Source organism: Mesoplodon densirostris, chromosome 3 (assembly GCF_025265405.1).
Source record: "Mesoplodon densirostris isolate mMesDen1 chromosome 3, mMesDen1 primary haplotype, whole genome shotgun sequence".
Classification (NCBI taxonomy): Eukaryota; Metazoa; Chordata; class Mammalia; order Artiodactyla; family Ziphiidae; genus Mesoplodon; species Mesoplodon densirostris.
Genome location: NC_082663.1, coordinates 143,285,738 through 143,415,707, shown reverse-complemented (window position 1 = coordinate 143,415,707; position 129,970 = coordinate 143,285,738). Strand labels below are relative to the sequence as shown.

The following is a 129,970-nucleotide window of genomic DNA, read 5'->3' as shown; positions in this document are numbered from 1 at the left end:
AGATGGGGTTGAGGCTGGAGGCCCCACCATGGTCCTCAGTGGGGCACACATTTAAGTTAGGAAAAACAGTAGGACATCAACAGCAGTAAAACACATTCCTGAGGTACTCCAGATATGTCGGACGCAGAATCGTCCATCGCACTTCTATACTCCTATTTTATCCTGAGGTGATTAAATGGGGACAATCCAACCAACAGTTAGCTCACCTGGGCCACTTTCACACCCTGGTCCAACGCATACTGCATCAGCCCAGTAGCTGTATCATGAGACAGGGAGTTCAGGTTGTATTTGACCCTGTGGTGGTGGACAGAGCCCAGTCAACATCGCTCCAGCCACCCATCCCTTCCAGCCCATGATGGCTACCCACCCCCCGGGACCCCTCACCGCCCAAGCATGCTGGTAGAGATGAGGTTTGGAGACAGCACGTCCAGTGCCCAGCCCACAAAGTCTCCGTCCTCCTCCATTTTCGCAAAGAGCCTGTGCCGCTCGCTCTCCGACAAGGTCTTTGAGTCTGGGTGGAGGGTTGGGAGAGAAGGGGAGCGGCTGGTTCCCCGAGTTCCTGCTCTCCCCCTCCAGCTTGCACCCGCCCCTGAACATGCCCAGGAACCGCCCCCCTAGATCTACCCCAGGGCTCACCTGCCACTTTCAGGGCCTCCAGATCTGCCAGGCGGGACAGGGGGCAATAGCAGATGGCGTAGACCATGGGGCCTGGGGAAGAGGGGTCCAAACAGTGAGCCCGTGAAAGCCGCCACTTCTATTCCATCATCACCGCTTTTTCTTTCGGTGTCATCACCAATGCCATCGCCATCACCACTATCACCCCTCCACCACTACCACCCCCGAGTGCGGTGCAATCCCAGCTCCTGTTCCAGTGCAACTTGCATCCACCTTATCACGCCCCTCCCCCACCCGGCCCTGGGGGCGCACCCAGCACCGGGCCCCGGCCCGCTTCATCGACGCCCAAGACGCAGGGCTCCTTGCGGCACACAGAAGGTACAGGCGAGTTCAGGCGACAGCGGCCCGTTTTGTCTCTCTCCAGCTCGCTGAGATCCATGCCACCTCGGCCGCCGCTACCAGCGGCAGAAACAAAGTCTGCAAGGAAAGGTCTCTGCGCGCGTTTTCCTCGGGCCCCGAGGTAGTGCTAGCTCTCGACCAATCGCCGCGCAAGACACGCCCCAAACGTTCCCGCCGCCGTTGACATTTGCGCAGCACACGCCGACGTCGCTGCCGTGCAGCTTCCTGGGAATTGTAGTTTCCGAGGCTGACCGCCGAGCCCTGCGGTTGGGGAACTGGATGGGCGGGGTCGCTTTCCAAGCTCCGCCCGGGTGTCACTGGAGCTCCGCCCGCCGGGGCTAGTGGGAGGAGAGGAAAATAAAGGGGAAACTGAGGGGGGCCTTGAAGGATTCAACCCAGTCAGAGCCTAGAAGGTCAGATACCACTAGACTCCCAGAATACGGTGTCCACATCCTGTCCCCCATCTGGTTTCAGGCTCTTTGTACTCGAGGTCCCTGCCACTCCACACAGTCTAAGCCCCCTGGACTAGGTATCCTGGCTCACGCTGGGCTCAAACCTTCGGACTTGGAGTCCCCCAACTCCCTCTCTCCGTAGCTCACCGAGAGAGCCACCCAACCGCCTCTCGCCCGCTTTCTACCCTCTCTCTCATCCGGGCTAAGTCTCTCCTACCCCCGAACCGAGATCCCAGACCTCTACAGACTCCGGCTCAGAGTCTCCGCCCACCACGCAGGCTCCTTTCCCCTCCATCCCCAATTCAGGGTTCATGCTCCCGCCCCCTCTCCCACCCTTCTCCCTCTTTCTCCCACGTCTTAGCGAGGAGCACGCCTCCCAGATTTGTCCACCACTATAACAACATGTCTCTTTCTATTCCCTGCTCTCAACAGAGCTCACGCCCTCAGACTGTGGGTTTCTGTTCCTCATCGGGGTCCCAGTTCCTCCATCTCCGTTTTCCCCTCCCCGCCCCCACCACCTTTCTTCCTTTCTCCTCGGATATCAGCAGGGCTCACATCTCCTGACTCAGCTCTCCCTTCCCACGCTGCGCTCAAGCCCCAGATTTAGTGCCCCATTGTTCCCTCTTCGAGGCCCGTCTCGTACCGGCCCCCCACAGCCCTTCCTCTCTCCCCACCCACCCTGGGGACCCGCGGCACCGGATTTGCCCACCAGCCCCGGCCCCGCCTCCTCCGCGCCCGAGGCTCACCCGGGCTCAGGGCCTCCAGTCGCAGTCGTTCGGCTCGCAGGATGAACAATCTCGTTGCCGGCAGGGCCGCACCTGAACCAGATTCTCGCGGTCCATGAACACCGGGCCCGGCGCTGTGCCCACAGCCTCGCGGCTGCGCTCCTGCTTACCCAGGTCGCAGAAACAGCGCCACTTTCCCCACGGGCCAAGGGCAGAGTCTTCCAAATCTAGGGATGGAGGGCCAGGTAGGAGGGAACCTTTCCCCCCGCATCTCGAGGGAGGGAGGAGGAGAAAGACACTAACAAATCACAACAGTTCGTATTTGCTCAGTTGTGCTTCTGTGCCAGGTCCCCCGCCATAGATTATCTCTAATCTTACCATTAGTCCCAGGTGGGGAAACAAACTTAGAACAAGCCACCCTTCCAAGCTCACACAACTGGTGAATGGCCCAGAGGGACTGCAAAATGACACTTCCCACCTGTGCCTGCCTGTCCAGTTGGGAATGTGATACAACACCCTTGGTGTCCACCATCTGAAGATGACTCCTCTCTTCAGGGGCATGATCTTGAGCCTGTCCAACTGGCACAGTGTCACCTGACCAGCAGGGTTGCCAGGTGGTAAATTAAATGACATAATTGTCATAATGAAGGTACTTAAAGCCCCTGGCGATGGGCTAGCACATAATACAAAAACAATTATTATGATCACTTTCAAAGCAGCTACAACGTTTATCAGACACCCTTCACAACCCTTCTTTTACTGACTCTTCCCTATAGCCCTAGTTGACAGGTCTTAGCCAAATCTGTGGCTCACAAAGTCCTGACACCTCATGCCCTCACCAAGCCTCTGCCAGACAACACTGGCCTCTTTCCAGTCCTCTGTCAGGCCTTTTGACCTTGACACTTGCTGTTCCAACTCCCTGGTGCACTCTCCCCCCTAAATCTTCGCATTTTGGGCTTTTGCTTGTCATTCCGGCTGCATTGGTTACCTATCTTCAGCCGGGCCTTCTCTGACTTCAGAAGTTTACCTGCACCCTGCCTTTTCTATCTCCGCCTTTCCCAGCACTTATCCATGAGTTTATGGATATGTCTGCATCGGTATTTATTGCCTGCTCACGTCCCCTCTCCCCGTGTAGGCTGCTTAAAGAGTCTCTATCTCAATTTACAGATGAGAAAACTGAGCCTCAGAGAAAAGTAATCAGCCCGAGGGGCGCCGCCAGTGCATAGCTGGGCAGGGATTTGAAGTCCCTGAAGGAGGGTCTATTTGCAGCCAGATGGTGAAGTGGGGCAATGAAGCACCTTTCTGCACTATCACAGCCGCAGCCTGCAGTTACCTTTCTCCTGATGCTGCAGCCGGAGCTGCTCCCAGGTGTCCCCTTCTCCCTGCTCGCCGAAGTATTGGTAGTCGGGGGAGACCTGGGCAGGGGTTGCCAGCAGCAGGAGCATCAGCGGAAGCAGCAGTAGGGCCACACCGCTCCGAGCCATGCCGGACTCAACCGACCCCAGCGCGCTCCAAAGAGGAGCCCCGCGCATCACCCCCGCGGGCCGACGCAGTGGTCGGGGCCGGCGGCTGCGCGTCTCCCCCTGCCGCCCGCGGGCAAGTGGTCGCGGCCGGCTCCTCTTTCCCTCCCCTGCGCTTGCAGTGGACCCGACCGCTCTGCTCGTCCGCCCACCCCTCCGCCCTTTGCGTCATGGTTCGGGCCTAATATAAAAGCCCCCAAAGCCCACAACTCGCTTCGCCCTGCGAAAGCGAGTCTGTGCGTCTGCGAGTCTGTGCGTCCCGCCCTTGCCCACGCAGGTATGGACACCTGGAGTGCATCGGGCTGCGGGGAGCTCCCTTGGAGCAGCTCGGCCCCTATCCAGATCTCAGCGCTGGCCGCCTTTGTTTTCCACCCGCCGTAGTGGCTGCCTTTGTCCTTGCGGGGAAAAACGAGGCTAGAGCCTTGGAGTACAGGCCGCAGCCCCAGGCTCCCCGCCCCCAGCTCGCGGCATCTCCTCCTGGGGCGGTGGGCTTGCGCGACCGCGCTCAGGCCGACACGCTTAACTGGGGGCCGGCCGGCAGCTGCCCGGCCCCTCTAGCTGTCCCGGGGGGCGGGTCTCCCAAAGTCTCAAGGCCGTGCCAACCTGGTCCCGGAGAGGGTGCGAGACACTGCTGCTGCCTCCGCCGCTCTGACTCAGTAACTGGGCCCGGTACGCAGCGTGACCTTGGGAAGCGAGGACAAAGGGTCGTCCAGGGCGCACTGACCGGTGTGGGGGGGTCTCGGCTTTCAGTCATGACCTCCGGCTACGCGCACATCGGAAAGCCCGCCCCGGAATTCCAGGCCACCGCCGTGGTGGATGGCGCCTTCAAGGAGGTGAAGCTTTCAGACTACAAAGGTGAGGGCGGCCTGGAGGGGGCCCTGGTGGGGGCGGGGCACAGGCATTAGAGGGTCTGAGCCCTAATTCCTTGTCTATTTCCACCCCCTTCCCCAGGAAAATACTTGGTCCTCTTTTTCTACCCGCTGGACTTTACCTTTGTGTGCCCCACGGAGATCATCGCTTTCAGTGAGCGTGCCGAGGAGTTCCACAAGCTGCACTGCAATGTGCTGGGCGTCTCTGTCGACTCTCAGTTCACTCACCTGGCTTGGTATGAGTGGGGACCAGTAAGGAGGAAGGGTGCAGCTAAACCTACACCTCTATAGGGTCTGAGCTGTGTGTTCTCATGGCCGGTGCTCAAGCTCTGTGCCTCCCTTTCCCATCAAGAAAATAATGGAAATAGTGATTCCCAAGTCCTCAATGATGATGACAGTAATTAGCTTTTGGAAACTAGTTTCGTGGCGTAGAGAATTGGCAGATGCTTTTTTTTCACTTAGGGCAACACAGCCTCCCTCCCGTGAACTATTTCAGCAAGGTGGAAACTCCAGTTCAAGAGAGTGAGGGGCTGGGCCCAGTGACACAGAGCTAGAGAGAGGAGGACGGGGACGCTAAGGCAGGTTCTCTGCCTCAGGGTGCTGGAAACCACCAGCACAAGTGAAGCCACTTTGCTCGAGTATTAGCTTAGTCTTCCCAGCTGTGAGAAGCAGCCCCAGCACCCACTTCAGGGTGGGGTGGGTGGCGCTCCCCGGGGGTTGCTCTAAAGCCCCTTATCTCTCACCTCCAGCACCCCCTCTCCAGCCCTTATCACATGCAGGCCCAAAGGGTGAGGACCCTGCTGTGCCAGGCATCCTGAGGTCCCAGCCCTGTCTCTCCTACCCACAGGATCAACACTCCCCGGAAGGAGGGAGGCTTGGGCCCCCTGAACATCCCCCTGCTGGCTGATGTAACCAGAAGCTTGTCCCGTGATTATGGCGTGCTGAAGGAAGATGAGGGCATCGCCTACAGGTACTGTGGGACCCTCAGGAAGCCCCCATCCTCAGAGTGAGGGGATCGCTCTTGGGTGATGCCCTCCCTGCCCCCAGCCCTGTGGCTAGCAGGGAGACGGTGCTCCCTCCCTGGGTCCTGACCGTGGGAAGTCTGGCTCCTCACTGTGGACTCTGATATCTCAGGGGCCTCTTTATCATCGATGGCAAGGGTGTCCTTCGCCAGATCACCATCAATGATTTGCCTGTGGGGCGCTCCGTGGATGAGGCTCTGCGGCTGGTCCAGGCCTTTCAGTACACAGATGAGCACGGGGAAGGTGAGCCGAAACCCACATTCACATGTGTTCACACATGGGTACACGGGCAGCCCCTCTGTCATGCACACATACATTCACTGCCCGCTCTGTCGCTTGTGTGGGGTGGATGTGAGGGCCCCAAAGAAGATTTAACTCAGGGCCTTGTCTGCAGGAAGTTTCTAGTCTGGTGGGAGAGATACCCCAATATAAGTGTGGGGAGCTGGGGAGGTAACAAATCTATAGAAGGTATTTGAGAAGGCCTGTACCAAGGCAGGCTTTAATGTTAGTTGGATCAGAGTATCTTCTCATGTGAAGGCCACAGCCTGACCACAGGCCCTCAAAGTCCATTGGGGCTGGGGCTAAGAGAGAAAGATGCGATTAAAGGAGCCAGAAAAAAATTAAAATGTCAGCCAGGGAATTCCCTGGCGGTCCGGTGGTCAGGACTCTTGGACTTTTACTGCCGACGACTCGAGTTTCCCCTGGTCAGGGAAACTAAGATCCCACAAGCCACACGGCGCGGCCAAAAAAATAAATAAAATAAAATAGGGACTTCCCTGGTGGTCCATTGGTTGGGACTCTGCGCTTCTACTGCAGGGGGCACGGGTTCAGTCCCTAGTCGGGGAACTAAGATCCCGCATGCCATATGGTGTGGCCAAAAATAAATAAATAAATAAAATAAAATGTCAGAAAATCCTGCAGCTGGGCTTGGAGAGCTTCTCTTACCATGTAGCATGGTCTTAGTCCTAGACCACTTGGCTCCACGCTTTTTCTCCTGCAACTCATGCTCTTGCTTTGCCTCTTTTTGTCCCCTCACTACTGCTCTACCTTGGATATGGCACTCTAGCCTCATATGTGCACCCCTGTTTTTCCACAGTCTGTCCCGCTGGCTGGATGCCAGGCAGTGACACAATCAAGCCCAATGTGGACGACAGCAAGGAATATTTCTCCAAACACAACTAGGCTGGCAAAGGGGTGGCAAGCTTGGGCTCTTGGCCCCCATCTGTGCCCCTACCTGGGTGCCCCATACTGACCCAGGAAAGGCCCCTTCAGACTCTACAGTCCATGACCCCAGAGGGCTAGGCCAAGGCTTTCTCAAGCTACCAGCTGAGAGCTGGTGAATGGTGACCCCCTCCTTGGAGCCCACATAGCTGAGAACAGGCCTAGAGGTGACTAATAAAGTATTAGGGACAGATGTAAGTGTGTTGGTGTGATTTGTCCTGGTATGGTACCACCCCCCACCCCCTTCTCCAGGCTGTGGCCTGGGAACTGACATTGTAGTTACTGATCTCCACCACAAGGTGGCAGCCTTGCATCATGCTCACTGCTTACTCTCCTCCCTCTTTCTCCTTGGCCTGAAGACGGGTGGAGGGGCCGGGGGCGATGGTGCTGTTTGCCCCTTGCAGGGAGCAAGTCCCAGGCTGCCTTACAACCTGAAACCTGGCCATGCAGGGCAGCGCCCACACCTAAACAACAGCCAGCCTGGGTTCAAATGCCGTTTAAGAGCTGTGATCTTCCCTGCGTCTCTTCAACAACAAAATGGGAATAAAGACAAACCTACATTTCACCATTTCACGTTAAAAGAGATGAAGTACGTGAAACTCAGCGCTCTGTTAATGGTTATTAGGACCAAGTTCCTGGGGCTGGAAGAAGGTGGGGACCCAATCCTGAGCATAGAACCAAGAGAGGGAGCTTGAGGTAGAGGCACAGTCCCTGCTGCAAGTTCTACACCACCCCAAGTTGGAGGGGCTGTGCCTCTGCCCCTGAAGTGGAAGGATGAGGGTTAGGTTGGGAGGCAGGTGTTAGGAGCAAGACAGTGTTTGAAGGAGCTCAGTTTGATGCTGTGCATGTTCAGGCAAGTGGCTTTGCCACTCTGAGCCCCCATTTCCTTCCACAGAACAGGACTGACAAGCTCATTTAATCCATAGACCCATTATTAATATTGCTATCCAGCCTAATGCCCTCCAAGGTCACCCATCTCAGCCTTGGGATTTTATCTACACTCCTCCCCAAGGCCCTTCGTGGTCTTCCCTGACCTCATCTCCCCACTCCTGGTTCATTCCATTGCAGCACACGGCCTTCTTGCTGTTCTTTAACAGGCTGATCTTGTTCTGGCCACAGGAGCTTTGCATGTGCTGTTCCCTCTGCCAGAACGCTGTTACTCAGGATCTTCTCAGGGCTCAGCATCAAAGCTGCTGAAAAATCGCCTCATTAAAGTTCCATGTTCCCAATCCATTCTCCAAAGCAGCTAACCTCCCCAGCCCCATCACTACCACTTTGACCATTTTTTTTTCTTCCTAGCACTTACCACCATCTCCGAATCACGTTTGCTTGTTTATTGTCTGTCGGCCCTGGTCCAGTCTGTGACTCCAGGGCCAGGTCGTTCAGTACTTTATAAATGAATTAATGAAGCGTCTGTTCTACCCTACCTCGCCCCTGTGGCTTGCCAGCTCCGAAGCCAGCCAGATCCCCATCGGGGCTCACCAGCCGCCCTCGCACCCGTCACAGCTGCGGGGGAGGCAGCCCCATGAGAGGGCGGCGGCGCCCGGCGGCCCGGGCAGCCGCCCCGGCAGGACCAGACCTGGCAGTCGCCCCGCTCCCGGCCTGGCACCCGGGAGGGGAAACTGGCAGGCGGGCACCGCCCTTCCTGGCGGGGGTGGGGAGGGGATCGCGGCGGCAACGACGCGCAGGCAACTGCATCCCCCCTCCCGGGTCAGGTCAGACGAAGCTGGCGTGGGCTCGGCAGGACCCAGGCACCAGCCCGATGGGGGAGACTCTGGGGTGGCTCCCGGGGTTCTGGAGTGCGGCCCGCCCACCGCGGACGCTCTGGACCCAGGCCTGGGGCTTTCCGGGCCTCGGTAGCCGCCAGCCTGGGAAAATCCCGGCCCCTTTCCCGGCGCCGCGGTCCTGCCCGGCAGAGCGGGGGAGGGGATTCCCGGAATCTGCCCAGAGACCGCCGTCGCGTCACTGGGCAGAATCAGCCCATGTTTGGACCGCGCTTCCGTAGCGTCAGCGGGGAAAGCCCCGGCGCGCGCGGCTGGGCGGGGCCGCGCCTGCGCACTGCGCGTTTCGCCCCAGGCATCCTGTCCCCCGGTGCTGGGGAGTTGCGGGACCTGGTCCCCGCCCTGCACCTTCCAACCCGGGAGATCGGGGGACGCAAGAAGGGTTAGACACCCAGGCTGGGGACGCAAGATGTCTGAACAAAGCTGGCGAGATTGACACAGTTACAGGAGCAAGCCACAAACCGCAGTGGGGTGGGGGCATCCCAGTACTCTCCTCCCTCCGCCCGCCCGGCTTGGAAAAAAAGACAACAGAAATTAATAAAGAACCTTTTTTTTTTTTTACTTAAATAGATTCAATAAAAAGTAAGAACACACATACACACACAAACACATCTTAAAATAAATTCTTTAGATACCGACTGCGCGTTTCTTCCCCACAGTACGGTGCAGAGGGGGGGAGGGCAGGGGGCGGGGGTCCCCTCCCCAGTATCTCCGAGGGCTTGAGTACCGGTCGGCGGGGCCAGCTCCGCCGCAATCGCCCCCTCCTCCCCTCCCTGTTAAATACACAAATATATTATATTCAATATGAATTGAGTTCAGCAGAAAAAAAATACAAAAAAAAAAAAAACGTGGAAGGGGGGCTTGTAAACGTTGAGGTGGAAGGACTGGCCGCAGAGCGGGCGGGCAGGAGTCCAGTGTGGTTTGTGGCGCCCCCAGGCCCCGGGGCCGGTGCCCACCGCCTGCCCCCTCGCCCCATGGGAGGCGTGCGCCCAGCCGTCCAGGTTGGGAAAATGTCCGTACGGGGGATAGGAGGGCACTCAGAAGGCGTGTCCCTTGACCCCAAGCAGTAGCTGGCAGCCGTTGCTGACGTGGGTCATGACCTTCTGTTTGAGCTGGGCCACCTGCTCGCGGAGGAGGCCGGCAGTGCTGGACAGCCCCGCGTTCTCGGCCTTGAGTGTCTTCACCTTGTCCTCCAGGCGCGCGATGCGCTCCAGCTTCCGCTTCCGGCACTTGGTGGCCGCCAGCCGGTTCCGCAGCCGCTTGCGCTCTACTTTGATGCGCTCCTGGTCTTCCATGTTGATGGGGGACACCGGCGGCGTGGCGTCGCGGCTGCGCGCCTCAGGCACGGTCTGCGGTTCCTCCTTGAAGGTGGAGGCGCCGCGGCCCAGGCCCAGCTGCGCTGGGTGACCGCCGGCGAAGGGCGGCGCGTGTGGGAGGTAGCTGATGGTGGCCGTCGGGTACGAGCTCCCAGTCCCGACGGTGGCCCCGGCTCCTCCGGAGGTCGCAGAGGCTGGAGAATAGCTGTTGAGGTTGGTGTAGACGGGAGGCGGCTCCGGGCCGGCATATACGCCCCCGGGCCCGGCCGGGGGCCCCCCGCTGGCGCCCAGGGACACGTTGGGGGGCGTCACGTGGTTCATCTTGTGCAGGTCGTCCAGGGCTTTTACAAAGCCGTCGGCGAAGCCTTCCTGCTCCTCGGTGACGCCGCCCCCTGCGCCCCCCGCACCTCCACCACTGCCACCCCCGCGGGGGTAAAAGTACTGTCCCGGGGGCGTGGGCGTCGTCGTGATCACGCCGTTGCTGTTGGGGACGATCAGGCGCTCCAGCTCCGATGAGGCGAGCTTGAGCGACGCGCCGGTGTCCGAGCCCTGGCTGGAAAAGTAGCTGCCGCCACTGCTGCCCTCTGGGCCGGGGCCCCGCGCTCCGGGTGCTTTAAGATTTCGGTAGGGGTCGGCCAGGTTGAGCGCCAGGCTGGGTTTCAGGAGTTTGTAGTCGTGTAGAGAGAGGCCGCCCGGGGTCCGGCCGTATCCGGCCGCTGCGTATGAGTCGTCGTGGTAGAAGGGCTGTTCCATTTTAGTGCACATCCGGGCGGCCCGGTCGGTCTGAGGGTCCCTGCGGGGCCGCCCCGGGCCTCGCTGCGCTCCGCGCAGTCCGCGGAGATGGCTGGACCAGGTGTCTGGACGCGCGTTCCCGGGGGCCTGTATGGGCCGAGAGAGACCAACAGGCGGCTGTGCACGGAAGCTCTGTGCGGCTTCTCTAGCCCCTCTGCCCCGCTCTGGCGCACTCGCTTTCTTCGTGTTGCGTCCCCCTTGCTCCCCGCTCCCCGTTGGCTCCGAAGCTGGCCTGGACACGCTCAAGGTCCCGGCCGCTCAGCCGGAGCCACACGCCTTTATACGGCGATTGTCAGCTGCGGAAGTGCGCTCCGATTGGCGGTCGCCCGAGCCGGGCCCCCGCGCCCCCCTCCTGGAGCGTGGGGAAGGGGAGGAGGCGGCTCGCGTCATTGTCAGGAAGCGCGTGTCCTTGTAAACAGCGGCCACGGGCTGGGTGGCTCGGAGCGACTGCAGGGGGAGGGGCTCAGAGGACCCTGGTGCGCGAGGAAGGGGTCGCTGGGGCGGTCAGAGGTACACGGGGAGAGGCTTCAGGGAGGGCGATGGCTCCCCTGGAGTACGCGATGAGGGATACGAGGAAGTGGTACAGAGCAAGTGTGTGTGTGTGTTGGGGGTAGGGGGGTGGTCCCGAGCTGCACACGGAAAGGCCTGAGGGATCTGGAGTCTTCCAGAGGGGCTGGGGGGCTGAGAATACACTGAGAGACCCCCCAAAGGAGAGACAGGAGGGTTAAGCAGGGTAGGTGGGGGAGTGGTAAGGAGACGCCTGACTCAGAAATTGAGTGGGGGTCCAGCGTACAAAAGAGTTGAGGGACTGGAATTTTCACGGGAGGAACTGAACCCAGAAAAAGTGAGGAGGGGGAGCGATCAAAAGTGTACACGGGAGCTGCTGGAGACCCATTATGCAGAAAATGAGTAGGCGTCCTGGAGTCCATGGGAGAGACTGAGAGTCCCCCACAAGTTGGAAGGGGAAGGAATTGGGGGTCCTAGATATGGAAGAAGTGAGTGAGGGTCCTGGGGTACACGGAGTCAAGGAAAATATGTGGGGTAGAAGATTAGGACACTGTCAGAGGTTGGAGGTCACTGGGGGTCATCTGCGAAGCCCCGACGGAGGAGAATTAGAAGGGTCGGGGCCCCCCTTCAGTGCTGAGATAGTACTGACAGAGGGTCTCCGGTTGAGACATGAGAGGAGGGGTCTTTTGAGGATCCTGGGGACCTGGACTGCTGCATCTTCCACGATCGGGGTCCCCTCTTGTGGGTGACCTCTAGGTGCACACCCCAAAGACTTCCCCCAGTGACCCTGGGCTTGACCGACACAGTGTCGGCTCCTGGTGCCTAGACCCAGCCCGACGGCCGGGGCGCGGTCGCCCAACCCCACTCCTTCCTTAGAAACAGGCTGGGGAAAGAGCGCCGCGGCAGGAAGTGTGGCAACAGCCCGGGGGGAAGGAACCGGGCCCTGCCTCCGTCACTCGAATCCTACGGGACCATGCGCCCCGCCCTGGGTCCAGCCGGGTTCTGCGCCTCATAAGAGGAACCTGGGCTTGCGACCCCAGAGGAAGCCAGGGGCGTGGAACAAGTCCCGCCGCAGAGGCCTCCAGTCGCCGATCCCCACCCAAGCAATGGTTCAGCCCTTGGCGCCCGCAGCCGATCGCCGAGGCTGGCAGTCCGGGACGATTCCATCGGCCTGACGGAGGGGGACTCACCGGGGCCTGGTCGCCATGGCAACAGGCCGGAGTCCGCGGGCAGGATTGGGGGCGGGGCGGCCCCCGGAGTCTCTCCCCGCCGCCCATATAAGGGCACAGGAAGGGGTGGGGTTAACGCTGTCCCGGAGCCCCGGCCAGGAGTCGGCTGCCCCGATCTGCCAGGTCCCAGGGCGCGCCAGGGCCCCAGGACGGCTAGTCCCGACCAGCCCCGGCCGCCTGGCCCGGCCCCACCCAGCCGCTCTGGGGCCGCGTCCTGCCAGGCCCTACCCGACTCGACCCAGCCTGGCAGGTCCCCGCCTGCCCGCGGGCCTGGGTCGGACTTCGCCCCCGGCCCGACGGGCGTGGAGGGGGCGGGTCAGTGCCTCGAGGCGACCCCGGTGCCTGGGCGGGCTGGCACGGCTGCCTCCTACCTCGAGCTGGGTGCCCTTACTTTCTGCCAGGAAGTCTGGGGCCCCTCCCCCCATACATCCCTAGGGGCTGGGGTATCCCCACCTTCACTCATATGGGTGACAGGCCCTACTCCTCTTTCAGTGTGCGGGTCGCCTCACCATCCAGAATACCTAAAAGGGGGATCCTTTCCTTCATCTGAGTTGTCTCCCTCATCTGAGGGAACCCCTCCAGAGCCCCTTCCCCAGGAATGTGAGAAGGTTTAGATGGTGAGGCTTCCAGTTAGACTTAAGGTGGGACTTCCAAGCAGATAGGCTGTGAGCCACTAGAGCCAGAGGTGAGCTCAGTCTCTCCCTCTCTCTCTCTCTCTCACTCAGAGAGAGTGTGAGGCCTCTGTCTTGGGAGCATGGAAGTTTCTTTAGGGTAGAGAGAGGCTGAGGGAGGGGGGCTAGCCAGACTTTGTAGGGCAAGCGCAGAGCTCACCAAGTGTGGAGGAGAGAAGGAAAACGAAAGAGGCAAAAGAGAAACTGAGCTCTGTGGGGGCTGGGGGAAGTCCAGCAGAGCAGTGGCTTTGAGGAGGAAGGTCCCACTAGAAGCTGGGGGTGTCCCCATCTTTGGAGGGTGCTTGTGATCCCTGGGTACCCCCTCTCCTCCTCCCTTGCTTGAACTGCTCCCCTCCCCCGCCTCAGGCGCAAGGGAGATTCCAGTGGCCGCTGAGTCTGGCAGGCAAGCTGCCAGGCCTGTGTCTCCTGCCCATGCTAATAACTGCAGCTGACATCTGGCTGGGCCCTGCGGGGGCGCAGCGGGCAACGTCAGGGGGCTGGGCAGGCCTGGCTGGAGGGCAGCATATCAGGAAGCCAACCTGCAGGTCCCACGGGCCAGGAGGCCACAGTGAGTCAGCCCTGACCAGTGCTGAGGCTGCCCATGCCAGGGGAGTCCTGGAGAGAGGTGAGACTGGCCCAGTAAGGGTAGAGATGGAGGCCAAGGACCCAGCAAGGAAAAGTGGATGTATGGGGGATGGGGGTCAAGGCAGGGAGGGATGCAGGGTTAGAGTCATGCAGACAGCACGACTCAGAGACCCTTAAGATAGGCAAACAGACTGAGAAACAATAATAATAATATTTATTTATTTTATTTATTTATTTTTTTTCCTTTTTTGCGGTACGCGGGCCTCTCACCGCTGCGGCCTCGCCCGCCGCGGAGCACAGGCTCCGGACGCGCAGGCCCAGTGGCCATGGCCCACGGGCCCGGCCACTCCGCGGCACATGGGATCCTCCTGGACCAGGGCACGAACCCCCATCCCCTGCACCGGCAGGCGGACTCTCAACCACTGCGCCACCAGGAAAGCCCCAATAATTATTATTTTAGTAGCTAACTCTTATATGCCTCTTACCATGGGCCAGGCACTCTTCTAAGTGGTTTACATAGAATAACACATTGCCTGCTTCCAACAACCGAGCGAAATGCATGCTATTTGTAGCCCCATTTAACAGACTAGAAAACTTAGGCACAGGAAGGTAAGGAACTTACCTGCTATCCCACAGCTATAAGCACTGGAGCTGACCTAGAACCTGAGCTGTCTGGCTCCAGAGCATTAGCCACTTTTTATGTGGATAATGACAATCAGAGAGGCACTTATGCAGTGCCAACTGTATGCCAAGCTCTGCAGGCCCTTTCATGAAGGGTCTCACTTATCTGGGCTTGGGCACAGGGCAGAGGGCTGCTGGTGTGTTTGGGGGCAGGCCAGCATGCTCTCTGCACGGGTGTTTGACCAGGGGGTGGGGATTGGGCCAGTGAGGGAGGGCGGGGGCCCAGCTAAGCTGGTACAGCCGGTTCCAAGCCCCTGCCAGTTTCACCCTTCTAGCCTGGGTGCCACCACCTCATGCCGCCCCACTGGCGCCAAGGCTAGCCGTCCCTGTGAGGAAGGTGTGAGGATAGCCCCCTCCTCCATCTGCCCTGGGTGCCCAGACTAGCATCTGGGTACTGCCCAGGCCCTGGGCTCCAGACCAGCATCTGGCTGAGGAGTCTGTGCCCAGGCTTCCCTCCTGCCCAGGGGCCTGGGGCCTGGGGGACTGGATAAGGAGGAAGTTCTCCCACCCCCACCTACAGGTCTCTCTGGGGCTTTTGGCCTTGGCAGGAGGGACTTCTCCTTCTTATAAATAGCCTGGCGACCCCCCTCCCCCCCCGGCCCACTGGCCGGCAGGGCCCTCACCAGGAAACTGGGCTGGGGGCTGTCTGTGAGTCAGCCAGTGGGCAGGCCAGGACGAGAACCCGCAAGTCATAGCACCCAGGCTCCCTTGTCCCTGCCCCTGGGTGTGGACAGGCAGCTGGCAGGAAGAGGCTGAGGATCAAGGAGGCCCTCCCCCAGGAACCCCTGGCTTTCCAGTCACTTCCCTCCTCCACCTCTGTGGTTTGGGGGGTCCCTCACCCATCTCCTAGAGAGGAAGCTGCTCGGTTTTCTTGGAAGCAGGAAGGAGAGTCTGTCTCCTCAGGCTGACTCAGCTAGGCATGAGGGGAGTTTCCCACAAAGCTGTTTCTGTGCCCCCCACTGCTGGCGAGGTCTTGGGGGGCCTGAGCATGGCTGAGATCCCAGGTGCCCCATTTACGGGGGATGTGCTGAGAAAACAGGCCCACACCCCACTAGGGACTGAGGCTGCTGAGCTGGGCCTCCTAGGGGAAGTGACAAACAGCAGGCCGGGGAGCGGGGCGGGGGGGGGCGGTGGTTGGAGAGAGGAAGCACCAGGATCTCTGGGTAGGGGTAGAGACTGGCTGGGAAGCCCAGAGCCCCGCAGCATGGTCCAGGGGCACGTGCGTGTCTGGTTGGCTGTGAGTTAGTGTGTGGCTGGCCTGTCAGGACGTGTGAGAGTGCATGTGAGGCCTGTCTTCTCAGGGCATGTGTCTGTGTGTTGGCCCAACACTGCAGGGGTGTGTAGGACCTGCCTGCTTTGGTGGGGTGGTTTGGGAGGGGTTAGTGTGTGTGTGAGTATACGTATGGTCTATGAAATAGGTTGCATGTGGCTGGCCTATGTACATGAATGTAGGTTGTTTTGGAGTTCATATGGCTAACCTATTCGTGTCTAGTGTGTATGTGTGTCTGTGTGTGTGTGTGAGGTCCATGGCTTGCCTGTGTGAGGTCTGTGAATGTGAGGTCTGTGGCTGGTGTGTGTCTGTGGCTCATCTATGTGTGTATGTCTATATGTGGGCTCTGTGGCTGGTGTGTGTGTGTGTGTGTGTGTGTGTTAGCCAACAGGTTCTGTCACGGTGTCTCTGTGCCAATGTGTTAGTGAATGTCCGACTGTGGCCTGTCAATGCTTCTCTGCGTTGGGTGTGACTGTCTGGCTAGACCATGTGTGTGACTGTCAGTCTGTCTGCTTACATCTGCCCAATCTGTCGGAGGGTCTGACGTGTGTGTCATCGGTGAGGTAGTGTGTATCTGTAAGGCTGACTTCTGATGTCCTCAGAGCATCTCTGAGTGTGTGTGCAACTGTGGCGGGAGATGGGGGGATTCTGTTATGGTCTGTATGTGTCCTTCCCCATAGGTTTATGTATGTCCATCTCCCATAGGTTTATGTATGTCTCTCTTGCCTCTGAGTATCTTTTTTGAGTTGGTGATCTTGCTAGTGTGTGTTCGTGTGTGTGTATGTGTGTGTGTGTGTGTGCGCGCCTGTGTTGCTTTCTCGTGTGTCAGGATCTGACACTGTGTATGAACATCTCTCGTGCAGCTCTCGGGGAGCCTGCACTGAAAGTGACTGTCCCTTCTCTCTGAGTCTATCCACATGCATGTATTGCCCGTCTGTGTCTGACACACAGTTCTCAGTGTGTCCGTCCTGCCTGTGTGTTTCTGGCCTGTCACGTTTGTCCTAGAGTGCCTGTGACCATGCCACAGTCTGCCAGGCTGTGTGCTTCTCACCAGAATGTCAATGTCTTTCTGTATTTGTGTCTGTCAGTGTGTCCATCTTGCCTGTATGCTGAGTTGATTTATCTGTGTCACTCACTCCCTGCCTTTATGCATCTGGCCTGTCGGTGTCTTTGTGTGTTTGGCAGCATTTCAGTCTTCCTCTTGAGTCTGCCCTGTCACTGTGTCTGTGTTTGACAGCCGTATTGCCCAGATTTGTGTCTGACCCTGTCAGTGTGTCCCCGGTTGGCAGTCTCTCTGTGGCCAGGGTGACACGGGTGTCGTGTGTGTGACTGTGTATGTGTACACTCCTTGCCGCCCCCCCCAAGTCTGGCCACCCTGGGCCATGTTTATTCTGCCCCCAGCCGATTTCTGCCCTGCCCGGGGAGGGGCTGACCCTCCGGTCTGTCCAGCCAGCAGTCCACAGCCAGCAGTCCACAGGATGTTCCCGAGACGCTGTCTCCGCCGACATCCCCTCCCTTGGGCCACCATCGGGTCAGGACCCAGGCGTCCAGGGCGGTGGGGGTGGGGCCGCAACCTGGGGGGGGGGGCATGCCAGGGCCCCGGAATGAGGGTGAGGGGTGGGGAGGCGACGGGCCCAACAGGTTCCGCCTCATTCCTGCCCCGCCTCTCACTTCCTGGGTGCCTGCCCCGGGCAGGGGGTGGACGGGATGAACCCCATGGCCTCAGAGCGCCTGGGTGGGGCATGGCACGCCCCACAAGGACTCGCTTCTGCTGGTCACCCTGACACCCAGGCCTGAGATACAGGAGGAGCCTGGGTCTTTCTACCGGCCAAGCCCCCTCCCTGCTCCTCTGCCCAGCTCTGGGAACAAAGCGTCCCATCTATTATTCACTTAATCCCACAACGCCACAATAAGTGGGTCATAATTATTCCCCATTTTCAGATGGGGAAACCGAGACCCAGAGAGCAATGAGGCCAGAGGCAGGATTTGAACCCAACCCTGTATGCTACCCAAGACCCCCAGCCAGCTCACCAACAGCCTTCCCTCCCCTCTCTAAAAATGGTACATGTGGGGTGGAGTATGAACCCAGGCCCCCACGAGGCCCGGCTCAAGGGGGCGCCTGGCTTGCTCTGAGTCAAAAGGGGCCCCTGGATGAAATGAATAAGAAAACGGCTTTAACCGTTTCATCGCCGATGGGCTCTGCAAAAACTTCCTGTGGGCTACGGGGGAGGGGCTGGGGGCTGGGTTCCCGGAGGGTTGTGGGGTAGGTACTGCCAATTCAGGGGTGGGGGAAACGGTTCTAGTGACCTTGGCAAGGGATGTCTAAGGGAAGACACCAGACACCGACCCTCGCTGGAGGGAAAGCCCCACCCCTTAAGCTCTAGGCCCCCAGTACTCGGTTCTCAGCCCCCACTGCCTGGAGGGGGGGTCTCAGAGTCCGCAGCCCCCTCCCCAAGGGCTTGAGTCACACAAGGGGAAAGCCGCGAGGGGTGAGTCACGGGGTGGAGAAGGGGGAGCGAGGTCGGCTGCGGCCAGGGGACCCTCAAGCTGGCCTGAGTCACGCACGCCAGGGCCTCGCTGACCCCAGCCCCTTCCCCGGAGACCAGGAGGCCAGGAGCGGGCAGCGCATTGTCGGTGGAATACGGAGCTGGAGGAAGAGCGGGAGGGGGGAGGAAGCACGCGCCCGGCCGCGCGGGAAGCTCCGGTTTCCATGGTAACTGGGGGGTCTCTCAGCTCGATGGCGGGGTTCCTCCCTCGGCAGGGACGGTCCCCGCGCGCTGGGGAAGCCCCCGCGCGCTCTCTCGAGGGGCCACAAGTTTCAGATCGGGCAGGAAGGGGTTAACGGCAGCCCCCTCCCGGGTTTCACCCGCGCCCAAAGTCCCCGGCGGGGTGGGGCTGTGCCCCGCGCTCCCCCGCGCGCGCCTGACCCCCGCAGCCGCCCACGCACGCACGCACGCAGCTAGCCCATCCCCCCGCGCTCGCACGCACGATCGCGTCTGGCTCCACGCACGCAGCGACCCCCGTCGTGCCTCACGTCACGCACGACGCACGCGCCCCCGCAGCGCCGGGAGGGGCCGAGAGCGGCAGGACTCTGGGCGCTTGACGCCCCCCCAGCACATCACCGCCTCCTCACGCTGTCTTGTGTGACTTTGACACCCCCCCACACACAAGGTCACAAACGATCAGATCCACAGTGTCACACGGACACAGGATACACCTGCCACACGTTGGCACAAACATTCACTAGTCCAGCCAGCTCCGCAGCGAACGTGGACAGGGTCACACTGTCACACACCGTTTGTGGTAGGGCCATCTTCATACACAGATAGGTGGCATATACAGACACTCCGATAAAGCCACACCAAGACAAAGTAAGACACAGATAAAAGTCTTGGACCTCAGGACTCCAGTTGTCACACAGCCATTCCTCTCACATGGAGATTGTAGAGGCACAGAGACACATGCTGGGGACGGACACACGACGGTCATGCTGTCACGCAGACATCACAAGTAGGGCACATGAAGTAAAGTAGGGTCACAGACACAAACCCACAAGACCACACACACAGGGACACCAGATTGTCTCGGGGACATGGACAAACCAAGGACAAACATGACAGGCTCATGCTATCACAGAAAAACACATGACGGAGAGAAAGTAGGACACGGTCACAGAAACACAACCTAAATCCATACGGAAGTACTGATTGTTACACATTCACTTCTCACACAAAGAATGACCTAGGGATATAGACACACAGCAAGGTCCCATAAAGAGAAGCATGTGCCCTAGTCCCTGACAGCACCCCCCCAAAACCACCAAATCACACACACATAGCCTGTTGGGTGAATTCCCAGGCCCCCAAGACACAGGTAGATGCAGACACATAGGCCTGTACACACACAATCACAGACCCACCATCTCACACCTACATAGATGTGAACACACTTCACATGGACTCAGAGACACATATACAGACCCGGCGAGGGGGTCAGGATGGGAGTCCTGGTGGAATGTCAGTGTCTGGAGAGCAGAAAATCTGCCAGAGTCCCTCATGGTATGGGGCATGGTGTCCACCCTGAGCTTGTGGTCAGCCCTGGGTGGGGAGGGGCACCATTTCCAAATGTGTGAACCTAGGGTCTCCATCCCAGCTCTCAAGACTGGGTCTCTGCCCAGATGTGAAGGCCGGAGGGGGTGGGCGGGGGTCCAGCTGTGGCCGCAGGGAGGGGTTGAGTCACCCACTTCCCAGCAGTACAGCCCAGGCTGGGCCCAGCTGTTCCTGGAAACAGACAGGAGGGGGTGGGGTCCCCAAACCAGCTGGGGGCTGCTGGTCCAGACCTGCACCCTGTCCTTAATGGAGGCCTCCAGATCATTCCCCAAACTTTGGGGCTCTCTCCACCGAAAGTGGGGGGTTTGAATCCTTCCCCCAAATAAAGGATCCCTGCTTCAAAATGAGGGTTTGTGACCCCTCTCTTTGGATTGAAGGCACACTGATGCCCCCAACAGTGGGGTTCCCTGCGTCACATAATAGGGATTGCTGCTCTTCCCTGCCAATGTAGGGAGCTCCCTTTCCCCCCAAACATGAGATTCCTTGCCGCCCCAAATGGAGGGTTGTGACTCCTCCCCCAAAGTGAGGGCACCCAGACCTTCCTTTAAATCTGGGGACTTTTGGGTCCCTGAACATCTATAACGCCTATAAATATCATGGCAACGTTAGAACAATTCAAGTCCATGCTCCGGATATTTAGATTCCTCCTAAACATCAAGATCCCTGCGGGTTTTGCAAGTACTGGGGACCCCACTCCCAAATATTTGGCAGTCCTAGCATGTCTCCCAACTTTGGGCAACCAGGTCCTCTCACAAATAATCCCAGCCTCCTCTCCTTGTAACAGCCATAGTTCCGGCTCACCTTCCACTTCTGCCTGGTGGCAGGGGGGCTCCGCTTCCCCTTACTGGCAGCACCCTCTCCTTAGTGGGTGCGGGATAAGGGAATCAGCGGCGGCTGTTCTCACGCCCGCCGCCGTAAGGCAGCCCTGTCCGGAAGCCGGCACTGCTGGCCCTTGTCCCCTTCCTCCCTACTCCCCCCACTCCACTCTGCTCCCAGGGGATGGAGGCTGAAAACAACTCGGAAGGGGATGTGGGTGTGTAGACGAGTCTCCAAGGCCCCTGTGTGCGTGCAGTTGTGCGTCTGAGTGGGCTGTAACCTGGAGTCTGGTGCTAGAGTGATTGTGTTCCTGCGATGGTGCGGGGATGGGGGGAGTGCGGGGGGGAGGGGGGAGCTGTAGTCATGCTGCTCAACCCGCTCGGGGGCAGGGTCGCCGAAGCCAGACTCTAGGTTGGAGGGAGCAGCTCCCCGCCCCTCAGACCTAAACCCACCCCCAAAGCAGAGTCCGCCCCTCTCTCTGGGTACAGCTAATAACCTCTAATTACTGCTCATTACCTCGCCCGCTCCGCAGGGGAGGGACAGCCGGGGAACTCAGGCGTCAGAGGTCCGGTGCTTTACCCCCTCCCTTAAAGCCGGATCCACCCAGAACCTCTGTTTCCTCGCCTGCGAACCGGGAATTTAAAGAGCACTTGCCACCTAGAGTCGTGGAGATTTCAACCATCTATATATTTAAATCGCTTAGCGCAGAGACTGCATTTTGTAGGCACCCCATAAATGGTGACTGCGATTTTATTGTTAACTAGTATTGCTAGCACTTTCCTTTAAGCCCCCTTCACTGCCCAGACGGGGTCTCAGAGTGGGCCCATCCTTTTCCCCGTAGGCCGCGTTCCTGCTGTCTAGGCGCCCCGGGTGGGCCGTGGCGACCAGGGCGGCCCCGTCCTCGGTTCTGAGGAAGAAGGGCCCCGGCGCGGGGCTCAGGGAGGGGAAAGGGCAGGGAAAGCTCAGTGGAGGACGGATCCAGTCTAGGCAAATAAGTCTGTCCATTACCCAGGACATGTGTCTGACCCATCCTGCCGTCGACTTAGGACCCGAATCCCCTTGTCTACCCCTGGGCAAGACTATCTAGTCACCTACACTGGGAAGAACCCTTTAGTGTTCCCCCTCCAAGTCCATAGAATATATTATGACCTGCCCCTCTCCTGCGCAAAGGCTCTGATCATAATGTGGCTAGACAGCAGAATTTCTTTCAGCCGAAGGGAAGGGATGCGAATGCGCCTGCACAACAGGGTGGGGCAGCTCCGCCTCTGATGAAGAGGAATGACGGTGAAGTCTCCGCTACCCCAAAAAGAGCTCGGGGAGAGGGGGAGGCGAAGCCACCCTTGGGATGAGCAAGGCTGGCCCAGACTGACCCCTAGCGGCAGGCCGGCGCCCAAATGCTTCCCGGATCTAAGATGGCGGGTCTGAAGCCCTGAGCTGGTGCCGGGAGGAGATCACGTGTCCAGGGCGGGGCCTGCGCTTAGGGGGCGGGGAGGCGCTCTAGGCCGAGCGGGAGGTCGGGGCTGCGGGCGCTCGCTGGTGGCGGATCTGGACGCCGCTGCGGTGGCAGGGCTCCGCGGCCGGGGTCGAATCCAATCGGGAGCCATGAGCGTGGACAAGGCCGAGCTATGCGGGTCTCTGCTCACCTGGGTAGGTCGGGGGCGGGGCCAGGGACAGGTGTACGCCCTCTCTTCTCGCCCGGTAGCCCCGACCTTGGCTCTGTGCACCCTTCCGTCCTGGGGCAGGGAGGAGGAAGGGGTCGTCGGCCTGCCAGGCCGTTGCACTCTGGCCTGAGCACCTGACCCGTCAAGTGGCAGGTTTGCGTGTAAAGAGCAGGTGAGGCCACGCCCCTTCGTGGCTGGGTCATGTGGGGCGAGGGCACAGGTGAGTTGGCCTGGTCACGTGGTGCCGGTGGGGACCAAGTGACTCGTGGTCTGCCCTCGCCTGGTCGCGCGGGGTTTGTTGGGCAGAGGTATAATGAGGCCACGCCCCCTCCGGTCCGTCCAGGTGAGCAGAAGCCACTCCCCCACGGAGCTGGCTTGCTGGAGCAACAGGCCAGCCCCCACCCAGCATGTGAGGGTCCTACCGACCGGAAAAGTCTGTAAAAGGGGTTTTGTTCCGTGGTCCCAGGACCTGATAATGCCTGTTGCACTTTCCTCTCCCCCACCAGTTGCAGACGTTCCATGTCCCGCCCCCCTGTACCAGCCCGCAGGAACTGAGCAGTGGCCTCGCAGTAGCCTATGTGCTGAACCAGATGTGAGTGGGGCTGAGGGGGAGGGTCCCAAAAGGGTCCCCCAGCAGCTCATCCCACCTTCTCACCCCCAGAGACCCTTCCTGGTTCAACGAGGCATGGCTCCAGGGCATCTCAGACGACCCAGGTCCCAACCGGAGGTTGAAGGTGACAGGTGGACTCATGAATGGGGGACAGACTGGTGAAGAGTTGATCAGGGAAGGGTCAGTTAGACATGTCCTGGGTGATGGACAAACAGATCTGGACAGGAAGAGGGACAGATTATGGTGACCAGCCAACTATGTATTTATTCCTTCATTCTTCTATTAAGCAGGCCTGGGTGTGCAGCAAGGAATAACACAGACAAAAACCTGCATACACAAACATTAACATTGACTTCCAATGGCAATTAGTTCTATGAAGACAATAAAAGCTGGGCCATGAGAGAGAGCAACTGAGAGTGGGTTGGGTGGTTACTCCAGATGGGCTGATCTCCATGTAAGATTTGGAGGAATAGCATTCCAGACACAGGGAGCAGCAAATGCAAAGGCCCTGAGTTGGAAATAAGCTTGGTGTGATCGAGGAATGGCAGGGGGGCCAGAACAGAAAGCCAGGGGGCAGGAATGGTAGATGAGATCATCAAGGGCCTGGCAGGCTGGAGCAGGGAAGATAGATTCTATTTTAAGTGCTGTGTAAAGTCAAGGAAGGATTTTAGTAGAGGAAAGACACAAACCTGGCTTGGGCTTTAAAAAGCTCCCTCTGGATGCTTGTAGAGAAATGGAGGGGTGGGCAGCAAGAGTGGAAGCTGGTGCAATAATTCAGGTGAGAGATGATGATGGCTAGGGTCAAAGTGTAGTGGGGCAGGTGGTGAGAAGTGACTGGATTCTGGGGACACGTGAACAAGATGGGCAGGTGGGTAAGAAGGGCAGGCAGCCAGACAGGTCACTCCTAGGAGAGGGGACATACAGACAGAGAATGGAGCTAAACAGGATGAGATGACCAGGGACTGGGAGGCGAGACAGAGGAAAAAAAGAATGGGCTAGACAGATTCAGGGTGGGGGCTGCTTGGCCCCTTCTGGGGGGATTTAGGACCCTGGACACAACTCCTTGCCCCTCCCCAGGTCAACAATCTGAAGACAATCTTACAGAGCCTGGTGGAGTACTCCCAGGATGTGAGTAACTGTAAAGGGATTTAGGGGGTTGGGTTGGGAGGAGGGGGGATCCGTGAGCCCCTGATACCCCTTCCTCCTCCCATCCTCAGGTCCTGGGGCATCCCATTTTGGAGCAGCACCTTCCAGATGTGAGCCTCATTGGCGAGTTCTCAGACCCAGAAGAGCTTGGCAAGCTGCTTCAGCTGGTGCTGGGCTGTGCTATCAGTTGCGAGAAGAAGCAGGGTATGGGAGGTTAGGGGGTCCCTAGGGGAAGACCTGAGGAAACCCTTCTTGCCCTTCCACCCTCCATCTCAGTCTCCCCCACCTTGACCCCCAGAGCACATCCAGAGAATCATGACGCTAGAGGAATCAGTTCAGCATGTGGTGATGGAAGCCATCCAGGAGGTAGGTGGGTATGCCCACTGTAGCGAGGAGCTTCAGGGGAGGGGACATCTCCAAGGCAGCTGGGCACAGGCTCTGCCCTGGTAAGGTCTGGGCTCTGTCTGGAACTCAGCTGGCCAGATTTCCCTGTCCCATGTGTCTGCCAGCGCCCCCCCCCAGCTCTAAGTCACAACCTAGCACACTAAAAGGGCCAGGCCTCGGAATTCCCTGGTGGTCCAGTGGTTAGGACTCAGCGCTTTCACTGCTGTGGCCCGGGTTCAACCCCCGTTTGGAGAACTAGGATCCCACAAGGCGCGCAGTGTGGCCAGGTGGCCGGGGAGGGGGGAAGGACCAGGACTCCCTGCGTGCTGGACACATGGGGCAGCCTCTGGGCTGGGATTATTGGGGAGGACTGGCTTTGGGGACAGGAGGATGGAGTAGTTCTTAGGCTGGATTGTAGAAGCCTTGGAGGCTGCCCTCAGAGGGCCCAGTTCATCTCAATGTCCTCCCACTGCACCCCCCCCCCCTCCAGCTCATGACCAAAGACACCTCTGACTCCCTGTCACCGGAAACATATGGGAACTTTGATAGCCAGGTAAGGGGTGGGGACCTTGTTAAAGGTCCAACCCCATTACTGATTTTCAGGGCTGCCTAAGGAGCAAGGGCTTGACCTTAAGCCTGTAAACCACTCCCATCCTCCAGGGTCCTATCCTCTTCCCTTGCCAGGTCCCCAGGGTTCCTGAATTGCCTTTTCTCCAGTCCCCTCAAGTCCCAGCCCTCTCTTCTTAGATCTTGAGGGTTTCTTGGCTCCCTCCTCTCTGTCCCTGAAGATCCCGTCCTCTGTTTCCCCATTTTCCTCCCCTGGATCCCTGAGTTTCTTGTCTCTTCCCACCCTCCCCCCTCCACTCCTCTCATCAGTCCCGCAGGTACTACTTCCTGAGTGAGGAGGCTGATGAGGGTGATGAGCTGCGGCAGCGCTGTCTGGACCTGGAGCGGCAGGTGGGGTCGAGGTGGGGGTCCACAGGTGCTCCCAGGGCAGGGTCGCCCGCATAGCCCCTCTCCCAGCTCCAGCTCATTTGTATGCCCTGCCCACAGCTGGTACTCCTGTCAGAGGAGAAGCAGAGCCTGGTTCAGGAAAATGAGGTGCTGAGGGAGCGGGTGGGCCGGTCCGAGGGTGAGGGCACCACCGGCCTCACCTCCAAGAAGCTGCTGCTGCTGCAGTCCCAGCTGGAGCAGCTGCAGGAAGAGAACTTCAGGTATGGTCAGTTGGAGACAGGGCCAGCAGGCCAGGGGACTGGGGCAGGCACAGTCCCTTCATGTGATGCTTCCCCCATCCCCCAGGCTGGAGAGCGGCAGGGAGGACGAGCGCGTGCGCTGTGCCGAGCTGGAACGGGAGGTCGCTGAGCTGCAGCAGCGGAACCAGGAGCTGACCAGCCTGGCCCAGGAGGCACAGGCCCTGAAGGATGAGATGGATGAACTTCGGTGAGTGGCAGGTCCCCACCACACACCCCCATTGCCAGAGTGCCCCTCTGATGCCACAGTACCTCTGTCACCCCCAAATTCCTAGTGGGTACCCACAATGCCCTGTTGACTCCACAATACCATCCTGAACCCCACTGCACTATCCTGGAATCCACCATGTCCTCTGGACAACACCAAATTCCCTGGATCCATGGGGCCCCCCAGGACCCCACAGTGTCCCCCTGTTATCCCACATTGTATCCCACATACCTTATAGCAGGGGTCGCAAACCCCTGGGCCGCGGACTGGTTCCGGTCCACGGCCTGCTAGGAACTGGGCCACACAGCAGGAGGTGAGCAGAGGGCGAGAGAGTGAAGCTTCATCTGCTGCTCCCCATCGCTCCCCACCACTCTCCATCACTCGCATTATTGCCTGAACTATCCCCCTACCCCCCGCCGGTTCGTGGAAATATTGTTTTCCATGAAACCGGTCCCTGGTGCCAGAAAGTTTGGGGACCGCTGCCTTATAGGATCCCTGTGACCCCAGCAAGCCTAGGGGTCATAATGCTCCCCAGACCCCACTGCACCATTCTGGGTCCCATCATGCCCCAGCATCCCGTGGTGCCCTCCAGGACCCCACAAGGCAATAACTTTGCCCCTGGTGACCCCTCTGTCCCCCCATCACATGACTGTACCTTCTTATGACTCCACAGCATCCCTGCAAGCACAGAGTGCTTGGTAGGCCCCCATAGCACCCACCCCTCAACCTCACTGTGCCTTCTATTGCCTCAGAGGGCTCTCCTGTGACCCCCATGGCTTCCCTGTAATGTTAACGTGCCTAATGAGCCCCTGCCATACCGTCAAGAGCCCCACAGTGTTCTGCCTCAAAGATCCCCCATGACCCCACCACGGCCCCTGCACCCACAATACCCCTGTTAGGCCCACAGCTACATCATGACCCCAAAGTGTCTATGGGGGCTCCTCAGACCCTCTGGGCCCCATCATTCCCCCTGTAACCCCACAGTCATTTTTGTGTCCCCCAGATTCTGATTTTGACCCTGGGCTAACCACTGATGTTTAGGGCTCCCTTTATGCTCCCTAATGATTCCCCCAACACCACCAGGCCCCGCTGACCCCTGACCCTCATGACCTGTCACCTTGAACCCAAATGCCCCAAGGCTGACCTGACACCTTCCCCTGCGCTGAGGGCGTCGCATCCAGGCTGAACCCTTGACCTCAGACCCCCGCCTCCTCTTCCCACTTGCCCCCGCCCCCAGGCAGTCCTCAGAGCGCGCAGGGCAGCTGGAGGCCACGCTGAGCAGCTGCCGGCGCCGCCTGGGCGAGCTGCGGGAGCTGCGGCGGCAGGTGCGGCAGCTGGAGGAGCGCAACGCCGGCCACGCCGAGCGCACGCGGCAGCTGGAGGAAGAGCTGCGCCGGGCCGGCTCCCTGCGCGCCCAGCTAGAGGCGCAGCGGCGGCAGGTACGGGCGGGGGGCTGGACCTGGACTGGGGTGGGGGCTCCTCTTGGCCGGCCGCTGACTTTAGCTCAGCGTGGTGCTAAGTCTTTCCACCCAGAGTCTGCTCCCATTTTTATATAGAGGCCACGCCCTTTAGGCCAGCCAGCTCCTCCCTAGGCTTGTAAGCCCCACCCCTTCTCTTAAGCCTCCTCCTCCAAGTTCCCTCAGCTGGTCCCTCTGGCCCCGCCCTTTCACCTTGTACTCAGTCCGTGCCCCTCCTTCCCACCCTGCTGTCCTCTCCCCTCTCCTCTGTTTAGGTTCAGGAACTGCAGGGCCAGCGGCAGGAGGAGGCCATGAAGGCCGAGAAATGGCTATTCGAGTGCCGCAATCTGGAGGAAAAGTATGAGTTGGTGTCAAAGGAGAAGGAGGTGAGGCAGAGGTCCCTCCGCCCAAGCCCCACCCTGCCCATCGTGGCAGAGCCCATTTCCTAGGACAGCAGTCCCCAACCTTTATAAAAAAATTTTTAAGGGAAATTTATTATTTTATTTATTTATTTTTGGCTGCGTCGGGTCTTCGTTGCTGCGCGCGGGCTTTCTCTAGTTGCGGTGAGCGGGGGCTACTCTTCATTGCGGTGTGTGGGCTTCTCACTGAGGTGGCTTTTCTTGTCGCGGAGCACGGGCTCTAGGCGCACAGGCTTCAGTAGTTGTGGCACGTGGGCTCAGTAGCTGTGGCGCACTCGCGTAGTTGCTCCGCAGCATGTGGGATCTTCCCGGAACAGGGCTCGAACCTGTGTACCCTGGATTCTTAACCACTGCGCCACCAGGGAAGACCAGCGGTCCCCAGCCTTTTTGGCACCAGGGACCGGTTTCGTGGAAGACATTTTTTCCACGGACTGGGGGTGGGGGGCGGTAATGCGAGCAATGGGGAGCTATAGGGAGTGGCAGGCGAAACTTCACTTTCTTGCCCATCGCTCACCTCCTGCTGTGCGGCCCGGTTCCTAACAGGCCGCGGACCGGTACCGGTCCACGGCCCAGGGGTTGGGGACCCCTACCCTAGGAGACCGATCCAGCCTCAAGTGGCCTGTTGCATCCCGTCCCTCCAGCGGCTGCTGGCAGAGCGGGACTCCCTGCGGGAGGCCAATGAGGAGCTGCGCTGCGCCCAGATGCAGCCTCGTGGGCTGACCCAAGCTGGTGAGTTGGAGGCCCATCCCAGGGCCTGGGAGATGGCTGGCCTGGAGCCTTACCTGGCCTGGTGTGCTGTTAGGGCAGGCAGAAAAGGCAGTGTCCCAGGGCTTGTCTAGGTTGGGGGCAGAGCTAGACCACGCTGGAGGGAGGCTAGAGTGGAAAGAGGTGACATGGGCCGACAGAAAGCAGGGACTGTCTATCGGGGCTCTGGGTGGGGCAAAGGCAAACCCAGGCCAAGGATCGTGGCTCCCTGTCATGCCAGGGGTGGGGTTTGGGTCAAGTCAGGCTTTTGGCCGAAGTTGAGCCCCCAAAGATGCTTCTCGGAAAGAGGATCCTAGGGATGGGGACAGGAACTGTGCAGCCATCTGAAGACTTTTCACACATTCTCCAGACCCCTCACTGGATCCCACCTCACCGGCTGTGGAAAACTTAGCAGCCGAGATCCTACCTGCGGAGCTCAGGTATCCTGGGGTCACTCAGAGCTCTGGCCCCACTGGGGCCTGCCAGTGCCCACCCTCAGCCCCGTCCCCAGTACAGGTATTTACCGCTAGCCAGGCCTACTCAACTTGGTTCCCAAGTCCTAGCCGGCCTTCTAGGCCCACTCACTCCTAATTCTGCTCTTACCCGGCCAGGGCTCTAGCCCTATTGGTGGCTCACCTCATCAGGATCCGTCCTCAGTGCACAAATTAGATCCAACCCATCTGTCTCCACTCCCCAGGCAAAAATCCGTTGCCCCAGCCCTGCCCACATCGGGTTCTGCCCCCAGGATACAGCCCTGTCCTCAGTATATTCCCTGCTAGGTTCACTGCCCTGTGCGCTGCCCGTAAGAACTCCCACCCCAGCTTTTCACTTTTCAGTGTCTTACTTTCCGGCAGCCGCCTCTCAGTGTTCTAACCCTCTCCTGTAGCCCCACCCTTCCCTGGCGCCACCCCTAGACCCAGCTCATGGCTCCGCCCACTTTGCCTCCCACCCCCACCGGCGCTCCTCCCACCCATGCCTAGGCGCTGTCCCCTGTACTCTAACCCTACCCCAGGGTCTGGCTGGGCTCTTCCCCCAGGGCTCTATGCCTCTCCTGGCCCCGTCTGCCCAGTTTCCCTGCTGGAGCCTTGGTAGGCCTGAGTGGTGACCCATGTCCCGCACTGCTCACTCCTTCCCGGTCCGCAGGGAGACGCTCCTGCAGCTTCAGCTGGAGAACAAGCGCCTGTGCCAGCAGGAGGCGGCCGACCGGGAACGGCAGGAGGAGCTGCAGCGCCACCTGGAGGACGCCAACCGCGCGCGCCACGGCCTGGAGATGCAGCACCGGTGAGGACCCACCTGGCGGAGGGGGGCCTCTCACACGCTTGGAGGGGGGCTGAGGGCGGGCGCAGGCACTAAGTGGGCCCCCCACCCCTGCAGGCTGAACCAGCAGCAGCTGTCGGAGCTGCGGGCCCAGGTGGAGGACCTGCAGAAGGCCCTGCAGGAGCAGGGGGGCAAGACCGAAGACGTGAGTGCCCACCTCCTCCCTGCCTGGCCCTCCTTTGTGGCCCCCAATAACCCTTCTCTCTCTCCCCCCTGCTGCCCGATGCCCCGTGAAGTCCATTGTAAGTACCTTGAGCCCAGGGTGGCACCCCCTACCCTCAGTCTGGAAAGAGGTTGGGACCTCTGGAGCCCTCACTCACCCAATGCCTCTTCTCTCCTCCAGTCAACCCTGCTGAAGAGGAAGCTGGAGGAGCATCTGTGAGTCCCAGAGTGGGGGTACTCTTGGTGGGGGGAAAGGCTGGGGCAAAGGTGTGGGGGGTGGATCCGGTGTCGATGGAGAGCTGTTGATGAGGAAAGGGAGTCTGAAGGGTCAGCTCAAGTGGGGCCTTATAGACTAAGGGAAGGCGTATGGAATGTTTTGGGGGAACAATGGGGAACCACAAAGGAAATTGCAACAAGGTTGTGTGACAAAGTAATAGTCACCTTTTACTTTTGCATTGTTAAAAAGGAAAGTTGTTTTTTTGTGTTTTTCATTTTTGGCCACACTGTGTGGCTTGTGGAATCTTAGTTCCCCAACCGGGGATTGAACCTGGGCCCACAGCAGTGAAAGCTCCGAGTCCTAACCCCTGGACTGCCAGGGAATTCCCCAAAAAGGAACTATTTTAAAAAAAAAGAAAGAAAGAAACTATTTTAAATAGCTATCACGTTTATAGTTTAAAAACCAAAATGTATACTGAGCTATACAGAAATAAAGGGTATACCTCTGAGTCCTCCCTCATCGACTCAGTTTCTGCCCCATTCCACCCCCATTTCTATTAGTTTATTATGGAAATCCTTCCAGAATTTTTAAAGCAGATCCAAATGAATATGAATATAGATTTTTACTATCATTCCTTATTTACATAAAAAGTAGTGTAATATGTGCACTTTGGTTTCCCTACTTAACAAGTTAACTGGATAAATTTCTCCATAGGAATAAATAAAGGGAGTCCTTCTTATTTTTTTTCAAATATAGCAGCCTTTGTCAACTGGGGTTCCATAAGGGAAGTAGGCCTTACAGAAAATTATTTTCGTGACTATTTTCTCAGTTCTGCCAAGGATGCAATGAAGCTAAGGTCGACCCGGAACGCAGAAAGTTATTTCCTTACAGAGGATGGATACCTGGAAGCATTAGGGCTTACTTCTCCTGTAGAATTCTGGTCCAGAAGGCCTGGCCTATAGCATTTTTTTTGTAATATCATAATGTGTTTAACTCATTCTTTCTAGGTATTTGCAATTTCAAGCAATGTAACAAAGTAAACCTTATATATGCATCATTTTGCTTGTGTGCAAATATATACAAAAATGGAATGGGTGGCTCCCAGGGTACATGCCTTTGTAATTTTAGTAGACATAGCCAGAGGTTCACTATTAGATGTTACACCATGTTCCATGTCCAACACATGATAATAGTCTCACCTACAGGAATCTTTGGGGTCTTGCCACAGGTGGCAGAACTGTAAAGTATTAGCTTGCATTTCTTTTCCTTTTTTAAAAATTAAAAAAAAATTTAATTTATTTTTGGCTGCGTTGGGTCTTTGTTGCAGCACGCGGGCTTCCTCTAGTTGCAGCAAGTGGGGGCTACTCTTTGTTGCAGTGCGTGGGCTTTTCATTGCGGTGGCTTCTCTTATTGTGGAGCACAGGCTCAGTAGTTGTGGCTCGTGGGCTCTAGAGCACAGGCTCAGTAGTTGTGGCGCACGGGCTTAGTTGCTCTGCAGCATGTGGGATCTTCCCGGACCAGGGCTCAAACCTGTGTCCCCTGCATTGGCAGGCGGATTCTTAACCACTGTGCCACCAGGGAAGTCCCGCATTTCCTTTTGTTTTATAAGAGATTTGCATTCCAGAAAGATGCCTGGCTGCTGGGTAGAGAATGGAACTGAGGGGTTGAGAATAGAGGGGGCTGGCAAGGGATGATGGTGCCTGGACCAGCGTGTGGGCTGTAGAATGGGGAGAAGTGGACAGATGGGAAGGCTGGTCCAGGGGCCACCTGATGAGGGGTGTGGAGGGTTGGGACTCTGATGGCTGAGGAGATGGTGGGGCCAGCGCACATAGCCCCCAGGCTTAGGGTCAGGCAGAGAGGTCTGCAGGGACACTTCTGGCTGGCTGGGAAGCCTGTGGCCACCACTAGGAGAAGAGAAATGGGCCCAGAGCTCAGCCTGCTGCTGCCGGTCCCCTGCCCGCAGGCAGAAGCTGCATGAGGCAGATCTGGAGCTGCAGCGGAAGCGCGAGTACATCGAGGAGCTAGAGCCCCCTGCCGATAGCAGCAGTGAGTGGGACTGGGTGGCCGGCTGGGTGCAGGGAGCCCCGAGCTTGGCACAGAGCTGAGGGCCCACCTTGTTCCCCCAGCAGCCCGGCGTATCGAGGAGCTGCAACACAACCTGCAGAAGAAGGACGCGGACTTGAGGGCCATGGAGGAGCGGTACCGCCGCTATGTGGACAAGGCGCGCACAGTGAGGACGGACACTGGGTGCCCTACACGCCTCCTGCCGAGGCTGCTGCCTCCCATTGGTTCCTGCCTCCTGCCCCCACACCTGTCATACCTAATCATGTCACAGACATTTACACCACGGCCTGTGAGGCCAAGGTCACCCTGGCTGTGTCTTCCCCAACCCCTAGGTCATACAGACCCTGGAACCCAAGCAGCGGCCACCTGGGGGGGCTCCTCCGGAACTCCACACCCTGAGGACACAGCTCCGGGAGCGGGATGTCCGCATCCGGCACCTGGAGGTGGGTGTCCTTATCCCTTCTCACTGTCCCCAGCATATCCAGGTCCTTGACTGTTGCCTCCTTAGCAGATGGACTTTGAGAAGAGTCGAAGTCAGAGAGAGCAGGAAGAAAAGCTGCTCATCAGTGCCTGGTATAATATGGTGAGTGCACCGTTGCCATGGCTGAAGTATTGGGTGGGGATGGGGGTCCTGTGGGCTCCCCTGACTCCAACTATGCCCCTCCCTCCAGGGCATGGCTCTGCAGCAGCGAGCCGGGGAAGAGCGGGCACCTGCCCATGCCCAGTCATTCCTGGCACAGCAGCGGCTGGCCACCAATGCTCGCCGCGGACCCCTGGGACGCCTGGCACCCCTGAACATGCGCCCCACTGACAAGCACTGATGGATCTCAGGATCCTGCCACCTGCCCAGCCAATCAGGGCTTAATCCACCCTGGATTCCCCTGACTCACGTGGGGCCCAGCATTATGCCTCAGCCAGTTGCTTGAGAGCCTTGAAGTCATAATCTCTGCCCTTTTCTGTCCCAGGTGGGATGAGAGTGCAGGATGAGGCGGGAGGCAGGAATGGGCCTATTCTTTTTAGCAATGTGATTCTTATTCTTGATTTTAGTGAGTTTCCAGGGGAGAGAGTGATTTTATATTTGAGAAGAAAGATAATAAAGACTTTCAATCTGACTTGGCTGGACTCTGGGCACTGAGGGGAGGGAGAGAAGGTAGGCCGGGGGCTTAGGTCACTGCTTTTAAGAAAATCCTAGCTTGTGTTCTTACTAAAGTGTGAGTGACTGATAGCACCCAGTAGGAAGTTTGAATCATGTCTGTATCTGTGTAACTGTATGTGTGTGTGGTGGGTTTTGAAGAAGCTTCAGACAAAAATCCCTACCTCAGGAAGCTGTCAATTTAATGGAGACAGATAACAAACAAAACAGATAAAATATTTGATGTGAGAAGTGCTACAGAGAAAAATAAAGCAGACAAAAGTCATGGGGATGCAGGACGTGGATTTGGGAGGTGGTGATTTTTTGTGTGTGTGTGGTACACGGGCCTCTCACTGTTGTGGCCTCTCCTGTTGTGGAGCACAGGCTCCGGATGCGCAGGCTCAGCGGCCATGGCTCACGGGCCCAGCCGCTCCGCGGCATGTGGGATCTTCCTGGACTGGGGCACGAACCCGTGTCCCCTGCATCGGCAGGCAGACTCTCAACCACTGCGCCACCAGGGAAGCCCAGGTGGTGATTTTTAATAAAAGGCCAGGAAAGGAGGCCTCACCAAGGAAGTGACATAATTTAAGCAGAGACCTGCACGAGGTAAGGGAGGGACCATGTAGGTATCTGGGGAAGAGTGATCCAGGCAGAGGGAATAGCACGTGTAAAGGCTCTGGGACGAGACCTTGCTCGGTGGGTTAGAGGAACAGTGAGGAGGCCAGTGTGGCTGGAGTGGAGTGAGTGAGGGGAAGAGTGGAGGGAGTCAAGACCAGGGAGACTGTCCAGGGCCTTGTGGGGTGTGTGGAGTACTTTAGCTTTCATTCTAAGTGAAGTGGGAGCCACAGAGTGTTCTAAGCAAAGGAGCAACATGACCTGATTCAAGTTTTCACAGGCTCCCTTTGGCTCCTGTGGGAGGAACAGGCTGCGGGGGTGTTAGGGCCAGAGCTGAGAGACCAGGTCACTAGTCCAGGTGGGTGGTTGGGTGATGGTGAGGGCTCTGGCCAGGGTGTGGACCCTGGAGGAATGGGAAATGGTTGGATTCTGGATACAGTTTGAAGACTAAGCTGATGGGATTTGCTACTGGGTTGATAAGGAGAGGGGATGAAAGAAAGAGAGGAGTTGAAGGTGACTCCCAGGTTTTGTCCTCATCATCTGGAAGGACAAAGCTGACAGAGGTTGGGACAAGTGGGGAGCCGATAGGGAGCTGGTTTGGGGGCATGTTATGTTCGAGGTGCCCGTGAGATCCCCACATGCAGATGTCAAGCAGGGAGTTGGCTCTCTGGGTCTAGAATCAGGGGAGGGATCCTGGCTGGACTTCTAAATTCGGGAGTCATCTACATACGATTGATGTAAGACCTAGAGCACTGAAGGGGTATCTGAGAGTTCAGGGGCTTGAGGCAGAGGGGTCACTTGCAGAAACATAAATCAAGGCTGGCAGGGGAATTCCCTGGAGGTCTCATGGTTAGGACTCCGCGCTTTCACTGCCTTGGGTTCAATCCCTGGTCGGGGAGCTAGGATCCTGAAAGCTGCACGGCCAAAAAAAAAAAAAAGAAGGAAAAGAAAAACGCTGGCAGGAGAAAGCTATGGTCCTTGGACCGTGGGTCCTACATTGATGAATGAGTAAAGCCCTGGGCACTAATGGGGCCATTTCAGAGAGAATTTGGGAAGAAGTGGGCAGGGCACCATCAAATAATCTGGAGGATTCCTTAAAGCTTACTTAGCATAATGCCTGGCAGGAGTTGAGTAAAAACAAACAAACAAAAAAACACTAAAAGTTTATTGAGCACCTTTTATGTACCAAACACTTTAAAGACACATTTCATTTCATCCTCACAGCTCATTGAGGTGGGCACTCATATGTCCAATTTGAGGAAAGAAGAAAGGCAAGGCACACTGATAAAAACTCTCACGCAGTGGCGGGTAGGAAGTAGAGCTGGTGGTAAGGGCCGGCAGTTGAAAGATGCTGGAAGAATACCCTGCCCTCAGTGCAGTGCCTGGCCCACAGGAGGCGTTCCAAGCCTCTGTGCCAAACGTAAAGGCGGGACGCAGGCAGGTAAGAAGCGGGCAGGTAAGAGTCCACAGGCAGCTTATAAAGCCCAAACCACTGCTTGCGGGCGGTGTTGGGGCATTTTCCCTGTCCTTGGGGATCCAGGGTCCAAGGGTCTCAGGTTAGACTCTCCTCCTCCTCGCCAATGGGGCTGGGCAGCCAGGGTGGAGCCGGCCCCCGGGGCCCGGGCATTGGCACAACGGTGAAGGGCTCGGCGGGTGGCCCGGGGGCTGGCGGCTCGCGGCCGGCGTGGCGGCCAGACTCCGGCTCCGGCAGGCCTAAGTCTAGCAGCGCGTTACTGCAACTGCACTCTAGGGCCACGCCATCAGGGCCGCCCGCGCATGCGCAGCTGGCGGCTGCGGATTCCTCCGACACGCAGCTGTTCTTGCGGCGCAGTAAAGACAGGCGCCGGCCCAGCAGGCCTCCAGCGGCCATGCCCGCGCCCACCGGCAGGAGGCGCTGCAGGAAGTCGCCGTGTGCATCGCTCAGAGGCGCATCCACGCCGTCCTGCCGCTGGAACTGCATGTCCTCCTTGGCCAGCCTGCGGAAGAGACAATGGGTCAGCGCTGCAGCCTCTCCCTTCTTCATCAACAGAGTTGGGACCGAGGAACGCTGCTTTTCCACCCCATTGTCCCACTTATCCCAAAAGACCTTGGCCCCTCACCCGAGAGCCTGGCCTTATCCTCTGGCTCTGGCTATGCTCAAACTTAGGCCTCAAAAGGCTAAGTTGGGGCTTCCCTGGTGGCGCAGTGGTTGAGAGTCCGCCTGCCGATGCAGGGGACGCGAGTTCGTGCCCGGGTCCGGGAGGATCCCACATGCCGCGGAGCGGCTGGGCCTGTGAGCCATGGCTGCTGGGCCTGCGCGTCCGGACCCTGTGCTCCGCAACGGGAGAGGCCACAACAGTGAGAGGCCCGCGTACCGCAAAAAAAAAAAAAAAAAAAAAAAGGCCAAGTTGGGGCCCTGCCGCCTGTCCTTTGGTATCGCTTCTGGCCTGTCCAGTCCTCATTGACTGTAGCCCTTAGCCCCAGTTAGTGGCCGGGTCTCAGACCTTGACCCGGATCCCTGACCCCTGCCCCGTCCTAGTCCTCATGACTTTAGCTCTTAGCCCCGAATCTCCAGGGTGTAGCCTTTAGCCCCGACCTGGTCACCCACAGCCCCTTCAATCAGGTACACCCCGCAGTCATGAGCCCCGCCCCCAAGAGACCCCGCCCATCGCCACTGGCTCACGTGATGTCGAAGGTGGAGCCCTGGAAGGAGGGCTGCTGCAACAGGAAGGCGGTGGCCGCGGTATAGGGAGCGCGAGCCTCAGCTCTGTCCCAGTACAGGTCCTTCTCCAGCATGGCCAGGTCGTCGTACATCTCGTCCACGGCCAGCATTGACACCTGCGGGCGAGGATACGCGGGGAAGAGTGGGCATGGAAGAGCGCCGGCACCGCAGGGTGGACCCCTCTGGATGGGTAGGAGTGTGGTGACCAAACAGAGAAGGATGGATCAGGGGCAATGTCTGAGCGAGTCTTAGCAGGGGTGGGGCCAGGGCCGCTTTGGGAGCCCAGGGATGGTCTTAACCGAGAGAGTCTCACTTGGAAGTTGCGATCGATCAGAAAGTTGGTCTCAAAGTCATCGTCGTCCTCTCCGAAGGGGTTGATGAGCTGCTCAGCTACCTGAGTGGGGAAGAGGAGAGGTAGGCGGAGAACTGAAAACTCCTGCCCGCTCCACCCCTGGAGTCCTGGCCTCGGGGCCCCACCCACCTTGAGCCAGCCCGCGTAGAAGAAGAACTGCAGCAGGGTGAAGATGGGCACGCACAGGTCCAGGTCGTGGTCTTTATAGCCCTGCGCCGGGTCCAGGAACTGGCGACCGATGAGGCAGGCCAGGAAGTAGCTGTACACAGCGATGGTCACCACCTGGGGGAGGGGCAGGATGGGGTGCCAATTCAGGGTTCTCTGGGCCTTGGGGGGTCATGGAGAGACCAGAGCTAGGATCGCGAGTCACTGTGATGGGGTCTTAGCTGGCCCTCAGTTCCTCCTTGAGACCAACGCTCCAGGGCCTCTGACGCGGGATATAAAGAGGCACGGCGGGGTTACCTGGGTGTAGACAAGGGGTACGCTAATCCAGTCGTAGTGAAAGAGCATCCCACACTTGCCCCGAAACACAGTCAGCTCCTGGAGGCAGATACAGGTCATGAGGGGGCCTGAATAGTGAGCTCACACATGGGGATTAAGTGGGGGGTGTACCTGGGATGGAGGTGAGTGGTCACCTGGTGGGAGGTGGGCTGTGCTCCTAGGGACTTCAGGGAGAGTATTGAGTGGTGAGTGTACGCCTAGGGGCACTATGCACATAGGAGCAGCCCCTAGAGATAAGTGTACACCTGGGGGCTGCTAGATAAGGGTGGTTGGGATCCGCCTTGTGGGAGGTGCGTGGCAGGCACACCACCTCAGGGTGCGTGGGGTACAATTTCCCTGGCATTTTATATGAGTGACCACCTGGAGAGCCCACCTCCAGCAGCAGCTTAAGGGCTCCGTTGTTGCGAATGCGGCCCTCGCGCAGAGCCTGCGCCGCCAGGTTGGAGAACCAGACGCAAGGCACCCAGTACTTGTTGTAGGATGAGTTCAGGTTCTCGAACTTCTTACGCTCCTCGCGGGTCATAAACCCTGGAGGGGTGAGGTCGGGGGTTATTTGCCCCACCCTCAGTCTTTGCGCCGCCCCCCCCCCCCCCACCGCGTTCCTTTTGGCCGGAGCCTCACCTGCTTCCACCACGTGGTCTATGGTGGGGAAGCGCTTGAAGACAGCGGTGCTGACAGAGCGCAGGATAAGCACAGCAGAGAGCCCTGCATAGCGCATAAGCGTGCGTCGGTAGAGGCGGCCGCGCTCGTCGCGCCCATGCACTGTGCCGACCACCACGCACATGAGCGCGTCGGGCAGGGGCATGCATAGGTACTGGTTCCACCAGCGGTGCACCACCAGCGTTACGTAGAAGCCTGCAGGAGAGCCGGGAATGGGAGACTCAGTTGGGACACTAGGGCCAGGGGTTTGGGGTCCCAGGTCATGGGAAGAGGAGTGACATAGGGTCTTCATCAGGAACATGCGGTAGGCTGGATACCCAGACCATGTGGGGCCACCTGAGCTGGGAACCTGGAGATTCAGCCCTGAGGTCAGAGAGGTTTGTGCAGGCTGGATCACCCTGGCTACTTGGATGTCACCTGGGATGGGAGATTGGGATCTCGGTATAGAGGTGGAGACAAAGGGCCCACAGGCAGGTTGTCACCAAAGTCACAGGGAGCCCCGGAGCCAGGGGTGTGTGAAGGGGTTGGGCATGGTGTCTAAGTCAGGGAATCTGGGGCAGGCTGGTCACCCCATCCTTGTGGGCCCAGAATGGTGGGAGGAAGGCTGAGGTCAAGTGAAGTCACTGAGGACAGGGGGCTGGGACTTGTCAGAGGGATGCCCCTCAGGCTGGACTTGAAAGGATGGAGTCATGTGGGGTCCTTGGATGGGGGTCCCTGGGGCTCAGTACATGTGAGGGGAGGCACTAGTAATCCCATGCAGACACAGATGGCAGTCCCTGAGTTGACCAGGGATAAGCCTATGCATGACATGGAGTTCTCATTGGGGGCACCTCAGGGGACCCTCTGACCAGGCGACATACAAGGTCTCAGGAATTGGGGCCATACTTGGCCTAAAGGGCACAGAAATGGGGATTTGTGGGGGGGTGGCTTTGATGGGGGGGGGGCGTCTCAGAAAGGCAGGAATGGGAGTCTCCAAAAGGCATGAATGGCAATGGGTTTCTCAGGATGAAGGGAATGGGGAACTCAGGAGCGCGAACACACCGAGCACAAAAGAGACCGGGATGAGACTGGCGTACTGGTCGCAGTAAAGAACGAGCTTCTCAAAGTAGCGCTTCTGCTCTTCGGTCAGCACGAAGCTGCGAGGGAGGGGGCGCGGGATCACGGGCGAGCCCCGGTCCCCAGTTGCAGGTCTCTCTTCCCGCACCTCCTCCGGGGCCGGTCCGGAGCCCCTCCCCAGACGCCCCCACGCCGTCCGGCCCTCCCCGCTCTCCCGGGGCCGCCTCACCGATAGGCGGCACTCAGCGCCATGTAGAGCCCAAGGAAACACAGCAGCTCGCGCCACAGAAGTTTGTAGATGCTCCCGCGCCACAGCAGCAGCAGCTTCGAGAAGCCGCCGAAGCGCGCGTTCGCCACGCAAGCTGTGTACGTGACGGTCATCGCGGCGCCCGGGCCGGTCGAGCCCAAGGAGAGGGGGCTGGACCGGATCCGGGATTGGGGGCCGAGGAATGGGGGGCCGGGCCGGGCTGGAAGGCTGCGGGCGAGGGTGGAAAGGTGTGGGGACGACTCAGCTCCGCGTCACTTTCCACGCCCGGCCACCTCCTCGGTACCGGCTCTGGCTCAGCTTCCCGTCCCCTCCCACCTGCTCAGTCCTGCCCTAGCCCCCGGCCCTCCTCCCCAAGGCCCCTCTGGGAGGCCACTCCCTTCCTTGGACTCCAGGTCCCAGCGTCCAGCGCCGACCTCCACAGGCCCTCTCCGTTCATCCCCCACCCCCAAGGCCCTTGGTCCACCGAGTTAACCCGAGCTGCCCTCTCTGATCCCATACCCCTTACCTGGACGCCATCTACAGCCTCCCCCCCGCTCCTCGAGTCCCTAGCGCCTCAGTTTCTATGTTCCCGGGGCTCCAACTGACTTCCCTCCCTCAAGTCCCACTTCTGCTTTCCCTCCCCCTACTCCCCTAACCCAGTCTCGGCCCATTCTCTCCCCGGCACTTCTTTTTGAAGCCCTCCAAAGCCAGACCCCCAAGCTTCCAGGCCGCAGGTCCTCCCCCATAGCCCCTCAGCCTCAGGCTGGCTCCTTCTCCTGCACAGCTGCCCCAGCCTACCCCCCTCCCACGTAATCGAACTGGCTCTGCCCCCTCCCTCTTCTGGATCCGCCTGGACCTTTCCTCTGTCCATTCCCCTCTAGCCTTCAGAGCCCTCCACACCCTACCCTGAGGACTCGGATTCTTGCCCGCAGACCGACTCGTCCTCAAGTTTCCCTATTCCCCCAGGCCTGGGTCCTTCTCACCTGGTGGCTGGTTCAGGGACACTCAGGGACAGGGAAAGGATGGGCTTCAGGGTTGGGTGGGGCTGAAGCCAGATTCTGTGAGGGAGGGGGCTGGGGACTGGGCGTGGGTGGCCCCTCCCTGGCCCTCCCCCCTCAGTTGCAGCCTCAGAACTTTGAAGTCTCATCAGTTTGTTACCTGGGGCAGGGGGTGGGGAATTCACCTTGTCCTCCTTAGCTCCTTCCTGTTCCGTCACCCAGTCAGTCACTGGCAGATCCAAGAAATCTTGGACCTAGACCTGGAGGAGGGGGCAGGAACCCTGTCTTTACCAGACCCAGACATATACACACACTGCTCAGTGAGTCTGGGTCGCTCCACACTCACCTGTAATCACACACAAAGATGCACCTAGAAACACACACCATAGACCCAGACACAAATTTAGCTTTCCTCAACACAGCCTCCCACGACCACGGTGACCCAGAAAGCAGTACGCACTGTCACAAAGACTTCCAGAGTCACCAAAGAGACAACACTTAGCTCCCCCCACCCCCATACGCAGATATAAAGCAGATGGACCCTAACCCACCAGGCTCTCAGCTCTCAGGCACCCACATAGTGCTCCAAACAGCCACCCAGGAACACAGGGGCAGGGACCCAGGCACCCTGAATTCCTTCATGATCATACTATGTAATAAAGACACACACAAGGGCACACAACCAGCCAAGTGCAAACCCCAGCCCGACCCCAGAATGCCTTCACACGTGAGCCATCACACAGAGGGAGGTTTATAAGAGGCAGACATTTATTCCTGATCTCCCCTGCACAAAAACGCACCACGGCCACACACCAGGTGCAGGAGCACCTGCCCTCAGCACAGCAGCACACAGTCCTGGGGTCAGAGCCGGGTCCTAGGGAGTCCCTTTGATATGCCAATGTAGCAAAGACACACTCATACAACATCGACCCCTCCCAACAGTCCCACAGACCCAGAGGGTCACATCCAGATGGAGTCAGGCCATAACCCCTCATGAAACTCACCTGCATTTATTTGTACATCAATACGTAAGACACACCCTCCCCAACACCCCCTCACTGCGGGCGGCGATGGGCAGGCAAACACACACCCTGGGTCTCAGACACTTTGGGCGTTGTCATGAACACACAAGCTCAGGGACACAAAACCTTGTCCCCACATTTGGCATGGATACAGGACAGATGTTCTCCCTTTACGGACACACCTACAAAGGGGGCACTCTAGCCTGGCACAAACAACCCTCCATCCTCACCACTGAATGCATAGCCCAGTGTGGGAGGGGCAGATGCTCAGAGTTTCAGCTCCAAGAGGGGCGCCCTGGGGTGCCCCTGAGCCTCTCAAGTCCACCCCAGCACCAGGAGTGCACATGGCTCCGCTCGACCCTGCCCCCGAAGGTCCGGCCAGCCAGGACGCTGTGTTCCTAATCTGGCAGGTGTCTGCCCAGCCCGGGGTAGTTAGGAACCAGCTCGGACTGGCTGTACTCGGACCCGTGCCTCTGCTCTCCAGCTGCTGGACAGCACATAAAAGAGGATGAGGGGTGATGCTGCTAGCTACGGGAACTGGGGAGGCGACAGGCTTCAGGTTGATGGGCTCCATACCTGACCAGAGACCCCTATTCCCTTGGATGTATCCTCACATACTGCAGCCAGCCCTCCCCTCCACAGCCCCCATCGACCCCCGTGCTCATCTCCCCTCCCCCAGCTCACTGTCCCCACACACTCCGCCTGCTGGACCCCTGCTGGGGCAGAGGCGGGTTGCCCGGGCTAGTTCACATGCTTACTAATTGTTACAGTGAACAGTAACAAATAGTCCTTGGCAGGTACACGCCTGGGGCCACTGTAAAGGCGTTACCTATTTCATTTCATTGCGTCCTCACAAGCAGGCAATGTGAAGTTTGTGTTCCTAATTCCCGCTATCCAGGTAGGGAAACTGAGGCTCAGAGGACGCACAGCCTGTTCATGGCACAGCTGGGATTTGAACCCAGGCAGTTTGGTTCGGAGCCTGGGGTCCTGCCATGGGCTGCACTGCCATGCTCGTTTACAAGCACCTCCTCAATGTGGACGTGCCCACATGGGCTTGTGTACACCTGACTGAATTGGGGGGACACGTCTAGGCTCGTGGTTGCATTCCCCTGACACACACACCCTGGCATGCCTAGACCCTGGGTGTGCACCGTCTGAACACCACTTCCTGACTCATGTGTGTCCTCAGTCACCCCCTTTCCCCCGCCACCCCCATCCAGCTCCAGCTCGGAACTTGCAAACGCCCAAGGTCATGCCAGTCCTGGGTCTTGGGGATGACAGTGACTGTCCAGGCAGTGGCAGAGGGAGGAGTGAAGGAGAGAAGGGGGGCTGCTTTATGCCTTTCAGGCTGGTTTGCTAACCCTTCCAGGGTCAGGTGAATTTGTGCCATGGCCCTATGAATGGCCACACTTCTGTCTCCATTTTAGGGGACTGAAGCTCAAACTGCAGGAAACAGGCGGCAGGCCACTCAGTGAGACTGCTCTGGGGGCAGGACAGGACTTCAGGGTCCGTCCAGCCTGAGTCCTTTGTCATCCTGCCCCTTCATCAGCCCCCCTGTTGCAGCCCTGTGCTGGGAGGGGCTGATGCCATTCTATGTAACAGGAATTGGGGGGGTGGGGGTGGAGACTGTTAATCCGCAGTCTGGCAGGCCCAGCCTCTGCCCAGGGTGCCCACTAATTCCCAAACCAAACAGCAGGCAGTGCTGGGCCCGCTGCCGACCTAATCCGCTCCCTACCAGCCTGGGGCTGGCCAAGGGGCCTCCCCGTTCCCACGCTCTGAGCCATGAAGGAAGTGGGCAGATGCCCCTTTCTTCTACTCCAGGCTTTACAGCCCCAGAGGACACCCTTACCCATATAGAGCTAGAAAAAGGCAACCCTTTACAGAAGGACCCTCCTTCCAAAATTACCACAATAAACACGTATCTCTATTAGGTCTCTTGTTGTGAGAGACCTAAACATACATCTGTGCCTCTCTGGATGTGACATCTTTGTGCAGTGTACAACCTTTGCAAATGTACATGGAGGTACTAGGCCCCAACCCCGCCATGTCAACATCCACAGTCGTTTAAGATCATTTTATTGAGGGAGGAGAGGCGGGGAGAGGTGCGGGGGCAGCTACAGCTCCCCCAGCCCCACCAGGGGGAAAAGACCCCCTCCCCGCCTCCCTTCCCCCAAGTGGTTCCCCTGTATTATGGGGGAACTCTGTGCAAACTCTGCCCCGGCGGGTGGCGGGTGAGTGTGAAATGGCAGCAGCTGGGGCTGGTGGTGGTGCTACTGGGCACTGGGGGGCTTGTAGGGCTCCAGGAGAAGAGCAGAGAAGGTGTTGACCTTGTCCGCCCCCCGCACCTCATGGGGCAGCAGCGGCAGCTTCACGATGTGGAAGTCTTCGTACAGGTCCTCCATCTGCGGCGGGGGTAGAGGGCAGAGGGCGGCAGGGACGGAAGGTGGTCAACGTCAAGGGTCGGGCCAGGGGTCTCCCAGAGTCCGGGAGAGAAGATGAGCAAGGGCTTCACAGGGCCATAGGTGGGAGTGGCGCCAGTGAGGTCAGAGACCACTGGGCTGGACCTCCCACTCCCCAGGGGGAGAGGTATCCAGGCCAGGCCAGCCAGTCTATGAGGGCCAGAATCAGAAGGTCTGAAGCAGTGGGTGAAGGGCAGGGGGTTGGGGCGAGGGACAGAAGGTGGGCTGGAGCAAAAGGTCAGAGAATACAGTAGAAGGTCAGCAGTGCCTTGGCTGGGCTGGGCCCGACCCCAGCTTCCAGGGTCAGAGGTATGAGGGCTGGGCGGGAGGGTGGGTGTGCGCACCTGGTCCAGATACTTGGCCTGGATCTTGTGGCGGGCCTCACACATCTTGCAGGGCTTCTCGGGATCAGGGAAGACGAGTTGGTTGACAATGATGTTGTGCGTGTCGATCTTGCACTTGGCCAGCTCCTGGATCAGCCGCTCCGTTTCATACAGGGACAGGAACTCAGCAATGCACACACAGATGAAGGTGGTTTGCTCCTGCAGGATCCAAGAGAGGGCAGGGAGGGGCCGATTTCAGCCCTGTCTCTTTCCCCTGAGCTTCTTGCCGCCCGCCTGAACCGCAACTCACAGGGTCCTTGAACTGCTCGCTGACGGAGCGGATGACAGGCAGCGTCTCCTCCAGCTTGGAGGCCAGCTGGTCTGCGTTCATGTCCCCGAGGCCCAGCATGTTGCACATCTGTGGGGACGATGTGAGAGGGCTCATGGTTTACCTGGGGCGCACTATACTCCCTGGGTTGGGCTCACTAGACACCCGGGGGACAACTCCTGACACCTCCCAGTGGTTAAAGGTGTGGGCCCTTGAGCAGATCGCAGGGGTCCAACCCTAGCTCTGCCATTTCTGCGGGACTGTGGCCAGGTTAGCTTGACCTCCCAGAGCCTCAGTTTCCTCATGTGTAGAGCTGTTGTGCTATATGACATGTCACGTGCTTGGAACAGTATCTGGCACACAGTTAAGTGCCCCACAAACGTGACTGAGGCACAGGTCCCCGCCGGGGGACCACACACAACCAAGGAGGTGGCAGTGGTGTGCAAAAGTGTGAAGGCATCAGGCTTGTCATGTCGTGCTAATAATAACCCATGGGGGGGATTCGCACGCTCTCCATTCGACAGATAAGGCCCAGAGAGGGGAAGTGACCTGAGGTCACACAGCTGTGTCACACCAGAGTGCAAAGCATTCGAACCTGGGCCACCTGGCTCTGGGATATGTGCTTTCAAGCTCTGTCTGGGGCACTCAGCGGGTGGAGGCGGGGACACTGAGTGCTGCGGAGTAGGGGGAACAGTCCCCCCGCAGTGAAGATCCATCCCACCCACTGGGAAGCGCTGACTGACAGCGTATGTGGGAAATGCCTTTGTCACTGCACATCTAGGGGTCCGGGGGCCCACTCTGATTCAGGGGACTCCTGGATGCCCTGGGGCTCTGCCTGCCTGTGAGATGAAGGGGCTGATCTGGTTCTTGATCTGCATGAGGCGGCCTAGTCCCCGCTCGACGATGGTGGGGAAGTTGAGCAGTCTTAGCGTGTGGCCTGTGGGCGCTGTGTCGAACACCACCACCGAGAAGTTCATGCCCTTCACCAGCCTGCGGGGAGACGAGGATCAGGCCTGCTCTGCCCCCTCTTCCACCCTAGCCCCAGGCAGCGCCGGGCACCCAGAGTCCCCCCCCCAGGCCTGACCTCATGACCTCTGCATAGCTCATGGCCTCATCGATGCCTGGGAAGGCGCTCATGGCTTCCTGCATCATCTTCTTGCCCATGCTCAGCATGTTGTCCTCCTCAAAGAACTCGTCCGGCAGCTCCGCCACACCCAGGCTGGGGTCAATCTCCTGGGGGCCGAGAGGGTCAAGACTCAGGCTGCTGTTGCTGGAGCCTTCCCACCTGGGCACAGAGCCCGAGGGAGCCTGTGGGGCGCCCTGAGCACAGCCCTTCATCAGGTCACAGCTGGGGAGACCCCTGAGGTGCCCTGGCCCTTCCCTTAGGCGCTTAAGGTCTCGGGTGGTAGCACAGATTGTTAAAAGTCTTTCTCAAGCAGATGGAAAATCGCCAGCTGTGCTCAGTGTCCCAGAGGGAAGCCAGAGTGCGTTGCAGTGCCTTCTCACGGGCTGTTCCCCGACCCGGGCCTGTGACCTCTTCCAGATCATTCCTCTAACATGAGTCTTCCCTGACCGCCCAATCTAACAGTGCAGCCCTAGCCCCCTCTGCCCTGCCTTCCTTTCTTCTTAACATCTGGCCTCTCCTCACATGGTTTACTTAGCATGATTTTCGCCTGTCTCCCTAACCAGAATGCCGGCCCCACAAGGGCAGGGGTTTTTCTGTCTTGTTCACTGCTGTGTCCCCAGTGCCTGGAAGTGTCTGGCACAGAGTAGGTCCTCAACATGGATGCAGATTCCATGAAGGAGATGACCAAGCCTGGGGTCCCTGGCCCGTCCTGCACCCATTGCCTCTCTATCTCCAGCCTGTGTCACCTCTTCTACTTGACTTCATGTTTCCTGTGGTGAAGCCCTCCACTCCCTGGCCTCAGAGGTCGTTTCCCTGCAGGGAGCTTGTCCACACATCACCCCGCCACAGTCACACCCTTGATGGGTTGTTCCCAGTCACCAGGCCACTCTCTGACCCCAGCCTTCTCATTTCCTGTTATTCTAGACCTTCCTGGGCCACCTCATCCCCGCACCTCTGCCCGCTTGTTCACCGTCAGTGTCCCTCTTGGGCGGCACTCTCATCCAGCCCAGTCTCCACAAGATGCCTCTGCAAACACTCCCTTCTCCCTCTGTGGTTGGCAAAAGCCCCATCCTGGTTATTCGCAGCACGCCGGCATGGCTACACCGAGGTGAACATCAGGGGAACGCCCCAGACGAAGAACTCAACCTTGCTCCCCATTCCTGATCACAAATCTCCAACAGGCACTCGACGAGCCAGAAAATCCACCCATGGGAATGTTAATGCCACATCTTCTCCCTCCTCAAACCCCTTCTGGCCCGTGTGCCCCTCACCCTCTGCTGAGGCCTGTGCCTTGCCTGTGCCTCAGTGAGAAAGCGAAGCCACTGGCTGCCAACGCCCTCATTTCCTCCCAGGAAACGCCCCAGTCCCCCCACATTCCTTCTAAGCCCCTGGTCCTGGCAGAGCCCAAGTCCTGGGTCTGTGCGCTGGAGCGAGCTCACGCCTGCCTGAGGCCCGTCCTCAGCCGGCATCCTTACTCCTTCCTGCAACATCACTTGTCCCTCCCAGTTGAAGCTTTTTTTTTTCCCTCCGGCTGCACCGCACAGCCTGTGGGATCTTAAGTTCCCTGACCAGGGGTTGAACCTGCGCCCTTCGCAGTGAGAGCCCAGGGTCCTAACCACTGGACCACCAGGGAATTTCCTGAAGCATGTGCAGCAGCAAACAAACATACACTAGCATCTCCTTCCTCAGAAAAGCCTTCCTTAACCCTCATTCCCTTCCCTCTCCAGGGACGGCCATGCTCATTTCTCTGCTCTCATCATGGTGATCACTGTGTCCACCTCAGCTCACCCATTCCAGGCAGGCTTCTGCCCCCATTCCCAGGGTGATCTGCTTAAAACTGATGTGCCTGCTAGAGCCGACAACCTTTCTGCCCTAGTCCCTTTGTCCTCCTGGAGCTTAGGAGCCCACACTCTCTTGCTTTCCTCCCACCTCACCTGTGGCTCCTTCTCGGCCTCTTTCAATGGTTCTTCCTCCTCTGCTGGACCCTAAATGCTGATGTGCCCCCGGGGTTGTTTCTGGGCCTCTTTATTCTTTCACGCGCTCCTTCACTCACACAGCTTTAAATACCACCCTTGGGACAATGACTCTCAAATCAACGCCAACCTCCTCTGAGCTCTAGGTTCACATAACTAAGCTGCTGTCCTGATGTCTCCACTTGGATGACCAGTGGGCACCTTGGTCTCATTGTGGCCAAATAAAATTCCTGACTTTTGGCCTCCTAAACCTGCTCCTCTCCCAGTCTTCCCCACCTCAGCTGCCCAGGGAGCCAACTAAGACATGTACTTATACTTAATTCATTTCTTTCTCTCACCCATTACAACCAAGCAGTTAAATTGCTTTAATTCCAAAATACATCCCAAATTTGACCACTTCTCACCCCTCCTCCCAATTTTGGGCTGCCATCATTCCTAGCCTGGTCACTGTCCCAGTCTCCTTGTTTCCATCCTTGACTTACAATCCAATTTCTGCATGAGAACTACAGGGAACTTTTTGGAAAACGAATTTGGCCATGACATTACTCTGCTTAAAACAAACAGCTTCCCATTAACTTGGAAACAAAGCTAAACTGATCTCAGTGGGCTGCAAGGTCCTACACCATGTGGTCCTGATCAATGTCTCCCTCCCTTCCCTTGCTCACTAAGCTCCAGTCACTCTGGCTTCCTTTCTGTTCCACAAACGTTCCTCACTCATTCCCCTGTGGGTATGTTGAAGAAGGAGTGAAAGTGGAGAGACAGAGGATGGAGAATGGGCACGACATGGTAGCTGATGGTGGGTGTTCACAGGAAAGGCCTGAAGGTGCCTTTGCCAGAGCTGGGGCGGGGGGGGGGGCGCTGAGCCCTGCTGCACTCACCATGGCGAAGAGGTTGTCATAGCCTTTGACCTTGGTAGGCACCTTGGAGAACTTCTGGTCAAATGCATCAGAGATATTGTGGGCTGGGTCAGTGGAGATGATCAGAACACTCTCCCGCCCCTTGGATAGCTGGACTGCTAAGCTGCAGCTGGGCAAGGGAAAGGCCAAAAGGTGGGAAGTGAAGGGTTAGGCTGTGCTCCTTAGGTCTGCATGGGGAGAAGAAGGGTCCCAGGAGCAGGGGACCTGGATCAGCAAGGGCCTTGAGAGAAGAGTACGGATGACTGTGGGATCAAGCCTCAATCCCTGCAGAGGGACCCTATCAGACCTCACCTACTGAGCCCTCCAGCTGGCTATATAGTGGTAAGGTTCAACTGAATGTGTCCGTCCCGCCTGCTTCCTTGGTGGCACAAAGTAACATGGTCCAGCTATCCAGCCAACTTGACCCTGTGTCCCCTCCCTCAACTCTAAGCTATGGGGTCCTTTGCACCTCCTGCTAAATTCGATAGTTCAGTCCACTTGTCCAGGGTAATTTGCCCCGGGGACCCCTCCCCCTCTTCCCAGCTGAATGGGTAGTCTGATCATGTGCCCTCTCTCCTGCCTTCCACTCCCACCCCCACCCCCACGTGGGCATAGAATGGCAAGGTTCACCAGACTAGGACAGGTCGCCCCGTTGCCCCTCCCCCTACTCTGGGCTCACTCTGGTACAGTCTAGCTGATTGGGACATCTAAACGCTCTCCAGGCTCCCGTGCGCTGGATCCAATGTGGTTCAGCCCTTGAACAGGCCTGTATTCAGGAGGTAGCTTCCATCTGCTCCAGATAACTTCCGAAGAGTACAACCCGGAAGGCCCCAGCCCAGCCCTCTTGCACGGCTGGTGGTGGAAGACCCGGTCCTTGGCCTCCCCTTCGCCCTGTGGTACATCCCACCCGTTTTCCCGGCCACCATCGCAGCCTCCTTACCTGCAGGTGGTCTTTCCAACACCACCCTTGCCCCCGACGAAGATCCACTTAAGGCTGCGCTGCTCGATAATGTTGCTAAGCGTGGGCTCCAGCGGCTCCACATCAGGGGCATCCTCGAACTCCTCTGCCTCAACCCCCCACCCGGCCACCCCCGCCGCCATCTTGGAAACGGCTCACGTGATCAAGCGGAGCGCACCATGCAAAGCACCTACAGGGGAAATTTCCTATCACAACACCATCAAGGCTAGAAGATTGAACAATTTTCTCATGGCCTAACTTTCAGGAGCTAATAGAAGCTATATTTCCAACGTCTTCCCCTTCCAAGGTTCAGTTTTTCAGCCTCTTGTCTATATTTTCTTCAAAGACTCCCCCCGCCTAATTAACATATTGGTACATCCCAGGCTACTCCCCTTTATTGATTGGCCCCTAAGTCTTGCAGCGCTCCTTTCATTGGCTACATCTTTTCTTACTTTTACCAATCACTCTCAGGTCCCGGTAGCCGGCAACCTCGCCTTAGCAACCGGCCAAACACCCGCTGCATACCTTTTTCAAGAAGTTAGATCCGAGGTCCACCCTGACCTGACTCCATAGGCTCAACTTCATGTCGATCATTCCCCCCCTATTCTCCAACCTGGGTCCCAACACCGCCTCAGGTCCGTCTCTTGTGTTATTCAATTGGCTGGGAACCACCGGGCTCCTGACGCAAACCAATCATAAACAAACCGATTCGTTGGCTGGAGACGGTCACGGGGCTGCTAGTGGATTAGAGGGAGGGCGACTCCAGTTGTGGGCGAGGTCCGCAGGTCCTTGTCCAGTGAGCCCTGAGCCCCCATGCAGGACAGGACAGGGCAGGGACAACTCTTGCAACTGCGCTCCTTGTCGTAGAAGGGACCCTGTTCCCGAAAACCTCCTTCCAGTTTGCTCTCTGTGCGAGGGGAAACTCCAGTTCAGCCAATTCTCTGAAACTGTGCCCTGGGCAGGAATACAGGCTGGGTCCCAGGCCCTCAGCGGACACTCTTAGATGGAGACTCCAGCCTAGAAATATCCTCGGTTTCATTTGAGTACTCTAGCACATAAAATAATACCCTGACTTTCAAATGGGGACCCCAGCTCCTTGGAGTCAGCTGTGTCTCTATTCCCAAATAAAAGCTCCACCCCAGAGACAGGTACCCAATCCAGAGACACCCCCATTTCTATGCTGGGGGCCCAGGCTAGATACGCCCTCTAGTTAGTTCTAGTTAGGGACCCAGCTTCCGAGGTGTCAGCTGAGCACACAGCCTCAGGCGAGGTCCCATCCCTCACTGAGATTATCCCTGGTGCCAGAAGTGGATTCTAGCTGCGAAAAGCTAATACGCCCCCAAGTCCCAAGCGGGAACCTCACTCCGAGAGCCCGCTACAGCCCCAGGCGCAGACAATAGTCTCATTCCGGAAGAAACCTTCTCTGCGTAACGTCTGCGGGAGTCTAGCAGGGCTATAACGATCCGCGGGGCGGGGGCGGGGCGGGGCGTCTGCCCCCCGGCGCGTAGCGTCAAACCTTGCTCCTCATTCACCCCGCCCCTCATGCCCCGCCTCCACTGCGGATGCCTGAGGGCCAGACCGGTCTTCCCGGCATGCATTGCCCGGGACGAGGCAAGTCTGGCGCCAAGCGCGGGCCCGGAGCGGCCTTCCCGGAATCCTTTGCGAGGTACCTGGCGACAAAATGGCTGCCCGAGGGAGACGGGCGGAACCTCCGGGCCGGGAGGCGCCGGGCCCCGCGGGCGGCGGCGGCGGCGGGAGCCGATGGGCTGAGTCCGGGCCCGGGACGTCGCCCGAGAGCGGGGATGATGAAGTGTCGGGCTCGGGTTCGAGCCCGGTGTCGGGCGGCGTGAACTTGTTCGCCAACGACGGCAGCTTCCTGGAGCTGTTCAAGCGGAAGATGGAGGAGGAGCAGCGGCAGCGGCAGGAAGAGCCGCCCCCGGGCCCGCAGCGAACCGACCAGCCGGCCACCGCCGCCGCCGCGGGTCTCGGGGATCCGAAGAGGAAGGGCGGCCCGGGCCCTACGCTCAGCTTCGTAAGGAGCCGCGGGGGTGGGGGCGGGCGCCAGGGCCTTCCTTGGCAGGGGGAATCGGGCTCGAGAAAGGGGATCGGGATCCAGGTCCACCCTCCGACCCCGATGAGGGAGCCGTCCGGGTCACCCGCTGAGGATTCGGAAACTGGATTCTCGACGAGAGAGGTCTGGGGGCGGAGGTGGGGACCCCTGCAGTATGCCCGCAAGAACTGGGAGCTGGGGGGAATTCCATTATTAACAGCGCTCCGAGGATGGGGAAACCAGGATACCAGGATTCCTGTTTGAGTGGAATCCCGAACTTTGGATACTGGGACCATCTCCCACTGTGGGGATGGGGGGCATAGTCAAGTCTGGACTCTGAGCTGTGTGGATGAGAGACTCAGACTGCTTACTGTGTGACCCTAGGAGATTTGCTGGACTTCCCTGAGTCTCATTCGTCCAGTGTCCATTTATTGAGCACCTTACCTTTTGCTGGGCAGTGTGCTAGGTCATGGGTATGCTGTGTTGATTATGACAGGCATCTCTGCTTTCCTGGGGCGTCTGATGTGGCCTAACCTCATTTTCCCTGCTTGCAGAAATGGGCATCATCGCATCTTCTGATGTGATTAGCACTGGGCCTTTCTTATAGGAAGGGCTAAACCAGTGGTTCTCAACTGGGGACGATTCTCCGCACATCATCCCCACATTTGGCAAAGTCTGGAGATATTTTGGTTGTCAGAACTGGGGGAGGGAGTGCTATTGACATTTATGAGTAGAGGGCAGGAATGGTGCTCAACATCCTACAATGTGCAGAACAACCGTCTCCCCCTCCCCAACAAAAATGATCCAGTTCAAAATGTCACTAGTATATGCGATTGAGAAACTCTAGGCCAAAGAAATGGTACCTATATTGATTGTCAACTCTGAGCTTGCTTTGTCTCTGGTGTTGAGAGCAAGTTCCTGTGGTATGGAGAGAAAAGTGTGGTGTGAGAGTAACGAACTGGGGGTCAGGTTTCTTCATCCGTCAGAAATGAGTGTGAGAATAGTCCCAGCAGCACAGGTCACTTAATGCCTGGCTGAGGGATAGGGATGGGATGTCCGTAAAGCCTGTTGCAGCCCCTGGGGCACAAGAAACCCTCAAGTCTGTGGGAGAAAACAGAGGACCAGGATGAAAGTTCAGAGTAAGACTTATGTTTGAGGAAGGGGAAGTGGCAGGACCTGGGCTGGTGTGAGAACTGGGTGGAGGCCGAGTGCCCCTCTGTGAGTGAGAATAGCAGTAGTTGTCACTGCCTGTTTCATTTGTTCAGCAAGGGGCCATTTGCAGGAGCATCCTCAAAGAGGCCGGGCCCGGTTACATGTAGGGCAACAGTGTTGCTTGGTGGTTAAGGATGCTGCTCTGTGGCCTAGACACACCTCACCCTGAATCCAGCTCCACTGTTTGCTGTTGGCATGATCCAGGATACAGGCTTCTCCTTTTCAGAGATGTTTCCTCATCTTTACAATGGGGATGGTAACCTTCATCGTAAGGTGACTGTGAAAATGGAAGGAGATAGTATATCCAAAGCACTTGGCACAGGGCTTAGCATACAGTAAGTGCTCAATAAAGGGAGCTGTTGCTGCCTGTGTGGTTTCTACTAGGGGAGGGTGAGGACAGCGCTCGTCCCCACCGATGTGGGAATTCTTTTCTCTCCCTGGGAGGGCAGCCCGGGGGCCCAGGACTGCCTGGGCATCATGGGCCCAGGGCAGGCGCTGAGTCGCGTGTGCTCCTCTCTGATTGCTGCGCAGGTCGGCCGGCTGGTGGAGCTGGGCGTGGCGTCGGGACGGGCCACCGGGCCGGGCTAGGAAGGTGTAGTGGGCCTCAGCGCCGCCAAGGGCGGGCCCCGGCTCCTGTAACCGTTGCAGTCTTCTGTCCCTTCACCCAGGTGGGCAAGCGCAGAGGCGGGAACAAACTAGCCCTCAAGACGGGAATAGTAGCCAAGAAGCAGAAGACGGAGGATGAGGTGAGCAGGCTGGGTATGGGGGGCCGCCCACGTTGCCTTTTCCTTCCAGCCTCAGTTCCTGGCCCAGGTGCCCTGTCCCTCCCTCCTCAGTATCTAGCCCTTGGATGGGTGTACTGGGTGGGGGAGGAGGGCTTTCAACAAAGTTCCCAGATAACTTGATTCTCCATATCTTTACCTCACACCCAAGACCTTTGCGGTGACTCTGTGGGTGGGTCAGCTGTCTCAGGACAGTCCTGACCCTGGTTCCTGGCCTCCTTGGCATCTCCTTCCCAACCCCCGTGTGTCCCTCCCCTCCCCCCAACAGGTATTAACAAGTAAAGGTGATGCATGGGCCAAGTACATGGCAGAGGTGAAAAAGTACAAAGCCCACCAGTGCGGCGATGATGATAAAACTCGGCCCCTGGTGAAATGACCCCCCTCCCTGCCTGCCCACGGCCTGGGACTCTGCGATGTACATAACTATTTAATGCAGCGGCAGCGCGGCAGCCTTTTTCCCCCAAGGACTTATATACAGAAGGAAACCGAGATGCTTCCCGCAGCTGCCGCAGCTGCGGACAATTCTCCAGGACTCTTTTTTACCTTGAGCACTTGCCTCCTGAGACTTCATAGAACAGTGGTTTACTGTCCCCTGTCTTCCCAGCTCCTCCCTCTCTCTGGCTCTTTCTGTCTTCCTCTTCTCACCCTCTCCTCCCTCCCTTTAGCCATCACTTCTGGGAAGTAAAGAACTTGACCTAGTGCTGGAGCTGTGTGCTTGGTTTGCCTTCTTTGCTGTTCTCCAACCTAAGCCCACCCCTCATGGCTGGCACTGCACCCACCAAAGCCTGGATCTGGCCCAGTGAGGGAGGGATTTGGGGGTGTAGGGGGAGAACGAGGGTGCATCACCTCCTGTAGGCCTGAACTCTCCTCAGGTCTCACCCCTGACTTCCCCCCCACTGTTGGGTGTTCTTGTTCAGTGTCTCTTCACAGTCCCATTTGGGCTGGGCCAAAGCTGTCAGTTTGTTCAGATCAGAAGACACTGAGCACCTCTGGTGTGCCTGGGTTTTTCTGTGCCCTGTGGCTGCTGCAGTGAACAGAACAGACCATGCATGCTCCCTGCCATTGTGGAAGGAAACAGACACAGATGAAAGGGGGAAGCCATTTTGGGAGGTGACTGCGAAGAAGGACAGGTTAGGGGCTGCAGGGAGGGGTCTATTTTAGTTGACACATTTGACCAGAGTCCTGAGGGAGGTGAGAAAGCCTGTCCCAGGGGTAGTGAACAGCCAGCATAAAGATAGGGAGAGTGCCTGGCCCTTATGGGGAGCTTTGAGGAGGCCCCTGTGACTGGAGCTGGCTGAGTGAGGAGCATGGGTGGATTATATGCAGAGCCTTGTGTGCTAGGGTGAGAATTTGGGTGAGAAACCTTTGGGGGGGTTGTGAGGTAAGGAGCAACATGATGTGTTTTATTCAGTATGTCTTAACAGGATCCCTCTGGCTGAAGGGGTCTGGGCAGAACCTGGGAGATGGAGGAGGCCAGGCCATGATCAGGCAAGGGGAGGTGATGGGGTGTTGGCAGTGGAGGAAGTAAAGAGGGCTAGGATCTGGATTCCCGTGGGGCTGCTCTGTCCTGCCAGCTACCTGTAGCCCTTCCATGGAAAGGGCTTGTTTGTCCCACCTTGCGGAACATGACAGTTGATATATCAGGGGACAAGGTGTCCTAAAGGAAACCTGATATCCCTAGTGCCCCTCCAGTACTCCTTGTACTTCTGTGTCTTCCTGGCCTCATTGCTCATCCTGCTGGAGCTGATGGCTGCCTGGCTGCCTGCTTTCCCTGGAGCCCACAAATGTTTTAAGATGTCCTTGTCTCCTGACCCCTTTTCAAACCTATTAGACCTGGAGCAACATCTAGGCCCCCCAGCTGTGGGCCCATCTCCCAGGCCTTTCCAGGCACGAATGCTGAGCACCTCGGCACTCCTGCCCATCCTAGGGCCAGGCTCCCATCCCTCTTACAACAGGGGAGCATCATGACTCTCAGGATCAGGTGGTAACCATGTGCTTGGCCCTCAACCACCGTAGAGGCAGGGGGAGGAGGGCTGAGGTAGCACCTACCCAGCCTCACACTGCCGGATTCAACCTGTGGGGCGTGGGGCATTCCAAATACTGAGCACCAAAACACCAAACTCCCTGTCCTAGTGGAGCGAACATTCTGGTTGGGGGAAACAGACAAGAAACAAAATACAGAACACCACATGGCTATACATTCTGTGGCTGGGGAAAAAAGCATGAAAGGGGGACTGTGAAGAGAGTGGGAGAGATGGCAACTTTAAGTTGGTCGGGAATGGCCACCCCATTTGTTCCAAGTCCCGAAGGAGGTGGGGCAGGCAGTGAAGATGGTCCTTGGAAGAGTGTTCAGGCTAAAGGAACAGCAGGTGCAAAGACCCTGAGCTGAAACCACGCCCGGCTTGAAGAGTGAGCAAACAGCCTTTGGAACAGGCAACATGTCCCCCCTCACTTCCTGCTAACACACTGTAAGTCTTGTCTGGTTTATTTTCCACATCACCTCAAAGGTCTCCCTCCTACTTTCAGGATGCTGAGCTGCCCCAAGTGTGACTTTAACCTTGGGGATGTAGTGTGGGGGTGAGGACATAGGAAGCCAATGGAGCCAACTCTACCTCCTCCTCCCTCAAAGCCACCCACAGCCTCTGGATCTTTAAAAAGAAACATAAGTGGGAGAAGTAGGTCGCCCCTGCAGCAGCTCAGCCTCTATTATGGAGTATCAGGAGGCAGAGGGAGCTGATGGCGTCCCAGCACCTCCTTTCACTGAGCTCACCTACCCTGACCTGGGGAAAGTGAAGAGGGAGGAGAATCAAATTCAGGTTCTGGTGAGTCACACAGTCCCAGCTTCAAACTATTCTGGTGTCTGTTTGCTGTGTGATCTTGGGCAAGTCATTCAGCCTTTTTGTGGTTCGGGTTCTTCATCTATAAAGTAGGGATAAAATACTGAAACTCCTCGTAGAGTGAAGTTCTAAAGGGCAATGTTCATACAGCCATCGTTAACTCTGACAAAGTGGCTGTTATTGCTTCTCTAGGTGAAGCAATTGGCTTGTGTTTGGGGACCGTGTTTGAGAAATACCTTGATAGGAAGGTGCAGTGTGATGAGATGCTCAGGCAGGGAGGCTGTTGTAAACTGAGAGCTGTTTGTCTCCCATCTCAGATTCACCGTGGGGCATCAGTTCTTTGAGTTTCTTTTTTGCACTGAGCGCTTCTAGTTGAAGTAAATTTGCCGTGCACAGCGCTGTTGTGAGAATACCACTTGTACACTGACAGGCAGTAGGTGCATAATAAATACGGGGAAAAATTTTGTTTTTGATTTTCGATTCAGTACTGAAATTCACCATCTGGGGAGAGGAAGAAAGACCTGTGATCACACGAGGGCCAATACTGTGGACTATAGAGGCAGCAGGGGTCACATTATTCTGCCCGGACTCCTCTCTCCCCCGAGGCCTGCTCGGGGCCGTTGGACACTAGACATATTAATAGTAGGGGCTGAGCATTAACAAATTCTCCTGCATCTCCAACTCGCTCCCCACCTGACCCTTGTCTGAGGCAACCCCCAACCGTGAGCAGAAAACTCCTACGGTTCGCATCCTCTCCCGAAACCTTCAGATCCCGTCCCAGCCCCTCAGCCTCATTTTTCCTTGTGCTCAACGCCCAACTCTGGGGGGCTCTCCAACCCCTCAGATTCGAGTCTCAGCCAGAGATCGTAAGCGCGGCGACGCGGGCGCACGGCAAGATGGGATTTGTAGTTCTAGGCCCTCACGATGCGCGAGGGAAGACCGTTGCGCATGCGAAGGCGGCGGCTTTCCGCATGTGTCCCTCAAACCCATTTCCTGTCTAGCGGAGCTGGCTGAGGTGGGAATCCAGTCCGCTATTTTAGGGATCCCAACTCCTGAAGTGGAGTTTGGCGCCAGCTGACCCTTCCCAAAACCCCGGCGGCCCCAGTATTCGGCAAGAGAGGCCTTAGGTACCTGTTTTTCATGAATGAACCGAGCTAGGACTGACTTTGCCGATGGCAAGTGGACTGAGAAAACTGTCCCCCTCCTCCAGGCTGGGGCAAGAATTGACCTGTGCCTCTCCCGAGGCCAAAACGTCCCTCAGGGCAGGGCTGGGTTGTTCTTTGGGATTAGAGCCCTAGTTGATTCAGTAAATTCAGTAAATATTGGTTTAGGGAGGGGCCAAATACAGTAAAAGGACGGCCTTGAGCCTCGGAGTAAAAGCCAAGTTTTTGAAGAACAATTTACTGCAGGTCTTGTAATGCTTAACTTGGATTATCTCTAACCCAGCAAACTATTCTTATACCCATTCGACAAATGGGGAACTAAAGCTCCGAGGGGCAGAAGGTCGCCCAACTTTTTGTCAGGAGGGCGGAGACGTGGGGAGGGGGAAACGGGGACGCTCATGCTCCTCCCTACTCCGCTTTACTCTTAAGAGAAAGAAAAGGGGTGCCCTACTTTGTACTCGGACGGCGCAAGAATCACGGAATGTGTTTTTTCGTCTTCCTTTCCTTACCTAAATTTCCTTAACTGTTTCACCTCATTCAGCCTCAGGGAACGAAAGGAGATAGGCCTTTTGCTCTAGCGTTTATTTTATTAGTTCATTTCGTTTAAAATTTTAAATTTAAATTTTATTTTTTTTTTTTCATATCCTTTTAAAAGTTGTCAAACGGTACTGGAAAATAAATAACGCAAAATATGGCAGAGGCTTCTTCAGGAACCCAGCCCGTCTCAGGCACTCCCTTTGTCTGGCTTTCCCTTCTTTGTCTCGGGTATAAAGTCCACCCCAGGCTCAGTCCCCTCCACTCTTTCTCTGCACGCACATGTACTCCTCCCAAGTACCATCTGGATGGAGGGAGGAAGGCACAGTTCAATTCTTAGAGGAGGGGGGTGACAAAGGCGCAGGTGGCTCTGACTGAAGGGTTTCCAGGTCCACCATACACCAAAAAGTCCCACGCGCCACCAAACTCCTAGTTCCAGAAAAGAGCTCCTGTCAGGCCAGCGTGAGGCAGGCTGAGAAAACGAGATGGTGGGAGGACCGGCCGGCCAGAGAGGCCTAGAGAGCCTTCGTCTCTTCGGTCACGTGACCCGGCCTCCGCGGGGCCTAGGTCTCCCGGTGCCAGGCCACGTGCGACATCTGCTTCTCCTGATTGGTTCTTCTAGGCCAGTTTGAACGGCGTACGGAAGCCTCCGCGGTTCATATACGGCCGCGTTTTTTTTTTTTCTTTTTTTTTTTTTTTTTTTGCTCCCTCTCTTTGGCTCCCTCCTTCCTCGCGAGTCTCAGGAGAAGCCGCGGCTTAAGGCCCCGCTGCTGCTGCCCGAGGCCGGGTAAGTGAGCCTCACCCGGACCCTAACCGGCTGGGCCCCGGCTTGCGTCGACCCCCGCAGGGCTTCAGGCCTGCGCGGCGCGCGGCCCGGGCGTCGGGGCCGCGCCTGACCGAGAAAGGCCGAGAACCCGGTTGGGCCCGACTGAGGAGGCAGCGAGAATGGGCCGGGGCGGGGGAGGGGGGAACCGAGCCGGGCTTAGGGGGTGGGGCCTCGGAACCGGGCCAGGTCCCGGTGCCGCGAGAATCGGGCCAGTGGGTCGCCTGGGGTCGGGCTGGAGGGGCTCTGATTGGGGCAATCGTATGGGGACTGCTTAGGGACTGATTGGGGGACGTCGCGAGGATCGGGTGTGTGTAGGGGGCTGTTTCGGTGGGGCATGGTTGGGTCTGATTGGGGGAGGCCGCATTGAAAAGTTGGGGGGGGGTGCTTGTTGTACCCTGACAGGGAAGGGGTTTCAGATTTCGGCCTAGAGGGCTTTTCTGGGTCTGACTGCGAGGCGTCGCTGGGATCAGTTGGAGGAAATGCCCCGGGGAGTGTTCGGCCAGGTCTAATTGGGGGGAGCTGCAGGGATCGGACGAAGAGGGTTTTCGGTTCGAGGTGGTGGGAGGCTTGGTCGAACTTGATTGGGGGAAGCATCAGTGACCCGTCAGCGGGAGTTAATGCTCACTGGGGCGGGGGGTGGGGGTTGGAGCGCTGTCGGGGTCGGCTTTGCCAGACCTGATTGAGGAAGCGACAGGGACCCGTCCAGGGGCCTTCTGTCGCCGGATAGGTGGGCTTGGTTGACTCTCCTGCGGAGAGGCATGAGGGACCTGTCTGGAGACTGCTTTGGGTCTGATTAAGGGGAATCGCTGGATTGCGTGCCGGCACGGGAGAGACCACGGGGGCTGGGGCGCTGTCGTGTTCTGGGGCAGGGCCCCTGGATGGGGAGGTGGCTGGGCCCTCGCCTAGCAGCTTCGAGGGAAGTGGAAGCCTTAAGGCCCGGAGCCGAGGGCGGCGGCATGGGCCGCGGTGGGATGAAGGCCCAGTGTTGGGTGGGATGAGGATCCGCCGGGTCCCGTCGCCACCTCGCATGGCCCGCTTCCACATACCCCCGCCCGCCCTCCCGAGCCCGCGACTGCGCGGCCGTGGATGGCGCAGCTGGCGGGGACCCCGCACTTGGGCGGGCGTGGATCGGCGGCCTCCCCCTGTCCGCCGAGGACGCTCCCGCCCTGCTACCGCCGCCACCACCCCTTCGGGGGCTCAGCCCGGGACTCACACGGAGCCCCTGGGATCCAGCGCTGATCCTGGCCCCTACCCCCGCAGTTCACCTTGCGCCATGGACTGGCAGCCAGACGAGCAGGGCCTGCAGCAGGTACTGCAGCTGCTCAAAGACTCGCAGTCGCCCAACACAGCCACGCAGCGCATCGTGCAGGATGTATCCTTCCTTCCTTCCGGGTCTGGGGGGGACGGGGCAGACATCTGCAGCTCCTGAAGGCCAGAGAGGAAGGGGTCTACTCTCTAATTCTTAGACTCTTTCTGCTGTGGCAGGAGCAGGCCTTGGCAGAGAATTAAGGATTAGGATTCTTGGGTCCCATTCCCAGAGGAAATGTGGCCCGGCAGGAGAAGGGGGCACTTTTAGCTGGCACTTGGCTTTAGTTGAGTTTAATGGGTAAAATTTCCTTTTTTCAATTGGTCATTTAAAATGCTATAAGTTAAACTTTTAAATTATTTAAACCATTAGCAAGTTTCACTTGAAAGTGTGAGTTCCCTTCTTTTTTTTTTTTTTTAAAAAAAGCATGCAACATTGGATTACTAGTGAGCGGAGCTGCCAACTTCAGAGAGAGTTGAGTTTGCTAACCCTCTCCTGCTCTGGCCAGATCTTCAGGAGTGGTGGGAAGCTCAGGCATGCTCCCCCACCCGCTGTATGAATCTCATGTGCCTGAAATGCTGTGTTATTCTGGGCATGGGGGCTGACAGGTGGGGTTCCAGGAGCTGGTTGCCTGGTCCCCATAGTCAGAAGTAGTATCAGCTATATGGCAGTAAGGGGGCTCTGCCTGGGGAAGACCTCTGACTCCCAAGACCCTTAACAACCTAGCAGAAACTCAAACAACTGAACCAGTTTCCCGACTTCAACAACTACCTGATATTTGTCCTGACCAGACTCAAGTCGGAAGGTATGCCCTTGGTGCCCCTCCACACAAGCCTGACCCCACTTTCTCCCTTGTGGTTCCCTAAGCCTCAGCCCTCTTCCCCCAGATGAGCCAACTCGCTCTCTCAGTGGCCTCATCCTCAAGAACAACGTGAAGGCACACTACCAGAGCTTTCCACCACCTGTGGCCGACTTCATCAAACAGGAATGTCTCAACAACATCGGCGATGCCTCCTCGCTCATCCGGGCCACCATAGGTAAGAGGGTGCAGCGGGAGTCAGCCTGTGACGATGCCCTGAGCTGTCACTCTTGGCCAAGAAACTTCTCAGTGTGTTAAGGATATTGATTCACTGAATGTTCCAGCACCGTGGATGGTAGCGTAGTACTGTTATTACTGCCATTTTACAGATGAGAAAGCTGAGGCACATAGATGTTAAGGGATTTGCCTAGCAAGTATCAGAGCTCAGAAGTGACTAGGTCAGGTCCATGCTCTGAACCACTCCCTCCTGAAACAGCTGTTCTCACTTCTGAGAACAGAACCTAGATGGCTTCTCCCTCACCTCCTCAGGTCTTTGCTCAGATATCAAGGTGTCACCTAGTAAGGCCTTCTCTAACCACCCAATTAAAAATTGCTACCCTCATCCTCAGCACTTGCTAACCCTCTTCTCTGGTTTATTTCCTCCCTTATCTCTTGGTATCTAGCCGCCCAGGTCTTTTGCTGATTTATCTTTACCTCACAGCCTCCCTCACTAGATAGTCAGTTCCTAAGGGCAGGGATTTTGTGTTTACTTCTGTGCTGCATCCCAGGGGCTGAAACAGGGCTGGCTCACAGTAAGACTCAGAGGATCTCAAAGAGTGTGTAGGGTTACAGTGGGCAGCGCACAGAAAGTGTGTGTGCTGGAGTGAGTGCGCAGCAAGGAGGGCTGGGGCGCCAGGCAGGCCCGCACCCAGCCTGAGGCAGCGTCCTTTCCTGGCCGCCCCAGGCATTCTCATCACCACCATCGCTTCCAAGGGCGAGCTGCAGATGTGGCCCGAGCTGCTGCCCCAGCTGTGCAACTTACTCAACTCGGAGGATTACAACACTTGTGAGGTAGGGGACGAGCCATGGCCTGCCTGCCTAAGCGGGAGCTGGGGCCACACCGGGACCCACACCCATGTGCCTGCTCCCCTCCACTCAGGGAGCCTTCGGAGCCCTGCAGAAGATCTGCGAAGACTCATCCGAACTTCTGGACAGCGATGCCCTCAACAGGCCCCTCAACATCATGATTCCCAAGTTCCTACAGTTCTTCAAGCACTGCAGCCCCAAGATCCGGTGGGTGCGGCTCCCCAGGGGTCTGCAGGGGGGCTGGAGCAGGTGGGACGGGTGGGGTCAGGGGTGACTCATATGCTGCCTGCCCCCTGCCAGGTCCCATGCCATCGCCTGTGTGAATCAGTTTATCATGGACCGGGCCCAGGCACTGATGGACAACATCGACACCTTCATCGAGGTGGGCCACTGGGCTGGGGAGGGGAGCAGGGGGAGGGCCGAGGGCCCAGCCGCAGCTGACCCCGGCTTCCCTGTAGCATCTGTTCGCCCTGGCCGTGGATGATGACCCTGAGGTGCGGAAGAATGTGTGCCGTGCACTGGTGATGCTGCTGGAAGTGCGGATCGACAGGCTCATCCCCCACATGCACAGCATTATCCAGGTGCGCCTGGCCAGGGCCAGCCCGCATGTGCGCTGAGGGGTGGGAGGCAGGTGGGGAGCCACCCCTCGCCGGGCCAGGCCTTAGCCTTTCTCCCATCCCACCCCAGTACATGCTGCAGAGGACCCAGGACCACGATGAGAACGTGGCCCTTGAGGCCTGCGAGTTCTGGCTGACACTGGCTGAGCAGCCCATCTGCAAGGAAGTCCTGGCCTCCCACCTGGTCCAGTGAGTGCTGCTTCTGCCCTCTGTCCCACCCCAGCCTCCACCCCTTGCCATGCCTATGCCTTTCCTTCTGGTCAGCTCCTGCGCTAGCCTCAGTCCACATCTTGTATCTCGGTTTACTTTTATTCCTGTGCACGTTTATTTTGCAAACGATAAGTATGTAGCTTTAATGACTTAAAAATTAGGTTAAGTTATAGGTGGAAAAAAGTGAAGACTCAACAGAGGCTTTAGGCATAGCTGGATCCAGGTGCTCAAAGGATGTGAAAGGCGTCTGTCTGGTCTCAGATCTACTTCCTCTATGTTGGCTTTGTTCTCAGGCACAGCCTTCCCTCATCGTAGTACCATGGCCTTCTGCAGCCTTCCAGCTCAGGAGCCTCAGAGTAAAGAAATTCTCTCTCAGCCAGTATATCTGCAAAAATCCTAGGGCTGATCCTCCTTGACCAACTTGGATCACTTTTCTATCCCCGAGTCAGTGATGGCTCTAACCAAAATCTCCAATCCCGAGGTGCATGGGCTCCAGCTGAGGGGGCAAGCTGCCCTGCCTGTTTGGTCCCCTAACCAGGCCCCATCCTAGGGAAGTGCCTGGTGACAGGGCCACATGTCCCTGCTCTATGGTGTGCTAGGGGTCAGGCACTATTCCAAGCTTCTCAGTGTATTCAGGGGTCGGGAATTCACTGAGTGGCCAGGGGTCTGGGTCCAGAGCCTTCCTGTGGAGCTAGGAGTAGTGTCAGTTCTGACCCAGTCACAGTGGCTGAGACTCGGCTGAGATAGCACCCACTAAGGGAAATGAGTGGGTGTGGCATAAGCAGGATCAGCATGTGCGGTCGGCCCTTGGCTCCCTGACCTCCTCCCCTCCCCTCCGCTTCCCGCTTCCCCAGGCTGTAAGCCCCCTCTGGGGCCCCTGCATCCTGATTAACAGTCTCTCTTCCAACAGGTTGATCCCTATCCTGGTAAACGGGATGAAGTACTCAGAAATCGACATCATCCTGCTCAAGGTTAGTTAGGGCTGACCACCAGGCACAGGCAGGTGGATGAAGGCTGGGGCACTGGGGATGGTGGCCTCTGTGGTGCTTAGCCATCTGCCTGGCTTCACAGGGGGATGTGGAGGAGGATGAGGCCGTCCCTGACAGCGAGCAGGATATCAAGCCACGTTTCCACAAGTCACGCACGGTGACGCTGCCCCATGAGGCTGAGCGGCCTGATGGCTCTGAGGATGCAGAGGATGATGATGACGATGATGCTTTGTCCGACTGGAATCTGAGTAAGTGGCCTGGCCTGGGGTGAGAAGGGGGAAGTAGGGGGCAGCAAGCCCTGGGCTCCCCTCTCAGGAGGGAATCAGAAGCCTATACGGAGCAAATCATGAAGATTCTAATCATGATCTCTGATCCTGGGGGCTACAGAGAGGAGGGCTGGTGGCCTGCCTGATGTGCCTCCCTGAGCCCGCCACCCCTCCCCCCCATCTCCCCTCCCACCCCAGGGAAGTGCTCAGCGGCTGCACTGGACGTCCTGGCTAACGTCTTCCGGGAGGAACTGCTGCCCCACCTACTCCCCCTGCTCAAGGGCCTCCTCTTCCACCCCGAGTGGGTGGTCAAGGAGTCGGGCATCCTGGTGCTGGGCGCCATTGCTGAGGGTAAGTGACCTGCCAGCCTGGCTGCGCCTGACCTCTGATCCCCACGCTAGTGTGAGACTGGGGCTGGCCCAGGCACGCTTGTTGGGGGCGACGCCATCCCCAGGTTCTTTGCAGAGGCCTGCTCACCCCACTCCAAACAGCTCTGGGATTTGAATCTTCCCTTCAGCCTGTGGGCCTGAAAGGGACCCCTGAAAGCAAGCTCTCTCCTTAATTCTCATGGACAGGCCGTAAGCATAATTACAGCAACAATAAGAAGAACAGGCACTTCCGCAGTGCTTGCCCCACAGCAGGCAGCCCTGTCCTGTGGGCTCACTACCACCTGAGGAGGTGGGTTTCTTAGATGGGAGAACTAAGGTCCAGAGAGAATTAACGGCACTTCCCTCGTCACCCAGAGTGAAGCTGGGCCTCAAACCTGCTCTGGCTGTAAGCCTGGCCTGCCAGAATCAGAAGTGTGCGGTGGTGTTTCCTTAAACTTCACATGGTGTGCTTGTGCTGTATTGACACGGTTTCCAGGTTCCCCTTGTCCTGATGGATGGGGTGTACAGCGTGAACTACCAGAGGGCTTTGCAGAACTGTTTAGGCAGCACACACGACCCCCTCAGCATCCAGGCCTGCTAGAACAAGCAGAGAGGGCAGCAGGGGCCCTCACCCTGGAGAGCTTTTCAAAGTTGTCTAAGGAAATATTTCCTCACATAATAAGTAATGGGTCTTATGTTAACAGAACACATAACATGTTACACAATGCACATATGTATCTTAATAGACTATGTGAAGTGTTCTGCATATATAATGGGAAAAGATCTCAAGGAACTGACCCTAAACTGGTAAAAATAGATCTCAGGGCTTGGGATTATCAGAGGGTGTGCTATTTATTATCTGTGTTCTGTAATGAAAAGAGAGACATGGTTAAGGGTTTGTTTTTTTGTTTTGTTTTGTTTTGTTTTTTACGGTACGCGGGCCTCTCACTGTTGTGGCCTCTCCCGTTGCGGAGCACAGGCTCCGGACGCGCAGGCTCAGCGGCCATGGCTCACGGGCCCAGCCGCTCCGCGGCATGTGGGATCTTCCCGGACCGGGGCACGAACCCGTGTCCCCTGCTCAGCAGGTGGACTCTCAACCACCGCACCACCAGGGAAGCCCGGTTAAGGGTTTTTAAAAAGAGAAAATGTAAAGTAGAAAAAGAAAAATCACAAACATCCAAGAAAGGTTTCAAAGGGAAGGTCCTTTCTGTCCATCTGGGTTGTTCCTGCCCATAAAGCCCAAGTCAGTGTGCAGCTTGGCCATCTATCAATGAACTAGTGACCAGATAAAAACATCACAAGCCCTGGAATGGGGTGGAGCTGATGGAGAGGAAAGTCTTGCTCTGATGCCGTTTCCCATCCCCACCCTGCCTTTCACTGGCTCTGTGACTCTGAGCCAGTTATTTACCTCCAAGCCTCAGTTTCCCCATCTGTCAGGTGTGGCTGATCCTCTCCCCAGGAGGGTAGATGTGGCTCGGCCCAGTTGGACTCAGCCTTGCCTCTGTGCCGGCTCCTTGCAGGCTGCATGCAGGGCATGGTGCCCTACCTGCCAGAGCTGATCCCGCACCTCATCCAGTGCTTATCGGACAAGAAGGCCCTGGTCCGCTCCATCGCCTGCTGGACCCTGAGCCGCTATGCCCACTGGGTGGTCAGCCAGCCCCCTGACATGCACCTCAAGCCTCTGATGACGGAGCTGCTCAAGCGCATCCTGGATGGCAACAAGAGGGTACAGGAGGCGGCCTGCAGGTGAACCTTGACCCCTGGCCCCACAGCCCTCACCTCACCTCACCTGGCCCCACTGGCTGCTCTCTGGGAAGTGATGATACTCATGACCCCTGACATTGTGCTGATTTCTCACGTATTCGTACTGGCTGATCCCGAGTGCACCCTCCCTGACCCCACTCAGAGCCCAGCCCCGCCTGTGGCTGCCTGCTAAACCCCTCCCCCTTTCCAGTGCCTTCGCCACCCTGGAGGAGGAGGCCTGCACGGAGCTGGTCCCTTACCTCAGCTACATCCTGGACACCCTCGTTTTTGCCTTTGGCAAGTACCAGCACAAGAACCTGCTCATCCTCTACGATGCCATCGGCACCCTGGCCGACTCTGTGGGCCACCACCTCAACCAGCCGGTGAGACCCCACAGCGGCTCCCTCCTCCCGAACCCTGTGCCCCTTGGCGTCCAGTGACCTGGCGGCGACCCGTGTCGCACGCCAGGGACGTGGCCATGACCTCGACAGGCAGACAGACAGACCCGGCCCCAGCCCTCGCCCTGTTCCCAGTCTAGTGGGGGAGACAGACAGTTATGAGACAGCGTGGTAAGTGCTGTGCTGGGGGAGCTCAGGGTCCTGCGGGAAGCAGGAAGCGCTGACTCAGCCTCTGAGGGGCAGGAGGGGGGCGGGGGTGGGGCTCGGGATGGGTGAGAAGGGAGTGAACTAGAAGGGCCTGGAAGTCTGGCTGGATGGCGAGGCCTCGCAGGGCCGCATGAACCAAAGCTAGGAGCCTAGACCTCACTGCTCAGATGACGGGCACCTCTGAGTCACAGGGAGCCCTGCTGGTTCCCAGGCCACCACCCACACCCAGGGAGCCCCAACTTCCTGCTCCCCTTCCAGGAATACATCCAGAAGCTGATGCCTCCGCTGATCCAGAAGTGGAACGAGCTCAAGGATGAAGACAAGGACCTCTTCCCTCTGCTGGAGGTGGGTGAGCTCCAGGCCCTCTCCCGAGGCCCCGTCCCACCCACCTGAGCTCACCTCTCCTGCCCTCCTCCCCGCCAGTGCCTGTCGTCAGTGGCCACCGCCCTGCAGAGTGGCTTCCTGCCCTACTGCGAGCCCGTCTACCAGCGCTGCGTTACCCTGGTGCAGAAGACGCTGGCCCAGGCCATGGTGAGCATCCCTCCAGCACCACTCGCTCCTCTGCTGCTGCCCCAGCCTGGGCCCACTCCCCTCACCTGCCTGCCCCCTTCTGTGCCCAGATGTACACCCAGCACCCTGAGCAGTATGAGGCCCCTGACAAGGACTTCATGATCGTGGCGCTGGACCTGCTCAGTGGCCTGGCTGAGGGCCTGGGTGGGCACGTGGAGCAGCTGGTAGCCCGCAGCAACATCATGACACTGCTCTTCCAGTGCATGCAGGTGGGTGGGCCCCTCGCGGGCCTCTAAGTGGACAATGGTGACACCCAGCAGCCTTTGTGGGCTGCCTTGGGTGGACTCAGGGCCTTGGTTATGCCCTGAGGACATCAGGGAGAAAGGACCCATTAAAAAAAAAAGCTTGTAATTATTTTTAAAAGTGATTCAAATAAGACATGTAAAATCTCATTGAAAAACCCAACAATGTAGAAAATTAAAAAGTAGAAAATAGGAAATGTGAAAGCACAAGCCCCTCCAATATCATGCCCCTACCCCCCAGCATATTGAGGATGGGCAGCAGTTCCAAGTACTCTCTTCTGTAGTGGCACTGAGCTGGGCATTCTCGTTCACATGCCCCCTGAGTCCCAGATGTACAGATGGGGCCTGCAGCCTTGGCACTGGGAAGTGGCAGGGTCAGGTCATGCTCCAGGAACTGCTCCCTTAGCTGCCCTGCTCTGAGGGGTTAGTTGGGATCCCGGCTGGTTGGGGGAAGGGGAGCCCGGCCACGCTGACCCTGCTCCAACCCCCAGGACTCGATGCCTGAGGTCCGGCAGAGCTCCTTCGCCCTCCTGGGAGACCTCACCAAAGCCTGCTTCATCCATGTCAAGCCCTGTATCGGTACGACCCCCATTTCGTCCTTAGCCCATGACCCCAGCCCTGGCCTCAAGTGATGGAGAGATGACCTGGGAGGACTGTGACCGAACTGGGATGTATTCGTACTGTCTGATGGGGCCTGCCCCGCGTGTTTCAGAAGCTTACCCTGGCTGGCCCTCCTGCTCAGCACCCTTCTTTCTCCCTGCCAGCTGAGTTCATGCCCATCCTGGGCACCAACCTGAACCCCGAGTTCATCTCTGTCTGCAACAATGCCACCTGGGCCATTGGCGAGATCTGCATGCAGATGGGTAAGTGCCCCACAGCTGGGCAGGCCCTGTCCCTCCCCATTGGCTTGTTCCCAGCCTGGGGGCAGGAGTCTGGCTCTGACTGACAGGTTCCCTCTAGAGGGCCCTGGTGCTCCTTGAGGAAGGCTCCAATTGGCCAGGGACAAGGGGACACCTCTGAGCATTTTCATCCGAGATGGGGACAAATGGCTGAAAGGCCATCTGTAATTGGCTTCTCCAAAGAGGCACAGGACAGGAGGCCTGTACTTATTGGACTACTTGTCACCTCCCTCCCCTCCAAGCAATTGGCTGAAGGCCCCCTGGGATTGGTTGGGAGACTGTGACTGCTTCTCTGCTCTCTGCCTAACCCCACAGGGAGGCTGGGTGGTGTGGTCTCACCCTGGTGTCCAGCAGTGACACCAGGGAAGCTTCTGGTGTTGGGAGGGTGTGGGTCTGTCTCTGGTTGGCCATGGACCCTGGGCAGCAGATAGCCAGAGAAGGTTGCTTGCTCCCTCACTGGTTGGCCAGTGTCTGGATACAACTAGGGTCAGTGTGGGTGGCGTGGGCTGTGTGGGGCTCTGACTGGCCTGTCCCCCAGGGGCAGAGATGCAGCCCTACGTGCAGATGGTCCTCAACAACCTGGTGGAGATCATTAACCGGCCCAACACACCCAAGACGCTGCTGGAAAACACAGGTGGGCCCCAGGCCTGGGCCCTTGCCACCCCCTTGCCCGCCTCCTGGAGGTGGGGTATCCTGGCTAGGAGGGTAGCTGACAAGAGGCCTTGGGAAAGAACCAAGGAGGGTGACTGGAAGGACCTGGAATGGGGCTATGGGAGGAGGCCTAAGAAAGATGTTGGCCTCGGGGGAGACCTGGGAGAGACCCAAGTGGGGTGGGGAGGAGACCCTGACCGGGCCAAGCTTGGGGGCCCAGGGAGCTGGCAGGAGCTATTCTCTTGGGGCCCGTGGGGCGGGGCTGGTGCCTCGTGTTAGAGGCCCTGCCACGTACCGGGGCCGCTCGGGGTTGCAGGTCGCCTGACGAGTCCCTCTGCCATTCCAGCCATCACCATCGGCCGCCTGGGCTACGTGTGCCCACAGGAGGTGGCACCCATGCTGCAGCAGTTCATCCGGCCTTGGTGTGTGCCCACCTGTATGGGGCCTGCCGTACGGTGGGCTGGGTGGTGGGGGGAGGGTGGGACAGGCCCGACCCAGTCCCTCGCCTGTGCCCGCCCAGCCCTACCCTGCCCACCCGTGGATGCCCGACCCAGCCCCACCGCGCCCTGATCTCCTGCTTCCCCCACGCCTCACAGATACATGCCCCATCCCAGCCCCACCACCCACTGGCCTGCCGCTCCCCGCTGTCCCCCACAGATGTCCATCCTGCCCCAGGCCCACTGGCTGATTCCCCACCGCTTCCCTTCCCCACAGGTGCACATCCCTCAGGAACATCAGGGACAATGAGGAGAAGGACTCGGCCTTCCGAGGCATCTGCATGATGATAGGCGTCAACCCCGGGGGTGTCGTGCAGGTTGGGGCAGCTGGGCTCTGAGGGAAGTTGCTGGGGCTGGGCTTGGACGGCCCCTCACGTGGGATCCGTCACGTTTCAGGACTTTATTTTCTTCTGCGACGCTGTAGCCTCCTGGGTGAGCCCGAAGGATGACCTTCGGGACATGTTTTATAAGGTAGGGCTCCTGCTTGGCCCTGATCTAGTCTCGGAAGGCGGCAGGGTGGGGAGAGACCGAGTTCATCTTCATCTTGCTCCGCTCCGGGGCGCCCCTCATCCCCTCCCTCGCTGCAGATTCTCCATGGCTTCAAAGACCAAGTTGGGGAGGAAAACTGGCAGCAGTTCTCAGAGCAGTTCCCGCCGCTGCTTAAGGAGAGGCTAGCTGCCTTCTACGGGGTCTAGATGAGTGCCGCGACTGCCAGGTGAGGAGGCCGCGTGCAGAGAGGGCTGGTGCTGTTGTGGGAGCCAAAGGAGCGCAGGCCCTGACCCCCTCCTCTCCTCACAGGTTTCTGTCTGCGTCGTCGTCAGAGGGGTTGCTGGGGAGCGCGCTGCGTCCAGAAGTCGCCGTGCCCTGGTCGAGGGGGGTTAGGGAGGAGTGAGTGGGACCCAAATCCAGACGCCCTCCCCGTCCATCTACCTGCCATGCCCGGCCATAGGCCGGTCAGCGGGTGGGCAGGTGGGTGGGGCCTCCACGTTCATCCTGTAAGTGGGAGGGGGGGTGGGACTTCTTGGCAGCAAGGGCCCCTTGCTCTAATTGGGGTCACCTCAGGCAGCCTACTTGGGCCAGCCACGTGTGGGAGGGAAGAATCAACACGGCCGACCAAATCCGGCTTAGGATGAGGCAAGGGAAAAGCAGGTGGGGAGGGGGGTCCTTGTAGAGACACGTACACTCACACGTACACACGTGGCTACACGCATGTGTGGGCGCTGCAGCCAGCCAGGCTGGGCCAGCCGCCCCACCATTTCCCCGACTGCATGGAGACAGTAGAATTAGTGAACCCCTGAGTTAACTCGTAAGGCCTTCCGTGTAACCTGCATCTAGAGTTTAAGAAGCTTCTGCTGTTTTGCCGGAATTGGCGGTGATTAGGGAGGGCTGGGTGGGTTGGGGACCTCCGCTGGGACCCTGGGGCGGGGGGAGGGAAGAGGACGGCCACCTTGGGGCCGCCCAGCCAGCACGCACACGCTTTGGACCTGCTCCGCACACTTCTTGCCAGCTCTGTGGCAGCCTCAGCCAGTGTGTCTCCCTCCTTGTCCCGTCCCAGCCAGAAGAGTGGGGACCACCGAAGTGGCCGGGGCTGGCCAGAGGTCGCCCTTTTCTCCCTCCCCTGTGCTCCAGTGACTTTCGAAGATGCTGGGCTGGAACTTTTTCCCCCCCGAGGAGAGTTGGGGGCAGCCAGAGCTGCTGACATCTACCCCTGTTTCTCTCCATAAGCAAGTCTGTTTCAAAGGCAGTCCGTTTCTCTGCTTCCAAGAGCCCTCTTCCAGGCCTGGGTTTTAACACAAGGGCCAAGGCTGAGGCATTTAATTGATGGTGATAGAAAACAAAGGCTTATGCTTTGCCAGCAAGAGGGAACTGAAGGCTTGGAGGAAGGGAAGGGTGGTGTATTCCCTTACACCACTCTGGCCCTGGGACTTCCTGATCATCACAGCTCCCAGTAGACCCCACCAGATTGGGGTAGCGATCCTAGGGAAACTTCTGGGATTGGTTGGGGATGCAGGCACAGTGGGAGAGGCTCCCCTAGAGAGAGGGGGTGTGGTTACTTCCCAGTTGGCCTCAAAACTGAAACCAAGCCTTGAAGCCCCCTTAATGTTGTTTTCCTCTTCCCTGCTTTCTACTTCTCTGGGGCCCTCTTTTTGCGGTTTTGGGGGTTTGACTGGATTCCTGCATTCTGGGGCCTGCTCCATGCATCCCTCTCGAGCACTGGATCACACCCTCATCACAGCCCTGTGTCTCCTGTCAGACAGGGTCAGGCCCCACCTCTCTTCCAAGGGGCACTTGGTGCACATTCCATATACTCAGCTGGTTCCCCCGCTGTGAAACTCCAGCAGGTCTCTGGAAGCCATTTGTAAAAAAAAAGAAAAGAAAAAAAAATTAAATACCATTAATTTTCTGGTAATTCCAGTTCTTTGGAGCATCCTCTGCTGGGTTCTTGGGTGTGTGGATTGGCTGTCTGATGGGATTGGTAACCCCTTCTCCATCCAGGATGGGGGGCCTCCAACCACCTTCAGGGAAGGGGAGCCTGGTTCTAGTTATCTTTTTTCTTTTTCTTTTTTTTTTTTAATTAAGAAAACTATTTAATTTTTTAATTTATTTTTTGGTTGATTTTTGCACAACGAAGTTTCAGCTTCTCAACCTTTTCCCCTGCGCAGGGCTGCGGACCCTGACTGGCCTCGATCTGCAGTCCCTCTCGTTCCCACATCCCTCCTTCCCCCTCATCCTCTTCTTCCTGCGGGCTCCCAGGGTCTGTCCATTTGTTACCGTGCTGTGCTGGGGACTGGCGCCAAGGTGGCGTGAGATTCCACTTGTGTAGAACTTTGTTGAGTAAAGATCAGTTTCTTGTGAAACCCTTGGTCTCCATCTGGCCTCTTGTGTCCTGGGCTTTGGCAGTAGAGAAGAGATGTGGAGGGGGGCCTGGGAAGTTTTAGAAATAGGGATGCACAGGAATCAGGTCAGGAAATAATTGTGGGAGTGGGGAAGTAAGTAAGGTTAAAGATTAAATGTGGTAACGTAACACATGCAGTGCAGTCTCTGGGACATAATTACAGCTCACTAAAGGGGACCCATTAGTGTTACAGCCCAGATTCACGATCCCCCATCTACTAAAGACTAAACTGAGAGGCAAGGAGCAAGACCTTGCAGCATTCTTGTCATCTTTGACTTCACAATTCTGGATTGCTGGGCAGGTTAGACATTTTTGTAGAATGCTCAGTTCAGCGCCAAGCCTGTGGGACATAGGTAAATATGTGCAACAGTTAAAGGCAAATGAGAAACTGCTCATCTGGGGACGCACAGGCCTCAGGATAAAATCTTGTTGCAACCTCAGTACAGCCCAAGGATCACCTGCATCAACCTGGGGAAATTTTTTAAAATGCTGACACACAACCAACTTCCGTTTAACCGTTTAACAAGTGTGTGCATTTTAGTGAGAGGAAAGCTAATCCGTGAAACGGCGATAATGTCCCATAGAGAAAAATACAGCGGGGAGAGGAGAAAGAACGTTATGGAAAATGGTCAGTCTTGACAGTAGGGGTACTCTGGGAAGGTGATTTGAGCAACGAGCCACGTGGTTATCAGAAGAGTCAGGCGGGGACTTCCCTGGTGGCGCAGTGGATAAGAATCTGCCTGCCAATGCAGGGGACACAGATTCGAGCCCTGGTCCGGGAAGATCCCACATGCCGCGAAGCAACTAAGCCCGTGTGCCACAACTACTGAGCCTGGGCTCTAGAGCCTGTGAGCCGCAACTACTAAAACCCGCGCGCCTAGAGCCTGTCCTCTGCAACAAGAGAAACCACTGCAAGGAGAAGCCCGCTCACTGAAACGAAGAGTAGCCCCCACTGGCCGCAACTAGAGAAAGCCTGTGCGCAGCAATGAAAACCCAACACAGCCAAAAATAAATAAAATTAAATCAAAAAAGAAAAAAAGTCAGGGGGAGGGAACAGCTAGTGCTGCTTAGAATTTGTGCGTTAACACTGCCTGGCTCAAAAGAGGCTGTCGGTAAATGAGATGCTGTTTTTATCAGTAGGATTTTGGGTAACTCAGAGTTAACTTTCACCGAGGTCTCTGCAGTGTAACTGCTTGTTTCTGGCTCCGGAAGAAAAGAACAGGAGTTCGAGTCACTAGCATGCCCAGACTGCGAACCAGGAGAAAGGGGTTTTCTATTTTTTCTATTTGTAAGGTCAGTGTCACCTGTGAGAAGTGCCTTCGACAGGGCCGTATTTTTCAAACCAGAGTCCGCTGGCCCTCTGCATCAGCACCATCAGAGATGCTAGTTTAAAAAACGCAGGAACCAGGAATCTGCATTTTCCAGCTCGGGGCCGACGCGGCTGAAGAACGAGACCCTTCCATGGAGCTGGCTTTCAGCCTGCGGCCAGTTCCCACACGAGTAGCTCGCTTCCGGTTGGCGCCCTAACGTCATCACGCAGAGCCGGAAGTACCCTCGCGCTGCCTAGGAGACAGGACGCGGGCCCGGCTGCTGACAGGGCCGGGCCGGCCGCGCCCACCCGGTCGCCATGGAGCTGCCTCCAGGGCCGCGCGATGATGCCTGCGCCTGGGACGATGACTCGGAGCCGGAGCCGGAGCCTGACCCCGACGCACAGGCCGAGGCTTACGTGGCCCGCGTGCTCAGTCCTCCGAAACTCGGGCTGGCGCCCCCGCGCGCCCCTCCGCTGCCCGCGCCCGCTGTGTCCCTTGGCGCTCTGGAGCCGCGGGCCGCGTCCAAGGGCCCGGCGGTGGCGGTTCCGGGCCTGCTGAGCCTTCCTCCGGAGCTGCTGCTCGAGATATGCGCCTACCTGGACGCGCGCCTCGTGCTCCACGTCCTGCCGCGCGTGTGCCACGCGCTGCGCGACCTCGTGCGTGACCATGTCACCTGGAGGCTACGCGCGCAGCGCCGCGTACGCGCGCCCTATCCAGTGGTGGAAGGTGCGCGCGCCCGGGGGCCAGGGTGGCCCGCCCAGGTCAAGCTTGGGGCGGGGGGAGGGTCCAGGGTGCTGTAAGTACAGTCACTGGAGCAGACTACCTGGCTGTCCTGGCTCAGCGGTGGCTGAGGTACTTACTGGTGGTACCAAAGTCCCTGACCTCTGGGTGGACTATGAGGCAGATACTTGGGGTCCTGAGGCTGTGGAAATCTACTTGGGTAGCTGGGGTCCCTGAACTCGGAATCCAACGATCCTCAGGCTTGGGGCTGACACAGGGACTTGAAGTCTTAGTCTGTCAGAATCTCCTTGGGGCTCAGAGTAAGCCCAAGAATCCCCAGGTTCTGGGTCTAGGTGCTAAGGCAGTAACTGGTGATGCCAAATCCCCTTACCTCTAGAGTCTTGGCCTAGGTGAGGGTGAGGGAGACTCAGGTCCAGAGCCTGCAACCCTTGAACTTAAGCTAGGGTTTAGAGGTTGGGATCCCTGATATTAGCAATCACAGACCCTCGAGTCCAGGTTCTAACCTGGGATCTTAGGCAGGGGCTGGTGGTAATTTCTCCTGCCTCCAAGGTCTTTGTTCCCTAGAGGATAAGGCAGCTTGGTGATCTTGAATTGATGGGACTTTACTGAACAGCTTGATAAAACATAGATGTTTGGTTGGGTCAAGGGCTTGGGTTCCGCATCTTGACAAAGCTCCCAGGTTTGGGATGCTGGTTTCGGAAACACTTCCATGGGTCTGGTTCAGATGGCCGAGGCAGGAAGTGTTAGTTATGAAGTCCTAGCTCTTGTGCCCAGCCTGAGGGTTGGGAGGGCTGAGGTTGGACCTTAGCCAGGGGTGAGGCAGGGCCTTAACGTCCTGAGGCTGCTATCCCCCAGACTTGGGTTAGGGGATGAGGCCCGGGAAGGTGATCCTGAGGCTCCAGTTACCCAATTTCTGGAAACTGGTTAAGGAGCAATCCTAGACGTGCTTGGCAGTTGCGTGGGCTGGTGGTCCCAAAGCTAGAGCCTCGGCCTCCTTGGGTGGGGTAAGGGATCCAGGTGGGTTCTCTCCAAGTCTGGTTCAGGTCGTGCTCCCCGGAAGCCAGGGCGGTGAGCTTGGACAGCTGGTGTGGGTGGTGTCAGGGTTCCTGCCCACTGGGGACCCTGCTCTTGCGTCCCACAGAGGAGGACTTTGACTGGCCAGCAGCCTGCATTGAGCTGGAGCAGCACCTGTCGCGCTGGGCAGAGGATGGGCGCAGGGCTGAATACTTCTGCCTGGCCGATGGGCACTTTGCTTCCATTGACTCAGTGCTGCTGCTCCAGGTGAGACGGGGGTCGGTGGAAGGCCAGGCAGTGGTGGGCCAGGGTGACCCCAACAACATCACCTCACTCCTCTCCCAGGGTGGGACACTCTGCCTGTCAGGCTCCCGAGATCGCAATGTCAACCTGTGGGACCTGCAACAGCTGGGGGTGGAGCCCAGCCGGGTTCTGGTCAAGGCCCTGGGCACCCAGAAGAACAGCACTCACAAGGTGAGGGAGTAGCAGGCCAGGCAGAGGTAGGAGGCGTGCGGCCTGGGTAGGGTACCGTGGCTAAGGGCACAGGTTTTGGCACCAGACCTCATAGATTTAAATCTTGCTCTGCTGTTGTTGGTGTGACTTTAAGTGAGATGTATGACTTCTCTGGGCCTTAGTTTCTGCTTCTGTCCAGAGGTCAGTTAGGATGAGGACGAATGAAATGAATATGCATTAAGAGCGTTGCTCAGGCTCATATACAGTAGGTGCTTAGGAGATGTCAGGTATACCTTGAGTGGCCCCAGGTAGGGCAGTTATGAGGCCACCCTTGGGGATCAGACAGCTTTGAGCATGACTGTTATCTCATGAGAGGTGGTCATGGAGGGGCACCTCCACCAGCCATTGAGGTGGTCTAGGCTGGTGGCCAAGAGCTTGGTCTCGGAGCCAGGCTGCTGGGTTCAAATCCCCGCTCTGCTATTTCCTGGCTGTGTGACCTTGGGTGAGGGACTCAACCTCTCTGTGCACCAGTTTCATTCTCTGTAGAACGGGACACATCATAGTACTCTCCTCAGAGGGTTTGGTGAGGAATGAGTCAGTGGGGAGCTGCGTTCTGTGCATTTTAGCTCCTGACACAGGGACTTTTTTTTATGCCCATTTTCCCAATGAAGACTCTGAGGGATGGTACTTCATTCACCCAGGTCATGGAGTGGAGGCCCCATTCTTTTTTTTCCCCCCATACCAAGAAGCTTGCGGGATCTTAGTTCCCTGACCAGGGATTGAACCCGGGCCACAACAACGAAAGCCCAGAATCCTAAACACTAGGCCACCAGGGAACTCCCTGGAGGTCCCATTTTTGTGTGTGCTGCACAGCTTGCGGGATCCTAGTTCCCTGACCAGGGATAGAACCTGGGCCTTTGGTAGTGAGAGCTTGGAGTCCTAACCACTGGACTGCCAGGAAATTCCCATGGAGGCCCCATTCTTAATCACACTGTCATGTGGCCTCAAACCACCACTGCAGCTGAGGCTCTACAGAACTTAATTTAGGAATATTATTAGGTTGGGGTGCACATGTCCTGTGGGCTCAGACCCACAGACCTAGGCTCTAATCTCTACTCCGTGCTGACTCGCTCTGGGTTCTGTGAAATGGGGAAGATCACACGGGTCTGGTCCCACAGGGCTGGGTGTGGTCACTGGCGGCGCTGGACCACCGAGTGTGCTCTGGTTCCTGGGACAGCACGGTGAAGCTCTGGGACATGGCGGCTGATGGACAGCAGTTTGGCGAGATAAAGTGTGAGGGGTCCTGGGCAGGGGGGCCTGGGTGGGCAGGGGTCTGTCTGGCCCCAGCCCCAGCCCTGTGGTCTGTGTGTCCCCAGAGCCAAGGCAGCTGTGCTGTGCCTGTCCTACCGGCCTGATATCCTGGTGACTGGCACCTATGACAAGAAGGTGACCGTCTACGACCCCAGAGGTGGGCTGGGGACCCTGAAGCCTAGGTGGGAGAGCAGGGCTGCCTGGTGTCTCCAGGGTCATCCTGGGGAAGGAGACACTTGGGCCTCACAGTCTAACTGGGGTGACAGTCACATAACGAGAGGCTGACCACTCAGAGTGGCCTGTGTTGTGCTGGGGGCCACAAAGGTGACAGGTGGGGGTGGGTACTGGGGGCAGAGGAAGCCCCGCCTCCACGTGGGGTGGGGTCAAGTGCTGGAGGGCTCCCAGAGGAGGGGCCTCTGAGCCTGAGTCCCGTAGGAGGTGGGACAGTCCTTGAGAATTCTGGCTCCCCCTCCTCCTAGCTGTGTGACCCCAGTCAGGTTTGAACCTCAGTTTCCCCATTTGTCAAATCCAGATAATAATAACTCCAGCCGCCTAGGGCTAATGGGAGGAGATGACAATAAGAACTTTGGTAGACTAAATGTTTACATTAAAATGCCTAGAGTGAACTTGGCCCAGCACATAAGCCTTTTCCATTGTTTATTTATTTATTCATTCTTATTTTAATTGAAGGGCCCAGTGTAACTTTTCCAGGCAGAGCCAGAGCCGGGATGGGGTGGGGGCACGTCTCAGGCTGACCTGCAGGAGGAGGGAAGCATTTTATGCCGGGACTTGCTGAGGTCCGTTCTGTACTGCGAGCGGATGGGACTGGAGGAAGGAGAAGGGATGGAGGTGGGTTTGGGGGGGGGGTGTCTGGTGGTCCTGTGAAGCCCGGATCCAGCTGGGGTGGCAGAGGAACGACAGGGTCACCTGTGGGATGGGGGTTGGGGGAGCAGACAGAGTAGTATTTTGCCAGGAAGGATGGAGACCCAGGGTCCTGGGGTGGGCCAGGGGGCCTCCAAGGGGCTCTGATGTCCCCCTCCTCCCTGGCCCATCGCCCATGAAGTCGGCCCGGCCCTGCTGAAGAGCCGGCGGCTGCACTCAAGCGCGGTGCTGGCGCTGCTGGCGGACGACCGGCACATCATTTCAGGCAGTGAGGACCACACGCTGGTGGTGTTTGACCGCCGAGCCAACAGCGTCCTGCAGCGGCTGCAGGTGGGCGCTCCCCAGGGGGGCTGGAGGGACCAGGGCTGCGGCAGGGCCCCGACTGGCCTGAGCTGCTCCGTCCCATGTCCCTCCCACAGCTGGACTCCTACCTGCTCTGCATGTCCTACCAGGAGCCTCAGCTCTGGGCCGGCGATAACCAGGGCCTGCTGCATGTCTTCGCCAACCGGGATGGCTGCTTCCAGCTCGTCCGGGTCTGCCAAGGCTCTTGCCCCCACCCGACCCGCCCTGGGCTGCCTCCCTACCTCTTAACCCCCGGGTGGCAGTGGGGGACTGGCCTTGGGAGAGCCACGCCTGAGTGTCACCTGTCCCTCCCTTCCGCAGTCCTTTGATGTGGGCCACAGGTCTCAGATCACAGGGATCAAACACTCCCTGGGGGCCTTGTACACCACGTCCACCGACAAGACCATCCGGGTGAGGCCCTGCGACAGTCTCCCCTCTCTACCCACCCTCACTTGCCAGGAGCACACCTCGTGACCTTTGCCCATTGCCCCTCACCAGGTGCACGTGCCCACAGACCCACCAAGGACCATCTGCACTCGAAGCCACCACAACGTGCTGAATGGGGTAAGGCCCTGTCCCATGCGCCCTGCCTGGCTGCTCAGAGCACCCCTGACTCCGACTCCTCATGTCCCCGTCCTTGCAGATCTGCGCTGAGGGCAACCTGGTGGTGGCCGCCTCTGGGGGCCTGTCGCTGGAGGTCTGGAGGCTGCAGGCCTGAGCAGGCAGATGCGGATGTGGATCTGCCTGCTGGCAGGCTGGGCTGGGGCCTCCGTTCTCGGGGGGACCTTCCCCCACACTGGTGCTGCCTTTGCCCCGCCCCCACAGGCCTAGGGCACAAGGAGTCCTGGCCATGGTCGGTGGTGGTGGTGGTGGGGTCCCTGGGCTTGGCCCCATGCCAGGGGAGGGGAGGTTTGTGTTTCGGCCGACCCAGGGGGCTGCTCCCCACCCTTGGGCCCTTGTTTTTGTTATGATTTGGATGCCTGCTCTCCCTGGAGAGCAAAGGAGAAATAAACCTGATGTACTGGTGCTCCGGCCTGGACTGTGAGCTTGGTGTCACCTGAGGGATCCGCCCGAGGCTGCTCGGGGCTGGGATGCCGGGGATGTGCGTGTGTCTGAGTTGGTGTATGAAAGCCTCAGCGACAGCCACTGCTGTGTGTGTGTGGGTGTGGGTGCACCTGTGCCCGCCCGGGTGCATTTCAGGGATCACGTGCGTCTGAGTGTCCCCAGAGAGGCCTGTCTGGCTGTGTGTGTTATTATAGTATTCCTGTCTGTGTATGTCTGTGTGGAAGAGGGAGACACTTGAGAACGTGGCACCTGTGTGTGTGTGTGTGCGCCACGTGGGCGTGTATGCATGTGGCACGCGCTGGCATGTAGATTGAGACTCTAACCCCGAGTGTGTTTGTGCAGTGGGACAGGGGATCTGCTAATGCTACCCCATAGGCTGGAGGGTGGGTAGCAGGTAGGGGGTGAAGGAAGGGCGTGCTTCTCTGTCCAGGGTCCAGGGTGTGTGGGCCCCTGTGGCCATGACCCTGGAGTGGGCGGGGAGGGAGGCTGGGCCAGTTGCACACCACACTGGTCCCTGCAAGCCCGAAGTCCCCCTTTGCCCCCCATCGCAACCTGGCCAAGCCATGCCCTGAGGAGCATTCACTTCATGTTTATTGAGGCCCCCTGGGTGGTCCGGGCTACAGGGTCATAGGATGGTGCAGGGCTTCTTCTCCTTGAAGGGGTTGGTGGCAGCTGGGATGCCCATGAGGAAGGGGTCACTCTTGGCCTGCTCCATGCAGAACTGCAGCAGGTCAGCGGCCGCCTTGGATACCTGCAGGCCAGCCCGGTTAGCCAGACCTGGGCTGGGCTGTCCACCTGCCCCCTTGCTCAGATGCACCCACCTTGCCCTGGCCTCACCTTCACACGGTCGATGCCCACCTCCATCTGCAGCTGCTCCATGGCCCAGTGGGCCTGCCCGATGTCGCTGCCAGTGGTCACCTTGCCGGGCATCTGGGGGAATCGTGAGCAGAGCCACAGGCAGAAGGCTGAACCCCAAACCCTGAGCTCCCACACATCCTCCTGTGTCCCCTGGGGACTGAGGGATGGGAGTGGCTGCTCCCCAACCCCTGTCAGGACCACATACCTCGGCTGAGGACTCCGGCTGACTCCTGGCTGCTCAGTCCTCCTCCTGCAGCCCCGCTCTGGCTCCCGCCCCCACCACCCTGGCCTCTCCAACCCCCTCCTCTCCCTCCCCAACCCCTGCAGAGACTTTGAAGCCAGGACACTCATGGAGCATAATGTCACCAGCGGCAGCAGCAGCTGCTGAGGCTGAGGGGGGAGTCCCTGCTCCAAGAGGCCCAGTGGCTGCCCTGGTGTCACGTGTCACCTTGGCTGGGGGAGTGTAGGGGCCCTGGGCTCTCACTGACCTGTTTGATCCCCTGCTAATTGGCCCCTACGGTCCTTCTTTGCCAGGATCCGGCCCTACTCCAATGGGCGGAGGTGCAAAGTGTAACCTGGTTCAGGTGCAGCCCCGTCTCTCCTCTCTCCAACTGCACTCATGGCCCAGGGTTCTTATCCACAGATGACTCAATCCACTCACTCATGCTGCTGGCTTCCCCTGCCTCATCCCAGCCCCTCACTCATGCTGATGGCTTCCCCTGCCTCATCCCAGCCCCTTCCCTGACCTCAGACCCACCTGAGGACCCTCCTCCCTCCTTGGTCCATCACACGCATCTCTCGGTTGTCTCCCACCTAACTTGGCCAAAGCTGGACTCTGGATCATCTTCCCCCGAAACCTCCAGCCCCCCAATTCACCACCATCTATCCAACTTCTCTGGCTCAAATCTTTAACTCCTTCATTCCTTTCTTCCAGTATTCCCACATTTGATCCTTCCTCAAGAGCCATCAGATCAACTTTCTTTTGTTTTAATTAATTTTTTTAATTGGCTATAGTTGATTTACAATGTTGTTGCTGTACAGCAAAGTGAGTCAGTTATACATACACATATATCCACTTTTTAAGATTCTATTCCCATATAGGTCATTACAGAGTACTGAATAGGGTTCCCTGTGCTATTCACAGATCAACTTCCAAGTTGTCAAACTGGTCACTTCTCTCCACCCTATTGGTAGCATCCGGGTCCTGGTGCCCCCAGCTCAGTGTGCCTGGACCAGTGCAGTTGCCTGGTCTCCCCTGCCCTGCACAGCCCCGACCCCGTTCCCCTCAAGTCAGCCAGTGGGATCTGTTAAATAAATCACACTACAACACGGTTGAACCTTGAGGACATTATGCTAAGTGAAATAAGCCAGTCACAAAATGACAGATAATGTATGATTCCACTTATGTGAGGTCCCTAGAGTAGTCAAATCCATAGCGACAGAAAGCAGAATGGGGGTTGCTGGGGGCTGAGGAGAGAGAGGGAATGGGGAGTTAGTGTTTGATGGGTAAGTTCTGGAGATGAATGGCGGTGATGGTTGAACAGCAATGTGAGTGTACTTAATGCTTCTGAACAGTGCACTTAAATGGTTACAGTGGTGAATTTTATGTGTACTTTACCACAATTTTAAAAATTGGAGAAAAATAGGGCTTCCCTGGTGGCACAGTGGCTAAGAATCCGCCTGCCAGTGCAGGGGACACGGGTTCGATCCCTGGTCCAGGAAGATCCCATGTGCTGCGGAGTGACTAAGCCCATGCGCCCCAACTACCGAGCCTGCGCTCTAGAGCCCGCAAGCCACAGCTACTGAAGGCCACGTGCCTAGAGCCCATGCTCCACAACAAGAAAAACCACCGCAGTGAGAAGCCCACGCACTGCAACGAAGAGTAGCCCCCGCTCGCCGCAACTAGAGAAAGCCTATGTGCAGCAACGAAGACCCAAGGCAGCCAAAGATAAAAAATAAATTTATTTTTAAAAATTGGAGAAAAGTAAATCAGAGCCTCTCAGTCTGTTTTAAAAACTCTCCTGTTGTTTCCCAGCCTCTTGCAATAAAACCCACCCTCTTTACTACAGCACACAGGGCCCTGCCTGGTCTGGCACCTTCTGCCCTCTCTGAATTCACTTCTTCTCAACCCCTTCCCCCTTCATTCTTCATGGATCACCCTGACCTCACTGTGTGTGTTTGTTTGTCCATTTTTGCCGAGGTCCCAATATGTGCCCCCGCACTGTGCAGAGTAAAAGGAACAGCGTGAAACCAGACAAAATCCTGCCCTCACGGAGCTGCTGTTCTAGTCAGGAAACAATGAACAAGAGCAAACAAAATGTATTAAGTGCTGTGAAAGACAACAAAAGCAAGGTAAAGGTGAGAGTAGGTGGTCAGGGCAGGCCTCTTGGAGGAGGTGACATTTGGACTGAGGCCCAGAGGAGAAGGAGCTGGGGAAGTAGGTGTTCCAGGGAGAGCAGCAGATGCGTCGCCCCTCGGTCAGGAAAGAGCTTGGTGGGTTCTAGAACAGCCAGGAAGTCAGTGTAGCTGGAGAAAAGTGAGTGAGGGCAAGTGGTGGGACACGAGGGCAGGCAAGTCAGTGCCTTCTCAGGCCACGGTGAAGAGCTCGGATTTTACTCATAGGAGGAAACCACGGTAACAGCGTTTTAACAGAGAATGACATAACTGATTTTTGTTTAAGGAGCTCTCTGGCTACAGCTGGGGGATGGACTGAAGGGGAAGGTGCCCAGCATTGAGGCTGTGGGGATGAAGAAAAACACCTGGATACAAATATTGAATCATGTTGTACATCTGAAACTAATATAACGTTATATGTCAACTACATCTCAATTTAAAAAAAAAAGAAGGGCTTCCCTGGTGGCACAGTGGGTAAGAATCCGCCTGCCAATGTAGGGGACACAGGTTCGAGCCCTGGTCCAGAAGATGCCACATGTCGCGGAGCAACTAAGCCTGTGCGCCACAACTACTGAGCCTTCACTCTACAGCCCTCGAGCCACAACTACTGAGCCCACGAGCCACAACTACTAAGCCCACGTGCCATAATTACTGGAGCCCACGCGCCGCAACTAGAGAAAGCTCGCGCACAGCAACGAAGACCCAATGCAGCCAAAAATAAATAAATAAATAAGAAAACAAAGAAAAGCACCTATTTTGTAGGTAGAATTTGGCAGACGTGTGGAGGGATGGACGTGGGGTGTGAGAAACGGGGAAACATCAGGTTCAACTCCCCAGTTTTCAGCCTACTAGATGAGTGGAAGGTAGGGCTGTTTGCAGAGATGTGGCAGACTACAGGAAGATCAGGGTTAGGTGGTGAGGGAACTGAGGCCAGGAGTTTGAGATCCAAGTGGGGGCTGTCAAGGAGGATGTTCTGTTCCTCTAATTAAATAGGCTCCTTTTTAGCCTCGGGGCCTTTGCACTGGCTGTTCTCTCTCCCAGTGGGGATGGCCTCCCCCAGATCTTCACATATGAGGCCTCTTCTGACCTTGGCTGAAATGTCACCTCCTTGGCATCCTTCCCCAACCACCTCTCCCTCCAAATAAAACCACCAACTCTTCCACCCACCCCCAACCCCATGGACTCTCACATCAGCCCGTTTAATTCTACATAGCACTTACCACTGTTGTTACCCTTCTAGCTCCCCAAACTGTGGGCTCCAGGAGGGCAGGGTCTGCATTCTGTTCACTGATAAATATGCAGCCCCCAGCACAAAGCCCAATGTATACTGTAGACTCCATAAACTGCAGAGTGAGTGATTAAAGGGGTCCCTCTGGACCAGACCCTATGCATGGTTTGGAGGACCCATGAGATACAGACACCACCCTCCAGGATCTCAGTCTTGCTGGAGGGAAAGAGATGTCAGCCCTGGATCTCAGAGGAGGTCTCTTACCCAGAAAAAGGTCAGGGAAAGCTTCCCAGAGGAGGTGACAGCTGCAGCTGCCAGGGGAAGGAAGACCAGAAGGTTATGCAGCCTGTGGAGGCTCTGGAGACTTGCGAGACACGAACAGGGATCACTATCCCATTTGACGAGCGACGCTCAGAGGCAGAAACTATCTGATACTTCCTGGTGATTCGAATTCTGTCCAAGGGCGAAGTCAAAGAAGCCATCCTCTCTCTCTGAGAGGACAGAAACGAACGGGCAAGCGCCACGCACCGCGGTGGGTTTCCAGCGGGCTCCTCGTTCATCTCAGACCGAGAACACGAGAAACAGGAAATAATGGCTCCTTGAGGCTTCCGTACTACGGAATACACGAGCAAAGAAGGCTGCACCCTGGACTCCGGGCGTCGGCGGGTCATGTGACAAATATAACTTCCGGCCCTCCGCAGGTTGTGCGTGCTGCGGCTTAGAGGTGTTCGAGGCCGCCGGAGGCCTGGCCTGGAGCGGCTCTGGTTTGACAGTGCGGCCGCAGGAGCATGGAGGGTCCCCTGGAGAGGGAGGCGCCCGCGGCGGCGCTGGCCGCCGTGTTGAAGCACAGCTCGGCACTGCCGTCCGAGAGCGCCCAGGTCCGGGGCTACGACTTCAACCGTGGCGTGAACTACCGCGCGCTGCTGGAGGCCTTCGGCACCACTGGTTTCCAGGCCACCAACTTCGGGCGCGCCGTACAGCAAGTCAACGCCATGGTGAGGCCTGGGTGGGACTTCCTGGGTTGAGGGGGCGTGGCCTCCAGTAGCACTGTTGGGTACTTGGGGGCTGGACTTCCCTGGGAGGAGGTGTGTTTTTCGTCCGATAGTTGGAGAGAGACGGAGACCCCCTCCTGGGCGCGAGTTTTTGTGCTGGGGAGTGGGTTGGGACTGATTCTAGGTAGGGGGCGCGTTATAGGCAACATGTGCAAGTATTCTGGGATGGGCGGAGTCTGGGGCCAGACCGCGCAGTTGAGGGAGGGGTTGAAGGAGGAGCCTAAGGCAGGGCGGGACCTGAGGTTGGATTTGCTTTTCCCTGTGGGGAGAGGGGTCGGGACTGCAAAAGTGATTCCTGAAAAGAGGCAAAGCCTGAGTGTGTGACCTGAGACTTGGGCTGTGGAAAGGGCGGAGCCTGCGCAGGGGTGTTCATTCCCTGGTTCCAGGTAGAAGTGGTCCCATATCCCTCAGTGGGCAGGGCCTGGGCGCGGAGTCTGTCTCTGAAACCCACCTGGGGTCCTTGGGCTGGAGTTTGGGGCCAGAGGTTAACTGGACCCTGCCCTTACACACCTAGATAGAGAAGAAACTAGAGCCGCTGGCTCAGGATGAAGACCAACATGCAGACCTGACCCAGAGCTGCCGCCCACTCACCGGCTGCACCATTTTTCTGGGCTACACATCCAACCTCATCAGTTCGGGCATCCGTGAGACCATCCGTTACCTCGTGCAGCACAACATGGTGGGGACCTGGTGGGGTTGTGGCCTTGGCCTCTCTGGGTCTTAATGGGCAATAAGATTACTGGTCATTGGAGTGAGATAGGGAACTATGGGTCAGTTTTGTTTTGCAGCAGAGCTCCCCACAAGGGTCACTGGATGAGAGTTGGGAGTTAGGAGTCCTGCCTGGTACGAAAGCAGGGCCTCCCTTCCTTGGCCAACCTCACTGCCTTGTGACTGCAGGTGGACGTCTTGGTGACCACAGCTGGGGGTGTGGAGGAGGATCTCATCAAGTGCCTGGCGCCCACATACCTGGGCGAGTTCAGCCTCAGGGGGAAGGAGCTACGTGAGAACGGGATCAACAGGTGGGGGGCCCTGAGTGGTGCTGGGTAGGGGAGCCAGGCTGAGGGTCCTGGACCCTGATGCCCACATGCCTCCTGTCCCCAGGATCGGAAACCTGCTGGTGCCCAATGACAATTACTGCAAGTTTGAGGACTGGCTGATGCCCATTTTGGACCAGATGGTGCTGGAGCAGAACACGGAGGTGAGGCTGGAGGAACCTGAGCGGGGGGGTGGCACGGTGGGTGTCAGGGGAGGTGCCGCTGCTGAAGCTGATGTCTCCTAGGGTGTGAAGTGGACGCCTTCCAAGATGATCGCCCGGCTTGGCAAGGAGATAAACAACCCAGAGTCAGTGTATTACTGGGCCCAGAAGGTGAGGGGCTGGGTGGGGGCAAAGTTGCCAGGCTTTGGCATGTGTTGTTTCATCTTTACAGCCACCTGGGGAGTTGGTACTATTCTTATCATTTCCACTCCTAGGTGAGGAACCTCAGAAACAGAGAGGTTAGGCAATTTGCCTGAGGTCCCACAGCTGTTGAGTGTGGTCCTTGTGTTCTGGCTCTACTCCTAGACTACTGGGAAGCAGTTGGGGGCAGTGCTTAGCAGCCCCCATGGGGCCTGGTGTAGGGTCCCATGCTCCTCAGAGGCTATGGGGTCCAGCAATCAGAAAAACAAGAGCTACCATTCTTTTTTTAAAAAATAAATTTATTTATTATTTATTTTTGGCTGCGTTGGGTCTTCCTTGTTGTGCGTGGGCTTTCTCTAGTTGCGGCGAGCGTGGGCTACTCTTCGTTGCAGTGCACAGGTTTCTCATCGCGGTGGCTTCTCTTGTTGCAGAGCACGGGCTCCAGGCGCGCGGGCTTCAGTAGTTGTGGCACACGGGCTTAGTTGGTCCGCGGCACGTGGGATCTTCCCCGACCAGGGCTTGAACCCGCGTCCCCTGCCTTGGCAGGCAGATTCTTAACCACTGTGCCACCAGGGAAGCCCAAGAGCTACCATTCTTTATGTGCCAGGCACAAGTGAAGTTAAGCTCCCTGCCCAGAATCAGGAAGAGAGGAGGGAATGCTCCCAGACTGCCCCTGCAGGGCTCTAAACTCTAACCGCCCTCCTGTCTTGCTCTTTCCCAGAACCACATCCCTGTGTTGAGCCCGGCACTCACAGATGGCTCGCTGGGTGACATGATCTTCTTCCATTCCTATAAGAACCCAGGCCTGGTCCTGGACATCGTTGAAGGTAAGGTGCTGGGGCTCCAGAGGAGCGGGGGAGGAGGGCTGCCTGGGCCCGCGGCCTGACACAGCCCTCTTTCCCAGACCTGAGGCTCATCAACACACAGGCCATCTTCGCCAAGCGCACTGGGATGATCATCCTGGGCGGTGGCATGGTCAAGCACCACATTGCCAACGCCAACCTCATGGTGAGCAGGGATGGAGTGTGTGTGCTCCCTAGTAGGGGGTGGCACTCAGGCCTGTCATGCAGACAGGCCTGTGTACTAGGCCTATGCCATGTGCTGGGTAGACAGCTGTGGACTAGACAGGCCAAGATCCCTGCCCTCCTGGCACTGATGTTCTAGTGGGGGGAGATAGCAAACAGGTGACATGCATATCAGGTGGCAGTAATTGCTATGGAGAAAAATAAGGGAGCATGACGAGATGGCAAGTGAAAGGGGTGCTGTTCATAAAAGGGAAAGCTTCCTGGGAAACGTGACCTGCGAACAGAGGTTTTTCAGGGGGTGGTCCCATGAGCCATGTGGTTGTCTTGGGGGATGGGGGCGAGATAGAATTCCCAGCAGAGGGACCAGTCAGTGCAAAGGTTCTGAGGTGCCTGATGTAGGTCAGGGAACAGATAGAAGGCCGGCGAAGGCTAGAGTGGGAGGAGGTGACAGACAGAAAGTGCAGGGCCTTGAGAGCCACTCAGGTGCTCTCAGGCGCCCCCTGGCTGCTCTGGGGGGAACAAATGAGGGGACCAGGGTGGGGGCCATAGAGAGGGGAGAGGTAAGTTGGATCTGGAGGTCTTCTATGGAGCTGGTGGCAGATGTGGGAGGGCTCTTGCTACCTAGGAGGCGAGTCTGGAGCAACACTGCCCACTGTCTGCCCAGCACCCCGTGACCCCTCACTCTGCCCAGATGTTGACGTGGGGCCCTTCCCTTGGAGTGAGGGGCCGCCAAGGGCTTCCTTCACCTGGAACACGTCCCTCAGCCTCTAGCTACAGTGCCCTGCCTTGGAGTCTGTGTGGCTGACAGCCCACTCTGCCCCTCCCTACAGCGGAATGGGGCTGACTACGCTGTCTACATCAACACAGCCCAGGAGTTTGATGGCTCTGACTCGGGCGCCCGGCCAGATGAAGCTGTCTCTTGGGGCAAGATCCGGGTGGACGCACAGCCTGTCAAGGTGAGGGCCGACCAGCCAGCTGGGGCACAGGGTCTCCCGGGGTACGGCCTTGGGTCCCGTGGCTCACCTGAGTCCCCTCCACAGGTCTATGCTGATGCCTCCCTGGTCTTTCCGCTGCTCGTGGCTGAAACCTTTGCCCAGAAGGTAGGTGCCTTCACGCCCGAGAAGAATGAGGACTGAACACTAGACGGTGTAGCCCCAGGGAGGCCTCACCACCTCCTCTATTTATTAGTTTGCAGACCCAGCTCCTCCCAACTCCTTGGTCAGCAGCATGTCTAGAATAAATGGTCAGTGGTCCTTCTCAGGCTGTGTCTCTCTCTCTGTCCTTGGTCGTGGGTCCCCTGGCTTCAGCCTGTGCCACCCTCCGCCTTGTAGGTCTCTTCCCGCCAGCACTGGATGCTGCCCCCCATGGCGGTCAGCAGGCAGGGCTCCGTGGGGTGGTAGGCCAGCGACTGCACCACACTGGGACCTACAGGCAGGGCCAGCGCCAGGGCACCCTGTGGAGTGAGGGGGTTGGGAGTGTCACCAGTGTGTCTCCCTCCCCTCAGCTGCTTCTCCCCCGCTCTCAGCCACATACATCTAAGTACTTCCGAGACACTGTAAACTTAACCAGCCACAAACTCAGCCCCTCAGTCACTCTGTCCTTCTAGGTGCTCAGGTCAAACATCTTGAATCTATCTCTTACATCTCACATCCCTTTGTCGGGAAATCCTCTTGGTTCTACCTTTAGACCATGCCCAGAGATTGCTGATTCTCTCCACCTTCACAGCCACTACCCTCCTCCACGGCCGGTCACATGTGGGTCCCAGCTTCCCACCCCCTCTGCCGCCATCTGGGCTTCACCCGCCCACTTGATAGCCTCAATGCCCGCTCCCTTCATCACCCTGCAGTCATAGCTCAACAAACACAGTTCTTCAAGCAGGCCACCGTTCCTCTTTCCACCTGGAAAGTGTCCCTTCATGTGCCCTCCCCTTCAGGGTGACTTCCGGTCTACAGGAACCTCGAGAAGTAGGCAGAACGTTGGCACCTTCTTAGTTCCCAGAGGGAGAGCTGGCCCCTGGACTCTCCAGGGCCCCCCGGTTCCCTCCATCCTCTTAGGAGGCTTACTTCTCTGGCCAAGCCCCAGCTCTGACCCCACTACGCCCGGCTGTTCAGTTCGCATCCTGACACCCCCACCAGGCTGAGACATCAGGACAGGGCTCACAGGGCTTGGGGACTGGATCCCACAGGGATGCTCAGAGGCAGCTCAGATTTCCTGAACAACTACAGCCCCGTCTCCCCTGAGGTCAGATGCCACTCCCCGCTCCTCCTACTCCAGGGTCAGTCCCAGTGGCCCTGCCTGACCTGGATTCTGCTGCCGCCAGTGCCATCCAAAGTGCTTCTATGTCCTGACTGACGCGTGTGTGCCACAACCCCAAAGCTTAGCACATGCTGTGCCCTTTGCCAGGAATGCTCTCGCCTCATCCCCTCACTCACTCCTCCTTCCAGCCCTCAGTTCTAACAGCACTCCCTTACAAAGGCCTGGGAGTGACTCAGGTAAGGACAGGGCAGGACCCCCGGTGCAGAGGCTCACCTCCACCAGGTCCCAGAAGAACACCTTCCCGTCCTCGGAGCAGCTGACCACATGCGTGTCACGCTCGCTCAGGCAGCAGTCCAGCTTGTACTCCTGGTTCTTATGGCCCGCGTACCTGGGTGTGAGTGGCATCAGTGGGGGTTTGGGGCCTTACTGGGAGTGGGGGAGGGGCCCCACAGCCCCGAGGACTCACTCGCCCAGCAGCTCCCCTGTGTCCTTGTCTAGAAGCCGCAATGTGGAGTCCAGGCTGGACACCAGGGTGCACTGCCCATCCCGGCTGAAGCAGGTACAGGTGATGGGGCCTGGGGGAAGGGAAGGGGTGGGCAAGCAGGTCAGGCTGGGGTCTCCCGTGCTGCCCCCACCTTCCCTGCCTGCCTCACAGCCCCAGCCACACTCACTGCCCACGTAGTCTGAGAAGAGTTGCCCCATCCTCAGGTCATAGCGCCTTACCCGGCCATCTACGGAGCTGCAAGAGAGGATGGATCCAGCTGAAGCATCACAGGGGCCAGTAGGTCCAGGGCTCCAGCTTCGGTGTTCCTGTACCCTCTCACCTGGCCAGGGCCCTGAGAGCAAGGCTGGGTGCCTGCCCTTCCTGGGCACCCTTCACTGTCATGTCATGTTCAGGACTGGCCCCAGAAAACATGCATTGAAGTGAATTCATGAGTGGAATTCTGAGGCACTGGCTTTGAGACTCAGCCCCAGGGGCCAATCAGGTCCCACTGCATCTGTTTCTGATTTATACTGAGCTCCTTCTCTGGGCTACACCCTGTGTGGGAGCTTGGGACACAGCCGCTACCAAGCCAGGAGCACTTGCTGCAAACGTGAAGCCTTGCTGACTGAGGGTAATCAGCTCCCCGAGGAGGTGACGTTTGAATTGGTACTTGAGGATGAGAAGGAGCCAACCATGTGCAGTCCAAGGGGGGGAGGTGTGGGAACTGGGTAGGCCACCAGGCCATGCAGCCCAAATGCCCCCAGTGGTGGTATCGGCACTCCCTCAGGTTGTGGCAACATTTGGGCAGCCCTGCATGGGAATTTTTATTTTTTTTTAATTGTCTCCTGCAGGTAGAATATCAACTCTATGTAAGCGGCGGTTTTTCCTTGTTTTCCTATCTTTTCACTCCTGTATGCTCATTGACTGAAAATGTGACCTGCAGGGGGTGCTCAAACACACTCTGAATAAGTAGTAGAAGGGTAGCCCAGGCACAGGAAGAGCAATTGCAAAAGTAGGTCCTGGGGTGGGAGCATGTGTGGCATATTTAACAGAAATGAGCCTGGGAATGAATAAAAACTGAGAGCACAACAGAGACCAGACCATGCAAGGCCTTGTGAGTGCAGTGAGGAGAATAGATTTTTTTTTTTTTTTTTGGAGAGTAGATTTTAATCTAAGTACAGAGCTATGATCCCCAGTGGCACCTGGGGACGGGCAAGGTCCTGGACCCACTCACCCTGCGAGGACCTCATGGTCTGACACCTTCACGCTGGATATGCCATCCTTGGCTTCGTCCAGCGTCTGTATGGGCTCAGGTCTCCGCGAGCGGCAGTCCCAGCAGCGGATGGTGGAATCGATAGAGCCTGTGAGGTCAGCATGAAGGTGGATCAGGTTTGGGCGGGGCCGGGGCAGCCCCCTGCGCCCACCTGCCTAGGCCCCGGACTCACCAGACAGGATAACTGTGGCCTCTTCATTAAACTGCACTGTGTTCACCTTCTGCAAAACAGGAACAGCCGCTTAGAGAAGGCTGGACTTTGGAGGATGGGGATAAAAGCAGGGTTCCCAGTGCTAGTTAAAGCAAGGGAAAAGGCTAGGGGTAGGGGAGGTGGAAGTTTTTGGAGGAACTGCAAGGACAGGGCTTGGTGAAGGCGGGGCCGTGGGGAAGGATCCTTGCGCTGTAATTGCGTGGGGAGGGGTGGGTCCCTGTCACCACCTACACGCAATTCCGGTCCGTTCTAACGAGGCCCTTTCTTGCTTGCACTCACCCCCGCGTGGCCCCGGAATTTGCGCACGACCTGCCCCGATGCCACATCCCACAGCACCACTGCCTTGTCCCCGCCGCCGGAGCAGAGACTGCTGTTGTCAAAGGAGCTAGAGGGCAGAGCAGGGAAGATCAGCGTCTACCTCTGATCCCGGCCTCAGCGCCTCGATCCCGGCCTGGCCCCCGGCTCACCCTGCCGCGTCCAGCACCTCGTAGCCGTGGCCGCTGTACGTCCGCAGTAGCGTCCCTCGCAGCGGGCTCCACAGCTTCAGGGTCTTGTCGCTGCCGCAAGTCAGACAGTAATTGCCATCCACTGGGGAACACCACGAGGGGGTTACTGGGCCGCCGACTTCAGGAGGCGGAGGTAGGACCCGGAATGAAGATAAGGGCGCTCACCATTAAATCGCACGGCTCGCACCGCCCTCTGCCCGCAGTCCAACGTCTTCAACAGTTTCTGAGGCAGCTCCGGGCCCCGCGGTTTTGGCTCCGGGAAAGCCATTGCTCCGCCCTCCCTTCCTCGCCACCTTACAGTTGCCCGCACCGAGGCTTTCTGCCCTGGGAACCCACGCTTTGGTGTAACCTTATTATTGTCCTCCATAGTCTACTTCCTATTTCTCACTTCCGGGTTCAACGTTTAGGCTTTTTGGAGAAAGCGTTGGAAACACTGAAGCTTGTTTCCAGCTTCTCGGTTTCTTCCCCCACGTCCTGTTTTCTTGGAACATTTTTGGCTTCTTCGAATTCTCTGTCCCCTGGATGGGGGGAGTTCCAGCTCCCGCCGGCAGGAACGGAAGCGCGAGGGCTGAGGGTGTTACTCTAAAAGCCATCCTCCGTTTCCATGCCGGAAGCCGCCGGAAGCTGCCGGAAGCTGAGACTCCCGCAGCGGAAGAGGTGCGACTCGCTATGTCCGCGAACAGTATGTCGGACCCACGGAGGCCCAACAAAGTGCTGAGGTGAGGATCCTAGTTGTCATGGTGTTAAAAAACAAAACAAAAAAATTCAGCTATAAAATTTAAAGATATAATTGGATTTATCAAATGATTCATGAATTGGGCAGCATCCCATCTAGCAAGTAGAGGGGAGCGCTAAAGGGCTACAAAAAGGGAAAGGTTTTTTAAAGGCAAGGCAAGGAAGTCATAATCAGAAAAAAAAGGGTGATTTCAGATTAGGCCATTTCCCTTTCGGGGGAAAAAGGGTCTTATTAGGTGGGGTTACCTCGTCTCCCATTTGGAGGATGGAGGGGGGAGAGGACCCATGTGACCGACTACCTCATTGGTGCTGACCAGAAAATTCCTGACTGACCGGTTAAGACTACATTTCTGGAGGAGGTTGAAGCTTCGGTTAGGTTAGGTATTGAGCCCTGCTTTGTTTGCTTGGCCTAGCATAAGGGACTCCATTTTTGGCCTGTGGTTTTCTCTTTAACAATGCCCCCTCCTCCCACCCTCCCCACCTTAATCAGACTCTCAGCTTAACTGAGAGATGTGAGCAAAACTTAAGGCATGAGTGCCACTCTCAGCTACTGCTCTGAGGTTCTTGCAGTTTTTCTTGTTCCTTTGTGTGCTAACCATAGGTTATGATGTTTTTGCTTAACCCCTGTGATAGTCACAGGTCCTGGCTGGCTTCAGGTTCACAGTTTTTAAGTTCGTCATTTTTTTGTTACTTTTCTGATGTTCGAGTCTTAAGGAGATCTTTTGCTTGGTGGTTAGTGGCAGTGAGTATGCATTTAAAGCTTTTGAGAGATTAAGTGCACCAGGGAGATTATTATAATAAACAAGATAATTCACAGTGTTTGGAGTGCACTTTGGAACCATGGTCCCCAGGATCCAAACCAGGCAAAATCAAATATGTCAAAGAAAGTTCCCATTGGGAATTCCCTGGGGGTCCAGTGGTTAGGACTCCACACTTCCAATGCAGCGGGCATGGGTTCGATCCCTGCTAAGAAAAGAAAGTTCCCGTTGAAGGAGTCACCTTGCTCAGTGATTTTTTTTTTTTTTTTGCGGTACGCGGGCCTCTCACTGTTGTGGCCTCTCCCGTTGCGGAGCACAGGCTCCGGATGCGCAGGCTCAGCGGCCATGGCTCACGGGCCCAGCCGCTCCGCAGCATGTGGGATCTTCCCGGACCGGGGCACAAACTCGTGTCCCCTGCATCGGCAGGCGGACTCCCAACCACTGCGCCACCAGGGAAGCCCAACAACTTGGAAAATTTTTGCTTGTGGTCTTGCTCTAAGGTCGTTTCAAAGTGCTCAGCTATGGTCACTGGCTCCATCAGACTGGTGGTCTCCCATCCTGTTTTCTGTCTTTTTATCAATGCACTAATCTCAGGAGATAATCTATTTGTAAATAGGGCAGCTAAGAGCAGGTTGAGTGACTCTTTTATATGGGACCAGAATGCCATAGGAGGAGAGCTTCCAAGTGTGCCTTAAAGTTGGCCTGATTCATCTTTCTTTGGTTTGCATGTTTAATAATAGACCGATCAGTTGGGGTAGGGAAGATTCTAGGAATGGCTTATAAAAGGTCAGGTGCTGTTTTGCCACCTTTTTCTGGTTGAGGATCTTGAAGATAATCCTCTGGGTTTTACCATTTTGCTTCCTGTGTCCATTTGGTGCTTCACCAGGTCCTACCTGCATGTGCACAAGCTGATAAAGATTTTGCAGCCTGGGGTCGAGGCCCTGATAATGACTCCAGATTCTTCAAAGAACTTTTGGGGTTCCTCCCTAGGTTTAGGAAATGCCTTAACTATGGCCCTTAGTTCCATCTTTGACCAAAGAGTGAAAGATATCTGAGGAGGTTCGTCTGCAACCTTGGGTAGTTCTCTCTTACATGGTAACTGTTGAATAGTCCCTTCAGAGTGGAAAAGCAGTTCAGAAAGAAAATCAGTAAAACATGAGTACTCAGGTAAAGAAGGAGAGAGGGGCTTCCCTGGTGGCGCAGTGGTTAAGAATCCGCCTGCTAATGCAGGGGACACGGGTTCAAGCCCTGGTCCGGGAAGATCCCACATGCCGCGGAGCAACTAAGCCTGTGCACCACAACTACTGAGCCTGTGCTCTAGAGCCACAACTACTGAGCCTGCGAGCCACAACTACTGAAGCCCACACGCCTAGAGCCCGTGCTCCAAAACAAGAGAAGCCACCACAATGAGAAGCCCATGCACCGCAACTAAGAGTAGCCCCTGCTCTCTGCAACTAGAGAAAGCTCGCGTGCAGCAACGAAAACCCGACGCAGCCAAAAAAAAAAAAAAAAAAAAGCCTTATAAAAAAAAAAAGGAGAGAGGAGAGCAGTAGGAGTCATGTCAGCCCTTCCTTTTTTGTTTTAGGTACTTCTTGTGTTTCTGATTTTTCATTAGCCTTTTTGTAACCCATCTTTTTTTTTTTTTTTTTTTTTTTTTGTGGTACGTGGGCCTCTCACTGCTGTGGCCTCTCCCGTTGTGGAGCACAGGCTCTGGACGCGCAGGCCCAGCGGCCATGGCTCACGGGCCCAGCCGCTCCGCGGCATGTGGGATCTTCCCAGACCGGGGCACGAACCCGTGTCCCCTGCATCGGCAGGCGGACTCTCAACCACTGCGCCACCAGGGAAGCCCTGTAACTCATCTTTTAATGAAGCTATTTTGGAAACTTGAAGCCTTTTGGAAGCTTCCATATACCAATGAAAATAGGTATCCCATTCTGTTTGCTTAATTTGGAAACCCTCACTTTCAAGGGCACTTCTTTTTTTTTTAATAAATTTATTTATTTGTTTTTTGGCTGCATTGGATCTTCGTTGCTGTGTGCGGGCTTTCTCTAATTGTGGACAGCGGGGGCTGCTCTTCATTGCAGTGTGTGGGCTTCTCATTGCGGTGGCTTCTCCTGTCGTGGAGCGCAGGCTCTAGGCCCCCGGGCTTTGGTAGTTGCAGTGCGTGGGCTCAGTCGTTGTGGCTCGCGGGCTCTAGAGCGCAGGCTCACTAGTTGTGGTGCACGGGCTTAGTTGCTCTGCAGCATGTGGGATCTTCCCGGACCAGGGCTCGAACCCGTGTCCCCTGCATTGGCAGGCAGATTCTTAACCATTGCGCCACCAGGGAAGTCCCTCAAAGGCACTTCTGAAATAAACAATCTTGTCTCACTGACACATTCCCCACAGTGGCCACTGTAATTCTAGGTTGTTTTTAGTAATATTTTGCCATTTTTGTAGATATTTACAGCTTTTGGGATTATAGTTCTTAGACATAAAAAAGGCAGGTGTGCTGATGGGTGGCATGCTTGATTCATTAAAGGTGAAAGCTCCCATCTCTCTTAGCTGGCTTTATCTACACAAAGCAAGACAGACAAACATGAATACCGTAACGTTCCAGCTGTAACCAGTTACTGCGGCCTGGCCAAGAAAAAGGCCCTGTGCGCACCACCACCAACTGCCTACACAGAACCTGGCGCTGGGGGAAAGGACTGAACCCGCAGACCCCACGTGGGGATTGTGGGCTGATTCCAAACGAATGGGGAACCGCAGCTGCCACCAGCAGTGCCCAGTGTGGAATCTGGGAAAGGATCCCAAATAAACGGGGAACAGCAGACCATACCGCCAGCAGTTCCTAACATGGAATCTGGGAACAGAGCCAAGGCTGGGGGTATCCAACCAAATGAGGAACTGTGGTCCGAACTACCAGCAGCTCCCAACATGGAACTAGTGATTCCAGACAAATGGGGAACTGGCTGGAGAGCCAATTAGATTGGGAGTGACACAAAGAGAGCAGAGGTCAGAACTGAGAGAAACTTACCCATGGCTCCCAGAAACGGCGAGAAAGACAGTGGACTCAAAAAGGGGTTCATGGGTACCATGCTTCTGTTTCTCGTTGTCCCCGAATGCTGTCAGAGGTTTAGTTTGGATCCTGTCGCTGCCACCAGATCTGTTGGAAAAACAAAATTCAACTGAGTAAATTTTAAAGATCTAATTGACAGGGCTTCCCTGGTGGCGCAGTGGTTGAGAGTCCGCCTGCCGATGCAGGGGACACGGGTTCGTGCCCCAGTCCGGGAAGATCTTACATGGTGCGGAGTGGCTGGGCCCGTGAGCCATGGCCACTGGGCCTGCGCGTCTGGAGCCTGTGCTCCACAACGGGAGAGGCCACAACAGTGAGAGGCCCGCGTACCCCAAAGAAAAAAAAAAAAGATCTAATTGACTTTATTGAAGGCTTCATGGATCAGGCAACATCTCATCTAGCAAGTAGAGGGGAGCTCTAAAGGGCTACAGAAAGGGAAAGGTTTTTAAAGACAGGACAAGGAAGTCATAAACAGAAGAAAGGATTATTTCAGATTAAGTCACCTCCTTTTTGGGAAAAAAGGGTCTTATTAGGTGGGTTACCTCTTCCTTTGGGGGATGGAGAGGGGAGAGGGGCCCATGTGACAGACTACTTCATTGGTACTGACCAGAAAATTCCTGACTGACTGGTTGAGACTACATTTCTTGGGGAGGCTGAAGCTCCAATTAGGTGAGGTACTAAGCCCCAGTTCAGTGGCATGGCCTAGCATAAATGACTCCATTTTGGGCCTGTGGTTTTATTTTTAACGATGGGAATGGGCCTCACGTTGTGGGTTGGAGGCCCAGGGGAGCACCTGCCCATCCTGGGGGCAGAGCTTGAGCACCCCTGACCCTGCTGCAGGTACAAGCCCCCGCCGAGCGAGTGTAACCCAGCCTTGGATGACCCAACACCGGACTACATGAACCTGCTCGGCATGATCTTCAGCATGTGTGGCCTCATGCTCAAGGTGGGCAGGGCTGAGTTTCCTTCCCGTAGCTCCGCCTGACAGTGGGGGAAGGCGTGGATTCAGAATGAAGCAGGACCAGTGCTGAGGGGGCAGGGCTGGGGTCATGCTGGGTGAAGAAGGCTAGAGCTGTTGGGGAAGCCAGGTGTCTGGGTCAGGGTGGCACATAGGACGTCAGTCTGAGGGTGGGGCCAGGCTTTAATGCAACTTGGTGGGGACTGGTGGAGAAAATGTGGGGTCCATAGCACGATGGGGGATGTCAAAGGCCAGGCTCCTTAGGCCTGAGGGGACATGGTGGGGTCTGAGATGCAGGACAGGGAGTAGGACCAGAACTCGGGTACCTGGAGTTAACTATGGGGGTCTGGAACTGAGAGACTCCTGGGGCTCAGGGTTTGAGCTGCATCAGGTGGAATTGGGGTTGGAACCGGTGCCTGGGAATGGCCCTTGTTGGGGCTCATTGGGGTGCCTCTCACCGACCTAACCCACCCATCCACCTACCTCTTCCAGCTGAAGTGGTGCGCTTGGGTCGCTGTCTACTGCTCCTTCATCAGCTTTGCCAACTCCCGGAGCTCTGAGGACACTAAGCAGATGATGAGTAGCTTCATGTGAGGCTGGATCTGGAGAGGGAGGGACTCCTGGGTGAGGGGAAGGGGACCCCAAGCCTATCCATCCTGGACTGACACCTCTCTCCCATCTCAGGCTGTCCATCTCTGCTGTGGTGATGTCATATCTGCAGAACCCTCAGCCCATGACGCCCCCCTGGTGATGTCAGCCTAGAGGGGTCACATCCTGGACCCCTCTATCCACCTTACGCCCTAAGCCTGGCCCGTGGCTGCTCAGCCTCCTGCCGTCAGCTGCAGTCCTGGGCTTACCTGCGTGAGGTAGTCTTGGGGCCTGCAGCTGGATGGAGGGAACCTGGCCCTGTCCTTGGGATCCCACTTCGCTGAAGCAGAGAGGGGAATCTCCTAGGCCTACCCCTCCTGCCTTCCTTCCCCACCCTGCCTGCTGTTGGGGGAGATACTATCCGTGTTTCTAGGTGTATCCACTCATTTTCTTGTTGAAACCAGTTAATAATAAATTTTTGCATTCTGGTTCTCTGAGACCTCTCTCTCCTTCTGTGCATTGTCATAACAGGCAGAAGGGCTCCAGTTCCTCCACTCAGTCAGGCTTGGGGTGGGGTCCCCAGTCTGGAGCATTTTGGTTAGTTCACTTGCTTATTTCACAAGACTTGAGCCTTAAGTCAGCTGCCAGAGACTGAACAGTGATCCCTGCCCTCTGGCAACTCAGCAGACAGCCCTGCTGATCTAAGGAATCTGTGCTTTGGTTTTCTTATCAGAGGAATGGGGGTATTGTCAGCAAATTGGATGGACTGGTAGGGACTGGGGGAAGGCATGAAAGACTGAGTTCTCCCCCACCTGCCCTGTTCTGACTCCTCATCAGAGGACACCGGTATCCCTCGAACAAGGCTGGATGCCTCCCCTCCCCAGCACCGTAACGGCGGTTACTTTACGTCTCCATGCATAGGACAGAACAGAGCCCCCATTAACCTCTGTTCCTAGCCAGGCTAGGTCCCTCGCGGACCCTAGCCCGGAAAGTCAACGGAATACCCTAGGATCCTAGGCATATACTCTACCTCCAAGGCAAACACAGCATCCGTAGGAAAATCTGAGACCTCTGCGCCCAGGGGGACAAAAGGGCACTCGAAGTCCACATGGAGGCCACACAGAGGCCACGAGAGGCTAAAGGCTCGTCTGGCCGAACCAGCACCCCGAGAGTGGGACGCGCCCAGCGCCTCTTTGCGCTTCTAGCGCCCGCATTGTCCCCAGCGGTACCCAGAACTACCGCCTTGGTCTCGTGACGCGGCGGGCCACTCCCTAGCCCCGCCCCCCGGTGCCCATTGGCCAAGCTGGGTTCTGGAGGCGGGGCGTTTACCCGGCCCCAGCCAGGCCCGGGAACCCCCGGGAGGCGGCGGCGGCGGCGGCGGCGTCGTCGTCGTCGTCGTCGTCGTCGTAAGAGCCATGGCCGCTGACGCGCAGTCTTCGGGGGTCCGCGCTGGCGGCGGCCGGGGCGCGGGGGGGTCCCGGACGAGCTCCTGGGCGCTGTGGCCACCGCTCCCGCCTCTCTCTTTTCTCTTTTTGTTGTTGCTGGCGGCTCCCAGCGCTTGGGCCGCGGGATACCAGGTGAGCGCGGCCAGCGAGCGGAAATGTACAAGAGCCAGAGTGACGCCTCCAGTAGGGTCCGGAGGTGTGGGTGGGTCTGTTTTGTGGGCGCCTAGTGAATGGTTGCTAATATGACAGTGTGGTCTGCGTGCATGCTTTGTGTCATTGAGAAGTCTGGCTGTGCGTGTCTGAGAATGGGGCTGTCTGGGTCTGCTTCCCTTGCTTTTGGACTTTGCATGCATTTACCTGTGTGGCTGGACGTGAGCGGCTGTATGTGGGGCGAGGACTGGTGGAGAGCTGGGAGTCAGCTGCCTGAAGTTCTAGCTTGGCTCCTCCACTTCCTGGCTGTGTGATCTTGGCCAAGTCACTTCACCTCTCTGATCCTCAGTGTTCTCATCTGAAAACTGGAGCTAATACCTCCCCCACCCCGCAGGCTGACTGCTTGGTATTTGCAAATGCTTAATAAACATTAGCTACTACTATTATTTCCCCAGGGTGTGAATGAGAGGTTCTCTGAGAAGTTGTGTCAGGTGGGAGTTGCATCTGTGACACAACTATGTGTGTCCTCCCTGAGAGGGCCTGGCCCCACCTGAGTCACTTGCCTCTGAATCAAGGCTCACCTTATGTCCTCTCCAACGCCCCACTGCAGCCTGCCTCTTAACCTTGGGGTTACTGACAGGGTATGTGTGTTTGTGTTTGGGGTCCCTGTGCAGACATGCCCCAAGGTGGAGCCGGACATGCTGAATGTGCACCTGGTGGCCCACACACATGATGACGTGGGCTGGCTCAAGACAGTGGACCAGTACTTCTACGGCAGTGAGTAGAGGGTGGGGACTGACCCCTAGGACTCCCATGGCCCCTCGGAGCCCCTCGAATTCTTTTTCAGCCCTGGACATTAGGGTGGGGGCAATGCCCAGCTTGGGCTCCTGTGTCTAGGAATATGCCCCTTGGCTTGCTGGTCCCTGACTGCCTGACCCCTATTCCCACAGTCCAGAATGATGTCCAGCACGCGGGCGTGCAGTACATCCTAGACTCGGTCATCTCTTCCCTGCTGGCGGAGCCCACCCGCCGCTTCATCTATGTGGAAATTGCTTTCTTCTCCCGTTGGTGGCGACAGCAGACAAATGCAACACAGGAAATCGTGCGGGACCTGGTGCGCCAGGGTGAGCCTGCCCTAAGGAAGTGAAAAGAGGAAACCAGCCCAGCTTCTGTTTCTACTACTCTGGCTTCTGAGATTTTTATCATACCAAGTGCTGCCTGTATGTGGCTGCACCTGCCTGGAATTTCTCTGTATTTGGAGAACTCCTGTGTGTCCTGTAAGGCCCCACCTCCAGTGAGTCCTCTGGAAAGCCTGCCATGCCAGGAGGCTTTCTGTTCAGTATCTCTCTACACTGGCCTGGGGGTGACCCCTCTTCGCCTCTCAGGCCTGGGCATGCAGGCAGGTCTTCTCGTCCCTGGCATCACCAACCCCGGCCCCACTCCTGTCCCTGACAGCTGACTTGGACTTTGCCCCTCCCGGCACAGGACGCCTAGAGTTTGCCAATGGTGGCTGGGTGATGAACGATGAGGCGGCCACCCACTACGGAGCCATCATCGACCAGATGACACTCGGGCTGCGCTTCCTGGAGGACACGTTTGGCAGCGACGGGCGCCCCCGTGTGGCCTGGCACATCGACCCCTTCGGCCATTCTAGGGAGCAGGCCTCGCTGTTCGCGCAGGTCTTTTCCTGGCCTCTTGGGCCAGACCCTTCATTCCCTCTGACTCCTCCCCCGGTCACTCAAGCCCCTCCCTTCCCTGAAAGTTCACTTGGACCAGGCCCTGCCCTTGGCCCTCTGGCCCCTTGAGACCCTGCCTCTTGGGTGGCCTGTGAATCCCATTCCTTTTCTGCTCTGGCCTTGACCCTGCTCTGCCCCAGCCTAGGCTCACCCCCCCCCCACCCCCCGGACCCTCCTGTCCAGCTGGCTCCTCCCCCACTCCCCGACCCCACCCCGTCTGCTCTGATCCTGGCTCCTCCCCCAGTGGGGTGGCAGGCGATGGCCTGCCGTTTTGCAGCCGGTTTCATTACCTGTGCCATGACCCCGCCTCCCTCCCGTGCTTAGGCTGCGGAAGGTGGAGGTGGGTTCTAGCGTTGGACCAGCTCCCTCCCGGCGCTCCCGCAAGACTTCCGACCCTCCCCAAGTTCAAAATGAACTGGAGGGCCTCCCTGGTTTTAGACCTGGTTTTTCTATCCGCGCTTTGAAGGGGTGGCGGCTGGTGAGGAGAGGGCTATAGGCCCTTATTTATCCTGCCCTCTCCGGCTCTCCCATCCCGCTCCTCATCCTGCCCCACCTCCAGATGGGTTTTGATGGCTTCTTCTTCGGACGCCTGGATTATCAAGACAAGAGCGCGCGGAAGGAGAAGATGGAAATGGAGCAGGTGTGGCGGGCCAGCGCCAGCCTGAAGCCCCCCGCCGCGGACCTCTTCACCAGTAAGGGGGTGGGGTGGGGAGAGGGCCGCCCCCACGCTCAGAAGGGCCCTGGGCTTGGTTCTATAGCCAGCTGTCATTGTCTTGAAATTCTTAATAATTTAGGAACAAGGGCCCAGCATTTGCACTTTGCACTGGGCCCCGCAAATTCTGAAGTCCGTCCCCTGTGGGGCCTGGCAGGTCTAGGGGGTGGGGCCACCCCTGAGCCTGGTGCGGCCCACAGGTGTGCTCCCCAACATTTACAACCCACCGGATGGTCTGTGCTGGGACACGCTGTGTGCCGACAGGCCCTTTGTGGAGGACCCACTCAGCCCTGAGTACAACGCCAAGGACCTGGTCCATTACTTCCTGCAGTTGGCCACTGCCCAGGTAACCTGGCACCCAGAACCTGTGCCTCTGGTGTACATGCACGGGGCCCTTCCACCGGCCCAGGCGATCCCTAGCACCTCCTCACCATCCTCGGAGGAAGGTAGTATTCCGTTCACCATCACTATGCCCTCCTCCTGGATTTGTATGTATTCCTGACTAGAAATGCAGACCCCTTCACCACTGCACACCTCCACCATGATCATGAGACAGCATATGGCACAGTGCCTCGGTACCCATGTCTGGGTGGTGAGCCCAAGAGAATTACTCAACAGCTTGTGGCTATTTTTCTGTATGTCCCTCTGCTCCCACGTGACACACTTCCACCCCTGCCCCCCATGCCTCTGTGCACCCACATTCTTGACCACATATATATCGAGACACAGCTGTCCACAGGGGTGGCCCAGGACACCCTGGCCTGAGGACACCCCTCATCCCACCTACAGGGCCAGCACTACCGCACCAACCACACTGTGATGACCATGGGCTCAGACTTCCAATACGAGAATGCCAACATGTGGTTCAAGAACCTTGACAAGCTCATCCAGCTGGTCAATGCCCAGGTGAGTGTGCCTACCCCGTGGGCACCTGTGCTTGTATCCCTGGGCCTTGGGTCACGTACATTATCTATGGGTGCTCTTAGTTTTATATGGCTGCTTTAACAAATTACCACAAACTCAGTGGCTTAAAACAACAGGAATCATGTTATCTTACAGTTCTGTAGGTCACAAGTCTGACATGGGTCTCACTGGGCTAAAATCAAGATGTCAGCAGAGCTGCGTTCCTTCTGAAAGCTCTAGGGAAAAGTCTCCTTGCCTTGTCCAGCTTCTAGAGGCTGCCCACATTCCTTGGCTCATGGCCCCCTCCTCCATCCTCAAAGCCAGCAACATAGCAGCTCTCTGACCCTGTCTCTGGTGCTACATCTCTTTTTCTCACTCTCACTTCTTTCTCCTCCCTCTTCAACTTTTAGAGACCCTTGTGATTACATTGGGCCCACTAGATAATCCAGGATAATCTCTCTAGTTTAAGGTCAGCTGATTAACAGCCTTAATTCTGCAGTCTTAATTTCCTTTTGCCATGTAACCTAACACAGTCCCAGGTTGTGGGGATTAGGACATGGACATCTTTTGGTGGCCATTATTCTGTCTACCGTGGATGTATTGATGTGGCCTCTGTAAATGGTCTGTGGCTGTGTGGGCAGGCATTCACTCTCCCATCAGCACAGAACCTCGTCTCCCCTCCCCCATCATTTCATCCCCAGAGTTGTCTACTGGCACAGTCTTTTTTATTTTTTAAAAAAATTTATTTATTTCTTTATTTTTGGCTATGTTGGGTCTTTGTTGCTGTGCACGGGCTTTCTCTAGTTGCGGCGAGAGGGGGCTACTCCTTGTTGTGGTGCGCGGGCTTCTCATTGTCGTGGCTTCTCTTGTTGCGGAGCACGGGCTCTAGGTGCGCAGGCTTCAGTAGTTGTGGCACATGGGCTCAGTAATTGTGGCTTGCAGGCTCTAGAGCTCAGGCTCAGTAGTTGTGGCGCACGGGCTTAGCTACTCCGTGGCATGTGGGATCTTCCCGGACCAGGGATCGAACCTGTGTCCCCTGCATTGGCAGGCAGATTCTTAACCACTGTGCCACCAGGGAAGCCCTGGCACAGTCTTTAATGTCCTCACCTTCCACGCGCTCCCTGCACCACTGTTTCACCAGAAACAGCTCTCAGTAACGTCACCAAGGGCCTTCCAGAAGACATTTCCCACTCCTCCCCAAGCCCCTGGTCCCTGAGGAGGCTTCAACACCTTGACTACTTCCTCCTGCAAATACCCTGTTCCTGGGCTGCCAGAAGATCACACTCTTTTGGTTTTTCTCCTGCCTGCTCCTTCACACACTCCATCTTACTGGAAATGGAGTTCCTTGGTTCAAATCCGGGTTTTGCCACTTACTGGCTCTGTGACCTTGAGGAATGTTCTTAAGCAGTCAGTGCCTCAATTTTCTTATCTAGGAAATGGGCATAATGGTGGTTCCCAGCTGACAGGGCTATTGATGAAAGTTTAATGAGTTCATTTGCATAGACCGGTAGACCAGTGCCAGGTAAATAATAAGTATTATGGTTGTTTATTATTATTATTTGGGGCTGAAAATCTTCTGCTGCTTAAGATACCAGTTGCAACGTCTTCTTCTCCAGGAAGCCTTCACCAGGCCCCAGCCGAGCTCTTGCTTTTTCCTCTGTGCTCACAGGAGTCCCCACAAATACCTGTGATGATACATCTAGGCTGAATGTAACCAACTGACTGTCTGTTCAGTTTCTTTCCTCTGCACTTGGCTGTGAATACTATGAGAGCAGGGCTAGTCTCTGGTTGTAAATTGTGTCCACAATCCTGAGCATGCTGCAGAATCAAGTGATTGTTTGCTCAGTGAACACAGTGTGTGTGTATGTAAATCTGTACATGAGTGTGTGTTCAGGGGTGTAGATGTGTGTTTGCACATAAAGGCATGTAGTCCTATGCATTTCTCTTCATTCACTCAAGTTTGTTTTGTTTATTTTTTAAATTAAAGTATAGTTGATTTACAATATTGTATTGTATTACGAATATTGTATTAGTTTCAGGTGTACAGCAAAGTGATTCAGTTATATATATTTTTTCAGGTTATTTTCTATTATAGGTTATTATAAGATGTCGAATATAATTCCCTGTGTTATACAGTAAATCCTTGTTGCTTATCTACTTTATGTATAGTAGATTATATCTGTCAATCCTATACTCCTAATTTATCCCTCCCCCCCTCCCTTTCCCCTTAGGTAACCATAAGTTTGTTTTCTATGTCCGTGAGTCTGTTTCTGTTTTGTATATAGATTCATTTGTATTATTTTTTAGATTCCACATATAAATGATATCATATAGTATCTGTCTTTCTCTGACTTCACTAAGTATAATATTCTCTAGGTCATTCAAGTGTTTATTGAGCACCTACTGTGTACGAGGCACTGGGGACACAACTCGAGCAGAACAAACATCCTTTAACTCACGGAGGTCACCTTCTTGTTCCTCCACCTCCCTCAGTTGAAAGTGAGCCTCCATTCATTGTAACAGTTGTGTCATCTGGCAATAACCTTACAGTGCTGAGGAATTATTATTCCTGTCCTATAATGTCATATTTAGTTTTTCCATGAAAGTTTTAAATAATAAAATTCGAATTATTTAAAGTTTAGTAAAATCTCAGGTTTATTCTTGCATCCCTGAAATTCTTTCCAGGCTGGTAATATTTAGCTTTGGCCAACATTCATTTTCACACTTGGCCATTGGTTTGCACTCAGACTGTGTATTAAGAGAATCTGAACCGACTGGATGCATGAATGTGTGCACGTGTGTGTGTGAGTAGGTATGTGCACACTTGTGGGCTCCCCCCTCCCCGGGCTCCTGAGGGCTCACACACTGACACCTCCCCGCAGCAACAGGCCAACGGGAGCCGCGTCAATGTTCTCTACTCCACTCCAGCCTGTTATCTCTGGCAGCTGAACAAGGCCAACCTCACCTGGTATTTGGGGGGACTGGGGAGCCTGGGGATGGGTGGCATGCCCTGTGGGTCATGACCCTGCCCTCAATGCCGCTGCCGTTGCAGGTCGCTGAAAGAGGATGACTTCTTCCCCTACGCCGACGGCCCCCACATGTTCTGGACCGGTTACTTTTCCAGCCGGCCTGCCCTCAAACGCTATGAGCGCCTCAGCTACAACTTCCTGCAGGTAGGTGGGTGCCAGGCTCAAGGGGGTGGCTCAGGGGTCCTGACAGGCCTGGTGCCCCAACATACCCCCTGCTCTACAGGTGTGCAACCAGCTGGAGGCGCTGGCGGGTCCGGCAGCCAACGTGGGACCCTATGGTTCCGGAGACAGTGCACCCCTCAGTAGGTGTCCAGCGGGTGAGGGGACGGGGGCGAGGCTGAAGCTGGACTCCAGACCTCCACTGCCCCCTCGAGTCTATTCTTAAAGCTCCTAAGAACCCAGCCTGCCAGCACATGACTTTTCACGTCTCCTTGGGGTCGGGGGCCTAGAGCCCTGCGGAGACCTCACCTGGCTCACCGTCTGCCTGCAGATGAGGCGATGGCCGTGCTCCAGCACCACGATGCGGTCAGCGGCACCTCCCGCCAGCACGTGGCCAATGACTACGCTCGCCAACTTTCAGAAGGCTGGGGGCCCTGCGAGGTGCGAGGGCGGAGCCTGGGAGAGGCGGAGACAGGAAGGGGCAGGCCCTGGAGCAGAAGGGGCGGGGCCATTACGGGGCGTGGTCGAAAACAGCGGAATGGTGTCTGGAAGGGTTCGTGGGGCGGGGCTTGTGGAAGGAGGGGCGGGTCCTGGGATGGGAGGGGCGGAGAAGGCAGGGGCGAGACTGGGGGCGGGGCGGCGAGGAGGAGACGCGCATGGGGGCCAGAGCATACCTTTCACTTTACGCGCCTCCCCAGGTTCTCCTGAGCAATGCGCTGGCGAGTCTCAGTGGCTCCAAGGAGGACTTCATGTTCTGTCGCAAGCTCAACATCAGCATTTGTCCGCTCACCCAGACCTCGGAGAGCGTGAGCCGGCCTGGACGGGGAGGGGCGGGGCCGGGGGACCGATTCCGTGGGTGGTGGGTGGGACGAGAGCCAGCGAAACCGCCTGGCGGCGCCGTTGGGCTGATGGGCTCTGGAGGCCTCAGCGGGTTGCTGATCACTCTGGGGCGAGGTCACTGGGGGCTCAGTGAAGCTGCGACAGGATGGAGACCAGTGCACCACTTGGGGGTTTGAATCACCCAGGGACATCACCCAGGGAAGTTGCTGCACATGGTGGGTGGGTTTGCAGAAGGCGTATTGTGACCCATGCCTGCTCTGACCCTCCCACCCCAGTTCCAGGTGACCATTTATAACCCCTTGGGGCGGAAAGTGGATTGGATGGTGCGGCTGCCTGTCAGCAAACACGTTTTCCTCGTGAGGGACCCCAGTGGCACAGTTGTGCCCAGCGATGTAAGACCACTCGACAAATATTTTTCCCTGAATACCACAACCCATGAATACCTAACCCCTTGGAAACCTCCCGCCATGGGCATTTCTCCCTTCGCCCCATGGACACTTCCCCCAGATTTATTTCCCTCCATGGATCTCTCCTTCCATGGACACCTCCCTCTCTTGGATACCTCTCCCTCCATGAATACCTTCTGCCCATTACTGTCTCTTCCTCTGAATATCTTCCCCCTCAACCCCTTAATATCACACCCCCTTGGGAACATTACCCCCTCTCATGTGTATCTCCCCCCCCCCTTTTTTAAATTTTTTTTATTATTTATTTATTTTTTTTTTTTCCCCGATACGCGGGCCTCTCACTGTTGTAGCCTCTCCCATTGCGGGGCACAGGCTCCAGACGCGCAGGCTCAGCGGCCATGGCTCGCGGGCCCAGCCGCTCCGTGGTATGTGGGATCTTCCCCGACCGGGGCACGAACCCGCGTCCCCTACATCGGCAGGCGGACTCTCAACCACTGTGCCACCAGGGAAGCCCTCCCCCACCCCTTTTTTAAAATGTATTTTATTTATTTATTTTTGGCTGCGTTGGGTCTTTTTTGCTGCACATGGGCTTTCTCCAGTTGCGGCGAGCAGGGGCTATTCTTTGTTGTGGTGCGGGGGCTTCTCATTGCGGTGGTTTCTCTTGTTGCGGAGCACAGGCTCTAGGCGCATGGGCTTCAGTAGTTGCGGCATGCGGGCTCAGTAGTTGTGGTGCACGGGTTTAGTTGCTCCGCGGCATGTGGGATCTTCCTGGACCAGGGCTTGAACCCGTGTCCCCTGCACTGGCAGGCGGATTCTTAACCACTGCGCCACCAGGGAAGACCTCTTACCCTTTTAAATATCTCCCCGTGAAAATATTTCCTGTTTATGAATATTCCCCTCATCCTGGAAGGCCTCTTCCCACTAACCTCTTCGTCCGCCAAGAATCTGTCTTTCTCTCCCTCCCCTGTGTCGAGGATCTCTTCCTGAATTTACTCCCTTACTTCTCCCACCTCCCACAGTAGCTCCACCCTCCTAGTGGATTTTTCCCACCTTATGAATCTTTGCAATCTTTTTTTTTTTGGCCATGCAGCTTGCAGGATCTTCGTTCCCCAATCAGAGATTGAACCCATGTGCTCCCTGCAGTGGAAGCACTGAGTCCTAACCACTAGACTGCCAGGGAATTCCCTCTTTGCAATCTTTAACTCAGCATTTCTTACACTCGCATCGCCTCTGGGCAACTCCTAAATTTCTTCTCCCTATCCTGGAGCTCTTTCCCCTCCTCAAGTTTGACCCCCCACCCCCACCCCGTATGTGTGGTGTGGCTTTATATGTGTACTCACAGCTTCCTGACTTGGTTTCCTTCCTCCCTTACCCAAGGTGGTGATGATTCCCAGCTCAGACAGTCAGGAGCTGCTTTTCTCAGCCTCAGTGCCTGCTTTGGGCTTCAGCATCTACTCAGTAACCCAGGTGCCTGGTCAAAGCCCCCAGGCCCACATCCACCATCCCAGATCCCAGAAGCCCTGGTCTCGTGTCTTGGTCATCCAGAATGAGGTGAGACCCTATTCATATCCCCTTTCATTCCTGGGTGACAAATTTGAGATGTGGCAGTAAGCCACATGGACCCTCGGTCAGTGGGTCTTAGGTTCATGGTCTAGCATCATCAGTGCCCCATTGTGTGTCCTCAAGTGAGTGACCGTCTTCCTTTGAGCCTCAGTGTCCTCTCCTGGCGCTGTTATGAGGACCCAATGTAATCATGGGTGACACTTGACAGAAATGTCAGAGCTGATGGAGGTAGGGTTTTGCAAATTAAGTGAGGCATGTCAGAGACTTGGGGGAGGGAGCCGTGTGGCCATTTGGGGGAAGAGGGATCCAGTCAGGTAGGGAGCAGCAGACACAAAAGCCCTCAAGTAGGCGGGTGTTGGGTGTTCAAAGAACACTCAGTGTGGCTGAAACAGGGTGTTGGGGTGGAGGTGATAGGTCAGATCATGTGAGCCTTAAGGGAAGGCTGAGGGGAGGACTCTGGCTTTTACTGTGAAGGAACTACAGGAGAAACAGGGTTGCATTAAGACTCTTGTGGGTCCTAGCACTTTGGCCTTTGTGGGTCCCTCCTTCCATAAAAATATGTTAAAAACTATATTTCATGATAGTATGGATATTAACATGAATATTAACCATGCAGACTTCAATATAATATATTCATTATTATTTCATTCAGGTTTTCTTCTGAACCTAAAAGAAATTGAGATTTATACCTTTCCATGGGCCCTAAAAATCTTGTGGGTCCTGGCACTGTGGTTCCTCTGTCAGTTGCATAAGCAGCCTGGGTCCCGAGCTGATGGGCTGTGATCTCACTTCTGGTGTTACAGGCACCTTTTGGCGGTTATGGGGGGAAAAGACTGGGTAGCGAGCATGGAAGGTGGGAGATCAGGAAGGGGTTGGCTGCAGTCCAGCAATGCCATTGAGGTGGTGAGAAGTGGTCAGATTGAGGGTAAGGTAGAAAGTGGAGCTGTTCAGATTTGCTAAAAGAGTCAGAGGTGAGGAGTGAGAGAGAGGAGGGAAGGGTGGGTGACTCCAGGGTTTTCTCCTGAGCCCCAGGAAGGATGAAGCTGCCGTTGGCTGAAGCGGTGGTCATTAATGTCTGTCCACCCTTTTCTCCCCAGTACATCCGGGCTAGGTTTGACCCGGACTCAGGGCTCTTGATGGAGTTGGAGAACCTGGACCAGAACCTCCGGCTGCCTGTTCGCCAAGCCTTCTACTGGTGAGCGAGGACCACCAGGTCAGGGAACAGGTGTGAGCAGAGCTGGGGTCCCTTGCCTGACTCTCACCTGCCCTGGCCCCAGGTACAACGCCAGTACAGGCAACAGTCTAAGCTCCCAGGTCTCAGGTGCCTACATCTTCAGACCCAACCGACAGGAACCACTGCTTGTGAGCCACTGGGCTCAAACCCACCTTGTGAAGGTAAGGGGTTAAGACTGATGAGTGGGCACTTGGGGATGGGGCATGTGGGGGGTGTGTGTGTGGAGGGTGGTGTGCCATGTGTACAGTGGGGGGAGGATTTACATCTCCAACAAATAAGAAGGCTAACACCTTATTCCGAGGGGAATACTTGAGGATCCTCCCACAGGGTTGATATTCATGGCTGGTTGTGTGACAGTCACACCACGGAAGCACGTAGAAAGGCATTCACATCTGTTGTGAATGTCAAGATTATACTTAGATTTTGAAATTGGGGGTGGGATGTTCCCATTTGGCCAACAGATAGGGAGAGCCAGGTGTAACTGCTTTCAGATTTCACCAAGGATCTGTGGTAGGAGGGGATTTTATCTGGGGTGGACATTTAAAGATTCACACTTGGATAGGGCTTCAGTGATTCTAACTTAGGGTGGATATTTGAGGGTGTATCTGGCTGGGAACAGGGGCTCAGGCTTGTGGGGTTTCCTGGGGCCTCTCGTTGACGTTTCCTCTTAGGGTGGGAATGGGGCAGGTAACGGAAAGCCTCACATTTGACATGATTCTCCTTGAGGCGAACACCTGCATACCTGGGTCACTGTATTAGGATATAGTTTTGCTTCCTGTAACAGAGTTACCCAAATTAACCATGCCTAAAACAAGATGGAAGTTTCTTTCCATCTAACGGAAAGTCCGGGCAGGTGGGATGGTTCAGTAGTCATCTTCTATCTTTTTAAATTTTTTAATTTTTTAAAATTTTTGGCTGCGTTGGGTCTTCATTGCTGCGTGTGGGCTTTTTCTCTAGTTGCGGAGAGGGGGGGCTACTCTTCATTACGGCGTGCAGGCTTCTCACTGCGGCGGCTTCTCTTGTTGTGGAGCATGGACTCTAGGTGCGCAGGCTTCAGTAGTTGTGGCACTCGGGCTCAGTAGTTGTGGCTTGTGGGCTCTAGAACACAGGCTCAGTAGTTGTGGCACACGGGCTTAGTTGCTCTGTGGCATGTGGGATCTTCCTGAACCAGGGCTCGAACCCAGGTCCCCTGAATTGGCAGGCAGATTCTTAACCACTGCGCCACCAGGGGAGCCCTAGTCTTCTAGATTTATTGCTCTACCCTCCTTAGCATTCAGCTTCCACCTCATGGCCCAAGATGGCTGCTCAAGCTCCAGCCATCACATTTGCATTTGAGCCAGTGGAAGAGGGAAAGGGGCAAGGAACATTGTTCACACCACTTTGACTGGGCCAAACATGGTCACACAGCTACTCAGAACCTCAGGGAAGATGAAACAGTACAGTCTATTCCCCGTAGCCATGTGCTAAGCTAGAATCCTGTTCTAAGGAGGGGAGATAGGTGGGCAGCAAGCATGTATGCCAAACTCAAAAAATTACATGGCTATAATTGATGTACAAAGTGTGGGCATCACACCTAGGCAGGTGGGGGAGGTGGGTGGGGCTCCCACGCTATTAGTGGGGTTGACCCTGATGTAGGCCTTTATGAGCTTCACAGCAGGGGCGGACATTTGCAGGGCTTACCTCTGCTCAGCTGCATGCTTACACCTGCCCTTCACCCCCATGTGCCTGCAGACAGCCTTGGTGCAGGAAGTGCACCAGAACTTCTCAGCCTGGTGTTCCCAGGTGGTTCGTCTGTACCCGGGACAGCGGCACCTGGAGCTGGAGTGGACGGTGGGGCCAATACCTGTGGGGTGAGTGGTGGAGGCTGGGAGTGGGGGCTGAGTGAAGGGCAGAGTGGAGTTAAAGTGAGGCTCACCACCTTGCCATCCCATTGGGTATAGTGATGGCTGGGGGAAGGAGGTCATCAGTCGCTTTGACACTGTGCTGGAGACAGACGGACTCTTCTACACTGACAGCAATGGCCGGGAGATCCTGGAGAGGAGGTGGGGTGACTGGGGGCACTGAGGGGTGGTCTGTGGTCTTTCGGGGCCCAGGGCCAGTGGGGGCACCTGCTGATCCTAATGAGTGTGGGAGGGAGAGGGTGAAGGGGGAGTGAGGAGTGGGTGAGCGGGGAAGGGGAGCCAGACCCCGGGCCTGATCAAATCCCACCCCACCCCAGGCGGGATTATCGACTCACCTGGAAGCTGAACCAGACTGAGCCAGTGGCGGGAAACTACTATCCAGTTAACAGTCGCATTTACATCACGGTACCCATCCCCCATCCTGCTCCCCACATCTTCCTGACACCCCTTTACAGAGCAGGGGTTACCTCTCATTCTTAACATCTCCCAACTGTTCTCAGCAGTCTCCACCATCCTTGTGGGGCCTGCCTGGGGGCCAGGGCTGGCCGGCAGTGCAGCCCCTCACTCACCCCTTGCCCCCCAGGATGGGAACGTGCAGCTGACTGTGTTGACTGACCGCTCCCAGGGGGGCAGTAGCCTGAGTGACGGCTCCTTAGAGCTCATGGTGAGTGGTCCGAGCCCCATCTAAGTCAGGGTCCTCCCACCAGTTCCCTCCCTGGCCCCCTGCAGGACCTTGAAGCCAGTTTCTGTTGCTAGGTGCACTCCTCCGTTTGTGGTCACCGCTAAGCGGAGCCCTCCATTCCTATGTGAGACATTTACTCCGTGCTTTTATCCAATCCTTACCCAAGCCTCCCCTCCAGGCCCTGATTTGCCCTATCCACGCCCCCATTAGATCCTTACCTCCCTCTGTCCTAGTCCCTTGTTAGGTCGGATCCCCAGTTCTACTGGGGACCCCCTACCAGACCTTCGACCTCATCCGTTCCACCCCAATCTTCAGTTTTTCTTGAAATTCCCACTTGCTTTTACCCAATTTCTGGCCCAGAAATTGGCTAGAAGGACCCTCACCCTCTCCTGGCCACTCTCCCCGCAGGTGCACAGAAGGCTGCTGAGAGACGATGCACGCGGAGTAGGGGAGCCGTTGCTGGAGGAGGGGTCGGGGCTTTGGGTGCGAGGGCGCCACCTCGTGCTGCTGGACAAGGCCCGGACCGCGGCCGCCGGGCACCGGTTGCAGGCGGAGAAGGAGGTCCTGGCCCCGCAGGTGGTGCTGGCCCGAGGTGGCGGCAACCCCTACCGCCTCGAGGTCGCCCCTCGCACGCAGGTGAGGGGCCGTGGGGCCGGCAGAAAGAGGACCCGAAGGAAGCCTGCGGGGGTGGGGCGGGGTTGAGGGCGGATTTACCTAGGCTTAACTGGGACCCACCTCGCCTGCCCCTACCTGTCCTGGGGAGGACGTATGCTAGTCCAGTCCCCTTAGCTCAGCCCCGTCACCCCGGCAGCCTCGGCCCGGCCCTCTCGTCTATTCACCCCCTCCAGCCGGGTCTCTCCACTCTTCCTCCCCGCCCTAACTCAGTCTCAGACCAAATCCTTTCTGCCCCCAACCTGGCACCGCCCCGTTCCCTCATTGGCTCTGTCCTGAGTGAGCCCCGCCACTCCCCGGTAAGCCCCGCCCCCTCACCGCGCGCGGCCAAGTCCCGCCCCTCCACGCCGGGTCTCCGCCTCCTGACCGCCGCTCAGTTCCGCCTCTCCTGGCTCAGCCCCGCGCCACTCATTCTCGCAGTTTTCGGGGCTGCGCCGAGAGCTGCCGCCTTCCGTGCATCTACTAACATTGGCCCGCTGGGGACCGGAGACGCTGCTGCTGCGCTTAGAGCACCAGTTCGCCGTAGGGGAGGACTCGGGCCGCAACCTGAGCTCTCCGGTGACCTTGGACTTGACGGTGAGGAGGGCAGAGGTGGGAAGAAGACAGGAGAGAGGCGGGAGGGGAAACCCCAGCTTTGTCCCAACACAGCCCGGCCCATCCACTGCCCGCAGGACCTGTTCTCTGCCTTCACCATCACCGACCTACGGGAGACCACGCTGGCGGCCAGCCAGCTCCGGGCCCAAGCCTCCAGGCTCCAGTGGACACCAAACACGGGTGGGGGCCTGCCCGGAGCTGGGAGCCGGGTGGGAGGTGTGGGAATGTTGACCAGGTCCAGGTATAGAGCTCGAGGGCCTGAGTTGATCGGTGTTCGGATCTAGGTTAGGGACTTAAGGGACTGAGGTGGGTCCAGCAAACTAGTGGTAGTTCTTGAGGGTTTGAGAATGGAGTGCAGTCCCAAGAACAACATTTGAGAATCTCCGTCGGTGTCTAGTTCTAGAGGCAGACGTTGGCTTGACGGTCCTTGGGGTGGGACTTGTAGGTGTGAGGATGGTGACCAGGCAGTGGGGAGGGATTTGGGGATCTGGGGGTGGTATCTAGGCCCTGGGAAGCAGTTGAAGGGTCTGCGAGTGAGGCCCTGGGGACGGATTTAAGGTGGTATGTCTGTGTTCAGAAGGGAGCACAGGGGTGGTGTGGGGTGGCATAGGGGTGTTAAGGCAAAGGAAGTCTACGTCCCTCACTCCTTCTCCCCTCCACCTTCCCAGGCCCCACCCCCCGTCCTTCTCCTTCCCGGCTGCTCTCCACCACCATCACGCTACAGCCCATGGAAATCCGCACCTTCTTGGCCTCAGTCCAGTGGGAAGAGGACGGCTAGACCTGGTGGAGGCAAGATTCCCCCAGAGCCTGAGCCCACTCCTCCAGGGGCGGGGCAAACTCTCCCCCTTCTCTTGCTGCTGCTGCTACCACCAAGGAAAGCCATTAAAATGCCATTACCAAGAAAAGACTCAGGTCAAGGTGTAACTGAGTGTGGGTTTTTTTTTTTTTGTATTTTGAAGGCAGTGGAATTTATGACCCAGAAAGGTCAGCAAACCTTAGCTGACCCTTGACCCGAGGCCTTGCAGGAAGACCACTTGCTGGTTTGAATCCTCTCACCAGAGTCTACACGGTTCACACCCCACGTCACCTACCACTCTGTCCTCCACTCCTGCTTCACTCCTCCGTCCACTAGGGCTGTGACACAGCTGTTTTTTTGTTTTGTTTTGTTTTTTGCCCTGTGACTTGTGAGATCTTAGTTCCCAGACCAGGGATTGAACCCGGGCCACGGTAGTGAAAGCGCCGAGTCCTAACCACTGGACTGCCAGGGAAGTCCCTGACACAGCTGTTTTGAGAAGCCACTAAGGGCAGGCTTGTGCTGGCTTGTCCTGGGCCCTGAAAGCCAGACATACCCCAGGGCCTCCCAGACTCTACCTTGGGGCCCTGAAGGTGGGGAATCTGGGAGGTCTTGGGGTGGAGGAAGAGTTAGAGGCAGGTCCCAAAGTGGGGCCGTGGACAGGTGGACTGGAGCTTCTGGCCTCCCAGGAGACAGGTAGAGAGCCTGGCATACCCTGGTTCTTGTGTGTTCTGGAGTCTGTTACAGAGGAAGGAGACCTTGGGATGAAACCTGAGGTTTAGAGTTGAAAGGAAGTGACTTGCCCTCCAGTCGATACAGTATTGTGTGGTTCCCTTGAAGGCGTCTGGAGGCTGGGAGGGCATGTCAAGCCCACCTGTAGGCCGTGTAGAGAACAGTGTTTGGATGCTCAGGCCCCTGATTCTCAGATGTGCCTCCAGAAAATATTTCTCCATCCCCCTTGGTGGGGGAACAGGCATGAGCCTGGGCTGACTTGGAACCCCCGGGCAGAACACAGATGGGGTCTAGGTGGCAGATGTGCCTCTTGAAAAAAGTTTTCTAAGTCTCCCCCTAGAGAGACAGACCAGAGAGGCCCAAGGGGGGCACCCCAGTCTATTTGCCATCCTGCCTGGGGTCCAATCACCCATGCTGTGTGGCTTACAGGATCTTAGTTCTCCTGACCAGGGACTGAACCCGGGGCCACGGCAGTGAAAGTGCTAAGTCCTAACCACTGCACCACCAGGGAACTCCCATCCCCAGACTTTTAAAAATTTCATTCCAGAAGGGGAAGGCAGCAGAGCTGACTAGGATAGTCTGGGGCGTGTGCCCCAGGGCTGCCTGCTGTCCTGCATCGGGTCCTGTCATAGGAAGTGCCCACCAAAACTGCTTGTAAATATTCCTCTGGTGGAAGGGATCAGGCTGGGCCAGGCAGTGTGCCCCAGGAGTGGCATCTCGTGTCCGGACATCCATGTGCCTTCTGAAAATGTATCCAAATCCAGGGCATTATCCAAGGAGACCCATGGAGGTTGCCCTGGGTCCTCCCTCAGTTGTGCATGGAGCCCAATCACCGATGCATCCTGTAAACCTCTCTAAGGTGTCCTTGGCAGTGGGCACAGGCACAGCCTAGCCAGAAAGACTCAGGGTGGGTGCCTGAGCCAGGCTGTGGTTCTGCACAGGTCCTGGTATCGGACCCATGGCACCTGGTGGTGCCTCCTGAAAACACACCCACATCCCCATTCAAAGAGGCAATGACCTGGGCTGGACCTACTGGCCCATTGTGTGTGCCACGGGCTCAGGTGCTATCACTCTTTGGTCATGGTCACTGAGAGCCCCTCCTGAAAAGTTTACGTGACCTTTTGTGGAGGGGAGGACTGGTCTGGGCCAGACATGGAGGCCGAGGGCATGGCAACCCACTTACTATCCAGTGTGGGTGCCTGTTGGCAGAAACATGCCCCTAATACATTTCTAAGTCCTGATCCAGTGTGGACAGGCTCCGGGATAGTCAGGGAGTCTGTGTGGGGACCTTAGCATGCCAGTGGTCTTGTGTGGCATGACTAAAAACATTTCTAGTCCCCTCTGGTGGTATAGACAGGACTGGATGGACCAGTGTGTCCTGGTGAGTGTGACTGTGGCCTGGCTGTCATCCCGTTGTGCCCTGATCATTGCATTCTTCTGTCCTGAGCAGGGGCACAGGTCCAGGCTGGCAGAGAGGCTGTGTCAGGGCACACCAGCCCATAGTGGTCCTGCTTGGGTGCCAACTTTTAAGATCACCTTCTGAAAAGATCTCTACGTCCTCCTCACTAGGCTAGGGCCAACCCAGGCTGGGTGGGAATGCCCATGGCCTGTCTGGGGCCTGGATTGAGGATGTGCCTGGGCCAACCAAGGAGGGTGCCCCAGGTGCACCCAATGACCCACTTAAAGCCTGGTCACTGGAGACAATCCCTAAAAACATAAGTCCCCTTTAGAACACTGGACCAGCTGTGCCAGCCATGGAGGCTGAGGGGGGCGGCTAGAGGCTGCTATATGGTCCTGCTTAAGGGTCCCATTTTCAGAGGTTCCCCCTTTGTTGGTGGGAGCTAGTTGGAGCCAGGAAGTCAGCCAAGGGGGCAGGTACCCAGACATGACTGTGGTCAGGTGTTGTCGTCGTGCCTCTCAAAAGAGTTTCCAAGTCCCCCTCTGGATGAGGGCCACTGGCCTGGGCTTAGAGGGCTCCCCACTTCTACCTGCAGACACCTGTGTGGTCCAGTTGGTGGATGCGCTTCTCCCCCTCTTCATTTTTCTAAATCTCTCTTTGGAGGAGACAACTGGTCCTAGCCATCCAGGGAGGCCCCAGGGAAGATGTTCTGGGCCTAGCCATAGTCACAGGTGGGCCCTATTCATCACATACGCTTCTGGAAAATGTTTCCAACTCCTCCTCTGCAGAGAGGCAGTGACCAGGAGGGTTAAGGACCACCTCTGAGGTTGTCCAGGGCTTGGGGGAAGTCCCACGTGGGGATGGGTCACCAGATGTGCTTCCCCCAAATATTTTTAAGCCCTCTTGGGAGGGGGAGGCTGAACTGAGATGGCCCTGGAGGCTCGTGGAGAAGGCTGAGCCACAGCCCCCAGCCCCGTCACAGTCCCCAGTCCCGCCACAGTCCCAAGTGGGGCCGGGTCATTGGGGGTGCCTCCTAAAAAATGGCTAAGTCCCCCTTTGGAGGCTGAGATCAGCCCCGGTTGTGCAGGGAGTTCCGTGGACGGTGTCCTGGGCCCACCAGGCCAACCCCGGATGCTGAGCCGAGGTAGACTGAGTGAGACCCAGGAGAGGTGGTGTCTAGGGGTCCAGGTCCGTCTAGGTCGCGCTGGTTGTCGGGTGCCACCTGGTGGCCTTTTTTTTTTTAATATAGTCCCCAGAGCTCCACTGAAGTGGGATCCGACTGCCGAGCCCAAGGGCGAGTTCCATAAGGCCGGCAGTGCCGTCTTCTGGGATGCGACACTCTCTGCTTCTGAACACGGGCTCCTCTGAGGTTGTCTCTGCTGTATAAAGGAGAGGGGCATCTGGGAACTGCATGGGCAGGGTGACTGGCGCACGGAAGTCCCCTCCACCAGCGAGGACTGACTGGAGGCGTTGCAGGTGACTGGGGTAGGGCGCCCCAAACTCGGCTGCGTTCCCACCTCGTGCCCGCTTGTCTGGAGTGCCTCCTGAGAATTTTTCTAGGTCCCACTCTTGGGGCCAGGATCGTGCAGTGCACTGTTGCATGATGTGCGTCCAGAAAATTTTCCCTTCTGAAGAGGGGACAGGGAGGCCGAGAGAGGGCACCCAATGTCCAACTGCAGTTACACTGGGGGCCTGTTCTTGGACACTCTCCCCGCCCCCGAACCTTTGCAAGCCTCCCTCCAGTGGCAGGGGCCATCCCAGGCCAACCAGTGGGGTGCAGGGGGTAGGTACCATGGACAGGGTCCCCAGGAGATGCTTGGTCATCTGAAGTAGCTGCTGGAATCGGTTCCAATTCTGCCTGGGGTGAGGGTGTGGCCCTGGCCCTGGCAGGTGAAGGACGTTCCAGTTAGATGCCCTGGGGGCTTCATTCCCATGTGGGCCTTCCAAAAAGTTTTTTTTTTTTTAATTGGGGTATAGTTGCTTTACAATGTTGTGTTAGTTTCTGCTGTACAACGAAGTGAGTCAGCTATATGTATACATATATCCCCTCTTTTTTGGACTTCCTTCCCATTTAGGTCACCACAGAGCATTAAGTGGAGTCCCCTGTGCTATACAGCAGGTTCTCATTAGTTATCTATTTTATGCATATTAGAGTATATATGTCAATCCCAATCTCCAAAAAGTTTCTGTCTTCCTCAGATGGCTGAATCCTTAGGGGGCTGCAAGGGAGGCCTGAGGAGGTTGCTCAGTAGTAACATACCCTCTTCCATTTTTTAATTTTAGTAGTCTGCATCTTCTCTCAGTCTAGCTAAATGTTTGTCAGTTTTGTTGATCTTTTCAAAGAACCAAACTTGGTGTCATTGATTTTTTCTCCATCATTTTTCTTTTCTCTGTTAAAAAAACCCCAACTCTTTGTCTAGTAAGTCTGATGTCTTGACTTCTTCAGGGACAGTTTCTGTCAATTTATTCTGTTTCCTTGAGTGGGCATGTTTTTCGGTTTCTTTGCATGTTCTCTTTTTGTAGTTGTTGTTGTTAAAAATTGGGGATTTGACTATTTTATTTTTTAATTTTTTAAATATTTATTTATTTAATTATTTTTGGCTGTGTTGGGTCTTTGTTGCCGCACGCGGGCTTTCTCTAGTTGTGGCGAGTGGGGGCTACTCTTTGTTGTGGTGCACGGGCTTCTCATTGTGGTGGCTTCTCGTTGCAGAGCACGGGCTCTAGGTGCTCAGGCTTCAGTAGTTGTGGCACGGGGGCTCAGTAGTTGTGGCTCGTGGGCTTAGTTGCTCCACAGCATGTGGGATCTTCCTGGACCAGGGCTTGAACCCGTGTCCCCTGCATTGGCAGGCGGATTGTGAACCACTGAGTCACCAGGGAAGTGCCGATTTGACTGTTTTAATGTGATAACTCTGGAAATTAAATTCTTTTCCTTACCTAGAGTTTGTATTTTTTTTTTTAATTGTAGAAACCTGCAGTACCCTGTTTTGAGACTTTTCCAAACTATTGTTGCAAACACCATTCCTTGTCTGTGATTACCAAAGTCTGTGTTTCTTTAGCTTGTGTTTAATGTTTTGACATGTTTTTTAAAATTAAAAAAATTTTTTTAATTATTTAAAATTTTTATTTTTAAAAATTGAAGTATAGTTGATTTACAATGTTGTGTTAGTTTCAAGTGTACAGAAAAGGGATTCAGATATACATATATATATATGTTCTTTTTCAGATTCTTTTCTATTATAGGTTATTACAAGATATTGAATATAGTTCCCTGTGCTATATAGTAGGTCCTTGTTGTTTATCTGTTTTGTATATAGTAGTGTGTATATGTCAATCTCAAACTCCTAATTTATCCCTTCTCCTGCTTTCCCCTTTGGTAATCATAAGTTTGTTTTCTATATCAGTGAGTCTATTTCTGTTTTGCAAATAAGTTCATTTGTACTTTTTTTTGTTTTTCTTAGATTCCACATGTAAGTGATAGCATATGGTATTTGTCTTTCTCTGTCTGACCTACCTCCCTTAGTATGATCATTTGACAGTGTTTCATGACTGTCAGGAGCACTCCTGGTCTTTGCAATTTGGATCTGCTCTGGGCCACTCGTTCAACACTTAACTGGGCTTGCTCTGAACCTGGGGTGAGAACTTTGAGGTCTTAGCTTTTTTCAGAGTGTGCGTCTTGTCCGGGTGTGCACATGGCCTTCTTTAAATCCCCCTGTACACGGCTGCTTTTTTTTTTTTTTTTTTTTTTTTTTGCGGTATGCGGGCCTCTCACTGTTGTGGCCTCCCCCGTTGCGGAGCACAGGCTCCGGACGCGCAGGCTCCGGACGCGCAGGCTCAGCGGCCATGGCTCACAGGCCCAGCCGCTCCGCGGCATATGGGATCCTCCCAGACCGGGGCACGAACCCGTATCCCCTGCATCGGCAGGCGGACTCTCAACCACTTGCGCCACCAGGGAGGCCCTGCTTTTTTTTAAATTAATTTTTTATTGGCATATGGTTGATTTATTTTATTTATTTATTATTTTTTGTCACACCGTGCAGCAGGTGGGATCTTAGTTCCCTGACCAGGGATCAAACCCATGCCCCCTGCAGTAGAAGTGCGGAGTCTCAACCACTGGACTGCCAGGGAAGTCCCGGAGTATAGTTGATTTATAATGTGTCAGTTTCTGCTGTACAACAAAGTGAATCAGTTATACATATACATATATCCACTCTTACTTACTTATTTATTTATTTTTTAGATGTTGGGGGTAGGAGTTTATTAATTAATTTATTTTTGCTGTGTTGGGTCTTCGTTTCTGTGTGAGGGCTTTCTCTAGTCGTGGCAAGCGGGGACCACTCTTTATCGTGGTGTGCGGGCCTCTCACTATCGCGGCCTCTCGTTGCGGAGCACAGGCTCCAGACGCGCAGGCTCAGTAGTTGTGGCTCACGGGCCTAGTTGCTCCGCGGCATGTGGGATCCTCCCAGACCAGGGCTCGAACCCGTGTCCCCTGCATTAGCAGGCAGATTCTCAACCACTACGCCACCAGGGAAGCCCAATATCTACTCTTTTTTAGATTCTTTTCCCTTATAGGTCATTACAGAGTATTGAGTAGAGTTCCCTGTGCTACACAGGAGGTTCTTATTATCTATTTTATATGTAGTAGTGTGTAGGTGTCAGTCCCATTCTCCCAACTTATCCCTACCACCCCGCCCACAGCTGCTTTTATTTATTTTTTAATAAATTTATTTATTTATTTGTTTTTATTTTTTGGCTGTGTTGGGTCTTCGTTGCATTGAGCGGGCTTCTCATTGCGGTGGCTTCTCTTGTTGCAGAGCACGGGCTCTAGGTGCACAGGCTTCAGTAGTTGTGGCTCACGGGCTCTAGAGCGCAGGCTCAGTAGTTGTGGCGCAAGGGGCTTAGTTGCTCCGCAGCATGTGGGATCTTCCTGGACCAGGGCTTGAACCTGTGTTCCCCGCATTGGGAGGTGGATTCTTAACCACTGTGCCACCAGGGAAGCCCCACAGCTGCTTTTAAATGTCCTAATTTCCTGAAGAGTTTCACTCCATCTTCTCCTCAGGCCTCAGATGGTATATCGTATGTCTCTACCCACATTCTCTTGCCCCAGTCATCTGCAGGTCTGTGGTCACCTTGCAGCTTTTATAAGCCATTCAGGCTGCTTTTCCCACTGGGGTTCCTAGTTAGGTGAAACAGAGACAAGTGCCTGTGTCAGTCCTTCAGGGGTCCTTCAGACAGGTTAGAGCAGAGATGCATAATAATTTGCAGTTAAGGTCTGCTCTCTGCTCCTTTGGGTTCTAGGGAGGGAACTGGGAAACAGGCTGCCATTGCTTCCATACTATGGGCACCACCATGCCTGGGAGAGGGTCAGGAAAGGATGAATAAAAGAGGCATAAAATATTCCTACTATTTGAAGATGGCCTCTTCTTTCTTTTCTTTTTTATTTATTTTTTTAACACATATATACATTCTTTTTTTAATATATTCTTTTCCATTATGGTTTATCCCAGGAGATTGGATATAGTTCGCTGTGCTATACAGTAGCACCTTGTTGTTTATCCATTCTATATGTAATAGTTTGCATCTACTAACCCCAAACTCCCACTCCATCCTTCCCCCACCCCTCTCCCCCTTAGTAAACCACAAGTCTGTTCTCTATGTCTGTGAGTCTGTTTCTGTTTTGTAGATAGGTTCATTTGTGAAGATGTTTTTTTCTTGATTGGGTATTCACTTGGTTGCTGTAAACCTTTGTTTTCCAGAGCTTTGCAAAGTTGGCTCAGACAGTTTCTGCTCCCCCTGCCAATATTTCTGTGGGGGCACAAGAACTTGGAGCTTTCTAGCCCACCTTTTTGCTGACATCATTCTGTGCATAATATTTTGTTACTTTCTTTGTCCTGTGTCTTATGCATGGAGACAGACAATACATTGATCTCAAGCAGGAGGAAGAAGACACTTAGACCTCCTCTTTCATGCCTCTACACCAAAACCCTAGGGTGCCTTGGTTACTTTTGAGTACAGTTAGTTTATAGACTATAGCAAGCGTCAGCATCCCATGTGACCCACATGCCAAATCCAGCCCTCCACCTCCATATTTGTATGTCAAATTTAATTGGAGCACATATATTTGTTTACATGTGTGTTTACATTATATTTATAGTTGCCTATTAGGGGAACAAAGGCAAAATTGAGTAGTTGTAACAGAGACCATATAGACTGCAAAGATGAGAAAATTTACTATCTGGCTCTTTTGCAGAGAAATTTTGCCAACTTCTGACTTAGAACACCTGGCACAGAGGAGATGCTCCTAAATTAGAGCTGCATTAAGAGCATGATCTCTGAGGGACTTGCCTGGCAGTCCAGTGGTTAAGACTCTGTGCTTCCACTGTAGGGGGCACAGGTTTGATGCCTGGTCAGGGAACCAGGATTCCGCAAGCTGCATGGCCAAAAAAAAAAAAAAAAAAAAAAAGCATGATCTCTGAGCCAAATGATCAAATGGTATGGGTTTGAATTCAATCTTTTGTCACTTACTAGCTTTTGTGACCTCTGGAAGTTTACTGAAATTTATTGCCTCACTTCTTTTCTATAAAGATATGAAAAAAATCTACTTTATAGAATTTGCTGAGGGTTTACTGAATTAATCTATGTGTACTGAGTTCACTTCCATAAAACATTGGAAATGGTATCTCATAGACAGTAATCACACTCTGCAAAGTGGTAGCTGAACAGATAGTCCCAGATAGGCCTTGGTGTGGCTAGCTGCTGGCCTGGCACTCACAACAAGGCTATGTTGCTCTACTGTTGAACATAAATTATTATTATTATTTTTTTGTCCATGCCACACGGCTTGCAGGATCTTAGTTCCCTGACCAGTGATTGAACCTGCGCCGTTGGCAGTGAAAGCATGGAGTCCTAACCACTGGATTACCAGGGAATTCCTGAACATAAACTATTTTACAGACAATCAGCATCACACAGGTTTACTTGCTGACTGTGATGGAACAAGACTAACACAAGGCCACTATATGTCTGTACCTGGATTATATAAGAAAATTATCCAAACCACAAAAATGACCAAATCCCTCAGTAGTCTGCCACAGATGACTGATTGTTGCTTCTTGATCTCTTTTTAGCCCCATTCCATTCTTTCTGCTTTCTGGATAAGAATGATTCCAGAAATGATTCCAATCATAGAATTATATTTATTTCCTGATACTATTAATCCAAAGCTCTGATTCCTGAACTTCCCCCCCAAACATCCAGTGCAAGCTCAAATCATACAATAAGTCACCCTATACTGAGATGCATCATGGTTGCTCATGGCGTGTGGTTTCCATCATTACAATGAATCAGTAACTCAACTCTGTTCCACTACAACTGTGTTCCTAGTGGTCTTTGGCTGCAGGGTATAGATGAAAGTAAGATATAAGTTTTTACTAATATGAATGGATACTAAGTCATTGTAATGGGAAAAGATGTTAACTATATAGGAATTCAAGAATTTAACCGTAAAAAATTGCCTTGGATCCTAGAAGAAATCACATAATTCAAATCACAAAAAAGAAGTTTAAAAATATCAAAGAAGTAATCAGAAGAAAAATTGTAAAAATATCTCAAAGTAAATAAATACAAACATAGAACATCACAGTTTATGGAATACACACAAAGAAGTTTTAGGGTCAAATTTATAGTTTTAAATACATTAGAAAAGAAGATGTAAAATCACTAAGTTCCAACTTCAGGAAGCTAGAAAAGGAAAAGTATATCAAATCAGAGGAAAAAAGTAAATATTAAGAAAAAGCAGAAATCAATGAACTAGAAAGCCAGAAAACCAATAGAGAAAAATTAATAAAACCAAAAGTTGGTTCTCTGACAAATCAGGGAAATGGATAAAATCAAAGCAGGGCCAACCAAGAAAAACAGAATACACAAATTACCAAAAAAGGAAAAAAAAAAAGCCATCACTACACACATACCTGAGATTTTAAAAGCTATAAGGGAATCATATGAACTACATTATGCCAACATATTGAATAATTTATTTGAAATGGACAATTCCTAGCAATACACACAACTAGACTCAAGTAGAAATAGTGACAGAAAATCTGAATAGGCCTATATCAAGTAAAGAAATTGAATTTGTAGTTAAAAATCTTCCCACAAAGAAAAGCCATGGACCAGATAGCTTCACTCTTGGAATTCTAACATACATTCAAAGAAGAAATAATACCAAAACAACACCAATAAAAGAGGAGGAACTGCATCATAAATTATTTTATCAAAGCTAGACAAAGACATCACAAGGAAAAAGGCAGGAATCCTTTCACATTGTATACTTGTGTCAAATCACCATGATGTACAGTTGACCCTTGAACAACACGGTGGTTAGGGGCCCCAACCCCCAATGCAGTAAAAAATCAACGTACTGCTATCTCTGCCTCAAAAACAAAGGAATTGATAAATGACTCACCCAAGGACAGGAAGCTGAAACGGGATAGAATTGGACAGAATCAGGACTCAAAACCTAGTTCTTTTGATTCCACACATTCTGATCTCTAATTGAACACAAACTTTTCCCTACCCTTAGTTAAAGATCTGTAAAACGAAAATACAGGTACTATATTTATTGAAAAAAAACTGTAAGTGGACCCACGCAGTTCAAACGTGTGTTCAAGGGTCAACTGTACATTTTAAATATTTTACAATTTTATTTGTCAACTATACTTCAATAAAGCTGAAAAAACAACAACACTGGAACAGTATTGGGTTTGGGTAGACTGTGAGAAAACAAAAAAAAACACCACCAGATGAATGACACTCACAAATATAAAAACTCTTTAACAAAATATTTGGAAATGAAATACAGCTATACACAAAAGATTTGTACACTATAATGAAGCATAGTATTAAAAAATGCAAGGATGGACTTTACATCTGAAAATCAGTGTAAGGCACAATATTAAAAAGCTTAAGAAAAAGCATGGGATAATCTCTCCCTATGCAGAAAAGAACGTGAGAAAAAACCAACATGCATTCATGATAAAAATTCTCATCAAATTACATATAGAAGGAAACAACCTCAATCTGATGAAACATAAGAAAAACCTACAGGTAACATTTTACCTAGTAGTGTAAGACTGAATGCATTCCCCCTCAAACTGGAAATAGAGCACATGTCCCCTTTCACCACTTCTATTAGAAATTTGTCCTAGAATACCTACTTAATTCAGGACAAGAAAGAAAAAGGCATAAAGATTAGAAAGAAAAAAGTAAAACTATATTTGCAGATGACATGATCTTGTTTGTAGAAATTCCTATTGAATCAAAAAGGAAAAAAAAGACTACTAGAACTAATAGCAAGGTCATAGGATGCAAGATCAATATACAAGAATCTGGGGCTTCCCTGGTGGCGCAGTGGTTGAGAGTCCGCCTGCCAGTGCAGGGGACACGGGTTCGTGCCCCGGTCCGGGAAGATCCCACATGCCGTGGAGCGGCTGGGCCCGTGAGCCATGGCCGCTGAGCCTGCGCATCTGGAGCCTGTGCTACGCAACGGGAGAGGCCACAACAGTGAGAGGCCCGCGTACTGAAAAAAAAAAAAAAAAAGAATCCATTGCATTGCTATATATTAGCAATGAAAAATCCAAAACTGAAATTAAGAAAATTCCATTCACCATAGCATCAAAAGAAAAATGCTATTCCAGAAATGGCAGCATGAGGAGCTCAATGGATGCTCTTTCTAGAAAAATGAGTATAAGTGGTAAAAATTATTTTTAAAAACCCAATTATTTAAAGTCTCTAGGAGTGTCATAATGGCATACTACAAGTGAAGAAACATTGATTCAATAAAATCTACTAAGTGAGAGTCTAGGGCATCTGAACCACAACTTGCTCTCTGCCCCTCCCAGTTCAGTGTGATAGAAACTCCACTCCAGGCAGGGGCAGCCAAGAACACAAGTCTTCCTCTACCCTCTGCTCTCAGTGGAGGACTGTGGTATCCCTCTGGGAGGGGCAGTCCAACAGCATTTCTTATCCCCTCCAGCAACATGTTGCAGAGGCTCTTTCCAGGTGAGTGAAGCAAGAAATTCAGAGGCTCATCTTTTCCACCTGGCTGCCATTGATAGAGACTCTACCTCAGGCATGCCCTGTTGAGAATACAACCCCAATTGCCCTTGCCCTAGCTTGTTCATCGGGTGGAGGTTCTATGCTATGAGAGGCAAGCCAGGAAGATGAGAGGCTGCCAACCACACCAATGTCCTGCTCATAAAGCAAAGCGTAACTCAGATGCAGGTCAATGTCCTCACCCACAATTCCAGAGCTGTGGCTCAAAGATATTGCTCATAGGCAGAGGCAATTCCTATGAAGAGAGAGCTCCAAACTCTAAGGTAGCTAACTTTATTTGAAACATATGTGGAAGTTCAAGACTAAGGGTATTCTCAAAAACAATGGACATTTTGGTGGTAAGCAGTGAAGAGGAGGCTAGTAGCTTAATGAGAACAATAGAGGAAACAGGTCAGCTAGTTTACCAGAGAACTAGGGAAAGAGATAAGGAAAGCCATCGTGGGATCAAAACAAACCTCAAACCCTTGCCCCCAAACTACCTCTACAAAGGGGCAGGAATTAAACTGGATCAGACTCTGGAGCATGAGACTTTTGTGTGTGTGCTTTTTCTCAATTACAATTACCCTGTATACATGGCTGTTTTTTTAAAAATTTTTATTGGAGTATAGCTGATTTAAAGTGTTGTGTTAGTTTCAGGTGTAGAGCAAAGTGAATCAGTTATACATATATATATTGGGTTGGCCAAAAAATGCCTTAGGTTTTTAAGTAAAAATAAAAGACACTTTTCAATTTCAACCAAGAACTTTATTGAACAACATATTCACCCTTTTGTTCCACTACCTTCTGCCATTTTTCAGGCAACTTCATAATTCCATCTTCCCAAAACTTTTTATCTTTTTGAGCAAAGAACTGTTCCAGGTGCCTTTTACAGTCTTCCAGGGAATTGAATTTTTTCCATTAAGAGAAGTTTGTAAAGACCGAAATAAATGGAAATCCAAAGGCGCAATGTCTGATGAATACGGCGGATGATCAGAACTTCCCAGCCAAGCTGTAACAGTTTTTGCCTGGTCACCAAGGATACATGCGGTCTTGCGTTATCCTGATGGAAGATTATGCGTTTTCTGTTGACTAATTCCAGATGCTTTTTGTCGAGTGCTGCTTTCAGTTGGTCTAACTGGGAGCAGTACTCGTTGGAATTAATCATTTGCTTTTTCTGGAAGGAGCTCATAATAGAGGACTCCCTTCCAATCTCACCATACACACAACATCACCTTCTTTGGATGAAGACCGGTCTTTGGTGTGGTTGGTGGTGGTTCATTTCGCTTGCCCCATGATCTCTTCCGTTCCACGTTATTTTACAATATTCACTTTTCACTGCCCGTCACAATTTGTTTTAAAAACGGAACAATTTTCATTTTTCAAAAAAACTAATTAATTAATTATATTTATTTATTTTTGGCTGCGTTGGGTCTTCGTTGCTGTGCGCGGGCTTTCTCTAGTTGCGGCGAGTGGGGGCTACTCTTCGTTTCGGTGCATGGGCTTCTCATTGCGGTGGCTTCTCTTGTTTGGGAGCATGGGCTCTAGGTGCGCGGGCTTCAGTAGTTGTGGCACACGGGCTCTAGAGCGCAGGCTCAGTAGCTGTGGCGCACGGGCTTAGTTGCTCCGCGGCATGTGGGATCTTCCCAGACCACGGATTGAACTCATGTCCCATCGCATTGGCAGGCGGATTCTTAACCACTGCACCACCAGGGAAGTCCTCATTACTTTAAAGTAGAGAATCGCATGCAGACATACGGTCAAGAAGGTGTTTTTCGCTTAACTTATGTGGAGCCCAAACATCAAAGTGATTAACATAACCAAGTTGGTGCAAATGATTTTCAATGCTTGATTTGTATATTTTGAGTATGTCGGCTATCTCCTGCATGGTATAACGTTCTTGTTCTCAGTTAATGTCTCGATTTGATCGCTATCAACTTCATCTGGTCTACCCGACTGTGGAGCAACATCCAGCGAGAAATCTCCAGCACGAAACTTCGCAAACCACTTTTGACATGTTCAATCAGTCACAGCACCTTCTCTATATACTACACAGATCGTCTTTTGCATTTCGGTTGCGTTTTTACCTTTCTTGAAATAATAAAGCATAATATGCCGAAAATGTTGCTTTTTCCTTCTATCTTCAATATTAAAATGGCTACACAAAAATTCACCAACTTTGATAAGTCTTTTTTTAAAATGCACGCTAATATGATAGCTGTCACATACAATCTAACGAAATTGTTTCTAATGAAGTTAAAGACAACTAAGTGCTACTAGAACCATCTTATGGGAAAAAAAACAAACGAACCTTTTGGCCAACC

At 55.7% G+C, this 129,970-nt stretch overlaps 15 protein-coding genes, 1 long non-coding RNA gene and 2 other non-coding genes across 35 annotated transcripts in view; 10 read left to right on the top strand and 8 right to left on the bottom strand.

Moving 5' to 3' along the window:
- Nucleotides 1-1,156, bottom strand: part of RNASEH2A (ribonuclease H2 subunit A) — a 4,059-nt gene extending 2,903 nt beyond the window's left edge. The window contains exons 1-4 of the mRNA XM_060093999.1: nucleotides 928-1,156; nucleotides 637-708; nucleotides 385-511; nucleotides 207-294 (exon numbers count right to left, since the gene is read on the bottom strand). Coding sequence (XP_059949982.1) covers nucleotides 207-294; nucleotides 385-511; nucleotides 637-708; nucleotides 928-1,054 — 414 coding nt within the window. The 5' untranslated portion in view covers nucleotides 1,055-1,156. The remainder of the gene's footprint in view (nucleotides 1-206; nucleotides 295-384; nucleotides 512-636; nucleotides 709-927) is intronic.
- A 106-nt stretch (nucleotides 1,157-1,262) lies between these two features.
- On the bottom strand, nucleotides 1,263-3,778 carry THSD8 (thrombospondin type 1 domain containing 8). Its single transcript, XM_060094002.1, has 3 exons — nucleotides 3,525-3,778; nucleotides 2,213-2,418; nucleotides 1,263-1,352 (listed from the first exon to the last, which is right to left on the bottom strand). The coding sequence occupies exons 1-2, from the start codon at nucleotides 3,721-3,723 to the stop codon at nucleotides 2,219-2,221; spliced, it is 399 nt and encodes a 132-aa protein (XP_059949985.1). The 5' UTR covers nucleotides 3,724-3,778; the 3' UTR covers nucleotides 1,263-1,352; nucleotides 2,213-2,218.
- Nucleotides 3,779-3,886: 108 nt separating this feature from the next.
- Nucleotides 3,887-7,009, top strand: PRDX2 (peroxiredoxin 2). Its single transcript, XM_060094001.1, has 6 exons — nucleotides 3,887-3,988; nucleotides 4,462-4,566; nucleotides 4,663-4,816; nucleotides 5,428-5,550; nucleotides 5,715-5,845; nucleotides 6,699-7,009. Exons 2-6 carry the CDS (start codon nucleotides 4,464-4,466, stop codon nucleotides 6,782-6,784), a joined length of 597 nt encoding a protein of 198 aa, XP_059949984.1. The 5' UTR covers nucleotides 3,887-3,988; nucleotides 4,462-4,463; the 3' UTR covers nucleotides 6,785-7,009.
- A 2,168-nt stretch (nucleotides 7,010-9,177) lies between these two features.
- JUNB (JunB proto-oncogene, AP-1 transcription factor subunit) lies at nucleotides 9,178-10,976 on the bottom strand. The gene has a single exon (XM_060092217.1). It carries the CDS (start codon nucleotides 10,683-10,685, stop codon nucleotides 9,642-9,644), a length of 1,044 nt encoding a protein of 347 aa, XP_059948200.1. The 5' UTR covers nucleotides 10,686-10,976; the 3' UTR covers nucleotides 9,178-9,641.
- Nucleotides 10,977-22,093: 11,117 nt separating this feature from the next.
- Nucleotides 22,094-33,297, top strand: HOOK2 (hook microtubule tethering protein 2). 7 transcript variants are annotated; one of them, XM_060092212.1, is made up of 22 exons: nucleotides 22,094-22,227; nucleotides 22,748-22,833; nucleotides 22,903-22,975; nucleotides 23,929-23,979; nucleotides 24,069-24,201; nucleotides 24,296-24,363; nucleotides 24,872-24,934; nucleotides 25,258-25,338; nucleotides 25,435-25,595; nucleotides 25,681-25,821; nucleotides 27,077-27,278; nucleotides 27,572-27,682; nucleotides 28,357-28,444; nucleotides 28,830-28,899; nucleotides 29,603-29,740; nucleotides 29,834-29,921; nucleotides 30,120-30,154; nucleotides 32,119-32,201; nucleotides 32,285-32,385; nucleotides 32,552-32,662; nucleotides 32,731-32,802; nucleotides 32,891-33,297. In XM_060092212.1, exons 1-22 carry the CDS (start codon nucleotides 22,183-22,185, stop codon nucleotides 33,038-33,040), a joined length of 2,151 nt encoding a protein of 716 aa, XP_059948195.1. In that variant the 5' UTR covers nucleotides 22,094-22,182; the 3' UTR covers nucleotides 33,041-33,297. The 7 variants fall into 7 exon arrangements, with proteins under 7 accessions (XP_059948195.1, XP_059948193.1, XP_059948192.1 ...); XM_060092210.1 differs by having other exon boundaries at nucleotides 32,282-32,385; XM_060092209.1 differs by having other exon boundaries at nucleotides 32,282-32,385; nucleotides 32,552-32,802.
- A 1,945-nt stretch (nucleotides 33,298-35,242) lies between these two features.
- Nucleotides 35,243-39,617, bottom strand: BEST2 (bestrophin 2). The gene is made up of 9 exons (XM_060092208.1): nucleotides 39,466-39,617; nucleotides 39,222-39,316; nucleotides 38,142-38,375; nucleotides 37,894-38,048; nucleotides 37,482-37,559; nucleotides 37,149-37,301; nucleotides 36,981-37,061; nucleotides 36,629-36,783; nucleotides 35,243-35,942 (listed from the first exon to the last, which is right to left on the bottom strand). The coding sequence occupies exons 1-9, from the start codon at nucleotides 39,615-39,617 to the stop codon at nucleotides 35,519-35,521; spliced, it is 1,527 nt and encodes a 508-aa protein (XP_059948191.1). The 3' UTR covers nucleotides 35,243-35,518.
- Nucleotides 39,618-43,562: 3,945 nt separating this feature from the next.
- On the bottom strand, nucleotides 43,563-50,974 carry GET3 (guided entry of tail-anchored proteins factor 3, ATPase). The gene is made up of 7 exons (XM_060092207.1): nucleotides 49,549-50,974; nucleotides 48,591-48,738; nucleotides 45,698-45,846; nucleotides 45,453-45,603; nucleotides 44,596-44,703; nucleotides 44,307-44,504; nucleotides 43,563-43,905 (listed from the first exon to the last, which is right to left on the bottom strand). Exons 1-7 carry the CDS (start codon nucleotides 49,707-49,709, stop codon nucleotides 43,774-43,776), a joined length of 1,047 nt encoding a protein of 348 aa, XP_059948190.1. The 5' UTR covers nucleotides 49,710-50,974; the 3' UTR covers nucleotides 43,563-43,773.
- Nucleotides 50,975-51,174: 200 nt separating this feature from the next.
- TRIR (telomerase RNA component interacting RNase) lies at nucleotides 51,175-54,310 on the top strand. Of its 2 annotated transcripts, XM_060092205.1 has the most exons (3): nucleotides 51,184-51,598; nucleotides 53,497-53,574; nucleotides 53,879-54,310. In XM_060092205.1, the coding sequence occupies exons 1-3, from the start codon at nucleotides 51,248-51,250 to the stop codon at nucleotides 53,984-53,986; spliced, it is 537 nt and encodes a 178-aa protein (XP_059948188.1). In that variant the 5' UTR covers nucleotides 51,184-51,247; the 3' UTR covers nucleotides 53,987-54,310. The 2 variants fall into 2 exon arrangements, with proteins under 2 accessions (XP_059948189.1, XP_059948188.1); XM_060092206.1 differs by lacking the exon at nucleotides 53,879-54,310 and having other exon boundaries at nucleotides 51,175-51,575; nucleotides 53,497-53,573.
- A 4,518-nt stretch (nucleotides 54,311-58,828) lies between these two features.
- TNPO2 (transportin 2) lies at nucleotides 58,829-72,676 on the top strand. Of its 7 annotated transcripts, none has more exons than XM_060093998.1 (25): nucleotides 58,829-58,931; nucleotides 60,231-60,342; nucleotides 61,006-61,081; nucleotides 61,164-61,313; nucleotides 62,040-62,146; nucleotides 62,235-62,368; nucleotides 62,462-62,543; nucleotides 62,620-62,742; nucleotides 62,849-62,967; nucleotides 63,899-63,959; nucleotides 64,060-64,225; nucleotides 64,442-64,594; nucleotides 66,132-66,357; nucleotides 66,566-66,737; nucleotides 67,218-67,304; nucleotides 67,383-67,490; nucleotides 67,580-67,738; nucleotides 68,263-68,350; nucleotides 68,536-68,634; nucleotides 69,209-69,304; nucleotides 69,668-69,743; nucleotides 70,036-70,135; nucleotides 70,215-70,289; nucleotides 70,406-70,507; nucleotides 70,617-72,676. In XM_060093998.1, exons 2-25 carry the CDS (start codon nucleotides 60,244-60,246, stop codon nucleotides 70,698-70,700), a joined length of 2,742 nt encoding a protein of 913 aa, XP_059949981.1. In that variant the 5' UTR covers nucleotides 58,829-58,931; nucleotides 60,231-60,243; the 3' UTR covers nucleotides 70,701-72,676. The 7 variants fall into 7 exon arrangements, with proteins under 7 accessions (XP_059949981.1, XP_059949980.1, XP_059949977.1 ...); XM_060093994.1 differs by having other exon boundaries at nucleotides 58,830-58,931; nucleotides 69,638-69,743; nucleotides 70,406-70,533; XM_060093995.1 differs by lacking the exon at nucleotides 58,829-58,931 and adding an exon at nucleotides 59,183-59,275 and having other exon boundaries at nucleotides 69,638-69,743; nucleotides 70,406-70,533.
- LOC132487299 (small nucleolar RNA SNORD41) lies at nucleotides 66,422-66,491 on the top strand. Its single transcript, XR_009531587.1, has one exon. It is a non-coding gene; the product is annotated as a small nucleolar RNA SNORD41 (small nucleolar RNA).
- On the top strand, nucleotides 68,392-68,466 carry LOC132487311 (small nucleolar RNA ZL2). Its single transcript, XR_009531597.1, has one exon. It is a non-coding gene; the product is annotated as a small nucleolar RNA ZL2 (small nucleolar RNA).
- Nucleotides 72,677-74,285: 1,609 nt separating the features above from the next.
- Nucleotides 74,286-79,788, top strand: FBXW9 (F-box and WD repeat domain containing 9). Of its 2 annotated transcripts, XM_060092204.1 has the most exons (10): nucleotides 74,286-74,750; nucleotides 75,907-76,046; nucleotides 76,125-76,253; nucleotides 77,411-77,523; nucleotides 77,609-77,700; nucleotides 78,607-78,755; nucleotides 78,845-78,958; nucleotides 79,089-79,178; nucleotides 79,266-79,331; nucleotides 79,411-79,788. In XM_060092204.1, the coding sequence occupies exons 1-10, from the start codon at nucleotides 74,342-74,344 to the stop codon at nucleotides 79,483-79,485; spliced, it is 1,377 nt and encodes a 458-aa protein (XP_059948187.1). In that variant the 5' UTR covers nucleotides 74,286-74,341; the 3' UTR covers nucleotides 79,486-79,788. The 2 variants fall into 2 exon arrangements, with proteins under 2 accessions (XP_059948187.1, XP_059948186.1); XM_060092203.1 differs by having other exon boundaries at nucleotides 79,266-79,788.
- A 669-nt stretch (nucleotides 79,789-80,457) lies between these two features.
- On the bottom strand, nucleotides 80,458-80,762 carry GNG14 (G protein subunit gamma 14). The gene is made up of 2 exons (XM_060092202.1): nucleotides 80,670-80,762; nucleotides 80,458-80,583 (listed from the first exon to the last, which is right to left on the bottom strand). Exons 1-2 carry the CDS (start codon nucleotides 80,760-80,762, stop codon nucleotides 80,458-80,460), a joined length of 219 nt encoding a protein of 72 aa, XP_059948185.1.
- Nucleotides 80,763-84,837: 4,075 nt separating this feature from the next.
- Nucleotides 84,838-89,045, top strand: DHPS (deoxyhypusine synthase). 2 transcript variants are annotated; one of them, XM_060093987.1, is made up of 9 exons: nucleotides 84,974-85,307; nucleotides 85,879-86,043; nucleotides 86,262-86,383; nucleotides 86,466-86,562; nucleotides 86,644-86,730; nucleotides 87,482-87,587; nucleotides 87,665-87,768; nucleotides 88,616-88,741; nucleotides 88,826-89,045. In XM_060093987.1, exons 1-9 carry the CDS (start codon nucleotides 85,101-85,103, stop codon nucleotides 88,919-88,921), a joined length of 1,110 nt encoding a protein of 369 aa, XP_059949970.1. In that variant the 5' UTR covers nucleotides 84,974-85,100; the 3' UTR covers nucleotides 88,922-89,045. The 2 variants fall into 2 exon arrangements, with proteins under 2 accessions (XP_059949971.1, XP_059949970.1); XM_060093988.1 differs by lacking the exon at nucleotides 85,879-86,043 and having other exon boundaries at nucleotides 84,838-85,307.
- On the bottom strand, nucleotides 88,933-93,114 carry WDR83 (WD repeat domain 83). The gene is made up of 9 exons (XM_060093989.1): nucleotides 92,681-93,114; nucleotides 92,477-92,597; nucleotides 92,289-92,394; nucleotides 91,971-92,019; nucleotides 91,760-91,886; nucleotides 90,713-90,780; nucleotides 90,508-90,616; nucleotides 90,315-90,429; nucleotides 88,933-89,238 (listed from the first exon to the last, which is right to left on the bottom strand). The coding sequence occupies exons 1-9, from the start codon at nucleotides 92,880-92,882 to the stop codon at nucleotides 89,089-89,091; spliced, it is 1,047 nt and encodes a 348-aa protein (XP_059949972.1). The 5' UTR covers nucleotides 92,883-93,114; the 3' UTR covers nucleotides 88,933-89,088.
- Nucleotides 93,115-93,128: 14 nt separating this feature from the next.
- WDR83OS (WD repeat domain 83 opposite strand) lies at nucleotides 93,129-99,106 on the top strand. The gene is made up of 4 exons (XM_060093990.1): nucleotides 93,129-93,234; nucleotides 97,904-98,009; nucleotides 98,514-98,611; nucleotides 98,706-99,106. Exons 1-4 carry the CDS (start codon nucleotides 93,185-93,187, stop codon nucleotides 98,770-98,772), a joined length of 321 nt encoding a protein of 106 aa, XP_059949973.1. The 5' UTR covers nucleotides 93,129-93,184; the 3' UTR covers nucleotides 98,773-99,106.
- On the bottom strand, nucleotides 95,984-99,845 carry LOC132486592 (uncharacterized). The gene is made up of 4 exons (XR_009531494.1): nucleotides 99,640-99,845; nucleotides 98,505-98,623; nucleotides 97,025-97,153; nucleotides 95,984-96,352 (listed from the first exon to the last, which is right to left on the bottom strand). It is a non-coding gene; the product is annotated as an uncharacterized LOC132486592 (long non-coding RNA).
- A 106-nt stretch (nucleotides 99,846-99,951) lies between these two features.
- On the top strand, nucleotides 99,952-115,646 carry MAN2B1 (mannosidase alpha class 2B member 1). Of its 3 annotated transcripts, none has more exons than XM_060093986.1 (24): nucleotides 99,952-100,186; nucleotides 100,879-100,981; nucleotides 101,155-101,328; nucleotides 101,690-101,883; nucleotides 102,500-102,632; nucleotides 102,853-102,998; nucleotides 103,442-103,558; nucleotides 106,438-106,523; nucleotides 106,608-106,728; nucleotides 106,808-106,886; nucleotides 107,075-107,184; nucleotides 107,442-107,549; nucleotides 107,859-107,975; nucleotides 109,368-109,541; nucleotides 110,651-110,748; nucleotides 110,831-110,948; nucleotides 112,519-112,637; nucleotides 112,728-112,829; nucleotides 113,006-113,093; nucleotides 113,272-113,352; nucleotides 113,779-114,006; nucleotides 114,463-114,618; nucleotides 114,714-114,816; nucleotides 115,305-115,543. In XM_060093986.1, the coding sequence occupies exons 1-24, from the start codon at nucleotides 100,025-100,027 to the stop codon at nucleotides 115,412-115,414; spliced, it is 3,027 nt and encodes a 1,008-aa protein (XP_059949969.1). In that variant the 5' UTR covers nucleotides 99,952-100,024; the 3' UTR covers nucleotides 115,415-115,543. The 3 variants fall into 3 exon arrangements, with proteins under 3 accessions (XP_059949969.1, XP_059949968.1, XP_059949967.1); XM_060093985.1 differs by having other exon boundaries at nucleotides 106,808-106,901; XM_060093984.1 differs by lacking the exon at nucleotides 114,714-114,816 and having other exon boundaries at nucleotides 115,305-115,646.
- Nucleotides 115,647-129,970: the final 14,324 nt, after the last annotated feature.

What these genes read in the sequence shown, in the direction of transcription:
- DHPS (XM_060093987.1), top strand. Translation starts at nt 85,101, where the DNA reads ATGGAGGGTCCCCTGGAGAGGGAGGCGCCCGCGGCGGCGCTGGCCGCC. An exon ending in GGTCCTGGACATCGTTGAAG is followed by an intron (nt 87,588 to 87,664) that starts GTAAGGTGCTGG and finishes CCTCTTTCCCAG; the next exon opens with ACCTGAGGCTCATCAACACA. An exon ending in TTGCCAACGCCAACCTCATG is followed by an intron (nt 87,769 to 88,615) that starts GTGAGCAGGGAT and finishes CCCTCCCTACAG; the next exon opens with CGGAATGGGGCTGACTACGC.
- GET3 (XM_060092207.1), bottom strand. Translation starts at nt 49,709, where the DNA reads ATGGCGGCGGGGGTGGCCGGGTGGGGGGTTGAGGCAGAGGAGTTCGAG. An exon ending in GTTGGAAAGACCACCTGCAG is followed by an intron (nt 48,739 to 49,548) that starts GTAAGGAGGCTG and finishes TCCCTTGCCCAG; the next exon opens with CTGCAGCTTAGCAGTCCAGC. An exon ending in AGCTATGCAGAGGTCATGAG is followed by an intron (nt 45,604 to 45,697) that starts GTCAGGCCTGGG and finishes GTCTCCCCGCAG; the next exon opens with GCTGGTGAAGGGCATGAACT.
- THSD8 (XM_060094002.1), bottom strand. Translation starts at nt 3,723, where the DNA reads ATGCGCGGGGCTCCTCTTTGGAGCGCGCTGGGGTCGGTTGAGTCCGGC. An exon ending in GCTGCAGCATCAGGAGAAAG is followed by an intron (nt 2,419 to 3,524) that starts GTAACTGCAGGC and finishes CTCCATCCCTAG; the next exon opens with ATTTGGAAGACTCTGCCCTT.
- TNPO2 (XM_060093992.1), top strand. Translation starts at nt 59,965, where the DNA reads ATGAGGATCCGCCGGGTCCCGTCGCCACCTCGCATGGCCCGCTTCCAC. An exon ending in GACCAGACTCAAGTCGGAAG is followed by an intron (nt 61,082 to 61,163) that starts GTATGCCCTTGG and finishes CTCTTCCCCCAG; the next exon opens with ATGAGCCAACTCGCTCTCTC. An exon ending in ACATGCACAGCATTATCCAG is followed by an intron (nt 62,743 to 62,848) that starts GTGCGCCTGGCC and finishes ATCCCACCCCAG; the next exon opens with TACATGCTGCAGAGGACCCA.
- GNG14 (XM_060092202.1), bottom strand. Translation starts at nt 80,762, where the DNA reads ATGCCCGGCAAGGTGACCACTGGCAGCGACATCGGGCAGGCCCACTGG. An exon ending in TGGGCATCGACCGTGTGAAG is followed by an intron (nt 80,584 to 80,669) that starts GTGAGGCCAGGG and finishes GCTGGCCTGCAG; the next exon opens with GTATCCAAGGCGGCCGCTGA.
- BEST2 (XM_060092208.1), bottom strand. Translation starts at nt 39,617, where the DNA reads ATGACCGTCACGTACACAGCTTGCGTGGCGAACGCGCGCTTCGGCGGC. An exon ending in AGACCACGTGGTGGAAGCAG is followed by an intron (nt 38,049 to 38,141) that starts GTGAGGCTCCGG and finishes TCACCCCTCCAG; the next exon opens with GGTTTATGACCCGCGAGGAG. An exon ending in TACCCCTTGTCTACACCCAG is followed by an intron (nt 37,302 to 37,481) that starts GTAACCCCGCCG and finishes CCCCTCCCCCAG; the next exon opens with GTGGTGACCATCGCTGTGTA.
- JUNB (XM_060092217.1), bottom strand. Translation starts at nt 10,685, where the DNA reads ATGTGCACTAAAATGGAACAGCCCTTCTACCACGACGACTCATACGCA.
- FBXW9 (XM_060092203.1), top strand. Translation starts at nt 74,342, where the DNA reads ATGGAGCTGCCTCCAGGGCCGCGCGATGATGCCTGCGCCTGGGACGAT. An exon ending in CAGCAGTTTGGCGAGATAAA is followed by an intron (nt 77,524 to 77,608) that starts GTGTGAGGGGTC and finishes GTGTGTCCCCAG; the next exon opens with AGCCAAGGCAGCTGTGCTGT. An exon ending in GCTGCTTCCAGCTCGTCCGG is followed by an intron (nt 78,959 to 79,088) that starts GTCTGCCAAGGC and finishes TCCCTTCCGCAG; the next exon opens with TCCTTTGATGTGGGCCACAG.
- TRIR (XM_060092205.1), top strand. Translation starts at nt 51,248, where the DNA reads ATGGCTGCCCGAGGGAGACGGGCGGAACCTCCGGGCCGGGAGGCGCCG. An exon ending in CGGGCCCTACGCTCAGCTTC is followed by an intron (nt 51,599 to 53,496) that starts GTAAGGAGCCGC and finishes CCCTTCACCCAG; the next exon opens with GTGGGCAAGCGCAGAGGCGG. An exon ending in AGCAGAAGACGGAGGATGAG is followed by an intron (nt 53,575 to 53,878) that starts GTGAGCAGGCTG and finishes TCCCCCCAACAG; the next exon opens with GTATTAACAAGTAAAGGTGA.
- MAN2B1 (XM_060093984.1), top strand. Translation starts at nt 100,025, where the DNA reads ATGGCCGCTGACGCGCAGTCTTCGGGGGTCCGCGCTGGCGGCGGCCGG. An exon ending in GTGGGGCCAATACCTGTGGG is followed by an intron (nt 112,638 to 112,727) that starts GTGAGTGGTGGA and finishes CATTGGGTATAG; the next exon opens with TGATGGCTGGGGGAAGGAGG. An exon ending in ACGGCTCCTTAGAGCTCATG is followed by an intron (nt 113,353 to 113,778) that starts GTGAGTGGTCCG and finishes CTCTCCCCGCAG; the next exon opens with GTGCACAGAAGGCTGCTGAG.
- WDR83 (XM_060093989.1), bottom strand. Translation starts at nt 92,882, where the DNA reads ATGGAGGACAATAATAAGGTTACACCAAAGCGTGGGTTCCCAGGGCAG. An exon ending in GACCATGAGGTCCTCGCAGG is followed by an intron (nt 90,781 to 91,759) that starts GTGAGTGGGTCC and finishes CCTCTCTTGCAG; the next exon opens with CTCCGTAGATGGCCGGGTAA. An exon ending in CTTCTCAGACTACGTGGGCA is followed by an intron (nt 90,617 to 90,712) that starts GTGAGTGTGGCT and finishes CCCTTCCCCCAG; the next exon opens with GCCCCATCACCTGTACCTGC.
- WDR83OS (XM_060093990.1), top strand. Translation starts at nt 93,185, where the DNA reads ATGTCCGCGAACAGTATGTCGGACCCACGGAGGCCCAACAAAGTGCTG. An exon ending in AGGCCCAACAAAGTGCTGAG is followed by an intron (nt 93,235 to 97,903) that starts GTGAGGATCCTA and finishes ACCCTGCTGCAG; the next exon opens with GTACAAGCCCCCGCCGAGCG. An exon ending in TGTGTGGCCTCATGCTCAAG is followed by an intron (nt 98,010 to 98,513) that starts GTGGGCAGGGCT and finishes TACCTCTTCCAG; the next exon opens with CTGAAGTGGTGCGCTTGGGT.
- HOOK2 (XM_060092209.1), top strand. Translation starts at nt 22,183, where the DNA reads ATGAGCGTGGACAAGGCCGAGCTATGCGGGTCTCTGCTCACCTGG. An exon ending in CAGTTGCGAGAAGAAGCAGG is followed by an intron (nt 24,202 to 24,295) that starts GTATGGGAGGTT and finishes CTTGACCCCCAG; the next exon opens with AGCACATCCAGAGAATCATG. An exon ending in ATGTGGACAAGGCGCGCACA is followed by an intron (nt 32,386 to 32,551) that starts GTGAGGACGGAC and finishes CCCAACCCCTAG; the next exon opens with GTCATACAGACCCTGGAACC.
- PRDX2 (XM_060094001.1), top strand. Translation starts at nt 4,464, where the DNA reads ATGACCTCCGGCTACGCGCACATCGGAAAGCCCGCCCCGGAATTCCAG. An exon ending in CAGTTCACTCACCTGGCTTG is followed by an intron (nt 4,817 to 5,427) that starts GTATGAGTGGGG and finishes TCCTACCCACAG; the next exon opens with GATCAACACTCCCCGGAAGG. An exon ending in GATGAGGGCATCGCCTACAG is followed by an intron (nt 5,551 to 5,714) that starts GTACTGTGGGAC and finishes CTGATATCTCAG; the next exon opens with GGGCCTCTTTATCATCGATG.